The sequence below is a fragment of the Aulostomus chinensis genome, chromosome 22, assembly GCF_037954235.1.
Source record: "Aulostomus chinensis isolate RoL2024-O1b breed Wild chromosome 22, RoL_Achi_v1.0, whole genome shotgun sequence".
NCBI classification, from domain to species: Eukaryota; Metazoa; Chordata; class Actinopteri; order Syngnathiformes; family Aulostomidae; genus Aulostomus; species Aulostomus chinensis.
In genome coordinates, this window is record NC_141341.1 from 14,748,532 (window position 1) to 14,892,710 (window position 144,179).

The 144,179-nt window shown below is 42.3% G+C and overlaps 6 protein-coding genes and 1 long non-coding RNA gene across 9 annotated transcripts; 6 read left to right on the top strand and 1 right to left on the bottom strand.

Annotated features, from left to right (window-relative positions):
* Positions 1-2,627: 2,627 nt before the first annotated feature.
* Positions 2,628-21,733, top strand: LOC147240958 (oxysterol-binding protein-related protein 3-like). Its single transcript, XM_086193267.1, has 22 exons — positions 2,628-2,764; positions 10,407-10,589; positions 11,493-11,609; positions 12,279-12,332; positions 12,417-12,530; positions 12,642-12,794; positions 12,887-12,977; positions 13,130-13,233; positions 13,320-13,409; positions 13,501-13,660; positions 13,769-13,893; positions 13,975-14,106; positions 14,393-14,486; positions 15,892-16,127; positions 16,238-16,375; positions 16,950-17,013; positions 17,554-17,632; positions 17,818-17,962; positions 18,518-18,662; positions 18,766-18,892; positions 20,241-20,363; positions 20,719-21,733. The coding sequence occupies exons 2-22, from the start codon at positions 10,527-10,529 to the stop codon at positions 20,813-20,815; spliced, it is 2,451 nt and encodes an 816-aa protein (XP_086049393.1). The 5' UTR covers positions 2,628-2,764; positions 10,407-10,526; the 3' UTR covers positions 20,816-21,733.
* Positions 21,734-24,132: 2,399 nt separating this feature from the next.
* LOC147240959 (gasdermin-E-like) lies at positions 24,133-32,347 on the top strand. The gene is made up of 10 exons (XM_086192812.1): positions 24,133-24,289; positions 25,777-26,002; positions 26,088-26,280; positions 27,307-27,484; positions 27,665-27,785; positions 28,096-28,230; positions 28,877-28,998; positions 29,839-30,022; positions 30,107-30,177; positions 30,825-32,347. Exons 2-10 carry the CDS (start codon positions 25,792-25,794, stop codon positions 31,050-31,052), a joined length of 1,443 nt encoding a protein of 480 aa, XP_086048938.1. The 5' UTR covers positions 24,133-24,289; positions 25,777-25,791; the 3' UTR covers positions 31,053-32,347.
* An 889-nt stretch (positions 32,348-33,236) lies between these two features.
* nup42 (nucleoporin 42) lies at positions 33,237-38,226 on the top strand. Its single transcript, XM_086193005.1, has 7 exons — positions 33,237-33,476; positions 34,732-35,047; positions 35,124-35,212; positions 35,297-35,373; positions 36,144-36,230; positions 36,338-36,440; positions 36,770-38,226. The coding sequence occupies exons 1-7, from the start codon at positions 33,323-33,325 to the stop codon at positions 37,303-37,305; spliced, it is 1,362 nt and encodes a 453-aa protein (XP_086049131.1). The 5' UTR covers positions 33,237-33,322; the 3' UTR covers positions 37,306-38,226.
* Positions 38,227-40,739: 2,513 nt separating this feature from the next.
* Positions 40,740-77,326, top strand: rims3 (regulating synaptic membrane exocytosis 3). Of its 2 annotated transcripts, none has more exons than XM_086193772.1 (7): positions 40,740-40,914; positions 52,402-52,721; positions 69,026-69,167; positions 69,238-69,350; positions 69,924-70,025; positions 70,205-70,344; positions 70,935-77,326. In XM_086193772.1, exons 2-7 carry the CDS (start codon positions 52,457-52,459, stop codon positions 71,145-71,147), a joined length of 975 nt encoding a protein of 324 aa, XP_086049898.1. In that variant the 5' UTR covers positions 40,740-40,914; positions 52,402-52,456; the 3' UTR covers positions 71,148-77,326. The 2 variants fall into 2 exon arrangements, with proteins under 2 accessions (XP_086049898.1, XP_086049899.1); XM_086193773.1 differs by having other exon boundaries at positions 40,740-40,907.
* A 1,299-nt stretch (positions 77,327-78,625) lies between these two features.
* On the bottom strand, positions 78,626-98,711 carry smap2 (small ArfGAP2). 2 transcript variants are annotated; one of them, XM_086192838.1, is made up of 9 exons: positions 97,908-98,711; positions 84,750-84,883; positions 84,307-84,471; positions 84,152-84,211; positions 83,800-83,857; positions 83,405-83,550; positions 83,124-83,304; positions 82,090-82,586; positions 78,626-82,018 (listed from the first exon to the last, which is right to left on the bottom strand). In XM_086192838.1, exons 1-9 carry the CDS (start codon positions 98,011-98,013, stop codon positions 81,893-81,895), a joined length of 1,473 nt encoding a protein of 490 aa, XP_086048964.1. In that variant the 5' UTR covers positions 98,014-98,711; the 3' UTR covers positions 78,626-81,892. The 2 variants fall into 2 exon arrangements, with proteins under 2 accessions (XP_086048964.1, XP_086048965.1); XM_086192839.1 differs by lacking the exon at positions 97,908-98,711 and adding an exon at positions 92,937-93,095.
* LOC147240963 (uncharacterized) lies at positions 90,250-96,012 on the top strand. Its single transcript, XR_015111151.1, has 3 exons — positions 90,250-90,314; positions 94,733-94,774; positions 95,971-96,012. It is a non-coding gene; the product is annotated as an uncharacterized LOC147240963 (long non-coding RNA).
* A 175-nt stretch (positions 98,712-98,886) lies between the features above and the next one.
* trappc3 (trafficking protein particle complex subunit 3) lies at positions 98,887-104,914 on the top strand. The gene is made up of 5 exons (XM_086192840.1): positions 98,887-99,061; positions 99,754-99,851; positions 101,784-101,883; positions 102,924-103,106; positions 104,129-104,914. Exons 1-5 carry the CDS (start codon positions 99,020-99,022, stop codon positions 104,246-104,248), a joined length of 543 nt encoding a protein of 180 aa, XP_086048966.1. The 5' UTR covers positions 98,887-99,019; the 3' UTR covers positions 104,249-104,914.
* Positions 104,915-144,179: the final 39,265 nt, after the last annotated feature.

A 144,179-nucleotide genomic window follows, 5' to 3' on the forward strand; every position in this document is an offset into this window, starting at 1 on the left:
TGTAAAACAGCATTCAGCCCCACCCCTCTTTTTACCTTCCTGCTAAAAAAATCATAAAGCAATATCGTCAGAATCAGCTGGTTTATGAGTCCGCAGCACATCTAGTTGGCATTTCCTCATTTGATACTAGCTGCCAGAAGCACGCCTACCACTGTCGGGCTCAGGTTTTGTGTGTGTGTGTCTGCTTGTGTGTGTGCATGTGTGTGTGACAGAAAGATGATAGGGGATATAAATGTCCATACTTGCATCATCTTTCATTACCTTAATTTTGTATTTATGACTCACTGTCAGGCTCCTCCTCTTTCAAATTATGTTTGTGCAAGTTCAAATGTTGGAGAATTTAGGTTTGATGCTATTGGGGCTTGTTGCTATTGTGTGTGTGTATGTGTGTGTGTGTGTGTGTGTGTGTGTGTGTGTATGTGTGTGTGTGTGTGTGTCCTTGTACTTGCTAATGAGGAACAGAATATTTATTTAACCAACACAGTGGGGACATTTTTGGAGAGTCAGTCAGTCCTCACATCTTCAAAGGGCTGCTTGAAGGTCAAGACTTGGTTTTAGGGTTGGAGAAGGACTACAGTTAGGTGTTGCTGTCAGGATTAGGGTGCGTTTCCACAGGCTCACTTCGGCTTGGGTCAGGTGGAGTCAGGTTGATACGGCTCGGTACAGGTGTGTTTCCAGTAGCACTGGGTACCACGTCGGTGTGGATGGACTCACAGGCTGAGAGTTCCCCGGCGTAATTTGTGTGTGACACAACAACAACAATGGATGACATGGAGGCAGCGTGATGCTTGTTGCTCAGTCAGTGGTTTTTGTTTAAACTAAAAGTGAGGGACTACAGACAGGCAAGGCTTCAATCAGCGAAACAGAACACCCAAGAAAAGAATAAAAGACTTAACCATCGATCGACCAGAATTCCGCTGAGGCCAAGACGATACGAGGTAGACGACACATGCGATGTGATGGTTGAGGTTAGCATAAGGGTCTAAGGAGCATGTCAGTGAAGGTCCTCACAAAGATATAAGCACAAGGATGTACGTGTTTGTGTATGTGTGACATAAGGTGTGGTTGAGAGTCTACGCTGCAGGTATGCCGAGGTGTGTTCACTTGACTCTGACCATGAAATGACGTTGATTAATCATAATCTCCTCTCCTCAGCATGTAGTATGTTTACATTCCTCTAAATTCCAACAACCATTCTGTCAAAGAGCTCCTGAACACACCCTCTTACACCACCACCACCGTCCACCCCCCCTCCCCCCTTTTTATGTTTTTCCTTCCCACTGTTGCCATAGAAATAAGCCCAGGCAGGAAGTGACAGCTTCATGCCCATGCAAAGAAGGAAATTTGTTTTGTTGGACAAACAAATCCCAGTAGTGAAGGTGGTACAAAGAAAATAGAGGTGGAGCAGGTGGGCAGAGCAGAAAGATAGAAGAGCAGAAGTGTAACAGAGAAAGATGGACATGAAGCAAAAACACATGCTCGCGCCTTCACCCACTCGCTCGTTTCTGGGCTTTGCAGACACAAAACTTGTCTCACTTACTCATCGTTTCTGTAGACAGTCAGCATTGGTGGGTAAAGCCATCTTTTCCAAGCAGAATGCAAAAAGATTATGACCAAACCATCTGTCATGTAATGAAGCAGTGGAACCAGACAGTTTCTACATTTCCACTCAACTGAACTGCAGATATGAAAAAACTCTCGAATCCGAAACTGGTTAAGAAACGTGTCATTGAGTTTGTCACCTGTTTATGTCATCATGAGAGCAGAAACTCCAAACATTCCCATGTCTGAATTTCAAAATTGCAGGAAAGTTTTATTTTTCTGTGTGTATAATTTTGATAAACTCAAAATGTTAAGGTTCGGGATTATTGGTGAGACCAAGTAATGACATTCTCTGCTATTTTTAACATACATCTGACATTTAATGGAAACAGTGAAGCCATTAATGTACCTTCAGTGCACCTTCATAGACTTAGCTAGGGTGAACATTTCCCATCATTAGCATGTTTGTCCCAAATCTCCCATAGACGTTCAAGTGTGTTGACACAGGGTGCGATTTTTTTCCTCCCCTCAAGTTGTGTCTTTCATGTGAACTAAACTTTGCTCAAAGTCACAGGAGCCCTCGGAGGGCCAAAACTAAAACTAAAATGGTGGGCGGTGGGCCAAAAGCAAACACATTGTGTTTTAATGCCTTTTGTCTTTGTGCCATTGTCTCTTTTTTTTTTTTCTTATTTTACTTGAGGCCAAACTAACATCCTGTGCAAGGTGTCGCTCTGCTGCCGGATCAACTTAAAAATAATGAATATTAACAGACTCCATATATATTTTGAAAAGTTTTCCTTCACAAAAAAGTAACTGTAAATACAATTCTTTAGTGTTTCATTGTAAGTAGAGTTATTTATGTCCACATCTGACAGGCCAAATTGAGCTTTGTGCAGCTAATCTATATTCCGTGCCTTTAAAAACTGGAGCTCACCGCGATTGTTTGACGCCAAACTCTCACCTTGATGTTTATTCTGTCTGTGGCATGTCTGTCCACGTCACCCAATCGTCCGTTAAAAACGTGCCCGCCCAACCCTTTTTGCCCGCCCTTTTCTCTAACCTTCACTTGTGATTGGCTGATATGAGCGTCACTCACTCCTGCCCACCAGACAAACCCCTCCCTGTCGACAAGAGCTCCGCGACTGAAGCGAGGAGCAAGACCCCGCGGGCAGGTACCGTACACCGCCAAAAGGATACGATGCCGTGTCCTCTACACGGAACCGTAAGTATTTCATTTCTCTAATTCCGGTAATTTCCCGGTTGTTGTATGGGCGATACGGCCGTTAATGCTGGTTCAGCCTCGGTTTGAATTGAGCGGCAGAGTTGACAGCGCTCGTGTCGTGTCTCTGACCGGTTCTATGGCTCTCGATAGAATTATTCATGGACTTCCTCGGTGCTGAAACCCTCCTGGATCCGGTCCATGTGGAACACGGGGTGCATCGAGACTACGGAGACGAGCACATGCGATATTGTGGATGCTCTCTCCGGTTTAATTAGCTGTGTTAGCGGCAGGCACCGGGAAGGGGGGGGGGGGGGACCGGGGCTGGTAATGTCAGCGGGACACCTGTGGTTTCACCCCGAGGAGTTTGTCACCATTACCGGCTCTTTAAGTTGGCCAGTCCTCAATGGCGGCTGTGAGGATGACGATGATGATGATGATGATGACGACGATGATGATGATAATGAAGCTATCGGCCCCCAACACTATCACTATCAAGGTCGGTGATGAGATTACGGAGTTCATGTAGTCGTGGCATGTGTGTGTAGGTGACGGATGAACACACATCCATCCAGAAGTTTCAGCGGAAGTGTTTGACGCTTGTTCTCTGCGGACTTCTAGTCAGTAACTGAAACGCGTCATTGTTGGAGGCACTCGTTTAGTAAAATAGCCTTCAATGAGCGTTCACTGCTGCTTGAGTAGTGCTCGATGATATCACGGGGACGTCTTCAGTGGAGCCCGACCGACATCTTGTAGGTTAATACTTTGGGAATAATTAAAAAAAACACTATTTATTACAATCTATATATTTTTAATCAGACTGCAGCAAAACTTTTTTATGCTTTTTTTTTTAAACAAAATGCCTTGTAATGTCAGCCAATACAAAAACCTGTGATATACTTACATATTTGATGCTGTAGAACTAAAGAACAATATGGATACAGCAGAATATCGCAGTAGATTGTGGTGAACTCTCAACACCTTTGTTATGACGTGTGTTATTAAGTGGGTACAACGGTGTAACTCATTCTGAAATGAGTTGGAAATGGAAATGTAGAGGAACATATCATGATAGAATCACGCAGATACTCAGCCCTCTGTGTGCCAGTATTTATCGCCTTATTTCACACATCTAATAACAACAAAAAAAACAAGCATGAACAGCGAGAGGAGGGAACCTCACGTTCAGTGACGCTAATGTATTTTTCCAGGTTTTAGGACTAATTCCTTCACCACTCTTGTATTCACTGTGTATATTAAGAACTCACGGAACGTGGAAAAATGGAGAATGTAAGGATGTATTTGTCATTTATATGTGTTAGATCTGGAAAAAAATATCCATCGCAATATATTTGATATCTGCAGATGTAGATGTGTTCTTTGCACATGGTTTCATCTCATTTATCAAGTTCTTGACACCTCAGTGACATGAGGGGAAAGCCAATTCTTGCTTTTCTCTTTTTGGGCTATTTTATCTCCTTGAGTTACACAGATATTGCGATGTTTTAATATATTCACAATTGCATAACCTCTGATACTGCTGTCACTGCTGTTATCATGTGCCAGGTATGGTGATGACATCATACGGTGCTGTCTTTCACCTCTGATATTTATGACTTGATGACTTCCAAGCGGCATTTTAGAGGAGAGCAAATTTCAACACATGATAATGTTGAATGCTCTTATCGATCTACTCATTTAGCTAACAAACTGATCAGGTATTTTAATTGGAATAGGGTTTTTTTGACCGTTCTCTTGTTCAAATGATGCGTTATTTAGACTGTGATATGAACACGTCACTTTAAACCAGCGTTTGATATCTGTATCGCTCTTTTCTGACATTTTAAAACCAAATTAAAACAGATACAAATGAGCGTTTTCATTACATAGTAGAGAAAGTTCAGGTCTGCTAATGAGTGAAACAATCACAAACCCTTTGCCTTTTCTCTTCAGGTTTTTTTGGTGCTCGGTTGACTTTCAAAGCTTGTTGATAGCTGCTCCAGACAGTCCAGACAGGCTAGTATTCTGCATGAATGGTGATGATGGCATCGCAGCCATTCTGCCATTCACGCGCGTAGCCTGCAGGCACACAGGGCCCATCCAGCACTGTCCCTAGTGTAAACAAGATGGAAGCCCTCACGTTTTTGTTTGTTTTAAACACATCTAAATAGAGGGTGAGACTGGATTCATGAAAACCGTCGCTTTCTGTTCTGAAAACTCTGTAATCTGGTAGACAGTCTTTTGTTCGACTGAAAGTTGGATTAGAGCTTGAAATATTTTTTTTTTAAGCGAAAATACCAAAAACCAAACAAACACAAAAATTGGTCTACTTGTAGACCAACAAAAATATAATGGGGGCAATTTAATTGAATTTGTAAGAGTAGTAATGTAAAATTCAAAACAATCTCTCGTTTAAGCTTCTCAAAAGTAAGAAGTGGACCGTTCTGTGTTAGCGCATCATCCATCATGCAAATTGCGTGTTTTTAACTGCTTTGATCATTGATTAAAATCTTTAAATGGTTTTCCAGGCAGAAAAGTCAAACCCATGCTGGTTCCAAACCCTTAAATGAGGGATGCACTGATCCACAGCTGATTTGGCTGATAGATGATGTTTATGAATGGTGATATCATCCATTCAGAAAAAAAAACTAGTGCCTATCTTACTCACATTTTACACATTCTGAAAAACACGTGAACACTGTGAATTCGTGAAAAAGTAAACCCTCTTTTTTTCTTTCCCAAAACAGTTGGACAAGTCTTTATTTTCAGACTGCACTGTTTCCTCTTTGTTGTTTAACAAACTGGACGTATGCTGACAAATTAGATTGATCGCAGTGTATGAATGAAAAAACCAGAGTGGCCGTCTAGAAACTGAAGGGTTGCTGGTTCGATCCTCAATTCCCCCGGTGACCATGTCCAAGTGTCCTTGAACAAGATACTGAGCCCCTAATTGCTCCCGATGGCCATGTGACGGATAGCGACCTGTCCAGGGTGAACCCCGCCTTTTGCCCAGTGTCAGCTGGGATAGGCTCCAGCCCCCCGTGATCCCTAAAGGATAAGCGGCATAGAGAGAGGATGGATGGATCCCTATTGATAGTTTTGCTGACATTTTTGATAATATATCTGTGTAGTTGTAATGCCCTTGTGTAAGACTCTCTGCCAGCTCCAGGGGGCGCCGTTCAGGGATTGTGACCCTGCACTGGCATCCTCCCCAGCCAAGAGAAGACCTTACCAAAGGAAATCAATGTAATCTCTCAAACCGCTTATCGCAGTGGAGGCAAATGTTTATTCCACATAACATTTATAGCCGTAAACATCCAGCGTAGCTGACGTGACTCACTGAGTTATCTCTGTCACTCTCTCTTTTACACAACACCCACTTAAAAGCTGGTAAATACAGAGCACTCCGCCTCGACGAATACACCAAGGGACCACTCTGACAGTGCTGTGATCTTGGTTTTATAAGGTTACGGGATAGCGTGGCCTATTTCCTGCCAAGCTGACTGGTCGGAAGTGAGACTTGTGTGAGAGCATGAGAGCGTGTTTCAGATGGTAATGCACACATTCTATAAATAGCCTCATTTTTATGTGCTCTCAGATTTTCCATAAATTAAGTTTTTCTTGCCTTTGGATTGTGTGTGTGTGTGTGTGTGTGTGTGTGTGTGTGTGTGTGTGTGTGTCCATAGCAACGTGTCATTGAGCAGAAATACAAAGTGCCACTTGTCTCAACAGGAACTGAGACAGAAAGACATCTTTTATGATGCGACTTTTCTAAACTACAGCAGTCAAGAAAGAGTGTGTTGGCTCTCAAGCTTGTTCTTTGTCTCTCTGAGGGAACAGAACGGATGTTGAATTACATATTTGGTTCCACCTCTGATGAGCACTCACTGAATCACATCAGTTTGTCTGCGTGCCCAGAAAAACATGCACACTGTGTTACCTGACAGTAGCTAAGTGCAACTACCACCAAACAGCCTAAGACCATATGTTTCCACTCATCAGTTGCTATAGTTTGTGCTAAAATTTGCTTGAAAATGTTGTCGGATGTGAGTCTATTTAAAGCAGCTTAGGCCTCCTCCCAGGCTGATAATCAGAGGATCATACCAAGGTTTACCCGGATGATTCTGCAAAGAAGCTTTACTAGAAGATTCTGGAGATTTATTGGAGGTAAAGTCACAGATGGGCCATCTGTGAGGACCTTTTTTGCAGTCCGAGGAAAATACAACTATGTGGACTCTTGGACTGATGGTAGTCATGCTGTTGTAAGAATGCACACACGCAGAAAGCTTTTGGATTGGGTATAAAGTCATCAACGTCTGTGTGTTTTTCATGCCAAGACTGGAAACTCCAGACTGACGATTCCTCAGGCTTCAGCCTCATTGTCACAAGATCCCATCATGGAAACTGGTGATCAACACGTGAGGCATTACGGTAAATACACAGTGTTGCCTGGAACCGTTCCAACTTAAAAGAGAGTTTAAGTTGATTTAATTGTTTGAGTTTTTGTTGAATTCCTGAACACTTGAAAGTTCACATGCACAGCTGGTGTTCAAGGGAAGGCTTTAATCTAACGCAGCGCCTTGTTGAGACTGGGAATGCGGTGAGCGGAAGAAGAGGGCTGTGTGCAGCTGTGCAGATCTTTGAACTGCAAGTTTAGTTAAAATTTTAGAGGGAATACCTGTTTTTATGTGGTCCTGCTAACAGACGACAGACACAGGTGAAAGTATATGATTCGTATAGAGTACGTGAGATACGATGCAGCAAAATGTCAACAAACTAGAAAACACATACCACGCAAAAAAATTGTGTGCGAATACAGAATACGAATATCATCTCATCCTAATCCATTCATAAATTTACTTCCCAAATAACCATAAATAGCTCTGAAGTATGTGTCGCTAAGGATTTTCTGTCAGATGACAGTCACCTCTTGTAATATTGCAATCTCGTCACCAAATTTCGTCAAAATCCGTCTATTAGTTTTTGAGAGATCCTGCTAAAAATAATGGAAGTCATAAAAATTTGTGAAGGATGGATTGCCAGAAAAGTTAGACTTCATGCTTTTAAATGTAGATTTGTGAGTAGTGTCAAATTCAGTTGAAATAAAATCATTCAGGAAAAGTGCGACCGGGAATTATTGTCATATTCAGTAATCCCAAAAATAATACATTTCCAAATGTAATATAACCTCAAGGAACATATGATATGCTCCACCAAAATAAGACATCATGCAGAGATCGCTGCCCAGTCACCATTCTCACACTCTCATACACACACACACACACACACACACACACACATAGTAGTGACTTTTCCATCACCTTTAAACCCTTTATCCCCTCATTTGGACCGTGTAACTTTGTAACAGCAGCTCTTGCTACTAAAATGACCCCTTTCCATCCTAACAGATCATTTACAAGTCGTTGTTTCATTAATGATTGACAGGCCTTATGTAAGACTGAAGGTGAAATCCAGCACTTAGCAGTACAGTGAGTGCAGAAGCCTCCCTCCCTCAGTGGTACACAACACTACAGTAATCATTCAGCTGAGGTAAGTAGGGCACTGGCTGGGATGTTTGGGGACCCACACCTCCCATCGTAGCTGTAACAGATAGTCCTGAGCAGCTGTTGTGCTGATGCACAACTTCAGTACAGGCTTTTGAGGAAATGTAACCATCGAGTGACAAACAAAGGTAGTTTTTGAGGTTGTGCTCTAAGGAAGTGTTTTCTTGCAAACTTTGCTGCTGACTCATGCAAAAGAGGGAGGGAAAGAACAAGGAAAGAAAGACAGGGTGGAGTGTGTTGTATAAACCGCTGCTAGGTGCTGCTGACCACTGACTGACTGTGTGTGCGTGTGTGTGTACATATAACAATTCTGTTCAAGCTAGAAATTTACCATTTAGGCTAAGACCACATGTTCTAGAACTGGATGCAGCAATGTTGTGTAGCCTATGCTGTACACAGATGAAAATACACAACTGTATCCATGTAGGAATGGTGACTTCATAAGTGCAGCCTTGACTTACATCCAGTAAGCCTGTAATGGAGCTGCAGACGGCAGGCATGCCATAGCCTGACAAGAGTGAACACAACAGCTTGATGAGCTAGTTTCAGCGCCCCCAAGTTTATCATGTGAAGCCTACTCTTAATATGTTATCTGCCCTTTCAGTGTGTGCTAAAGTAAGTGGGCCGCCCTGTGTGCTCCAGCCTGCTTTTAGACCAGTGTTGACGGTAGCTAGCTGTGTGTTATGGTGTGTCGGGGGTACCGAGGCACGGAGCACATTCTTTCCTGTTGATGACTCATGTCCTGGGTATGCTTCTGACTTTGAGAGAGGCTTTCGGGAACTACACAATACACTCATACACACTTTCCTTTGAATCATCGGAGCATTTGTAGAAAATCCAATTAGCAAGCACAGATAACGTTCACACGCTTTGCATTGTTTTGCAAGTGTGCAAAATGGCCAGCAGACATGGATGCGGCCAGCCCACATGGACGGGGAACATCCTGATTGAAACACCCAGGTTTAGCTCACATTTCACACACTCTGTCTCTGTCAAACAGAATCGGACACACAAAGGGAGTGGTTACAAGACACTCAGGGAGGTGCAACTAAACCTGCACCAGGTCGGGGCATGAGCAGCAAGGTGAGGAATGTAGGTTACATCACAGTGAGACAGGGCTGTTCTCTCCTCATTTCAAACAACCATACAACGTGTCAAGCAAAACAAGGTAATTCACTTTTTTGCTTTGAATTGCCTATTCATCAATGATTAATACAGCGGGTTTAAAAAAAAAAAAGCTGTAACAACAGTAATTAATAGAGTCAGTAAATCTTTGCTGTATTCAGAAGCTCACGTTGATGTTTTACTCATGATATTAATAATACACACATTGTGTATCCTGGTACACACTATTCACGTTTGAAATCTGCCGTTGCTAAAAGCTTTGGTTTTTCTTCATGACTTTAAAAAAAGTGTTGAAGTGGAAGCACAGCAAGAGAAGAAATATATTGACAGATGCATTTCTGTCAAAGGAGGGGAAAAAAATGAGTAACTGCTGCACCTAGGTCACAGTTGTTAAAGTTACAATTGTAAGTATGAGAGGGGACAGCTAACGGGGTCCCCATGTCTTCTTGTAATGCCTCGGGATTCCATTAATGGCCGACTGTGGTCGTTTAGCCTCATCTACAGGAAGCACACAGAAACAAGGTTAGCCTCTTTCGTCACAGCATTCCCCATGAAATAAGTCACTGTTCATATTGTAGTGGTCACATGATGGTTTACAAGTTGGACCTGCTGTAACATTGCAGTCATGGTCATGAACACCGACTAATCAAAGGTGTAATTTATCTGCAGTGTTCCCAGCGCAGACACCTGAACTCACACAGCTGAACTGTGTGTGCGTGAGAGTTCCTGATAAAGGCTCTTGTGTTGTGTTTTGGGAATTCATGTCCAGCTTCCTTAAAACAAAAGCACTTTGGTCTCTGGGGGATTTCATATCCTAGATAAGGTTGTTCAGACACACCATGAGTAATTGACTCAGCTCTGTTTTTATCTTTTGTCCCGTGTACTGATGCTGTTTTTAAAACCAGTGCAACCTTTGCGCAGCTCTGATATCAGTTTCTCTCAACCTTTCTCTGCAGTGTTGACTGTTGTGGCGTGGCCTTCAAAGGTCAGAGTGATGCTCGTAGCGGCTCCTCTGTGATCTCTGTCGCTACAGAAACGGGACGACGGCGGGTAGACGGCAGTCAAGGTGCACAAAGATGACATCACCATCACCTACTCACAGCGACAGCAGCAGCTCCTCAAAGCACGACAGTAACCAGGTGTGTGTTTGTGTGTGTGTGTAGGCCTTAGGCCTTTTTTGTCTCTGAGTTTATGTGTAGTGAACAAAAAGTGCTTGAAGCTACTGTTAGCATTTCAGTCGTGGTCCTTCTCTGGCACTACCTGCTCGGGATGTTCTCATAACTGATATTTAATCAATGGCCTGCTGCCATTACCAAATCCTAGGAAGGAGCAATATTTGTGAAAGGCTCATTATCTGTCAAAGTAGCGTTTTAAATTATATGTTGCTGCAGAGATGTCCTGCTTACATGCTCTACAGGCGTAAGACAACATGGATGTTTAACACACCACCCCCACAAAAATCACAGCAATTTGATGGATGGACAGTGACATTCAGACTAATATTGCAAATCATATCACAGTTTTTTCTTCACATGAACGTCACATTTGAATTAAGGTGGAATAATTTATGTCGTGTAATGCAACCACAAGTGATGCCATGGTCAACATATTGTAGCTGACCAAATATAGAACTCCTTTCTGAGAGGAAGCATTTTCAAGTTGGCTTGTCGTCACAAAGCTTTGCACAACCTGGCATCCTGACATGGTGATTTTGATCCACTGATTCTAAGTAAATTGCTTCAAAATTAGAGTTGGAAGCTGTAGTCTTCTTTCAGATGGAGGTCTGGAAGACAACTGTGAAACTCACCTGTGAACAGCCAATCACTTTCCACATCAACTTCATCATTCTGATTGCCTCCAGATAATGTGACACGCCGGTGTCTAGTTTTCCACTGGCAAAAGGCACCGACATTTGTTCATAGATGATGGTAGATAGTCAGAAAATCAGTTTATTTCTTAGGCGCGTTCGACCCGCCACTGCCAGTGTGATCTCAAAAAAATTATTTTAGCTCAACTAGCATTGTTCTTGTGTCTCCTTCCAGGACAGCTGGGAGATTGTGGAGGGGCTCAGGGGGGTTCCTGCCAGCATGCAGGAGCCTGAGAGGCAGGAGGGTTTCATGCTTAAGAGGAGGAAGTGGCCCATGAAGGGATGGCATAAGGTGAGAACCTCACCAGACAGGACCGCCATCATAACTTCTTCCTATTATAGAACACTGCTGCTGCCATCCATTCAACCATAAACCTACTTTACTGCTTGGCTCTTGATATAAGGGATGTCATACAGGAGTTTGCTAATGAAACAGACGGCTCTGCGTCTAGCAAAGCTTTTTTTTTTATGTATAAATTCTGAGCTGTACTGCTTTATATAAAAAAAAAAAAAGTATTTGCAAGCATCAGCCTTTTATATATATGATTTATACTGTGCTGCATTAATAAATAAGATTACATGGTATCTCGAAAAGTGCATAATCAGAGTTATCGTTTGGATTGTTAAGTGCCGAAGAAGAGTTTGTAAGCTGTGGTTAAGATAAGATAAACCTTTATTCGTCCCTCAGTGGGGAAATTGGCAATGCAGTTCTGTGTTTACATGGTCGTTATATATACCGTAACCACATTTCACTGCTGCTGTTGCTAAATTTTACTGTGTTTTCAAGGTGAAGTGATTTTTATTGCTGCAGAATGGAACAATGTCAGCAAACTGTGTTCATCGGTGTCATGAACTATTTGTGTAACTTGAGTGCAGTAAACTCATGATTTAAGGAAACACGCGCACATTCCATTTCCTGTGAATGAATGTTGATCCAGCTTGTTTTTTTTTTCTCACTTAGAGATACTTTGTGTTAGAGAAAGGCATCCTGAAGTATGCAAAGCGTGGACCAGATGTATGTATCACACCCCCCCCCCCCCCCCCCAGTACTTTTTAATGTTGCATACTGACATGCAGGCTAACAGTTTTTCCCTGACAGCTGAAGAAGGGGAAGGTTCACGGCTGCATTGATGTTGGCCTATCTGTCATGTCAATCAAGAAGAAAGCCATGTGCATCGACCTGGACACCGAGGACAACATCTATCACCTCAAGGTAAACATCGACAGTTGTGACATTTGTCTCCTCCTTGACATTTCTGTTTAAGAAAATCACAGCATCTTTTCTCCTGAATTACTGTACTTAACTTGGGCTTATGGCCCCCAGGTGAAGTCGCCAGAGCTGTATGAGGAGTGGGTGTCGAAGCTGCGTCATCACCGTGTGTTTCGGCAGAATGAGATCGCCACATATCCCCACGAGAGGCACCTCTTCCACCCTCACGTCTCGTCCTCCCCGACCCTTAATGACTCTCTCAGAAAAGTAAGTGTCTCAGGTGCTTTCACTTTGAAAGGTCCTGTAAAAGTAGTTCAGTACGGCTGAGGTTGTGTGACTCTCGCCTGTGTCTCGAGCAGAGGGCTACCCTTACCAAACAGGCGTCAGTCCATCAGGCGAAGGTCAGCTCCTGGCTCCACGCCTCAGAGGACATGGACAAGTGCTGCAAAGGTTAGTTTCCCTCCCAATTATTTCTGTATCTGCTTCCTCTCCTCACTAATCACCTCCTCCTGTCCTCTGCTTCAGATTATATCACACATTCTGTCTTCTATCACTGCGCTTTCCAGCTCTTCATCTGATAATATTCTCCCTCTTTCCCTCAGATTTGGAGGAATGTGAATCATACCTGCTGGAACTCAACCTGCTGCTGAAGAGTATGGAGGTCCTGCATCGCACGTATTCAGCCCCGGCCATCAGTGCACTTCAGGTGAGCTCATGCACTTTATTTTGGTGTGGAGGTTAATACTTTGGTTTTCTGCTCCCTAAATATACCTGCTCCCTGTGGTTCCACAGGCATCTACTTCTGAAATCCCCAAGAAAGAGAAGAGACCAAGGAGATGGCGATCCAAAAACAATGGCAAAGAAACCAAAGCTACGCTACAGGTACTGCTGCTGACCATTACAAGGGAATTCACTCATAGCACACTAGTTTTCATCCTCACCTTCCTCCACTTTCTATCTTTTTCTCCTCAAGGTCCCAAGCTGTATCTCTTCTAACACCCCTCGCCTCCATGCCTCCAACCCTAATCTCTCCACTACTGAGGCCAACACCCAGGAGGTGTGTCCTGAATCTCCGGACTCTCCTACAGACGCGTCTCGTCTTCAGGAGGACTTCTACAGGCTGGCCAGCAACAGTGAGTGTGCTGCCGTTTGATGCTTTGTTTTCAGGCTTCTATATAGTTTTATTGTTTCTATGACAACTACATAACTGTTCTCTGTCTCTGCTGATTGCTTCTATGCAGTCCACACCACGCTGAGATCAGCCTTCAGTTCTCTGTTAACAGAGAGAGAAAGACTGAGGCACACCATCGACATGCAGGCCCCCCAGGCAGCGCAGGTCATGGGTTTGAAGACCACCTTTGTCTCAGTGAGTGAAATGCATGATTGCACCTTAAAACCATCACCACATGTCTAATTTCTCTCAACTGATTTCCTATCATCCAATCAGGACTGTCCAAGCGGCTCCCACGCTTTGGTCCACCAGGCGTCGAATGAGAGCAAAGCATCAATCCCAGAGTCCATGTCCGAGTTCTTTGACGCTCAGGAATATCTCCTCTCCTCTTCGTCCTCCGAGAATGAGGTCTACTTGATCATCCTTTTTCCTCTTCTTATATTTGAAACCGAATGAATTGTTAAATTACCCAATCAATCAACTCATCACGTTGTCACTAAAATGAGGTTCGCTATCCCTATACTATAAAACAGTGTCCCTTCAATAAAATGGTACATTATGGAGGAAAGTCATCTTTGGGTCTATAATCAACAGCACTTGTAACAGAACCAGTATCTGCTGCTTGTCCTGTCCTGATTGTGTCTCTGCAATCTGGTCACTCGCCGACCTTTCACCATCGATTGTTTGTCTCCAGGTGTCCGACGATGACTCGTACATCAGTGATGTCAGCGACAGCGTCTCCATGGATACCTGCAGCAATGAGGGAGGCAGTGAGAGACACAACTCGGGTACATGACACACTTAACAAGCTGTGCGTCTTTGTGTTTGTGTGTATGACAGAGATGGTACAAGTATATCGTGATGGTGCGTGCGCGCGCGCGTGCGTGTGTGTGTGTCAGATCAAATAAACGATGATATATCCTATCAGAGACATTACTCGCTCGCTCGGAGTACAACATGACTGATGGCAATTTCTAGAGGTGTTTATAAATGCAGTTAATGTTTCATCAAACAGCATCTGCCAGCAGGCTGTGGTGATTCAAGGCTACAGATGGTGTGTGTCTTTAAGTTACTACCACAGACATACTGTATGTCAAGTGGAGGAGTGGAAAAACAAAGATTTTACAGATGATATAGATTCCAGTCCTTCCAGAAAAATGAGTTTTTTTTGTGATCGTTGCGGGTAAAAATCCATGATTATGCAGCACGTATTCTTCAAAAATGTGATGGACTACGCAGGATGTTTATGCATTTTCACGCGATGAAATTGCGGGAATTTACATAAATATTGGGAACGTGCAAAAACTGTGATTTGATGAATAAGAAAGAAAAAGATATTCCCCAAACACTCTGTTCTCACGAGGCTGCTACCTTAATGTGAAGGGTCATGTCTAATGACTTCCTATTATAAGCGAGCGTACTACAGCACAGGAAGAGCTGGGGATAATTAAGTTCTCATCTCGTTTTATTTCAGCCCTAAATGAACACATGGCACAAACTTCGAAAACAATAAAAACAGTTAAAATGATGAAAGTGATGTGACAAGAGATTTACTGCAAGCAGCAACACTTGAGACACACAGAAACTGTACCTTAAGTAACTCTGCTGTGAACTTTCTCTCTTCAATGGAGAAAATTAGTTAGAAGCTTTTTAAATTCTTGTTTTCTGAACAGTTTTGATTTGAGTGGCACGGTGGTGCAGTGGTCAGCACTGTCGCCTCATAGCAAGAGGGTTCAGGGTTCGAACCCTGGCTCGGGAACGTGATCTTTCTGTGTGAGTCTCCATGTTCTCCCTGTTCCTATGTGGGTTCTCTCTGGTACTCCAGCTTCCTCCCACAGTCCAAAGACATCAAGAGAGGACGAGGCTGATTGATACTCTAAATTGACCGTAGGTGTGAGTGTGAATGGTTGTCTGTCTCTATGTGTTGGCCCTGCAATGGACTGGCGACCTGTCCAGGGTGAACCCCGCCTCTCACCCGTAGCCGCTGGGATAGGCTCCAGGCCCCGTCACCCTTAACAGGAATAAGCGAAAGAAAATGGATGGATAGATGGAGTTTTGATTTGATGAGCTGCAGAAAGTTTTGACAAAAATAAGTTTTTCTTGTGTCGAGTAGATCTAATCGAGTGGAACAAGTTTTATTTGAAGCAACTATGTTCTCCTGTTCTAACTACTTGCTACATTTCTCCCCTGCAGTTAGCAGCATGCTGCCACTGGTGCGTCGACGCTCCACACTGCCCTCTCCTAGTCCTACCAGCAGTGTGAGTTTATGGAACATCCTGAGGAACAACATCGGTAAGGACCTGTCCAAGGTGGCCATGCCGGTGCAGCTGAACGAGCCCCTCAACACCCTGCAGAGACTGTGTGAGGAGCTGGAGTACAGCGAGTTACTTGACGCTGCCAATCAGACGCCTGACCCCTACCAGCGCATGGTGAGAGCACACATGAGCGCCATATATGATGGTCGTAGTTTGCATGTAATATATAAGTATCACACCTGCTGTTTGTATTCACTCATCCTCTCTGCTTATCAACTCAACAGGTGTACGTTGCTGCGTTTGCAGTCACTGCATATACATCCACCTACTACCGAGCTGGGAGCAAACCCTTCAACCCAGTATTGGGAGAGACGTACGAGTGTGACAGACCTGACAAGGGCTTCAGGTTTATTGCTGAGCAGGTAAAGGACACAGTTTTCTACACACCTGAGATTCATCAAGTGTATTGATGGTCATTCAGTCATTTCACTTTAAGCCCCTGCTCTGATTACTGAATGTAGTTTCTAAAATAATTGAAATGATAAGTCAGACAGAATCCATCCATTTTCTACCGCTTATCCTGTTAAGGGTCACGGGGGGGTGGATCCTATCCCAGCAGCCTTCAGGCAAGAGGTGGGGTTCACCCTGGACAGGTCACCAGTCCATCGCAGGGCCAACACATAGAGACAGACAACCATTCACACTACCTATGGTCAATTTAGAGTATCAGACAGAATCTTTGTAATGAAATTAACACAGCGGCAAAGGTGCTACATTAGTTAGTTGGTTTTTTTTTTTAAACAAATTGTTAAATGAATTGTGCCACCTCACGTCAGAGGTATTGTGTACAGCATAAATGCACCTCACAGGTTGCAAAATTTGTATATTTACCATCGTTTTTATTTTGGTTGATTGATAATGGCTCCATCTGGGCAACAACATCTAGTGTGGCAACACTTGTACGACTTTATTTTATCTTGAATCTGTATTTCTCAGGTCAGTCATCACCCACCCGTGTCTGCATGTCACGCTGATTCAAGGAACTTCAGTTTTTGGCAAGGTGAGCAGAATCAACATGCCAGGTCCTGTCTGCATGTCTGGGTTGTGTTGTACCTCAGCAGCCACACCTTTTCCCTTTTCCAATACTTAAAGTGAAAATGTGTGTTATGTGCAGCATTCTATAGCGTGACAATTCAGTAGATATGTCCATGCATTAACTTACTACTGTGTTGATTCCACGAATGTGACAGCATTTGCTAAACATGACACAAGATAAGATAAGATAAGATCAACCTTTAATCGTCCCACAGTGGGGAAATTGACATTGTTACAGCAGCAAGAACAAGGAGAATTTACCATAAATAGTATGTGAAGATAAATATGAGGTATGTGCAAATGTACAAAAATAAGTAATATATAAACAACAGGATACAAACGAACAGCCGTTAGCAAAAGACGCTGCAGTTTTATTGTCTACGTTTCTGTATGTGCTCAAGAATAAAACGTGTTCTAGAAAAACTCAGGGAGAAGAACTTTGAACGTCCAAATGAGCAGCGTTCATGGCCTCAACCGCATTTTTTTGTCATCTGCTCTCTTTTAGATGTTCGGTGGAAAAATAAATTCTGGGGCAAATCTATGGAAATCGTTCCCATGGGAACCACCCATGTCACACTACCTGCGTAGGTTCTTTGCTCTGGCTTTTTTTGTGTGTTGGTTTCAATTTGCCCATGCTTTTTTTTTCTACATCCACACTGCTATTTCTAACATCTATCATCATGCTCCCGAGAGGCTAACAAGTACAGTTGTCAAACCTTAGTGCATGTTTAACATGGAGTGTGTATGCATGTGTGTGTGTGTGTGCCAGGTTTGGGGACCACTACGAATGGAACAAAGTGACATCCTGCATCCATAACATCCTTAGTGGTCAGCGCTGGATCGAACACTACGGAGAGATGGCCATCAAGAATATCAGCGATGACTCTTGCCAGTGTAAAGTCACATTTGTTAAGGTAGGAAACACAACTATTGTCGTATCTTTAGAACGAATGTCTGTGAATGAGCAGATTTCTCTCCTGCACTTGATTTTGAGAGACGGAAAAAACCCAACATTGTTCCCGGAGGGAGATGATTCCTGTGGTTTCTATTGTTGTGTTGCTGAGGGAACAAGTTGTAGTGAACTGTAGTTGGTGTGTGCTCATTGCTTGCATTTATTCATATGAGCCTGTCGGCATCTTGGTGTCGTTGCAACTGTACTGGGTTTGTCATCTGTTAAGCAGACCTTTGAATTGTTCGCTCCTCTTCAGTCAGACATCTGTCTGTCTCTGTCTCTGTCTCTGTCTCTCTCTCTCTCTCTCTCTCTCTCTCTCTCTACCTTGGCACACAGCAGCATCTGCTGGACAAAAGGGGAACGTAGCAAAAATTGAAAACAAAGAACAGCGAAGCATGAATCAAATTCTTTCTAACTCGTTGAACTACTTGTATGGTATTCCTACACGGCTGGGTTAAGAATAACGTTATGATGACTAATACTGTGTTGTGTTCTTGATTGGTCTCTTCCTGTTCAGGCTAAATCATGGAGCTCTACAGTGAACGAGATAGAAGGCGTGGTCACAGATTCCAATGGGAAAGTTGTACACACCATTTTTGGAAAATGGCACGAGTCAATTTTTCAAGGAGCCCCACCGTCTGCCACGTGCATCTGGAGAGCAAGTGAGTGACTGGTCTCTCAATGTTTGCAAAAAAAAAAGTACAGAACTGAGCCTGACGTGACGTGTGTGTGTGTGTGTGTGTGTTTGTGTGTGTGTGTGTGTAGACGCCATGCCAGTGGACCAAGAGCAGTACTACGGTTTCACCCAGTTTGCAGTGGAGTTAAATGAGCTGGATTCTGCTTTAAGACCTCTGCTGCCCCCTACAGACACACGCTTCAGGCCGGACCAGAGGTAACCATGTTTCTGTCCTTACCAGTGTTACTTGTCATATATTCTGGCCCTATAGACTGCATGGAATACACAAAAATGAGGTGGAGAATGACTAGCGGTTCTGCCTGCCAGAAATAAATAAGGGAAAACACCTTTTCCAGTGAGGCACTGGCTTCCAGACAGACATGGAAAAAACAAACTGCAAACTCAACTCACGTGCATTACTTAAATTAAAAAAAGAAGCAGATCAACATCCTCAGCTTTTACAAGTCTGATCAAACACACATGGAGTGAAAAGTTCGGGATCGTGAGTGTAACAACGGCTGTAGCCTCGGGAAGGTCGAAACCATCGGAAGTTCCAAGGATATCAGTGGCCATGTGTTTGGGTGGCTGTTTCCAAACACTGTAGAGCGTCTGTCTCCTTGTCAGTGTGTTTGTGAGAGCACCACAGAAACAAGAAAGAAGGAAAAAATAGAATCAATAAGAAAGTGGTTGAGATGATTTTGTTTTTAAATGTTATTGGTAAGCCCAAGGATCGAACCTGAGTAATGTGGCATTTTCCCCTTTCTCTGAATGTGCAAATAAACCATAGAATTCATTTTCATTCATTTTTACATTTGTGATGGATTTCAGAGGGCTTGTATACAGTGTGCTAGCAAAAGCTAACAGGCTACAATGCATTACTGGTTCCATTTCAGTCTCTGTGCTGCTCCATGTGCATATTCCAGGCAGCTGGATGGCAAGACACTCAAAATGAGCCTCCCATCCATGGCTAATCACAGGCCACTCTGGTTTCCATTCATCTGCATGGAAATGCAGTTCCTTGCACAAACAGCAGGGGGCATTAGCCATCTGTTAAATGAGACATTATGGTACTGATGGGGGGGGGGGGGATATAACCTCGTCAACATTCCCTCCAGTCTTTACCCTTTCATGATAATAAGACAACAAGTGATATGGTATTGCTGTAGACTGATAGTTCTGGCTGAGCGTCTGTCCAGATTTTTTTCAGCACTAATCAATCTGAGAGCAATCACTGATCCCACTGGTGAACATAATCTGTGTCGAGTTGGATGTCTGCTTAGCAATATGTCCAAAAACCACCCTGGCAAATTAGCTGTTAATTGAATGAAAACGTCAAACATGCCCCCCCCCCCCCCCCCCCCCCAAAAAAAAAAGCTGGCCATGGTCAACTATCAGTAACTGTTACGTGTCCAGGAGCCTCATCACTGTCCCACTGCTGCGATCAGCCAACGGGGAAGCAGTCTCTCTTTGTTGGAGAAGGTGCGATGGATGCTGGTGGCGCTCTGTCAAGAGCCAGAATCCCCGCCCCCCCCTCAAACAACCTGTCTGTGGTGTTTTCGTGCAGGCTGCTGGAGGAGGGGAACACAGACGGAGCTGAGGAGCAGAAACAGAGGATAGAACAGCTCCAGAGGGAGAGGAGGAGAGTGCTGGAGGACAACAACATGACACACCAGCCACGCTTTTTCAAGTAAGCAGCTCATGTTTGTGTCTTTGTCTACAATCAGACGCATTGTTTGCATGTGTTCCATCAAATAATCATGAGATCTTCAGTAATGTGAAGGTCTGTGGAGCCGCTGCAGCCTTGTGATGAGCCGATCTCTGGCCCTTCATGACAAACAAGCCACTGTTAACGTTTTCTCTGTCTGGAAATATTAACTATTTTTACGCCTCTGAAAAACAGAAAAAAGATTGCATGAACCAGACCATTTTATTGAATAAAACCAAAACAAGAAACAAACATTATATCATAAATAGGTCAAGAAACTTTTATTGTTGACAGTACCATGACAATGACCCTAAAACTTGTCCCTTTGTTCTATCAGGAAGTCCAAGGATGACACTTGGGTGAGCAGCAACGTGTACTGGGAGCAGCGGAGAGACCCTGGCTTCGCTAAAGTCGACTTGCCTGTATTGTGGTGAAGCCTGAATGGGACTGAAACGCCTCTCTATGACCTGTTGAGGAGAGGGAAGTAGAAACTGATCTTAGACCAGTCATGGTGACCCAAGCCTGATATGACCTTCCCCATTTATGACGGGACTTCTGCTGGAATAGATTTTTGTTGTTAATCCTTTGGGGTACTCCTTTTTTTTTTTTTTTTTTGTCTTGTCATTGACAGTGTGAGTGTAAATGATGATGTTAATGTTGCGTCTCAGCATTTACCAAAGTGCCTTTCATTGCCGTGCTGCACCCAACTGCTGTAGCAGTTATGCAAAAACTCTTCAAAAAAAAAGAAGCCTCTTTGTTGGGAAAATGCGTGCGCGATGTGCGCACGTGGAAAGAAAAGGATCTACTTGCACATGTGTGTGTGTGTGTGTGTGTGTGTGTGTGTGTGTCCATCTAGTCAACATGATGACTCCTCCAGGATTGTTAAACCCGAGGGTGATCAGAAGCTCAGTGACATCGGCCTTTTAGTACGCTCGCTGCCTTGTTTTAGTCTGTCATAGGACTCACCTCATCATCGAGGTAAACAGCAATAATACTTCATGTTCAAAAAAAGATAATAAACTGTTAACTGAATGTACAGACACAGTGTATGGCTGTTTGTGTTTGTGAGGGATAAACCAGTCTGAGCACGCCTCTCCTGGTCGCGTGTGTTGTATGTTTGAATACCAGTCAAACGAAGACACTTGCTTTTCCAAAAATACTCTTACTGTCGTCCCGCATGTGAATTTGTTGCTAGTTAGCGCAGCACAATGAATGGTAGTGGATGGGAAGTGTTAGCATAGCTCCATCTGGCTCACTCAGCTTCCAGAACCTGTTGCTCTTCCTCTGTGTATTCTGGCTCAGGAAGACTGAGTTCAGCATCTTGGTTGGACCAGCCGTAGTTTTGTCTGTTATTTACAAATGTGGATACATTTTTAAAATTGCTGAGTCCCTCTCTACTTTTAAGAGACAATTGAAGACTCAATTGTTCAGAGAGCACCGAGGCACTGAACCTGACTCTTCTCCTCTTTGGGGTAGAATAAGTCAGAGGGTCCAAGACACAGCACTTAGTGATTATGCAGCACTAACTGTGTTGTGTGATGTTGTATGTCTGTTATATAAAAATTTAAAAAAAAAAAAAAAAAAGGTGGGGGGGCAACACTTTTTCTGCCACTAGATGGCAGTACCTGTGACCAAATCACAACTGAAGCACTTTTGCGCTTCCTATGGACTTCTCCTTAATTAAGTCTAAATTCTTGCTTGTGCTGTACGTCGCTTTGGACAAAAGCGTCTGCTAAATGAAACTGTAGAATTGTAGAAAATTATGCATCAGTGAATGCATTTATGAATGATTTTGGATTACTTGAGTGGGCCTTTTCCTATTTTTTTACTCTACACTTAACAAAAATTCAGCAACTACATTTATATATAATATAATATATGCAGTTAAATATCTCATACAAACATACATACATGCATCATACATCAGCGATATAATCCCATCTATAAGAAGGGACCTTGTTCTTGAAATTGAGTATTGCTACTTTTACTTAGTATACATATATACACCGAATACAGTGGCCAGAAAGCTCTCAGGGGCCTACATGGGTGGGGGGCATCAGGGTCCCTCTACACCTCAGGGAAACAGAGGACCATTATCTCTCTGTCTGAGTAATCACTCCCTGACAGCCTTTACAAAAATACTACAAACTACTTATCACCTCTGGCAAGCATGACACGAACTACAACACCCTCGCTCTCTCGCCCGTGTCATCCAGTCGTAACAAAAATATACCATAAATCTGAATTATCTCTGGACACCAGTACGAGACTGCAGTTTCCTGACACTCTTTGGTGGGTTGTGTGTGTGTGTGTGTGTGTGTGTGTGTGTGTGTGGTTTTTTTAAAGAATTTCCCTGCAAGGTCAATACTTGAAAACCCTGAGCCCCGTATTAAAAGGATAGTTGAGTAAAAAATGAAAATTAGGTCATCATCTACTCACCCTCATCCTGATGGAGGGTAGGGGAGGCATTTTTAGGCTACGAAGCTCTCTCTCTCTCTCTCTCTCTCTCTCTCTCTCTCTAATGGAAGCCACAAGGTGGAAGCAAAGCAAGGAAGTCATCCATCCGTCTGTCCATCCATTTTCTATACCGCTTATCCGTTACAGTTCGGGGGGGGGGGGGGCTGGGGCCTGTCCCAGCTGACGTTGGGTGAGAGGTGGGTTCACCCTGGACGGGCCACCAGTCCATTGCAGGGCCATCAGGAGCAACTCGTGGTTCAGTATCTTTCTCAAGGATACTTGGACATGCAGGAAGTGAGGATGGAACCAGCGATGTTCAACCGCCAGATTTAGGAAGTGTCTGATGTCAAGAAGACCTACCGATGGCTGGAACATGCTGGACTGAAGACAGCACAGAGGCACTCATCATGGCAGCACAAGCGCCATAGAGGCCAAGGTCGACCACACCAGATCAGACCCAAGGTGAAGGCTGTGTAAGGATGCTCCTGAGACAACCCAACACATAGTAGCGGGGGATAAGATGCTAGCCACAAAAGTGTACATGGAGAGGCACAGCCGAGTGGCGGGGATGGTGTACAGAAACATCTGTACCCAGTATGGACTAGAAGAGCCCAACTCCTAATGGGACATCCCACCAAAAGTGGTCGAGAACAACAGGGCTGAGGTGCTGGGGGACTTCAGCTACCCCCGAGCTAGAGGATGACACAGAACCACCCTACAAGGGGGAGAGGGAGATTTATTGTATGTTTTTGTTGTATGTGTGTGTGTGTGTGTGTGTGTGTGTGTGTCTGTGTGTGTGGAGGCTTCAGGGTTACTTCTGGAGAACATCATGGAGGTATTATTGACTAATTTTGTCATTTGAAAATAACAAAATTATGTATAATAAAATCATTAATACCTCCATAATCTGTATCTATTCAGTTGGCTTTTTTGGGAGATTACTGCAAAAAGCTTTCCTGTGGCAGCAGTGTGGCAGCAGTGTGGCAGCAGTGTTTCACGAACTAAATTTCTCCTTCCTTCCATCATCATGAGGCTGAGCAGACGATGAGTGAACTTTCATTTTTGGCTGAACTGTCCCTTTACTACCATGGCGCTTCACTGAGCATCTTTCTTAAACCACTGATGAGGCACATTGTGGCATGGCTTTAATTTATTTCTAAAAAAACAAAAAACAAAACAAAGAGGCAAGTCTGCTCATGTCCTGTAACGCGCACACGCGTAGAGAAACGCCGGAGTTCATATGATGAGAATTAAGTTTCCAGTGGGAGTGGGAGGAGGCAGCTCCCCGCCTCTGAGTCCTCGCAGCTCCGACTGAGGCAACAGTCCTGCAACGACCCAGCGAGAGGACGAGTTCCTCTGCGTTCACGCATGGTGACACTGCAGGAGTTGGACGGACCCGAGCTCCAAAGGGACGACGCGACACCCTGAAGTCCTCTTGACGCTAATTTGAGGTAAAACGGTGACTTCATTGATACTTAATCATCGGATTGTGTTTTTTTGTTTGTTTTTTTTGGTCGATTAAAAAAAACAACAACTTTTTCCTCTTTAAACAACAACAACAACAAAAAACCAGCATCGATTTGTACTTGTGTTTATGTAACGGCTCATCCATCATCCAAGTCATGCTGTTCCTGAGGACTCGTGAGCACCGAATTCCATTCTATCAGCCCGCGTGTCTTCTGGCAGAGATGCAGTTTACTGTACACGAGGTTGCCGGGAAATATGCGCGTGTGTGGTTCGTGTGTGTGTGTGTGTGTGTGTGTGTGAGAGAGAGAGAGAGAGAGGGAGAGAGAGAGGGAGAGAGAGAGAGAGTAAATGTAATTGCAATGTCGAGGTATTCGACATTGTATTTTTACATTTCGAAGTATTTTTTGGGACTGTATTACCTTTATTCTGAATTAGCCACTTAAACACGACAAACCTACTTTTGCTATTATTTTATGCAGATTATGTAGCTTTATAGAGTATTTCTCCTTTTTTACATCAGGAACGATGTAATTTTGCCTTCACCTTTTCTGTCATGATGATTTGCTGTTCAAATGTAATATTTTGAGTTTTCAAAATGAGAACTACTGAGAGGAATTTGATAGGAACCAAAAATGAGTCAATCTGGAAGTAATAAATCATCCTTCAGGTTTCATCCTATTACACTTGTCACTCCGTGTACTTAAAGATTAACAAGCCATGCTTGTAAATCCTGTGTAACACGTTAATTAAACAAAACTGTACATGTGAAGTACTTGCTCTCATCATCATGTGATTTGGAGTTTGCTGGTCGACTTACCAAAGAACCATAAAACATTTACAAACAGCATATACGAGCTGTTAGAACGGGTAGATTAAGGTCCCCGTCGGAGGAACGCCAACTATTAAATAATTCATGCTGAGTGACTCAACACACTGAAAGGATGTCAAGAGAAGTTGTGGTCTGTGGGGGAACTGGTTCTGGATTGTGAGCCCTCCTGTTTTCTGCCTTCTTTATTTTCTCCAAGTGGCTTCTCTTCTGTCCTCATGCCAGCTTTTGCTCTTGGTGAACATTCTACAAATCAAAATGGATACTGCTCTCAAACCTTCTTCATTCATTCCCTTGACAGCATGGATTATGCCTGATTACCTTAAATAGTGTGTGTGTGTGTGTGTGTGTGTGTGTGTGTGTGTGTGTGTGTGTGTGTGTGGTCACCTGGTCACCTTATGCTAACCAGGAGAACTTCCTTTTTGGTTTGTGAGTCACCGCTTACTGTCGATTTGAAGTGTTAGGTTACAAGTTCTGCTTTGGGGAAATGGGGGGGGGGGGGGTTGCTGACACTCTCAACAGGCAATCACCTTTAGAGGTTCATGAGGTTCCTTGACCTCGTGTGTATTGACTTTTCTCTCAAAGCCTTCCAGAGGACCGCATATAATCACATTAAAGATCTCTGTCTCTTCCAACTCTCTGCAGTTCTAGGCTGCTGCCATGTTTTCCAAAGCGACTGCCAACTTCGTCCGCCAGATTGACCCTGAGGGAAGCCTCATCCATGTGTCCCGAATCAATGACTCACACAAACTAATTCCCATGGCTCTGGTGGTAAAACGAAACCGAATCTGGTTCTGGCAGAGGCCCAAATACCAACCAACAGATTTCACTCTCAGTGACTTGTTGCTGGGCGACCAGGTCCTCAGTGGTGGTATGTAGCCACACACGTGCAGATTGTTTATAACCAGCCTGAGTGTGTACGTGTGTGTGTATGCTAAGGCCTCATGTGTTGGCAGGAGTGTGTGAGACTGAGTTCCTGAGCTACAAGGGGACATTTGGAGATAATCTCTCCGGGAAGCTGAACACTGACGCTGGCTCTGTTGGTGTCACGCTGGAGGGGCGGGGCTCCTCCAAGCTCCAGTCAAGTTTTGGGAAGCTGAGGAAAGAGGAACTGGATGTGAAGAAGCTGTTAACAGACTCCAGTAACAGGTGATGAGCTGTTCCTGAAAGAAGTCGAATTAGAGAAACAAGCAGCTGAGTTATAGATCACACAGTAGAGGACATCCTTGAAAACACCTGAATTTTCCTGTGAGATTTTTTTTATTTGATTTCTCGGGAAAACCTTGAAGGAATTGCTTTGAATTTAGGTCAAATATCCGCTCGGACTGAGGAATGAATGAGCTGATGAGTTTTTCATAAGCAAGGGCCTCACATGCGTGTGGTATCTGTCCCAGTTGTTTTATTGCGGTATCTCTGGAACTCCTTTGGGGAATATTTCTACATGTTTGCCGGAAATATTCACTGGGACTCAATGGAGGGTCAAAGGTCACTGTCATTTCATGAACACGGTATCTCAGGAGAGATTTGGGGACATTTCTTCAAATATTGTACAAACTTTCACATCAAATTCATGAAGAAAAAAAAATTGGATGGCCAAAGGTCAGGAATCACTAGTTAATTTCTAGTTAAACTTAGTTGTGGTTCACTTTTAACCCCTTTTGTCTATTTTAGTCAGATATTTCGAGGGAGACGGCAGGTCAACAGTATCAACCGCTCATCTGAAAGCTGTGATTGAACCTGAAGACTGAGTTAAGATCCGGCTCAGCTCTGTGCACCAAGTTTGTCTGGTCGTGAATCTGTGATAAACGTCGTGTTTTGGTTTGGCGTTCATAAGCGTAACATGATGGAAGTATACAGTATGATAGCATTTCCCATGTCTGATAAGTTGAGTTTTGGGTGTCATTGGTTACGCAAGATTCGGTGAAAAATGTCATGATTTTTGACCGCTCAACCACACCAAAAATGGTCAACATCCCTTAAGTACCACGTAAAGGCACCAAGACTTTAGGGAGCACCACAGACTAATCTTTGGTCGTTGGGAGATTTTTAAAATCGGCCCCTACAGCTATAATGTGCTGGAAAAGCTTTAAAATATGGCTTGAAAATTATTAAAATTAAGTATAATTTTAGAAGAGGTGCTTGTGACTTGTGTTTTGTTTTTTGTTTTTGTGGCAGGCTGGTGGACATGCAGCATGTGCTGGTGCAGCAGCTGGAGAAGCGGGCTGAGGTGCTGGGGGTGGTGAAGGAGAGGATCCTCACCACGAGCTCCTGCTCCGTCACACAAATGAAGAAGGAGCAGTGCTCCTGCCAGGGGATTCTGGGGCTGGTGGGCATGCTGGGGGGCTCAGTTAAGGTGAGACATATTAGTTTGATACGTTTAGTTTGACTGACTTGCGACTACGTGGATTTAATCGAACATTAAATCCGGATTCAGTGATGTTTTTCAAGGTGAAGCATAAAATTCGTCTGTTAATTTATTATTGTTTACCCCCCCCCCCCCCCGATCTTAAATCAATCACAAACAAACTCCCAGGTTTGTGTCAAGGACAGCAATATCATCGAGGCTGATAGTGATGTTTCCTTGGAGATCCCTGCAGCTACAGTCATCGCTTACAGCGTCCTGGAACTAGACATTAAAAAAGATGGACATTACGGTGAGTGCGTGTGTGTTTACAGTTAATGAGGTAAACACCAGAAAGTGTGACGAGGATAAACCACAAGCGAACTCGGAATTATGATATAACTTTGCTTTAAAATGCGGACATACGAGATTGTAACAAGCCCAAAATACACATGAAATAGGGAAGTGGAGCAGATGGTCAGGCAGATATCCTCGCTCAAACAACTGTCACTTTTGACCTTCCACAGCAAGTTTTTGCCTCTTTTTTTTGCCAATATGCAGTTTATCTGTGTCTTCTGAATGTTAAGCAATTACTTTGACTGTTTTTTTTGTTTTTTTTTTAGAAATATGCCTTCAACCTGGCAAAATTGGAGGTTTCGAGGCCGATATGATAAATCGCTGGTCCTCCCATGATTCCTTGCATGTGGTGGATGGAAAGTGCAACGGCGGACAAGCACCTTTGAGTGCACTGCAACATGGTTTGTGTCCATTCCCTCCTTTGGTTGGCTAGTTATTCATAAATGAGCAGAAACCTAAGATTCCTTCCTGATTGTACTCACTCACTCACTCACTCACTCACTCACTCACTCACTCACAAGTTTTCCTGGGGAGTGAAGTAAAAGTTAATTGGAAGTGATGTTAGTTCCCTTTTCTTCAAGTAAACTAGGGTTCCATTAAATTCAAAAGGGAAGCACTCTGCTTGACCTCCAACATATTTTCTTATGGAAGTGATTCATCACATGGTGCGACAGCAGTTGTATGGACGTCCCAAGGCGGCACGTTTCACTCTGAAGCGGATTTGATCCTGGCGAATACTTAGATGCACAAAGTTGTGTGAAATGGAATATAAAAGATACAGTGTATCACACTGATCTTACTGTGGAGGGAGGGTTCCATTCCTGGATTCTTAAGACAGCACAGCACTGTCGAACTCACTCTTCAGTTCCGTACTCAAACAAAATAGGTCAACATTGTTGCTGAAATAAAAAAAAACCCCAAACTATTAACCTTTGATTTCTTAAAGCACATTTAGAAAAGAGGAAATAAAGGATCATATGATTGAAGTCACCGGATGACGCTGACAAGCCAGGATGACAAACGTAGCCATCTTGACGTTTCTGACAGGATCTGAGGAGGAAGACCTTTATCGCCTGGCTGAGCTTCCCTCGTCGACTCGCCGTATCTTGTTCCAGAAACTCCAAGAGACTCTGAGGGACAGGGTGGTGCTGTCCTGTCTGCAGTGTGTGGTGAGTGAATAGAAGGGGTCACCACAGGGTTGGTGCTTTTAAGACTGCAAATGCTGAAGTGTAAGTCTCCACTGAGGATGTTTTTCTAGAAACAGGAAGAAAAATGGATCCAGTTCCTTGTGGATCTATCGATTTTAGCTGCTGACACATAACGTTGGCTGCTTAGGCTTACTGACCATTTCGGTGTTGTCAGGTTCATGAAGACATTTAAAATGAAAAACTGAATTCTTTTCCTGTTGTAATGGAAAATTAATGAAGAAATAAACCACAAAACTAAAATCTGCAGTCGTGCAGAAGTCAGGACATATCGGAAATACTGCAATCATCATTCCCCCCGATGCAAAAACCCGTGACCCTCAAAAGCTTTGAGCAGAAAAGAAACAGCTCTCAAATATTTTGATCACTTTTGACTTTTCAGATTTTATTTGTTCCGTCCTACATTTAACTGAAAAGTGGGCAAATAAAAAAAAAACAAAAAACTGGACAGCACGAGAGACTTGACATCCCTCCCTCAAGTTCTTTGAAATTTCATTTCAAATCTCTCTTCATTTTTTTCGAGTTATTCTGCTCACAGGCTAACGAACCAACTCTGGTGGTCACGTGACCTCCTTGATGAAGTTCAGTATGGAGCTAGTAAATTGAAGCTTTGCTCCAATATCCTCCGTAATAATAATAATAATAATAATAGTATTATTATTATTTATCTTTTGTCCTTCAATTTAATGGAAGACAACAGAAGAGGAGATGCTTAGGTAACTGGCCTATTTTAAGACCGCTGACAAACACGAGATGCTTGTTTGTCGTTTTTCTTACCTTCTCATCTCATCTCCTCTCTGTCAGCTGGAGGAGTTGAGTTGTGGTGACACACTCAGTCTGGAGCACCACGAGGAGCTGTCAGAGGCTCAAAGAACATTGTTGTCAGCCGTACTGGAGCAGATAGACGGAGCCGGTCCCACTGAGATCAGCCAGTGTGGCCTCGCTGCTCCCCTGAGCGCAGCTCTTCTGTTGGTCAGTGCCATGGAAGGTGAGGGGGAACTCCAGCTCGACCCACATTTCCCTCCCAGTGATTTTCCGCAATGTTGAGAGCAGACTTGTGTTGTTTTCGCAGAGTTGCCTGATGAAGCTCTGAGCCTCATGAGCGAGAGGCCCCCTGATTTCCTGCAGGCGTTGGACACACTGGTTTGTTAATTTGCTTCACCTATTGTGCATCGTTGAGCTGATGACTGTCTAGATTGTGCTTTATTTATTTCTAACCTCCTAATTTGAGTTCACAGCAGCCAGATGTTCCTTTCCAGTTGTTGAAATAACAAAATTTGATGGCACGGACTTGATTTAACCAGCATGCTCACTGTGACTGAAAGGAAATAACACTCCGTACCAGTCCGTAAACTCAACCAGTTGTTGCGCCACTCTCTTGGTTTCGTAATATAAAACTTCCTCTAGTTAAACCTATCTGTGACTAAAATAAAGAGTCTGGGATTGTCACAAATAATTAGATGAGCAGAAGCCGAGAATATTTTGTGTCTTATGGCCTCAGCTGACGATCCAACTAACTCACAATCAGAGACGGACTGAAAGCTGCAGACTCATGTTTGCATCTTCTTGTAAATAAGTCATCTTCCTCCTCTGAGATTTTCTCATTGTATTCCTTCTCACCCTGGGAATTCCCACCTCCTCTTGGAATGCAGTTATTTTCTTGTAAGCCCATTAGCTCAGATAACTCTGATTATGCACTCCCTTTGAGAAGTGGACTGACCTTGAAGAAAACCTGTGTTCCAAATGTCTCTCCTGTATCTGTCCATTCCTTCCTCCCTCCCACTCACCAGATGTGCAGGTTAAAGCAGAGCAGCCAGCCTCTCTCCATCCAGGCTCTGCCAGTCCTGCTGCGTGAAAACCCGTCCTTCCAGCTGGCGGTGCAGCTGTTCGCCTCCACCGAGTTGAAGCTGAGCAGGGACACCCGCCAGCTGTGGGTGGAGACAGGAAATAAACCTGGAGCGCTCCCATTGATCCTCTACCTGAGCATTCGAGGATTGTCTTTGTTGTGCAGCGAGTAAAGTTAAGGTTCTTTCTCAAGCCGCCCCACTTCCTGTCCGCCATATTAAGTGCCTTCCCAAAAATGATTGGCTGGGAGAGGAAGTGGCCGGGAGGTCGCTACGTATTGCCCTCGAGACATTATGATATATAAAAGTAATTTAAGCGTGACAATGAATCATAAATATCATATATATAAAATTATGTAGGGGCCGGTATCTAGCAACGAATGGTCGCTGGTTTGATCCTCACTTCCCCTGGTGACCATGTTGAAGTGTCCTTGAGCAAGATACTGAGCCCCTAATTGCTCCTGATGGCCCTGCGACGGACTGGCGACCCGTCCAGGGTGAACCCCGCGCCTCTCGCCCAATGTCAGCTGGGATAGGCCCCACCCCCTGACCCTTACTGGATAAGCTGTATAAAAAAATGGATGGATGGATGAAAAGATAAAATTATGTTAACGTGACATTTATTATAGACATTTAATGATGGCATTAAAGCTAAAGGTTACATTTTTTTAGGACACATTTTATCTTTTTTCATACACTCTTCCTGATTGATTGATGCTTCATCCATCTGTGAGTGTGACTACAAACTGAATGGAGGGGGTCCACAGAGGCCCAAAAGTCTGCATGTGCCCTCACTATGTCTGATTCTTCCTTTATTGTAAAGTGAACTTCTTCTCTATAGTTTATTTTTTATCATTATATTTTTATATTTGACTGTGATTATAATTAGATGATATATCATTGTTTCTCTCTCTCTCACACACACACACACACACACACACACATTAAAATACTTTATTTAAAATTCACTATATTTTTGTAAAAAAAAAAAGAGAAACCATGAAGGAGTCAGCGCTTGATTGTTTGATAAAACTGTTTAATTTTTTTTTCATTCAATAATCTCAAAATTCCAATGGATACTGGTTGAGCTAAAAAAAAAAAAAAAGATAGGAGAAGAAATGTTTACATGTAATTCATGTTTTTTCCAATTATTTCATGCATGCCAATGGTATATAACAACATTGAAGTGACAGTAAACTGCCATAATGGGGTTTACTTTAATAGAGCTGCATTTTGTTAAACATATTTTCTATTAAAGATATTTATGATAATATAATATAATACCTATCCAAAAGAGTTGTAAGTGTAGTATTGTTGTTTTATCTGTGTTTGCACATGAACTTTCATGTTTTATGAAGCTGCTTTTGCCACGGCCTCAATGTCACTGTTTTGTTTGACGTATTCTTGTTTGCTCTTCTTTGTATGTCTGTTTCATTTTGTCCCTCAGTAGCAAATAAAGCTCTTCATATTCCTGGACCAGCGTCTCTTCAATTTTGAAAAATCATGAGTACTTTTTAGGTATTTGTGTGTAACCATCAGGTACTGTGATAGTGTGTGTGTGATGAGTTGTGAACTTGCTGATTAAATGTTTGTGAGAGGTGTATTGAGAATATATTCATACCAGACTATTTTAAGCACCCATGTGTAAAGGGGTGTGTATTTTATCTGCTCATGCAAATCTCTGTGTATGAAACATATACATTAATTGCATATTTTAAAGCTTCTCAAGAGTTATGTATGCTTTATAGTTCCCAAAATGATCTCTCCTTGAATGGGACGTTATTCGGGAATATCTTATTTTTTTTTAAAAACAGGGAGAAGAAATTTTCTTTTTGCTTTGTATGTTAAGAATTAAGTAGAAATGTGCGTATCAGTACATTATTGTTGGATTCAAATAGTCACAGCATCCAAGTTCAGGGGCCATTGAATTGAGTCAGTGACTGACCAAGATGAGGAGTGGATGGCCTGAGATGTGCTAAATATGGAAAACAAACAAACATGCAGTCTCTACTTGTGCTTAAAGAACTGAAAATGACTCCTAGCACCTGTAAAATTAAATACACTTAAAAAAAAGTTAGCCTTTTCAGCCATTTGTTAAAAGTTTCATTTTATATAATTTAATTAATCTTTCTTAGTCAGTGTCACTTAAATGTTGAGAGGTGTTATTTCAATATTTACGAATTTATTTCTGCCTTCATATTTTGTAATTGATTCATTTTCAATTCAAATCGTACGCAACGTTCTTTTCAAAATGGCGGCAACGCTACTATACTGCCATCTTGTGGCAGTTATTAACAACGCACCAGAGCGTTTCCTTGTATTTGTCACGTGGTACGACGTATTAATAGTGCGACCGACGTTGGTTGCGGGTGTCGAAGGAAAACATTGGCGGTGGAATATGTGAAACTCCCCAGAGGAGGAACACTGCTTTTGAAATCGTAAACATGCCGGTGTGTAACTTCTTTCTTCAGGGTCGTTGTCGTTACGGTGATAAATGCTGGAACGAGCACCCGAGAGGAGGCGGAGGAGGAGGAGGAGGAGGAGGATACAACAGCTACAACCGCTCCTCCGCGCCGCAACAATCCAGAGGAGGTGGAGGTAACGTTGACAATGTGCATGGTCGTTGCCAGGGAGTGTGTGTGTATATATATACACCGGATATATATATATATATATATATATATATATATATATATATATATATATATATTTACCGGTGTATATATATATATACACACACACACACACACACACACACACACACACACACACACATCGTATGGACAGCGTGGAGGCAAAATATCTACACGCTGACGTGTTAATGGTGAATTAACCTCGTTTACCTACGTAGGCTCGTAACTTCAGCTTCAGTAGCCATTTTGTCCTCGAGATAAACCTTAAAGAGTAAAAGTGGACTGTTGGAAAGCCTCTTCATTGTAAGTCTACTTTCAACAACACAACACACCAGCTTCCGAAATTTAATGACAAAAAAAGATGAATAAATCGAGGGGAAATTAATGTTGAATTTGGTGAGAAGCCCTATTTGCCCTGTTGTGCATAGGGGCTGCACAATTAGTCGAAATTTAATCGAAAATTGCAGTGTAGCTATTTTACAGCTGAGCAGATAATTGCATATTCATGCAATTTACAGAGATTCTTGTAATCCAGTTAGGGCTGAACAATCAATGTGACTGCACACTGTATGGAATACTGTGAATCGTGTCACAGTTGTATTATCAGTCAAAATAATCACACTTCAAGATGTTTGAATTCAAAATTATGCTTTTTATCAACTAGGGCTGGACATTAATTGGAAAATTAATCAAAACCTGACATTTAGAACATTTCAGTGACTTGTTCATTAGAGTGAAAGTGGTTAAATACTTCCACTTATTAATTCAGCTTATTTACAGTACACAGCTTGTCAGAAAACATGTAGGACAGTGTAGAAAAAAAACATTTACCCCATACTTGGGCTTAAATTTGGAAGTAATCCTGATATTTATTGGCATTTACATGGCCGAGCCTCAGGGCCCACAGCAGTTATCAGTTTGTAGGAAGGTGCAATATTTATATAACGTGTTATGTCAAAATACCACATTCTACCATGGTGCTGCTTAGATGTTCTTTCCATGGGTCACATTTGTGCAGTACTATTTAATTATTGCATTCTTTATTCATTTCTGTGGTGTTGTTTATCATCGCGCTGGCTGATGCTGGGATTGTGATTCCATGAATTGGGCAGCACCTGCTCAAATCACCTGTTTTTACCAGCAATCTTGCCCAGTATTCATTTGACACACTGCTGCTTTTGAGTGTAACAACATTATTATGACTGATATTTTGGTTTCAGGGTATGGAAACAGAGTTTGGGTGAATCCCTCTCAGCAGAAAGGAGGCTACATCCAGCCATCGTCCTTCTCCTCCCAAGAAAGTGATGACTGGGGTCGAGGAGGAGGAGGAGGAGGAGGAGGAGGAGGAGGGAGTGGCTGGGGCCGGGGGGGTGGAGGAGGAGGGAGACGAGATGACGTGAAGAGTTCCGACTTCAGCTTCTCCGCTTCAAACAGATTTTCAGCGCTCGATAACACCAGCACCTTTGCCAGAGGAGGAGGAGGAGGAGGAGGAGGTGGGAGAGGAACAGCCGGTGATGAAGATGATGACAAGAAACTGTGAGCACGCTTTCTGGGAAGTTGGATTAAAACCCGTTGTTTTTCTTGGTCTGATGTCTTTGTCGCTGTCATGCAGGGAGATGATTCAGATGGACATGGATGCTTGGGAGAGCTCACGACAGTGGAACCTCTCGTGTTATTTTAACTTCAAGACAGCGATATCTGGTCGGCGTCACACGTGTGCATTTACTAGCATGATTACTCTTGTCCCGTTTGGACTGTGGACCTGAACGATGCTCTTCTCTGTAGGTTTCACTGATCTCTCTCCAGAAGAGCTCAGGCTGGAATACTACACCGCAAGAGCATCAGGAGACCTGCAGAGCTACGTAAGTGTGTTTAGCTCGTTAGCGGCGTGTCTGTTGGACCACCGGGGGATGGTACTACGAAGCAAATACATGGATCTTCACATTTCCTGGGTTGACAAACATCAACAGCATTTCCACACCAACTGGCAAAATGTAGACGTGCACATTTCACACAAGAGGAACAAGCTATAATCCTTCACAAATACGAGGAACATAAACGCATAATCCAGGTTAAAGTGCTACAGCCACTGCAACAAATAGCCGACTGTATGAATGGGTCCTGAGAATCAGGAGAACCTCCCACAATCCTCCTCTAGAGATGGGGATTACATCAGTCCTCATTCATGAAACATGCTTCCACACTGCCCTCGGTTTAGTCTTGCAGACATAAAGTAAATCCTGATGTCTGTTAGTGCTCCTGACATCTGTTCTGTAGCTCTCGTCAATCACCCAGGCTTACAGAAAGAGGAGCAGAGAGGAAGTCTTACGGCGTGAGAGCACATGGGTGCCTTGTAAAACGATGAGATGTGATTGGTCGTGGGCGGGGCTTGTATATGTATTGCTCTTAATTCTCATCCTGCTCCGGAGCAGTTTAGTCCTGCAGTGTAAGACATCACCGTGACGTACACCGCTTCCAGTTTACTTTTGGATTACCAAAAACTCTTTGTGGACCCTGAAGTTACTGTACCTCTGATCCTCTAATCCTGCTTCGTAGTACTCTGACTCCTTAACCTGTCTCCTGCAGGAGAAACGTTGACTGAACCTATGACCCTCCATGTTCCTGTCACCAGGTGAACGGTGTCAATCAGTTGTTCAGTCAGTGGAGAAACAGAGTCCAAGAGCTGAAGAAAATGAATTTAGCCACACGTGCAGCTTTGGTAAGGCGCGCGCACACACACACACACACACACACACACTCTCTTTATCTATAGTTTTAGACAAGCAACAGCACAATGAGACTGATGCTCACTGTTTTTCTTCACAGCTGGCAGAGTTAAACAATCCAGCTCCTCAGGCATCCTCCAGCAGTTTTGGTTCAACGACAGCAAGCGGATTTGGTTCTTCTGCCTCTAGTTTTGGAAGCAAAGGTGAGGGCACTGAGGGCTTTTCTTACTAATTAAATACTTCAAATTCAATACTTCAGGCTGGAGCTGTATCAGTTTGACCGCTCTACTTGTTGCAAAACACTGCAAAAGTCTGTCAGGGCTTAACATTGCCATCAGTTTGTATGTATGTCTAAAACCCACTTGACACTCCTGACCATGACCTTATTCAGGTTAAGGTCATGGTCAGGAGTGTCAAGTGTGTTGCATGTATCATCCTTGTTAGGTTCAAAGAGTGAACAGCTGTTGCCCAGATTTTGATTGTCTTGTTTAAAACTGTTGTGTTACTTTTGTGTCTTTTCTTGGCCTTGTAGGGTTTGGGGCACCGACCCAGGCCAGTAGTTTCAGTTTTTCTGCTCCAGCTGGTGGATTCGGTTCTTCGGCGGCGCCGCCAGCCTCCTCCGCAGGTTTTGGCGGCACCATCTCGGCTCCTATGCAACCTCCGTCAGGATTTGGTTCCTCCACTGCCACCTCCGCTGCCCCGTCAGCTTCATCTTTCTCCTTCGCTTGCCCAACCACCAACAAACCTGCAGCCTCATCTTTAGGGTTCGGGTCTGCCTCGGGCTTCAGCTTCTCGCCAGCAACAAACACTAAAAGCATGTTCGGGAGTGGTTTTGGGACTGAAGCGCCAGCTGCTGCCAGCAGTAGTATATTTGGACAGACAAGCGGAGGGTTTGGGTCAAGTGCTGCCCCTCCAGCAGGAACCAGCTCTGCTGGGGTGACGTCGGATGGCCTGTTTACCCCCCAGAGCCAACTGAGCTCAGAGGAACTGAATCAGTTCAAAGCAAAGAGGTTCACTCTGGGGCAGATTCCTCTGAAGCCCCCCCCAGCTGACATGCTGGTGGTGTGACGCTGCAGGAAGACGTCATAAAACAACTTTTGGAATGGAGAGACAATTTATACCATATAAGATTTTATTGGCATTTATTAAAGGCAAATTCATACATTTCTCAATTTTAAAAGCTCGTGATGTCTGGTGGTGGAAACGCAGCCTTGAACCCCTCGCTGCTCCTGGAGGCCTCCTGGGTATGAGCTTAGGTTGAAGAGTCGTTTCCCAATTAGCATTTACCTGCATGTGATTTTGTATTTATGCGCAAATTAAGTATCATGAACACCAATTACACATATTTGTAAACCGAAGAAAATGAAAATGACAAGATGGTCAAAAATGTGCCCTGGGTTTGTCAGGATCTTTCCGCTCCGTCAAAGCTCGCCCTCTTCTCAGTCCTCCTCAGACAAACTGGAGAGCAGCAGCTGTCGGTGGAGGATCAAGACAGGAGCTTTGAGCTGCTGGAGGCTTTTGTATTGATTCAACAGCTCGTGAGAGAGTTTCAGGGAACACAGAAATTTCTCAGGCTTAAGGTTTTGAATAAAGCAGAAATGGATACAATTGTAAATGTTACTCCTTCTGTCAGTCAGGAGAATGTACCACTACGACTGTACCTCTATAAATGTAACCAGGTGGAGTAACTCAGTGGTGACCCCTGTGTATTCCTGAGGTACTGAACACCTGGTGGGACCACGAGACGACGAGTAATAAATCTTTTTATTCTGCTGCTGCAGGAGCTGCTGACCGCTGCATATTTTCAGCCTATGGAGAGATTATGATGCGAAGAAGAGGTGAAAGTGAGCTGGAGCTGCCTCCTGGAGAGAGCACGTGTGCGTCAATAACTCACGGCTCTTCAGAGGTGTTAACTGCCCCATGAAACCGATCCTGTGGAAAAAGTCACCCTTGATCACCTGCTGAGTCTCTCAACTCCTAACCATCCCCTGGTAGTAGATAATCAAATCAACTGATTGATAAATGGTTGAAAAAGTGTATCCTTGCATAATCAATTAATTGAAATAGGCTTGAACATGTAAATGGGGGGGGGGGGGCGCATTTGTGCAACCTGTGACCTTCAGCAGAGAAAAAACACGCAGTAGCTTGAATTTATTTAATATATGCATGAGATGCACAGTGTGGATCAGAGCAGCACATGCACACACACGCACACACACGTTTGATCGGGAACATTTAATCACTCCTGAGTGCCTTGAACAGGTATTCAATTACGTCCTGTTAAATACACGATTAGATCTCACTTCCAAAAGTGCAGAACATCGGCTATGAATGGGATTTTCCCTGGGTGTGCCTTGGTATTCCTGAAAGGGAACCTACTTTCCGTCCTGCGAGGGGTTATTTATGTTGTTTGATGTATGGACACGCCCCATACGCCCTAGAATTCCTACATTTCTTCGCCCTCCTGTGAGATCACATGTCCAGGCCACTGTAATTCAATTGTTTGCAACCTGACTCCTGCAACACGGACTGGATGTCATAATGTATAATATATTTTCCATCGGTGTGTGTGTGTGTGTGGATACGCGTGTTGAATTCCCTGTTCAGATCTACTTTGCCTTGAATGGATATCTGAGCTCTGACTGGATCAATCCATTGAATTATGAGTCCTACTTCTCCTCGCCCCTCGCTAGCGTCCCGCCTGATCACCATTTTTATGGCATAAAGTAGCCAAATACACATTGTGGTCATTTCTGTTACACAGCTGTTGTGGTTACTACATCAGCTGATGGCAGCAACCGATGCTCCACACGCTACTTGAATCCACTTTTTCTCCAGAATGCCAATGTGCTAATTCGGATTCAGTGCTGGTATCCATGTTTGATGGGGGTTGATCCAAGCCTCCGCGCTGCTGCAGCAGAGAACACGGCTTAGTAATTGGAGCAATGAATCCCTTGGTGGAATTGATTGTGTTTTGCCACCGTGGTTCTTCTATGGGAAATAGGACATTGATCCAAGGCTCCTGATTTATGTGTATTTCAGTGACTCGCTGCTTACCGAGTGACGTGCTGTATATCAGCTGCACCGGTCCGACCGCGGTTCACGGGTTCACATCAGGACCGGGGTCACACAGGACCGTTGTGATAGACTCAACCAGAAGAAGGCGCTTCAAGAGACTGCACAGGAAGTGATTTTTCCCTGGAGTTGATTCTTATCTGTGTATCCAGATGCACGCTACTTGGCATCCTTGCTAATCATAAAATTGAACCTTAAAAACACTTTCAACTGCTCAATAGCAAGTAAGACCAATAAAACATTCAGTTTTTTGGTCTAATATGCTGCTTCTACTGACATCACTACAAAACATGCATTGAATAGGGGCCCTCTGAGGTCCCTGGGGGTCCTGGTGGTGGTCATCCTCATTGCAGAGAAGCTTCTATGTTACGCTCACACAGGAGATGCTCTAAAGGTGTACAATCCTCTGTTCTTCAGCTCACATCCAGATGTGCCTGCAGCCGTGGCTCCTGTAGAATATCAAGTATCTGATGAATATTATTATTGAAAAAATGACGTGGAAATGTACGACATTCCTCTGTTTTGATGCATTTATACCGCCCTCTATGTTTTATATGACATTTACATGAAATTTCTTACTCCTAAACTTAATTCATAGAAAAAAAATGTTTTTTTTTCAAAACCTTCCCTGTCATGTGACCCAGGGACTCCAAGTCAGGAAGGCACACTACTTTTTTATAGAAATTCACCGACTCTTATAATATGTGAATATTTTTTCGGCTCTGATTTAAGGAAAACATGCCAGGCTGGACTTCTGGAAAATTGTGGAGTCGCTATGAGCACATCCAAGCGTATTATAACGAATCGTGTGGAGATTGAAGAGAACCGACCCGCATTCTGGATTACAGTTCCCGGTAGTGACAGAACGGTGTCACTGGGATGCAAAACATTCAGAAAACATGCATAACACACCTGCTCTGGTTAAAAAAGAAAAATTTGGGCATTTTAATTCATTCAAATCAAAGTGCCCCCAACCCTAGTCTTGCACACCCATCCCAGCATCTCATCCAGGACAAGAAACAGAAATAAAGTAAAATAAAAATGATTTAAAAAGTACATGGTTAATATAGATATTAGCATGTGATCCTAGCATTTCCTTTTCAACAAGTTTACTTCAGGTGGGATTTTTTTTCCTTTTTGTGTCTTTTTGTGTTTTTCTTCCTGTCATATTCACAGTCTCGTGGGCTGTTAACAGACACGGATGCAGTGTTCAGGTTTCACATTCTGACAAGCTTTTACACACAAACCCGTGAAAATCAAGGACCCACTCCACACTGGGCGGCTTGGTCTAGCTGCAGTTACACCAACCGGCCACAGGTCGTCGCTGTTTCACCAGGCTACCAGTAGAGCCGCTGGTAATCGCATCACTTCTCCGTCCTCCCCTCCTCTGCTCTCCTCTCCTCTCCTCTCCTCTCCACAACGGCGCGTCTTGGATGCAGTGAGAGCAGCAGCAGTAGCAGCAACAGCAGCAGCAGCGAGCCTCCGTCCTCTCAGCAGCACCGCACAAACCAAACGATGACATTCTTACAGATACGACAGAAGCAAACCCTTATTTGACAACTTCCGACCCACACCTTGCCTGCGCGCTCCTCGCTGTAAGTGGTAAGTGATCTTTTGTTCTGCAAATAAATGCACTGATGGTAATGCAGCTAATGGCGAGAAGCGTGGTCGGGAATTTACCCTCATTATAACAATCTACAGGCCTATTTAGGAAGGAATGCTCGGATTCAGCTGAATATTTTTCTCACCTTTACAGCGTTTATAAAACTTGGGTTCATGTCTGCTCCATGTCCTAATGGTTATTTTCTCACTTTATTTTGGGGATTTTTAACGATGTTGTTCTACAAATAGGAAACTAATTGTCTGTATTGATTTATTTGGGAGAAAGTTCAGCCATGTCAGAGGTTAAAGGTGCCTCAGGATGTCGGCTGCACTGCTAGTTTGGTTTCTTCATGGCGCTTGTGTGTATAATGAATATGTGCAGCGTGTGTGTGTGTGTGTGTGTGCAGTAAGAATAAGCATATTTTCACATATCCATGGCCAGCACTCAGGACATGCTGAGGTGTTAGATTAGATCAGATGGCCGGGCGTTAAAACCACACACAGAAATGTCCTGCGCTCAGCTCAAACTGTGCACCCCACTTGTGGAGGATGCAAAATAATGCACCCACGCACGTGACAAGGCTCCAAAGCTTCCTGTGACTTTTTTTGGGGGGGGGGGGGCATTTTTGACATTTTAAGCTCGCAGAGGGTCTTCATATAAAAGAGGAACAGGCCCTCTTTGGCTCGTTTTAAGGGAGAACAAGAATAATTATCCATGTGCTTAACTCTTGAAATCCTCGCCCGGCTCGCACTTGATCCTCCAAATAATCCACTGAGACAGCAATGAGACAGTAAAAGCTGGAAAAAGACTCAACCTTGCACTGTGGTGAGCCATATTCCTATATCTCAATTAACATATAAGCCATTTTCCAGACACGCTGCATTCCACATATGGAAATATTATCCTTCAGAAAAATATGAACCCTTTTTAAACTCACCAACAGCTCACAAGACTGAATATTTATGTATTTCATATTGGTGGAGGGATACGGTAGAATCAGATGAGCTGAAGGCTAAACTGACCGTTATGAACTGTGTCAGCTTCACACGCACGCGCACACACGCACACGCACACAGACTGTATTGGTTTTTGTGCACTTGGACACAACCAACTTTAAGGCACGACTCACTGGTCAGCAGGTGTGTATCATGAAAACAGGTGGATTGGTTGACAGTGGATTGTTATTGCGTCTCTTGAGTTGCAAAATGTATTTTAACGTATTTTCTTTTGAAGCTCCTGATATGGTGTTAGTTTTATTCGTTTATTTATTTTTTGCCAGGACTTTGCAGCAACCTTCTAGAAAATCAATTCCTCTCAACACCTGATATGCTCTGGAGGCTGCAGGCAACACAAACATGACCTCCATCGTATGCATGTGGGTTACTGGCTCGCTCACTTCTCTGGCAAATAAAAGTCTGGCATGCCACCAACATTGTTGTCTGACCGAATTTATTTTTAGGGAATGACATTTGTAAGCTTCTGACTGAATAGCAGAACAAGCACGAGATGGATTGTCATGAACCGGGTATGGTGCAACACAACTGCTCTTTTTATTATATGATTTAGCTCATGTTCTTTTACAGTTCATTTTCACAATTTTTAAAAATCAGAAATACAGCTTAGCAGTTGTGTGACTTTACTTTTCTAATGTTGATGTTGATGGCTTCGACCAGCTTGTTGTGAAGGGGCAGCGAAGGCTGAGTGTTCCCGGTAATACGCAGTGAAGCAAGGCTGAAAACTTGGTGCTCCCCGGCCGTTCTGCGGCGCCTCGGCCAGCCTGCTAGCCTGCCAGCCGTCAGCAGGTTTTACATTGAACAAGGCTGGAAAAACAGTGGAGAACCTGAACTTCTGCCTCGCGTGTGGTTTAGAGTCGACTGTCCGCTCGGAAACAAGCAAGATTAGCTTGGTTTACTGATAGGTCAAAGGTTGCACGATGGGTCAAGTTGATTGAAGCTTTTAGAGCGCCCTCCACTGGATGGCAAGGGAACTACTTAAATATACTGCGTGTGTATGTAAATATTTTATATATAACTATATTTATTTATGTATGTGTATATATGTATATATTTATATATACATATATGTGTATATTATGTGTGTGTGTGTGTGTGTGTGTGTGTGAAGACTAAGAAATGTTGCCCAGCTCATACGCTGTAACTGTCAAACAAATGCCTTTAAATCGCAGACACGAACGCGACCCTGAAAACAAGGTCACACGGAGAGAAATGGTTTGAAAGCATATGATCTTAAAAATACAAGCGTGGAAGGGGATAAGTATATAGCTCTTATCTTCTTGTCCCGTGGGGTCTGACCACCTTTCAGTGCACACTTTTACTTCCAGAGTTCCAGCAGTAAATAAGATAGAGAGGCAGGCTTTGTTTGACCCCACATCTCCCTCTCCCTCCCTATCCTCGGCAGCCCAGGTTGTTTAAGCTTGGACCAGGTGATCTGCATGGTAAGTGGGGTGAGATCCGGTGTGCCACTCTGCCCCAGGCTGGCTCCCAGCATCCCAGGTGGGATGGAGAGACTCATACATTAGTCACCAGAGAGAGCAGTGCCGTGAGTCAGGAAAGCTCCCAGTCTCATCCATCACGCCCCTCTTAACCCACTTTCTATCCAGCCCAGCCACTCTGGCCTTTTATTTTTGTATTCTCTATTAGCTCGCTCTCCACCGACCGCAACCTGCTGCTGCTGACCGGGGAACTTTCATCCTTCTTTTGATGGAGATGAAAAGAAGAACAAGGAGATGGGTCAGACCTGGACAGAGAGCAGGTTGTGGGGAGTGAAGACAGATTTATTGTCAGTAAAAAAAGAAAAGTAAATGTTGGGAAATGGACTTCATTCGCCCTCAAAATTGTAGAAAATTAACACAAGCAAAAAAAAGGGTTTGTTTGGTCTGTGCTCTGACGGGAGATGTAACGAATGTCACTTCACTCTCCCCATGGAGTCGGAGTGTACAGAGAACCCTGCCAGCTGATAAGTGATGATATGAGGGGGGTCTTACATCTCCAAAAAAGCTGCTGGCTGAAATCCCGGACACGTTATTGATTCACTGCCGAGACGAAAAACATTGTATTGCTAACTCAGCTGTGCAGGGATTAACGTGTAAAATGGGGGAAGCTGGGGATGAGTGAATGAGCGTTTAAAACGATACTCTCCAGAGAGGGGATTTGATGATAGTTATCAAGGAGGCTTAATCCAAGCATTTCATGATGAAAGTCTTTTTTAAAAAAAAAAGTAATTTCTCAATTTATTTTGCAACAGAAAGGTTAACCGCATTATAATTTTTTGTTGTTGTTTTTTTTGTTGTTGTTGTGACGATTCATGTCAGGATCAGAGATATCAGCGATCAGATGCTCCAGGTAGCCTAATAATGTCCCGCTTCGATATTTTTTGCCACAAAATGTGCACAATTTTAAACTCTTAAAACTGCAACTGCATCCGACTGTAGCGGGAACCACAACAGGGGCCTTTTTGGGTCCTGCGTCAGGTGAATTTTGTCCCTGCAGAAGCATCACGTGAGTTTGATTGCTGTCAGGAAAGGTGTTGAGATCCTGAGGAAAAGCTGCGTTAGAATTTGGGTGCAAGCAAGGGTTTTGAAGGAAGGTGGGGGGAAACATTTGGTGCCTCCTCCCTCATGCACCTATGGCAGGTCTTTAATGGGAGAAGTGATTTTGAGCACAGATTATGGCAGATTATTTGTTCTATACTCACTACAGTAAATGTTTGACCTATTTTTCACATATCCACGGTGCTAAAACTGCATTTTTCAAACAAATGGAAATTACTGACTTTGCTAAAGACCCGTCTGTCTCATATCCGCATGCTGGTGAAATAATCTTGAGAGTAATCTTGCTAATTTTCAGTAGCCCATTTATAGTGTGGCACATTCTGTTTCGTAAAACTCTGGCAGGGGTTAGCATGGTGGAACATTGTATCGAGATACCTGGCTAACGTTGGTATTCTGGCACAGTTTTATTCATTTTTTTAAAAAAAGCTTCACACAAGAGCATCAGGAACAGAACTAGTGTGCTAAAAACATGAGCACTGTTTTCACGCTGTTTCCTGGACCCTAAAAACAGAACGCTTACACACAGCTTTTTCAACTTTAACGAAGTATATTCACTCTAATGGTCCTTAAAACAAACAAAAAATACCTCATTTATTTATGAAAAGTATATTTTCCCGTCTGTTTTTGCATTAAAACAATATCTTCAGTTTATTTGCAGATGTCACAGATGCCTGATGCGTATTTTCAGTCCCATAAATAATTTGCAACAGCCCCCGACAGGGTCATTTGACCTGCTAATTGTTGCTCTGATGGAAGAATGTAAACATTTGTGCTTCTGTCACGCCTGATTCAACATGATTCAGACAATTTGAGAGGAAACACAGTGTGACGGATCGAATTTGTGTCTGCTGTCAAAAGGTGATGTAGAGGGAGTGACTCAAAGTCTCACGTTATTAAAGATGTGATTGGATCAAAATTTGATTGGGCAAAATGGAGAGGCAAAGTCAAAGCTCCATGTGAACCCCTTTTTCCTGTTCATTTCACGGCTGTTAACATTTGATTCAGCTTCGTGTGTGTGCCTGTGCGTGCACGCGGGCGTGTGTGTGTGTGCATGTGCGCGCACGCGGGCGTGTGTGTGTGTGTGTGTGTGTGTGAGCAATAGGCATAATATTGCTCTGCAAAGTGTGAAATAGGAAATTTGTGAATATTTAATGCAGCCGTAATGCAGCTGGATCAGGCCAGTTTTTTTCTCCTCCCAGTGACACTCTAACAGTGTGTTACTGAAGAAATGAAACGAGTGTCAGAGCAGAGGGTTTTACTCTGGATCTGGATGTTGTTTCAGGTCCATCAGCCAAGACGTCGGCGTTGACGGCACCCTGTGTTATTCAATATTTTGTCTTTTTCTTCTGCTACAATCTGGCACCTTCGTTCTGTACAGCGTGTGTGTGTGTGTGTGTGTGTGTTTGCACTACTGTGGGTTTCTCTGTGTGTGATTTGTGTGTGATCCATTTGGCTCTCAGTTTTCCCACAGCCTGGCATTCCTGCATGTGTGTGTGTGTGTGTGTGTATGTGTGTATACTGTAGCTGCAAAACCAGTCTTCTGTTCTCTTGCCTTAAGAGAACCCTCATGATCAGAGAGATACAGCAGACACACACACACACACACACACACACACACACACACACACACACACACACACACTCCTAACACTGGGCCAAGCACAGTAACAGTCAGCACCGGGTCTGGAGACACTACTGTAACCTGAGATGCTTCCATGGTACCCAGTACAGGAAATACATTACAGCTTCTGCTTGCCCTTGTGCACTGCCGGTAAGATTGGTCCAAACGAGTTCCGTTCCTTCTCTTTTTAATGGCAATTATAAAAACTAAATATAAAACTAGAACAAATTCCCTGAAAATCCTTTTTACCTATTTAATCCCAAGCCCTGGTGTTGCTACCTTTGCTGGATCTTGTCTGCATGTCTGAGACCTAAATCTAACCTATCTACCGTTTGTAAATGATCAGTTAATTAACTGTCCGGCAGTGACGGGGCGGCCTGCTTGCTGCCACTTTAAAGAGATCATTAATGGCTGCTCAGCTATATCTAATTACAAGACTGCGGCGTTTCTGTTTATGCAAGAGAGTCCAAGCAGATGGAATATATTACTGTAGCTGACTTGCATGCATTTTTCATTCATGGTTAATACGTAAATGAAAATTTGCGAAGAATTCTGAGAGAATGTCAATTTCACAATGGGTGGGAGTTCCTGAATGATTTGGTACGGAGGAAAATTCAAGAACTTACAAGTTCACCAAAATAATGATTACATTTCTTACTCCTGTCAGTATAAAAACAGGTATAAAAATAACTCAAGCATAACAAAAGTAGCAAGGCCAAAGTCGCAGCTTGCAAAACGCTTGAATCAAGTGCATGAATGGAAATAAAGATCATGAGGCAATGCATGTAGTTATAACCAGGGTGAGGGGCAGCCATGTCGCTGTGGTGTTGGGGGAGGTGGGGGGTTTGGAGGACTGGTTCAGAGCAGTCATTGCTCTGGGGAGGAAATTGTTCCTCAGCCTGCAGGAGAAGAGGCCTTACATCATGGTACATCAGGGGAGAAGCTCAAACATGACGTGGATGTTAGGAGTCCTTACTGATGTTCGCAGCTTATAAACATTTGTCTCATAAAATGTGCTTGTATTTAATTTATTTACGGTCGCTGGCGTTAGCATGCTAACATTTTTCCAATTAAAAATTGTCAATTTCTTTCCGGGATTCAATTCTTGGGTATTCAATAACTAAGTTTCTTTGTAAGCAAATCAGTTGGTGCCATATACCTAAATATGAAGCTAATTAGCATAATTTAGGCCAGCTAGCCAGGCTGGCATTTTAACCTGGCACAGAGGTGAGCGAGCTGTTCAACCCTCTGTCCTGCAGTGTCTTGCACGTTCAGACATGGGAGCATTATCATCTCATCTAACTCTCGGCAAGACATGTCATATTTTCCATTGTTCCACTGTTCCTGTAATCAGTTTACCACAATAATCTCTACAACCATAGTCTGATTAGGTTGTTCCAGTTCAATTGCTTTGGACATTTGTGTGTAAGCGCCTGCGTGCGTGCGTGTACGTGTGTGTCCTTCTTTGCACACTCTTGAATAATAATATGGAGCCAAAACCTTGATCTGACTCCCGGGAACGCAAATGAAGAGGGCAGATTGTAGAAGGAGAGGTCAGATCGTGGAAGAAGGGGAGGCTTGGTAGAGGAAGAGGTGGAGGTGCGGCAGAGGAAGAGGAGGAGGAGTGAGTTTGCTGATGGGAGGAGAAATAAATGAGCTCTGAGATGAGATGTGAGAGAGCACAGAGACATATGGCAGGGGAGCTGTCTGCTCTGGGATGAAGATAGATGAGCTCCAGGTCTACCTTGAGGTCCAGTGAAACACGGTGTGGGTACATGGGGGCATCGGTGACACTGCATTTATTGGAAATTGAAAGGCTCCAAGAGCATTCAGGTAGATTTGTATGATAAAAATATAGCTTTTATTTACACCCCGACATACATTCAAAGGTAGCCTGGAGTGGAGTTGGTCAGTGTCTTCAGAAGGGCCGAGATAATCCACGAGTGCATGTGCGCATATGCAACATTCAAAACAAACTGCCTCAGTTTGGCAAAATAAAAATCCCAACAAATTCCACCGTTTTTGTAGTTTTTACCTTTTTTTTTGGAATAAAAAGATTAAATAATGAAAATGGGATAAGGAAATCCAAATAATTATATTTATCCAAATATAATTCTCCCACTGCCAGCGGGTCCAACATTCCCAACTGAAAGTCATTCCTCAAGACTCCATTTTCTGATATGACCTCTTCTCCTTCTGCTCTGGTAAAGCCATGTGTAATGTTGCCTTTACTGACATCCTCAGAGGAAAATAAAAACAGGGTTAAATTTATTCCCTTCAAATCATTTGAAGGAAACACACTTGATGTGCTTTTTCCTTTTGTTTGCAACATTTCCAAAGTCTGCATTCAATTTGCTTGATAAATGAATTGATTTTCCTGGTTTGGAAGGCCTCCCAGTAAAGCAAAAATCATTTCCTAAAATTACAGATCGTTATCGCTGTTCTAATATTTGCCTGTATCCACTTTGCACACATTCTCATTACTGACTAATATTTTGTAAAAGCACCATTAGTCATCCATGCAACATTGTCATCATATTGATGGTGAAGTGAAAAATGTTGTGATATTTGATTTTGTAGTAGTTTTTTTCATAGTGTTTTCTATCTTTGCTAAGCTAAAACTAAGTGCTATTACTAAATGCTAAGCTAAGCTAAAAGTGTAGTATTTGTCTTCTCATTTTAGGTCATTCCCATTTCCGAGTGTGATGAATGGATCTCAAACACACGCTGCTGTAATGAAAGCTGATTTAGTGTCATCTGATAGAGGATGTTACGCAATACACTTGGGTCCCTGTTGCACTTTGCAGCATATCCTTAAACACAAACACATACACACACACACACACACACACTCATCCTTGTACTTATATCTTTGTGAGGACTTTCATTGACATCATACATTCCCTAGCCCCTCACCTTAACCCTAACCATCTCAACTGACTGCCTGACCCTAACCTTGACCCTAACCTTGACCCTAAGCCTAACCTGAACCTCATTCTAACCTCGACCCTAAAACCAAGTCTTGACCCTCAAACGGCCCTTTGATGAAGTGAGGCCTGTCTAAAATGTCCTCACTTTCCAAAAATGTCCTCACTGTGTTGGTTAAATACGTATTCTAGTCCTCAATATGTAGCAAGTACAAGAACACACACACACACACACACACACACACACACGCACACAGGCATGCATAAATATATCAGTGTCATATTCCCGTCCCTCTCCTTCTCTTGCTTGCACCCTATTATTCTACGCAGATGATGCTCTGGCTTCCAGCAGCGTTCCTCTGGCTCTTTATTCATTATGAAGCATCCTCTCCTCCCACAGTTCTCTCTCAGGCTCCTTCCTCTCAGTCCTCGTGCTTCTCTTAGAGCACGAATCCTCTTTATCTCCCTTTTCTATCCTCATTTTCACTTGTGTTACTCTGTGTGTGTTCACTGTAGAGCCCCCCGAGAGAGAGAGAGAAAGAGAGAGAGAGCGTGTGTGTGTGTGTGTGTGTATGTGTGTGTGTGTGCGCATGGGCTGGAATAGAAAAAAGGGAGGAGCAAGAGGAAAGGGGGGTGAAAGATAAAGACCTATATACCCCAGTCTTTATCTGCATGGAGTCTAGTACAAGTCTTAAATTCAATGTTAAAGATATAAGGCTTTATAATTACTAGTAGATTGTCTTAAATGTGAATGTGAAATGTTTTATCTGTTACACACTTTTGCTCTAAATTCATTGATCCTGTTGGCTAACTGTAGCTGAATCTAACTACCAGCCATGTGGCTTCATAAAACCACACATAGCACTTAACTTTATGCTTAACTATAATGCTTAAATCCTTAAATTATCTTGAAAAGAACCCAATAGTCAATAAATTTGAATGGCTGATCACGCACACCCTAATCTGACTTGTCATATCTGCTGCAGACGCTCTCTAATCGTCCTCTACTATTAGTTACATCACAAAATTCGATAATGTTTCCTTTGCGTCTTCCATCAGTCCTCCCTAAAAAAAAAAAAAGAAAAAAGAAGTAATCTCTTTGGTTATTGCTGTCATTCCAAATGTAACCCTTCAATAAGTGCCTAGCGGCCAACTTTGGTGGTCAGTCAGGATTAGAGTTGTGTGACAATAAGGAGCAATGACAAGGATTTTGCCGAGGCATCAGAAGCACGCGGCATTTATATCCGAGTCTTCAATTCAAAAGACGTATTAAGGGCAAATTCACTCCCCAGTTTATATATTATTTATGATTTCCAGCTGCAGGAATGAGGTTCTATAATAGAATGTGTTCACGATTCCGTGCATGTGAAAATGTTTTCATGACGTGCAGAAACATGTTCTGCTGTACGTGAACCATGAGAGACCAAAGAAAATTCTTTCCATTTTAATTCAGATTCATAGCCACAATGTTCCACACTCAACAATATATATCACATCATATATTTGCTGCTTTTCCCAATGCCTCGGAAAAATTTCACATAAAATTGAGTGTAAGAGCATCAGTGTCACTGAATAAACTCCACATTTTTGGTGATTTTCATCCCTTGCATCTATCTATCTATCCAGATTAGAAATATAGTGGGAAAAGTGAACATGGAAGATGGTTTCAATTATTGGCTGCAACTTCATTTCCTACTGTGTCTCCACGGTTGACGGAAACTTGCTGAAACTGCGGAGCTGTTTGTTCAGGTACTGTGAGCTACTGGAGCAGAGCGACAACAGGCGTGCTTGACTTTCTCACCACAGCCACAGAGCAAAACTCAGACAAAGTTAATGAGAATTTACTAGAGTTCTCACTGAACTGTAACATGGTTTTGGGCATGTTATTTCCCAATTTTCTATCTAGTTTTATTTGGAAATACGTTACCACCAGTTAGAATCAGCTAAATTTCAAATTTATACAATACTGTGCTTTACAGAGCTAGCTTTAAATTTTAGCAGTGGTAGCCTAGCTGCCAGTGAGGCTAGCGCCCTCCGTGGTCGTATAAGGCTTACACAGCATGAGGAGTTGATAGAGTTTGAGAATGGCTGCTCTTGGGTGGCTTGCTGCTGGAAGGAGACTGCACATTCTCCATGCTAGCCAGCTACTTCCTGTTAGCTCTCTGCTAACGTGAATGTGGACGAATCATTGAAACGTCGACTCTTCTTGACCTTCAAATGTTGTTGGACCAAATGAGTTAAGCTGCAACTTTGACACAGTTCTTTTTGCACCAGATGTGTCACTTTCAGTGCAATTTATCTATCGTTTAACAGCGACAAATTTCTACAATTCTACAGTTTCATTTAGTAGACGCTTATGTCCAACGTGACTTCAACACAAGCAAGATTTTAGACTGGAGGGAAAGCCTTAGTACGTACGGCAAAGTGCTGAAAGAATAACAATGGAGGAGTTTACGACAGAGGCTATGCTGGAAGCACCTATTGACAGTTAAAGCCAGCAGCTATAGTTTTAACTAAGCTCTGACAGAATTAATTAAAAGATTGCACTTCTTTTGCAGCAAAAAGAAATTTACAGTGGACTTGCGATGATGAAGCGAGACAGCAGGTGCAGAGAGGAGAAAGAGAAATATTAAAGAGGAGTGGTGGAGGCGTGATGTTGTCCACAGAGCATGTGCATATTTAATGTGACCCTGGGCTGTCGCTCTCGCCTTGCTATAATCACTCTGATGTTAGGAGAGAGCCAACAAAAGGCGACAAGGAAAGGATAAAAGGAGAGGAGTTATGGTGTGACGATGAGGACATTCTGATGTGTGAAAGGAACAATAAAAATGAATGTTTGAATTCCAATTGGTGGCTTTAGTATAGTTTCAGGGTTCTACTCTGTCACACTGATGTGACATACTGGGAAACAGTTTGACTTTTAGGACAAAAATAAAACTGGAAATATGTGCCCGTCATTTAGATGTGGAAGCTTGTCGAATCCAGTCGCGTGCACTGTCGTCTGAGCGGTGATGACTTGAGCTGTGGAGTTGATCATCTGTCACTGTTTAAGGTCATAAGAAGGTAGAGAAACACAGACAAATACCAGCTGACAGGGTCACAGGGACAGGAGGCTGGCCCTGACATTTGTGTGTGTTACTGGAGACTCACTAGAACAGTCTGCTGCCATCTGCACTGTCCTCGCCTGCTGACCTTTGGGTTCTTTGTTTTACCCAAAACTACTGGAGATCAAAAAGAGCTTTTCTCGTATGTACGGTAGGAGGTCGTCTCTGCAGTAAGTGGGGGATCATATTAAAAACTTCAATTCAGCCCCTTCTACTTTTAACGTCTCCTGTCTTCTCCTCCACTTGTCGTCATCTTTCTTCAGCCCCACTACAACTTTCCCGCCCTCCAGCCCATCGGCCCTTCAGCCCAGCAGGACCATGATGCTCAGCAGCTCTGTGGAGGTGCCCAGCCCCGGCGGGTTGAGCGGCCTTAGCGGGCTGAGTGCGGTGGCCCGGAATGTTGTGCGCTCCTCCAGTATCTCGGGGGCCATGTACAACTTGGAGAAGAGTCCTGGCAGTGGGGGTCCGGACACTGCATCGCTGGCTGGCAACAAGAAGCGGCGTTCCAGTCTGGGTGCTAAAATGGTGGCTATTGTGGGGTTGTCACAGTGGAGCAAGAGCACACAGCAGCTCAACCAGCATGGTCAGTTTACACTTTTATCTTAATGTGGTGTTGGTAAATGGTTCTTTTTTCCACGGCCTCACTTTTCTCATTTTTACTGTTCACCATCTAAGTCAAGGTTACTCCTTCTTTCTGACCTGATTTTTTTATTTGCAGCTTTCGGTCTTCATCGTTCTTATTTTTCCACTTTGCTTCCCTTTGCTTTAAACTCGTCACCTCAGTTTCTATTAGCTGGTAAAGTAAAAATATCTATTGTCTTTTCATATTCAGTTCTGATTACAAGTTGTTTATCATATTCATTTCCAAATGAAGACTGAATTGTTAAATGGCATGACATGAAATCATTTTTACTCTCCTGGACTGAGTTTCTGTACTGCACATGCAGAGTATTCCACACGCCTTTTATTATCAGTAAATCCTGCTCAAGCGATATTGGGAATGCTCATTTAGCTTAGAAGCACCTGCGGCTGAACCATTGGCGCTGTCCAGGAAGTGGGTGTCCTTACTGTTCTGAAACAGGTGGCCAGAAGCTTGTTTTGTGTGTTCGGTCTTGCAAACCGTTGTAAATTTTCTTTAAAATATGAAAAGTGGCGGACTAAAGTAGCCCGCCGTACAGCTCTGCAAATACTTCCCAAGTGACATCATCATTTATATAGAGGACACAAACAGTGACTGTGCTTGGGAACAAATGTTTGGAACGCTGTATGTATTCTCCATTAGTTCGATTCTGATTGCTTCTCATCTGTGCTCATTACCTTTTTTTCTGACGCTCTCACCACCTGAGATGCCCCACCAGCAGCCACGCTGCTGCTCACGCGTACAAAAACCATGGCGTTTCCTGCTCGCTTAAAGGCTCTCGCTGCTCATGGTCAGACTACTCAGTGATAGACCTGTGATTGTTTCAGTAATTGCACAATAGCATTAACATAATCCACTCCAAAGGGTATTTAGTAGTGCGCTGCCTCAATTATTATACCAAGTATATCTTACACAACAAGCTCTCAGTGGCTTTACCTTTTGTGGTATTATCATTGTAATGAGTCCTTTTAAAAGGCTTCAACATTACTGTGAGCATCATCGTGTGTTGCAGCAGTAGCAGCTAATATGACTGCATGGAAACGATAGCGGCGCTGTGTTCTAATATGTATCCTGTGGGGTATAATTACAGATACCGTGCAGCTGCAACAAAAGAGTTTGTCACTTTGCGCCTGAGCGGCGAACACAAACCCACTCGCTCCTGGTGGGAAATGGGAAAATATGTCCCTCACTGAGACTTGGTAAATGCTGAGAGGCAGGAGTGACGGGGGATGCAGAGCAGATAAATGATTTTCTAATACTTCTGTCTGTTGATAACAAACATGTTCTTCATCTCCTCACATCCTCTTGAACATTCTGTTTCCCCTTCCACTACAATGAACTGCAACCTTTTTTGGAACAGTGTGTCCTAGTCTGCAAGTTTCTTTATGCTTGCCTGCTCGCGATGTGGCTGTAGTGTATGTGTGTCTAATTCTGTTCAACCGTAGAACTACAACTCAGGGATGTTGCTTTGTAGTTTGTACAGCAGGTGGTGCAGGACATTTTTCTATTTCAGTTCCATTAGGAATACGATGCCTGATTTAAAAAAAAAAACAACAACAAAAAAAACAGTTTCATTTGAGTTTATTTATCACGTGTTATAGCAACCAGAAAATTGGGGTTTTTGGACAAGATCCATAAATAGGCTGTATTTGGCATTAAAGACACACAACAACTTTTTGGGGGGAATGTGTTCGCTTGCCATCCTCCACAGAGACCAGCTGACCCCAAGTTAGCTCAGCGCAATAATTGAGTTTGGGTGAGCAGTGTTTGCGCACCTCTAACACACAGTCTTTGCCGGCATTTGGACAACCATTGTTGTGTATAACAGGAGGAGTACAACAATCACAATGAAATAGCAATTTTAAGTTTGGAGACATTGTTATTTCAGAATGAATACTAAGCCGGAACTACTTTCTTGACTGGGCGCAGTAATATGCACTGAATTCTGGCCAACAAAAGGAAACATTTATTGACGGCTTGAAGAGCAACTTTGTAAGGGAGGAAAAGGGTGACTACGTCTGGAAAAATCAAGATCTTAGACCTAATATATTCGATGATTTACAACGGAGGTATGCTAACAGTTCCCATCCGCTGACATTCATTGTGCTAAGCTAACTAGTATCCAGCCAGTCTCTTTGGGTCTTGGCTCCCAAATGCAGCACAGATGAGAGAAGTAGATAAAAAATTCCTTCTTTACTGGGTGATAGTTTATTTAAAAGACTTCAAGGGTGAAAAAAGCCAATCCTGACTTTGTCCTGATCCCGCTAACCTTCGGGGAATCCATACCACTTTCCACCCCTTTTTATCACAAAGGACAGCAAAGGAATGTAGATGCGAGGAAAAAAAAGAGGTGATACTTCACATGTTGTCATGCCAGCTCTGACATAGTCACCATATGGCTCACAGGGGAGTGTATACAGGAGCACACACACACACACACACACACACACACACACACACACACACACACACACACACACACACACACACACAATCATTCGCACACATTCAACCCTCAATCACTACCTGTCTGTGGTGCTCATCCATTTGACACGGGTGATGATCTACTCTTTGCACAAACACACACACACACACAAACACACACGCACACACACACACACGAGCACAAAGCTGAGCTCAGACACAGCTGACACTTGTCTGACACAGGGAGAGCTGTCGATATTTTCACCACGGGGGCTTTCATGTCTCTGTGTTCGTGTTGATGAGCAGCGCACAATGGGGGATGAGGAAGAAGGAGGGGCAGAGAACCTAGAGTAGAAGAAGGGGAGTCGAGGGGTGTGTCTAAATTTAGATGTTCTCAGCTGCCAGAGGAACACATCGCACCCAGAATAAAATCACACGGCTCCCACATCTATATTGCATCACCGAGCGTTGTGGCTTCATCTGAGAGATCAAGAGAATCAATGACAATAATGAGCTTCAACAGCAATCAGTGTTTGCATTCATGTGAAACACCTTTACTTGGATTAACCAGGTTAGCTATATTTTCTCTTTAAAAATAAAAACTCCAATTAAAAAGTAATCCATGATTAATGATTTACCTTCACTTGGCACAGTGGGACAACGTACATGTCAATATAGAGATGTTACAATCTGTGAATATGACAACCAAAACCACAAAGACTGTGTCTGTGCTTCTATGAGGGGATTCTTCACTCAAAAGTGTATTTTTTTTCATTCAAGTACTCAGAAATGGTTCGGTTCAGCTCACAATGAGCTTTTTGTCACCACTTATGAGTTCAGAATGCAGAAAGAGACAGCCGCGTATGTCTGGCTTGAAGCTCGTCATGGCTCCAACTACAAATACCAGTACAACTGTCTAAAAACATCCTTTGACAAACTTGATTAAAAAAAAAAAAAGAAGTAAATTTTGCTGTATAAATGCGCATCTTCTTTATCCGTCTGTGCTCAGTAATACAGAGACACCTAATTCATCTCAGCTAAAAATGAACCAGAATGATTACCTCTAACTGTGTGAATGAACTGGTCGTGTAGTAGTTACTTTGTAGTTTGTATACAAATGTTGCTGGACAGTTTTGCTGTTGTTTGTAGTTGCTGACTGTGGGGACGCCGTTAGCTTTAAGCTAAATACACATTGCTGGCTCTTTCTGCATTCTGGAGTCATAAAGAAAGGAAGCGGTGGGGGAAAAAAATCATCCTTGCGTGCTCAGTACACCTATTTGTAAGTACTTGAAAGGCAAAATACACTAAATAAAATTAAATGAGACCATACTGCATGAATACACAAGTGATATATTATGGATAACTACATAGCTACTGCTTTTTTCCCCCTCACTGTGTTATTCAAGAGGGTTACTTTGACAACCAAAGCCTAGAATGTTTCCAGTATCCCACGAATGCAGTTTTCATTTTCTACCGTGCACTTGAGTCGTTTAACCAGTAAATGTACCCGTTCGCCTCTCTGTGCGCCCGTGAGTGTGGTCAGGTGACTTGTTGGTGCATTCTTATCTTTAGGTAAGCACAAATCATTTGTGCCATTGACCAACAAAAAACAGATCTAAAGTCTACAGTGCAGTATTTGATTCAATGTTCAGAGAGAAATCTGTGAATGAACGCCACCAAGCGCCACCCAGCGCCCTTCCAGATCTGCCGCGCTGTGAGCCTCTCATTTGATGACTGAAACAACAAATCGCCCTGTTACGTGACAGATTGCTACTCATCACTACACATGTAGGCTCCATACAGCATCTGAGCATCATAAAACAAGTTGTTTTTTTTTCCATTTGGTGCTTTGCCTTGATTGTTTAAGTGCCTTCACCCAAACAGGTGACGTCACTGCGCTGTCCGTTTTCAGGGAAACATTTTTTGTTCATGGCTGTTTAACCAGGGTCTTTACTCCCTTTTCCCCCAAATTCACACCAGCTAGAAGCCATAAAGGGGGTGGATGTAATGAGACAGGGACCCTCACAGACAGACAAAGTGACAGATGAACAACATCCTTCCCTGCTTGGCCAATTTTCAATGGGGTTCTTTACTGGTGGTCATTAGCAGCCCAATCTGCTCTGGTGTCTGCGCGTGGTGTTCCCAGTGACACATGCATTGATTGGCTGATGGGACAGGTCGGCCCCTGTGTTGGCCCCTCGCTCCACACGGTTGGCCAGCTCATACTGCACATGCTGGGATTGGTCCCCTGGGCCCAGCGAGGGGGAGTAAACTGTGAATTTGGACTCAGAAATGGGAAAAAGGAACTGTGTGAATTCTGCAAAACAAAGCGATCTTTGTCTTGCACCTGCTGATCGATGATAACTGAATTACTTGTTGTTGTATGTTGTGGTGGTTGCTAAGTTGAGATTAAGAGGGAAAAGAAACTGAAAGCTTCCTCGATCATTACTGTAAATTTATGCACCCTTGTGTTTTATGATCAGATAGTAATCAGCCCTCTATTTAATAGCTGAACCTCTTAAATAAGATTTATAGGGGAGGAGGGGAATGGAGAAAGTGACTGAACACAGATGTCAAGACAAAGTGAGCAAAAACGTTCAGGCGATACGTTAACGTCTGACCATTAAAGCGCTATTAGGAGCTGATGTAGTTACGGTGTGGTTACTGCATTTCTGCAGGCTATGTTCTTGCCATGCTGCGTTTTGTGAATCACGTCCAGTCAGTGTACAGCTATCAGCCCAATCTGTCTGGGCGAGCTCCTCGGCGCGCGAGGAGGCAGGAATGTATCGCGTGCTCTTTTTAAAAAAAAAAAAAGAACAGCATTTCCGTACAGTATAGGCTTTTTAGGCTTGTTTTTTTCCTGAATGGGTCTCAGGAAAGCTTATTTGAGAGCTTAAAATTTTGGCAACTGCAGTGGTAAACAACACTGGGTTTAGATTTTAGCAGAGGAGGCAAGAGGACTCACATTTCCAGTAGAAGTACATATCGTAAAGAGAAAAAAGAAGTAGTGATTCAACCTATTTACTCCCTTAAGAGAAAAGAGGGCTCTTAGATGTGCTCAGAAGTAGAAATTGAGTCTTTTTCTTGTAAGCGTCAAGTTTTCTCAGTGTCTGGCAGAAGTCTTCTTCTTCTGTTACACATTTTGTGTGGCTACCAGCTTTTACTAGCACTTTATCTGCCACCTTACAAAAACTTTCATCTGTTTCTCTTATTAAGTCTCATACGTTGTTTTTGTTTGTCATGCGTCAAAATTAAGGTCAGCGTTTAACATGCGAGGAGTTGAAGGTACAGATTTCTGGGATGAAAAGTTGTGTAAAGAGCCGATCCCTAGAAAATGAACTTAAGAAATTGTGCTTTGGAGCGCCGTTGGATTTTTGTGCTCCTGATGAGCCGAATGAGCGTCTGAATGTGAGTCTCCACACATCTGTAAAGAAAACATGATCACTCGGAGTCATTTTACGTTTTCAAAGTAGGTCAAGGTCATTTTTTTTGAAACAGCTGTTAACGTGACATTGTTTCCCGGCAGCAGCTGAGATCTTTTGACAAAGGCAGGAGAGCTGATAAGATCAATAAATATCGAGCCGGCAAAGATTACTGAGAGTAAATCCATGGAAAGACAAAAGGGGTGTTAATACCTAGTTGTTTTGTTGTTGTTGTTTTTGTAATTTTAGGTCGGCACAAGTTATGTTAATATTTCACAATACATCTCAGTTTTCCTCATGTTTTTCCATCTGAAGCCTCATTATTCTTGGTTTTGTAACTGGCGAGTGTTGGGGATGGCATTTTGGTTCTGTCTGTGTTCTATTTATTACCTGCTATTATTAGAAACGGTGAGGAGAATACGCACAAGCACACACACACACACACGCACGCACGCATGCACGCACGCACGCACACAAAGCCTTTCTATAGGTTTCATGGGTGAGTCACTCCTCCGCTGAGCACAGTCTTATCTCCTGAGCAGGTTTATCCATGAATGTGAAAACAGAGCCAGCAGAGCGGCTCCCAGGATGCTGTCAAGTCTGCTCGCAGGGACGCGACTCGCAGGGGAAACAAGCACTGCTGATGAGATTCAGTGCACCAGAAGAGTTAGATTAAAGGAAACCAGGCATGGATGCGTGTGTGTGTGTGTGTGTGTGTGTGTGTGTGTATTTTTGGTGAGCGTCCCAGTGAAAGGCATCAACCCAACTATCTTCTTTTATATATGTGTCGTGTTTATGTGGTGTAAATTCACACTCAATCAATTCTTTTCTGCTCCATTTAGCTCTTTCAACCCACTCAGCACCCATCCTCCTCTTCTCCAAACCTCCCTTTTGAATTCCTTTAAATGCTCTTTCTTTTTCTTTCTCTCTCTGTCTTCCTTTGGATTGTTTATTTCTAAGGAGCCGTAGATAGATAATGCTGGAAGTACACCAGAGACAGAGAAGAAACAGACACACACACACACACACACACACACACACACACACACACACAGAATATGAATAAGGAGAATACTTGTTGGTTTGCTTATTAAACTGATGCCAACTCGGGTATGAGACCAGGGTGTGCAACTGTCAGACAAGCTCTGTTGGCTGTGCTTGGTTGTTCCAGCGAATAAGAGGGAGGTGAAACCTGATAATATTTGGATTTTGCATGACGGAGCAGACTAATGTGCTCTGGGGAGAAATATCACTTCCTGTGTCAGCTAGGTTGCTCTACAGAACACACACTTGTTGCTTCTGCACATCATGTGAATCACAGTGAAATTTTGTCGTCAGTCAAATGATGTTTATTACTTCCTGTAACCACCAGGCGCCTTAAATTCAACTTGTAGATTTCTTCAGGTCAGAACTCTTATCAAACATGAAGTATGAAAAAGATCACGTTCCTGTTCTATGGCAAAATATCAAAATTGGACACCTCACCATGGCAACGCTGTGTAACACAAACTCTTCACAGCGACCCATCACTGGGTCCTTAAGGTGTTTCTGACCCATTATGAAATGAATCTGGTTGACCCGCTAGGAGAAGTACATCAAAGTGTACATCATTTCCTGTTGCCACCAGGTGGCACCTTCTTTTGCCTGTGCTGCACCCGTCCCACATGTGCGGTGCGGAGCCCAGCTAACTTTGGCCCCCAGTCATCTGGTCTCAGGCAGCAACACGTCGTCTTCAAAGTGGCTGAAAATGTCTCCTCATCGCGCACCATCTAAAACCTCCCGGTGATCCAGAAACTGGACACGTGGATTCTCTTCTTCCTGACATTTCTGCATGAGTCGATACACCATGTCTCTCAGATCAATAGAGACTCAATTCTATTGCAACGGGACGGAGAATCCCACCCACACATGCATGTCTGATATCCACCTTTACTCTTATTCATACATGTTGGACAAACTTTTATTTTGAAATTCTAACAGTAAAATATTCCAAAACTTAAAAAAAAATCACTTTAAGAGTAGTCGATGGTTTTATTTCCGAGAAAAAAATCAATTGTACCACAAAAACATTGCCCTGTTACAACTGCGTAGTCGCTGCGATTGAACGCTCAGCTTTTATTTGCCTGAACGGTGGTGAGCGTAAAAGAAGTAGTTGTGACGTGATGCGCGAAGGAAGACAGCAAAAATAGGAGTTTGCTGAAAAAAGAAGATAAATCCAACAATAACAGGACAGAGGGTCCGACTGTACTGTAAACCCAGCGGAGCCTCTGGATATCTGCTAGCTAGGGAGGACCTGGTATTACAGTACTCTGGGTGTTTTCAGAGTGACTCACTCATGCCCTACTTCTAGCTCTGTTTCTGAGTCAGATAGGAAACAACCTTAAAGAATTTTGGCAGCAACATTTTGGAAAGCTCATATGTGATCAGATCCTTCGAGGGAAAATTTGCCCCCTCAAAAAGAATATTCCACGTGTTCAGTTCGGCTTGCGAATGAACTGAGCACCACTGAAAAAAAAACAACCACAAAAAATGCTTTAAGTACAAGTTAACTTCTGCATCTTTGTCCCACAATGAGGTGAAAGCTTTTTTTGGTTGTTGTTGTTTTTAAAGTCCTCCTCATGCGCTGCTGTTTCAGGTCAGCTCGCTGCTCTGTTGCGTCTTTACTCACTCACATCTTAACCTGCACCACCTTATTTCTTTTTTGAAGACTATAGAGTCACCAGCTCCCTTGACAACTGCAAACTGAAACCTTTCTCTGAAAGCTTTCGGCTCCCCTCCGGCGCTTTTAGAGGTGACGAAACACCATCTAAACTGACCAGCCATCACGTTTCTCATTTCATCTCTCTCTTCCTGCGGCTCACTGAAATCTTAATTTTCCCTCCTTTATCTCGTCTCCCTTCATCTGCATCTCTTTTGTTCTCATTTTCACTGCGATCATGTTTCCTCAATCTCGCTCGCTCGTGTCCCTGCGCTCCATTTTTATGTCCGGATAGATCAGTGAACCATTTATCAATGGATCTGTCTTTTCCTGCACTTCCAGCTCCGAGTGTTTGTGTGGTACGTTAACAAAGCTTGTGTGTTAGGCGCTAAGGGGCAGATCTTTTTAAAGGTACAATTACATTGCGGCGTGTACCTACAAGCATTTATTTGTACAAAACAAACCATATGTGAAAAAAATGCATTCTGCCTGCTGCAGGAACAGAGAGAGAGGGGAAACTGCACTTTTCTTCCGTGTGCATTCATGCGAGGGTGGAGGGGACAGGGTGCAGAGGGAGAGATGGATCATGTATTCTGACAAACATATAAAAACTGCGCTGTTGTCTCAGCAAAATTAGCAGCAGTATTGCGAGCACCACTTTTGCTTATTTTTAACTTTGCAAATTGCAACCTTTACTTTTTTAAGTCTCTTTTTCCCTTCATCCCCATAAAGTGTTGCAGGGGTGATATGTTTTTATTATTAGCGACTCCATGCATTCACTCGCCAATAGGATTTATACACTGGATTTTGAATTTTTCCTGAAGAAAAGTTAGTAAGCCTGTGGTGAACAAAAGTTTTTGAGACTTAGATGCTTTGTTCACTGCGATAATCTTCATAAATGAACATCGCTTTTATCATTTTGGAAGCAAAAATGCTGACAACGGAAGTACAAAACAAACATTACGCCATGAACAAACTACAGAGAGGATGCATGACACCAGTGACACCACAGCTACCACACGTTTTATTTCTGTGAGAACCTCTGTAGTGTACTGATCTATAATCTGCAATAGAGGAAAGAGTTTAAATACCTCAAACTACTGTTTAACCACAGAAAGGAAACACATTCAAAAATAGGCGGGTGGACTTCAGTTGAGAGAACCAGGCAATCAACAATGCAAACTATGCTAATTACCTAGCATTAGGGCTCGTTCCTGCACCACTCTATTGAACATAGATCCTATCATGGTCTGGACCCACAATTAATAATTTGGATAGTTCTGATTCAAGCTTCGTTTCACTGTGAATTTATGTTGTGGTTGAATTGGTGGGAGAATTATTACATCATGGTCAGGATGAAGTATTCACTCAAGTGCTTACCCCGTAAAAGGTAATATCCCCTAATAATGGCCCTAAAAAGTGGTCCTACAGGGGCAGTTCCTGCTGTGGAAAACCGCCTCAAGAACCGCAACAGTCTTCTGGTTTCTAATGGAAAGAGCGGTGTTCCTCAGGTGGCAGATATTGATAACGGTAATGATTTTCAGATTTCTGTGCCACTTTTAATTTTCTCTCCATAATAAAGTCCTGCACTCGGGCCATGCAACAGTACAGGATTTTATTTTTAGTCTTTGATTGTTGCACTGAAGAAACAAGCTGGTGACGATCGTGCTGCCTCCAGGCTTGATTTCTGCTCCTGCCTCCAAGAGGGAGGGGTCGGGTGCTTTTAGTTGATCTAGCAGTGACAGACCTCTCAGATTTAGCGACGCAGGAGCACTTAATCGCACCCCATCAAGGCTCTAACGTCCACAAAGTTGTGATGTTTATCACCGATCTACAAAGTGTTTGAGGGGAGTCACTGTATGTGTGTGTGTGTACGTGTATGTACATGCCTGTTTGTACAAGACCTATAATCAGGATATCATTACCTCTCTTCTCTCAGAGTGCTGTAAACACACACAAGGAAGCTGCCGCTGCCATGGATGAAGGACAAACACACACATGCAGTCGCGTCTCAGCCACCGTACATGCAGGCTGATTTCTACAGATGTGATAATCATTTACTCTCTGGTTTCTTTGATATTCTATTAATGCACTATTTTCCTTGTTAAATATGAAACTGAATACACCCGATGAAGCATTTCAATCAATCCGATCCCAGATTTTTAATTTTACCGCGACAAAGCCGTTAAGCAAAGTATTTTCCCAGCAGTCTGATCTCATCTGCTCTTCCCTCCTGCTCCTAAATCACTTGACCATCTTGCACCGTTTGCCCATCAGCACTGTTTGCTCATCAGCAGCAGAGTTGAGCATTCAAGAGGAAATTAGATATGAATTAGATTACTTTTTTCCTCATTGTAATGAATTGGCATTAGACAGGAGCCCGTGTGGCATATTAACTCACTGACAGACATCCTGCCATACGTGAAGGTTTTAGATTTCAAGAAATCATTTCCGATGCAGCATGGTGCCTAATTGCTTCTTATTGACCACTCCTTCTTGCCCCTTCCTGAGCCGTTAATGTGATTCATGCTCACGTTGACTGTACACACAAAGACAACACAGGAGGTTTGTTTTAACTCTTCCAGCGTGATTATTGTACAGGCAGCCATTGGAGTCTACAGGTGAAGAAAAGTAGTGCATTCATAATCCATTTAAAGCGATACATCAAAATTTATCATGTCTTTCAAGTGGTTACAAATAGGCGTCTCGGGCTCACAAAATGTTTTTCCATCGCTGTGTCACTTCATTGTGAGAACGCAGAAAGAACCAGTCACGTATAGGATTGAAGTCCTTTTTTTTTTTTTTTTAGCTCCAATCAAAGTGCGAGGGGATTATTGAGCATACAGGTGGATTAAGTGGATTAAAAAAAGATGTGGATGATACCGGATGATGCGCTTGAGTGTTTTTTAAGGGATGTTTTTGAGAGTTTTTCGGTAGTTTGTTGTTGGTGGCCATTGGTCACCATTAGCGTCAAGCTAACTGTACATGACTGGCTCTTACTGCAACTTGGTGGCAAAATACACTTTTTCGGTGAAGGGTGAATTCAGCGAGCAAATTATAACCTAAGTAGTGAGCCTTCTGTGTTGGTGTAAAGATTTTGTTTAAGAGAGCGACGGAGCTAGGCTAGCTGTGTCCACACTTTATGCTAAGCCAAGCTAACAAGGTGTTTGTTCCGGAAAGATGTTTCATAATGATTTGTTAACTACATTGCGAACTATCAAATGAGATCAAGTTGATGGAAACGGCAAAACTGAGAAAGTGTAATTGAGATTGCGGTTGTAGGTGCAATAAACGTTACATGAATCAAACCACTGATGTTTCTGCAGCTGTGATCAAGTATTTTTGATGAATTCTGTAACATTTGTAAGAGAGAAAGAAAAGAAAGTAAATAAAGTAACAAAAATGAATAAATTAACTATAAAGCAACCTTAACCTCCACCCAGAGCGTCAGGCTGGTGAACTTTTGTCACCACTGCATCATAAGGCAGTGTTAAGAGGTTGGTGGTCATTTTTGGTATTTTTGTGTTATCAGAGTGTTCAAGTGTCTCTCTGTGAGTGAAACTATCCTTATCAATAAAAATATGACATATTTCCATCTGTCTTTATGATGTTTTGGAGGATAAAACATGTTGGACATGCCGAGCAGTCGTTTCTAATATCTTGACATCCTGTCTAGAGTTGCACGCTTTCATTTCTTATGTAACTGTATGACACATGAAAAAAAGAAATCTGAATCACAGTTTAGTTTATATATAATCTCCTCTTTTACTCAACCTTGAATCTTCTCTTTTTTTAACAAAAATCCAAATTTAGCAGGGGTCCTGCAGTGAAGATACCACAACAGATCTTTCATCTCCAACACCCATGCTTGGTTACTGTTGCTATGCATGGTGGATCGTTTGCCGTCACCGGTGCATCCAATAGGCATGTCGGTGCAGCCAGGGAGTCTAAAAACAGCATTCTATATAACAGCATGTAATGAGAAAGGCTTCATCAGTGTCCTCTCCAAATGTCAGAACGGCTTTAATGAGCCGATGAGCGCGCAGCTCACACTCACAGGCTATACATCACATGTGCATGGAGTGTGTGGCTCCTTTCTGCATTGTTGGCGTTTTTAGTAATCCCACCTTTCTTTATTGGCCTTCCTGCCACTAATTCTCTCCATTGAATCACTGATATCCTCCCGCCTTCATCTGCTTCTTTATTATCATTATTGCGCAGGTGGCATCATGGTCTTTACTCGCATAAATAAAAGTTTTGCCGCTCATGCTGCACATTCCCGGGATTCACTGCTGTGTCCCCATGGATGAGGTATTACTCATCATAGTGATGCCAGCAGGAGACACTTTAACAGCCCTGTAACACACAAAGCCCAACAAAGCATCTACCCTTGCACAAAAAAGCTCCTCCTCTTATGTAATGTTGTTATTGTAACTGCTGAGCACCATTCAGATGTATGTCAGACTACCTGTTATGACTTCCTCCAGGATGTGTGTTTGATATCGACTCACAGTAACAAAGTTAGTTCACTAGAGGGAGAAAGAAAACATGCTAATTTATTCAGAATCGGATGGAGCCGGAGAAGACATGAGGCCTCAGCACGCCAGTGAGAAGAAGGGAGCAAGGAGAAGAAAAATTATAGCTGCAGGTAAAGAGTGTCGAAAGAAAAGAAGAGAGAGGAGAAGGAAGCTGATGCTGATGAAGGAGTGAGGAGGACAATGTGAGCGCAGAAAGACACCAAGGGGGGATGGTGGTGGTGGTGGTGGTGGTGGGGGGGGGGGGGGGGGGGCATAGGAGCGAACATGCCGGCCGGGGCTCTTGGTGCAATGCAGACGGCATTGCCATGGAAACGAAAACGGGAAAAGCGCAGACGAGGAGGAGGAGGGGATTAAATAGGAAGGAAGAGATCACTGCTTCTCACCATGGGGGGGGGGGGGGGGGTCGTATGAGAGGGGAGGGGTCGGCTGACAAATGAGTAACAAGTGTGGATGTGAGGTGTAATGACTAGCAACTTGACAGATGTTGGCTACTACTATTTTTATATACAAACGCACACCATCATATTGACTGTCATGAGCTTATACTATCTACACACACACACACACACACACACACACACACACCTGTAGCCTCAATAAACTTTTAATTTGAATGCATCAGGCCTGTTCAGTTCTATTCTGAGTTTTAGTGAAATGTTGCCATGACAAATTCATTCATCAAAAATAATGGGGGATGAGCCTGTCGCCATGGCGCCAGTTGTCTCAGGTGGCATTGTCTGGGTCCAGATCCGAGGGCGAGGGTTGCCATAGCAGCAGGAAGTTTGTCTAGGTATGATGCTGCAAATACAAATGCATCTCTCTCTCTCTCTCTCTCTCTCTCTCTCTCTCTCTCTCTCTCTCTCTCTTTCTTCAACAGACACACACTCACACAGTCTACTGGAAATATTCTTGAGTGCAGGATTATAAATAGACAGCACCAGAGGGCAACACCCCTCTTCTCATCTCCCACACCCATGACACCTCCTCATCTTCAGCTTCTTCTTGATCCATCTCACTTCCTCTCAGCCTCATTTTCCTTGGTTGAAGCTTCCGTTTGCTTTGTTTGCTTATCTCCATAGCAACGGGGGGGGGGGGGGTGATGTGGGGTGTCCTGCGGTTGTCATGGTGATGAGATGTGCATGCTGAGGATGCTTAATGAGCTCAGAGATGCTGAGGCTAATGGAGTGGGACGGCTGTACCTGTGTGTCTGTGTGTCTGCGTGCGTGTGCGTGCGTGTGCGTACATGTTTAACTGGCAACAATGAGCAACCACTAGTTAAGGTCTCCTCTGGTGACTCTGCTGCACCAGTCAGCTGTCTGGGTTCCTATAGAGTGGACCGTTTCTACTGTAACCACAGCTGCAGGCATAGCGAGCTGCATGGATGCTGAACACAGAAGGGTTTGTTTCAGAACTAACAAGTTCTCTGAAGGGAAAACTTATAGATTTCTGTGAAAAGACATTTTCAAGAATCTCAACTGCTGGATTTAAAAAAAGGAAAGAAAAGCCGACCCAGAAATCCCCTCATCAAAGGAAAGTCCAAGAAATGAGTCTGAGCCTTGTAAAGGCTAAAGTCTCTACAAAGCGAGCTTTGCTGACGCGACTCCTCAACAGCAGCTTTCTCATCCTCCTGTCGGACTAAACTGTCACCCTGTAGCCTGGAATGCTTGCGTGCAGACAGTTTGAGTGTGTGTGTGTGTGTGTGTGTGTGTGTGTGTGTGTGTGTGTGTGTCTGTCTGTGTGTGTCTGTATGTGACTAAGTGTTGCATGGAGGTGTGAGTGCACAGACACAAGTGCTGTCTACTGTCAGCATGACAGTTGTGCGTGAATACTTGTGCGTGCCTGTGTGTGTGTCAAGATCATTGTGTTAAATAGCCCCTGCTTTTTTTTAATATATAATTTTATTGTGTTTATAGAGTTTTGGACTTCAGGGAAAACTAAAGTGTCTATGAATGTACCTGCGATGTGTGTTATATATAGTTTATCAGTGTGGAGTACAATAGTGGCATGACTCATCCAGAAACTCACAACACAATAATAGCATGATACTTTGCACAGCTATTATGCAACAAACAATTTATTAAAAGACAATCAGTCCATGACATAGCCCGGTAGTTGTGTACCAGAGGAAGAGTGAAACAGAAGAATAACCCTAAAAAAGCATGAATTTTATTTTCACACACTGCATTGTGGGGTTTCTTAAGCAAATTGAGAGGAAAGCAAATGTGCAAAAGAGCAGTCTTCAACACTGACACACACATGTACTATAAACAACTTGTCACATTGGCACTGTCAGTTTATAACACCAGTGGCTGTAATAAAAATAGTGATATTTGCTGCAAATGTATTGGAAGAGGGAAAGTTGTAGTGTGTTTTAGTAGCCATATTTTGTCCCAGCCCAAGTGCCTGAGATGCAAGTTTTGACTCTTAGAACTCTAGGAAAGTTTGCAGGAAAGATAGAGAGACACAGATCAGGGGGTTAGAAAGGGAGGAGTGCATGAGTGCACAATGTTACATGTCCTATCCTGAACCCAAATCACTTGGACTGAACTTGGCATGTCGAGTCAGACAGAGATACAGTGTGTCATTACAGAGGATGATGCCCTGGAAGCTTCTTCGGGGGTTAGCTTTCCAGCTCGCACTCGTTCTACTGGCGTCAGCAGAGCTGTTAAGCCTAAATACCTCTCCCATCCCACCCTCCCTTTCTCCCACTCAGCCTTTCTTTTCTACCCTGCCACCACTTTGTGTGTACCTACACCTCATACGAAAGTGATCCTGCAGGCGCGGTCTTGAAAGTGAACCCAAGTCTCAGCAGCTTTTATAAAATTAGTGTAAAATGGATATTAAGTGAGATTGCCTACTTGGCTGAGTAAACCTGCTTCAAAATAAACACCAGCTCAAGAGAGTTGTTCTGAAAATACAGACACTCAACACTTATCGCATCTGACTGACAAGAAACCCTTAGATACAAAATCGAAATTGGACCCTGAATTAAACGTGACTGAGGAATCATCTACTATTATCACAGATTAATAACGTGTACAGGCAGTAGAGCGGTGTGTGAAGCTCTCTACACCACCTGAGTTCTTTATCAGTGTGATTATTAGGCTCGTGGATCCTGCTTGTGAAAGAAGGGCAAGAAATAGCTGTGACCTCTGTGTTTTTTAGATGGCGGAACAAAGAAGCTTCGCAGCACCATCCGACGGAGCACAGAGACTGGCATTGCTGTGGAGATGAGGAACCGGGTGACACGACAGGGTAGCAAAGATTCCACCGATGGCAGCACTAACTCAAACAGCTCTGATGGAACGTGAGTACCAATCCATCCATCCATCCATCCATCCATCCGTCTATCATTAATCACATCCCTGTCCTTCCAGGTTTGTCTTCCCTACTACGCGTCTCGGGCCTGAGAGCCAGTTCAGTGACTTCCTGGATGGACTAGGACCAGCTCAGATCGTGGGCCGACAAACATTAGCTACACCCCCCATGGGTAAGCAGCAAGTGATGCAGGCCAAGAAAGCCAGGCTTTCCTCACCCGTCCGTTTTATTCTGCTCTACTAGTTTTTACAAGTCATTTGTGCAGTTACGTGCTAGTTGTGTTTGCCAGTTTACTCCTGCACTTGAAGGCCTACAGGAACAAGATTTCAGAGTGAATTGACAAAATACTTCAAATAAAAGGTGTCACACTATTATATTAATATATTTTAGATGGGAGGATTCAATATTCAGTGAATGCAAACATTCCCAGCGTCCAAACTCTCATATATGCTGCACATGTTTAAAAATGAAATGCAATACTAGTTCACTCAGCATGGATTATGTTATTCTTCCACAACATATAAATCTTTCACGCAAAAGGTCATTGCTGGTGGAAAACAACTCGTCTTGCTCCTCAGTGCGTTCAAGGTTGGACTTCCACTTCTTTGTCTCCCTCTGCTGGTAGATATAAGCAACTGCAATACGAGTGGCCCCGGATTAGTGGGTGAAACAGACCACAGAACTGTGAATAAGCCCTTCTGTTGGCATTATAGATGATTAAAGGATTGTTCCAACGTGTCTACAGGGGATGTCCATGTCGGCATGGTCGACAGAGGAGGGCAGCTGGAGGTGGAGGTCAACCAGGCCAGAGGGCTTACCCCTAAACCCGGCTCTAAGAACATACCAGGTACTTTGAACTGACTTCACATATGTCACTGACTTGAATGTAGGTATTTCACTGTAATTTTCTTTTTTATTTTGCGTCTGTTATTTTTATTCTGTGTGTGTGCGTGTGTGTGTGTGTGTGTGTGTGTGTGTGTGTGTGTGTGTGTGTGTGTGTGTGTGTGTGTGTGTGTGTGTGTGTAGCGACCTATGTGAAGGTGTACCTCCTGGAGAATGGAGTTTGCTTGGCCAAGAAGAAAACCAAAGTAGTGAAGAAGACTCTGGACCCCACCTACCAGCAGGCTCTGTTGTTTGATGAGAGTCCTCAGGGCAAAGTCCTCCAAGTACGAAATCTCTTCCTCCTCTGTTCTTTTTGACGATTATTTCCACACCCAGTTGTACACCCAAACAGGGAGTGACTCGGTGTCAGAATCTTCTTAACATCTTCTAAGATACATTGATGAGTGTTTTCCAACTTTCTGACCTTATTTCTATCTTCAAAGTTCAAATAATTTGCCAATGCAGGTAGCAAAATTAAACATAAGCCCATTTATCTTACTCAGTTGTAGTGAGAATTTTTTCAAAATCAGAAATTAAATAAATACACTTTTTTAAGCATAAGTATAAATCGCCTTAGGCATCTGTCAAATACGATACGAGGGCAGGTCATTATGCGTTACCATAAAATGTGGAGACTTGGAGAATCAGGCAGCCTGGCCCTGTCCAAAGGTAGCAGCTTGCATCTTTAAAACTCACCCATTAGCACCTTATGCTGTATCTCATGTGTTTCGGCTGGGAGCTGTTTGCAGGCTCAGTGACGTCTATACTCCTAAAATCTTCATAAAATTGAAAACTGTCCTCTTGCACTCTCTATTTGACTATAATAATTTATATTTACGAGATCATTTCTTATTTTTTCTTCCCTCCTCTGCAGGTAATAGTGTGGGGGGATTATGGGCGTATGGACCACAAGTGCTTCATGGGAATGGCCCAGATCCTGCTGGAGGACTTGGACCTGTCTGCCACGGTCAGTGGCTGGTACAAGTTGTTCCCTACCTCCTCTCTGGCAGATCCCAGCATCGGACCCCTCACCAGACGTCTCTCCCAGTCCTCCCTGGAGAGTGCCACCAGCCCCTCGTGCACCTAAACACCCACTAGACACCCACATGCTTGGGCACAGGCAGAGTCATGCAGACACGGACACACGTACTGTATATACACAAGGACTGTATTTGAGGTTTAAGACAGGTAGACATACACACAACCATGCGCATCCGTGCAGGAAGACGCACTCTAAATAAAACACCTGATCTCATTCACAGCGGTACACACACACGCTCACACATGCTGCCATGAACTTCTCCATGTTCTCACTTACTGATTTTTTTGTTGAGAAATGGTTTGCAAATTAAACATGTTTCACCCTCCCATTTCAACATTTGCTACCATGACATCACTGGGTGCCAAAATCTGCATTCCAAGGTACACAATATCATCCCAGGGCCATCCTGATGCCAGTTTCTAAACTCTCTATGCCAAACTAAGAAGAAAAACTTTATTTTTTAAAAACCAAAGCAATTGTTATTGTTCTTATTAAGTAGTAGGTGAACTAGTATACAATATAAAGTATGGATATGTAGCAGAGTCAATGACTTAGATGTAATGCAAAAAAATAATTCTACATACATGAGCTGAGAGCGGTAGACAAAACACTCAAACATACCTGGGCAACAGGCTTGGATGTTCACATAATGGCTGTTATGTGAGGTAGCAACACTGCTATTCTTATCATTTTCACAGGGCAGAGTTTATATATTAATATACATATATAGATATATATATAGATAGATAGGTAGTGAAACACTTTGTGTTTATGTATGTATCGGCTGCATTCTGCATGTTTGCTTGCAACCTTTGTAGAGACATTTTAAAGTGCTTCAATCTTTTAATTTAGCTTGCCTTGACCAATGTTACAGGAGTATAGTGCCATTTTAAGTTGCGGAGAGAAGAGCTTGGTCTGTGGCAACGGGGAAAGCGCTTTCGTTGCCATCTGCAGAAGAGAAGAAGCAGTTAGCCGACGTGCGGCGTTGGCTTCATCTTTAGAGTACTACCCTGCATTCCATTGCAAGTATGCGGTTGATAATTCTGACTTCGTATTTCTGATCAAAAATGTATTCTAGCGCAAACTAGAAAGCGCCTACAGCAACCTGATGTTAGTCTTGTGGTGGGGGCAGCTGGTTAGCACACGCTTAAAAGAGACGGTAGGAGCTCGCAAAGGGGTATTTGATCAAGAAATGGTGATTATAAAGTTGTTACAGCATGTCCACATTCTTGAAAAGCTAACTCTGCCACCTTATATTTGTTCTGATGCAAAGTAACTTGGCTTTAGATTTCCAAGTTTGACCTGAATGACTGTTAAAGGCCACCCCCCCCCCCCCCCCCCCAATTTCAAGTACAATCGAATGCAGGGTTAGACCAACAGGCGCTCAGCACAAAAGCAGTCTAGGAAAGGTGTTCTAGCTTCTAGTGTTCTTGTGTTTCCCATGCAGGAAGTATCTACAGTCTCTCAGTTTAGCAGCACTTTCATTTTCTTTTTAATTAAATGAGGAAGCAGGAAGGTGGCGGATCTGCCTCAGTCTCTCTCCGTGTCAAGAAGTATATTTATGTTAAAGATGGCACTTTATTGTAAAAGATTTTTGAATTATTGCAGTGGTGGATCACATGTCTTATTGTATTTGGTCTCACTGGTTTGGGCACATTTGAATCATTAAATTAAATGCCAGCATTCGAATTTACATTGTATATATTTGGATTTTATTTAAAGGAGCAACGGTAACATTTTTGGGAAATACGCTTATTGTCCATCCACCCAGGGAGCTGAGACCCACAGAGACCAGTTGATTGCTAGTTAGCTTAGCGTAATGACTGGTAGCCGTTGGGCTGTGTAGCTTAGCTCCTCTAAAAGTCATCACACACACACTGTATCTTTAAAACAGTATTTTCTTGTTTTAATGGAACTTGGGCTATGTACAGCATTTGCTATGAAATGACAAATAAAAGTCCCTGCGAAGGACTGACGACCCGTCCAGGGTGAACCCCGCCTCTCGCTCAATGTCAGCTGGGATAGGCTCCAAGCCCCCCCCCCCCCCGCCACCCTTCACTAATAAGCGGTATAGAAAATGGATAGATGGATGAATTAAAAAAAAAGTGGCTAGATATTGTAATGATTGAATCAGACATATAGCTGGAACTGCTTTCCTGATTAGGTGCAGTAGACGAGCAACTGCTGCAACTAATCATGGCCGACTTTGTAAGAGAGGATGAGGAAGATTACATGTGGACAAACCAACACCCTGACAGATCTCTCTGAACCAAGAATACAGAGAAAAACCCAAATTTTGGAGGCTGACCAGATGGAAGAATGCTAATCTGCCCATTCACTATCCTTCATTGTGCTAAGCGAGCTAGCAGCTAGCTGGGCTGAGCTCCTTAATGAACACAGAAAGGAGAGAAGGGTATTTATCTTCTTGTCTGGCTGTTGGGAGGTGGACAAATAAACATATTTTCACAAAAAGTTGGCGTGTTCCTCTAAAAACCACAAGAACAACTGAAACAATTCCACTTGTAGCACTTTCTGTCATTAATTTAACGCTTGCATCACTTACTAAAATGCTAAGAAAAACAAATAAACTTGTCGTGTAGGACAGGCGTATCGATTAAGTAGCAGAAAGTTAGACTATAACTCAGTTAGCCTCTCAAACATGTAAGAGTGACTCGTCGTCTGTTGAGTCTTCCTCGGCAGTAGCAGGACAAACTGAGCGGCTGGTGTTGACTGTTTAAGATGAAGCTTTTAATATACTGGAGTATTGTGAATGCGTTCGCAGTGAGACCAACACTAAACCTCGTCTATGGTTGAAGACTTGGATTCTAGTCGTAAGAAGAGGAGTTGACAGTCTTCAGCTGTTAAAAGCGTATTTTTAGAGTCTCGCATTGTTTTATCACCACTTAGCGTTTCTATTGATTGTTAACTATCCTCTCCTCACGTTTCTTTAAGAGAGAACGTATGAGGCATTTTATCTTCAACAAGATCACATTTCTTTCAACTTGGCATAAAGGGATCTCTGACAATCTTGAATTTTTGTTGGAGGAGAAAGACGGTCACTTTGACCCTCTAACCCTGTGTATAAATCTTTCAGTGGAACCATCGAGGTTCCGGTTTTTCTTTCGGTTTTGAAGCAGATGTACTTGTATGGTCATGTACAGTATTTGAAATAATTTTATGTATCCTATTCATTTGTATCTTATCTATTTTTGTGGACAGCTGGCAGCTGGCATGATGTAAAATATGGACTTCATACTCCTGCACACATCCTCCTCTTCAGTGTGCACCTTTTGTGATTCTCATTGATGACAGAAAAAAAAAAAGTCTCGGTTGATTAGAGAGAATTAAGTGAAAATAAGATAAGAAACCTAAAAGAACATTGTATCACACATTCACTGCTGAATGTTCAGTCCTTGGTAAACTTTATAAACTACTGTTGATATTTTCCATGTGATTGACAACGTTTTGGAGCTTGTATGAGATTGTGTGTTTCCCTTTTGCTGTGTATTGATGATTCCAATACATGAACTGTTCTGATGATGGAAAGTGCAGAAAGAGACGATGCAAAGAGATGCGTGATTAGAAGAAGAGGTTTTTGTTTTTTGTTTTTTTTTAATTGAAGGCAGAGAACATTTGCCAAATTGTTTTTGACTCCCGCAACCAAAAGTAACATTGAAATATTGCCTTTTGTCAATGTGTAATACCTGTGTGTGCGTATGTGCGCGTGTGTGCGTGTGTCTTTTAATGAAGTGCATTTATTGCACTGCGTGATAACGTGTGTGCAGTGTGAGGCAGGACGATCGGATGGCGTGTGACATTTCGATGTGTCGATATTTATCAAAAAGCCACTCAAGTTGTGGACTACAGCGAAGGATCAGGGTTTTAAGAAATGGAAACTTTTATCTCTTTTCATAATATTCAGCACAGATTTAGAAGAAAAGTATCACAAAATGGTCACGCGTTGTCTCGCCACACAGTCCTTGTGAGCCCGCCTATGGAGATGAGTCGAGCACAAACTTAAAAAAAAAAAAAAAAAAGAAGAAAGAAATTATCATAAAACTGAAGAGGGGGTTAATACGGAGCCCTGGAGCGTTTAGTGGCGTGCGTGACCACGAGATGTAACTTATTCCCACGCTTTTATTAATGGCGGCATGACTTGTCTTCACAGTTTGATTTGTTGATGGCCATGATATGCAAATTCTCCCTGTGCTTCAGTTTGTGACTGCAATACATGACATGTTCGCACAATTGGATGAATTGGCCACAGGATAAAAAAGAAACTTAATCAGGCGATTTGATTAATAAATGTCCACGTGATGTAAATTTGATGAATCTGTGGGAACAAGTTATATTGTGTGGCATCAATACACACACACACACACACGCACACACACACACACACACACACACACACACACACACACACACACACATATTTTTTCCCTCACTTTTTGGCCTCACAGGGGCTCCGTATAAGCAGCAGACGTAAATGTGGCTGAGTTACATCAGGTTGTCAGTGCGTTTCCTCGGTAAATATGAGCTGGCGCAGCTGAACGATGATTAGGTTTTCTTGAATGTGAAGGTATTAAAGCGGGTTTCATCCAAGTATCGATTCTAGACATTTGGACGTCTAGCGTAGCGTACTGGAGCAGCACGTATTGTTTCAGAGAGGGGCGTATTGTTAGAAGTTGAGCGTAGTTCAGCTGAGGTTTGAATGTAAAGACTGTTCACTTGCTTACAAAATACACTTTGAGAGTTCTCTAACCCAAGTTTAATGTGCGCAAAAAATATTTGATGTATTTTTAATCAACCTGGATTGTCTCTTCAGTGTTAAAAATGCATTTTATTTTTGTAAAGAGGGAAGAATTCATCGGAGAGAGAGGAGCAGGTTGGAGTGGCGGCGCGTGGATGAACCTGCCTAATGATTTTTTTTTTTTCTGCGAAAACGAGGGCTTGTTAAGTTTACAATGGCCTTATTATTGCATTGTGTCGGAGACATCGCTTCACTATTGTAGCACACCACTGAAGGTTTTGACAAATGTATTTTGCTTGAACTATTGTACTGAAGACATATATGTGTATATGTATAGTTTTCTGAATGTATTTCTTAACCCTTACACCTGAATAGAGTGTAACTTTTTTGTCATCTTGTTTGCTATACTGTCTCTTTGAAGACTTTCCAGGGACTTTGCCTGCATTGGCTCAGGTAGCCCCTCCTTTTACTGTACTGTATCCTGTATGTCTTATTCTTTGTGTACTCGTTTAAAAGAACAGCTCTGTGGTTGAAAAAAGCATGAGTTCTGTCTGGCGAAATGCATTTTAATTATTTCAATCGCCATGACGGGTTTTGGGAAAGGATTGCCCCCCCCCCCCCCCCCCCCACCTGCACCAATGACCAATTTATCAACTAAGCTGATCGGATTGTTCTGACTTTTGTACTAGAAAAAAATGTTTGCCGCATGGTTACTCTGATAATTTTTGTGTATTTAATCTCTGATGGTAGGAAGATGACGTCATCAATTAACATCGCTACAATGGGAATTTAACAAGATGCAAAAGAATGACTGTATCTTAAAGTAGCATGGGCTTTGCCTTCCATTTTCAAATCTTCTGGCAATAACCAATGGCTGTAACCTTGTACTGTTGCTGAGGCTCGCGGCCTCATCCGCACTGTTGAGAGTTGCTGGCAACCTCAGGCTGCATCATGATATCAAACAAGACGCGACGTCAAATCCTATTTACGAGCAGTTCAACTCGACAGAGCATGCAATGCATTGTGCGTTACTGCTATTCTATGACAGCCCCCATGATCAACATATTTTTTTATTACTTTCATCTTCTAAAGAAGCATGCTTTCTTTCTAAAGGTCTGTTTGCAAATGTAGCAGCCGTCACCTACGACACCACAGACACCATCCTGTAGAGTTTTAACTGCTGAGCTGAAGGGCAAATTGAAGTTTCTGCTGCTAAATTTGTCCCTCATCCACGTCCGTAAATGTCGCTAAACACAGCACAAGTTTCCAGAGTAGCCATCCTGTCCTTGTAGCTGTCTGTCAGAGTATATTAAGGCCACTGTAGCTCCCCTCCCCACTGTCAAGACAACCATCATCTGATCAAGCTCAGCAAAGCAAAAACACCCTGAATACAAGCTGACTAACTCACGCACGCACGCACACACACACACACACACACACACACACACACACACACACACACACAAACTCAAAATAATAATAATTGATGTGATCATATGTAATGTGTTTCCCAAGAACACAAATAGATAGATGAAGAAACAAACCCAGTCTGATTGCTGGTGTTGGTAGATGAGAGGTTGTCTTTTCCAACTGGCCTTAACCTTTCCACTGACGTGTGTTCACGTTTTAAAGGGCAAAGTATCGCAGATGGTCTGATGAAACGACGTGCTTTATGGCGAAGAAGAAAAAGGGGAGCTGTAATTTTATACCTGTGCTTTGTAAATGTTTTCTATGTGCAGTATTTGATAATGTAAAACTGGTATTTTTGTGGTTTGTACGCTGCAAAATTGATTACTTAAGGTGCACGTAGTTTTTTAAGAAAATGGAACCAAACTGAGGAAAAAAAAAAAATCTATATTTCAGATTCAGAAGCCTGTATTTGCATGCCCTTTGACATCTGGACGCAAAGTCAATAAAGTTTATTTGAATCACAAATCTGTTTGCGTGTAGCTTCTATTGATTTGCTGCTCTAACATGCAACTATTGATTTTGGAACAAGTTGTAAACACACACATCAGCCTATAAAATGTTAAGGCAAACCTAATTACACTTAACATGAGGAGCCACATTAGCATTTAGGTGGATTGTTGTTCTTGCTTCCAGACGAAAAAAAATCTAGAGAAAGAATGGGTGACAGTTAATCTAAAAGTAAAGTTGTGGGCACTGGAGGATGTTAAACTCGGGTCATTATCCTCTCTATCGCTACAAAAGATTGCAAAAATATAGATTGTAGCATGTTTAAAGATGTCCTTTACAAATGTATCCATGTCTTCTCTGGTTCAAAGCAGGCCTACGGACATATTTTGGTTGGCTAACCAGGAAGTTAGCTTCACCATGGGTCTCCTCAACAAAACAACCTGAGCCATAGAGAGAGATAAAACTAGTGGGATTTTTTTTTTTTTTTTTACCTTGGATCTTAGATTATTTCTTAAATTATTGTTTTATTATGTTCTACATATGTTTTTTTATTAATTGCAAGAAGAACAAAGCTTATTTACGCTAGCAAACAATGCTGCGGAACTAGCTTGTGCGTCTTTGATTTTCGAATGGTGCCGTTAGGGTTTGCTTTGACCTCAGCCTCTTGTTAGCAGCCATCATCATTAGGACATAAGTGCTTTAAAAATGAGTACAGTATGTTCAAAACTAAATTATCCTATAAAATAAATGGTTAACGTATCTTGAGCTAGTGTTAGCCAAAGACCTCATCCCAAGCATTTGACCAAAACCCAGTGAAAAAACTCATGGACTTTGAATTTAATTAAAACGATGTTTATTTTGTATATTTTCAGAGATGGTATACAGGTAATTCTCAGATTTCATAAACTAACGTGTATACATGAAATCAAAGCATAGGAAGAGCAGAACTAACATTGTTTAAGAAACATAATTTACAGTAATATTCTGATAAAGAATAAAGTACACAATGTCTTGATTGACAAGTACATAAAATGATACATTCCTTTATTTGCTTTTATTTCACAGAAAATATACCAGACAAAAAAGGAACTGATAACAAACAACACAAAGTTAATCATAAAAGAAAACTGGAGAAGCTTTACAACCTGCGAAGATGGATTTATAGCGACAGATTTTGAGTACAGGATGAGCGAAGGCTGTGCCGCATTCAGAAACCCTCCCTCATCATACCAGTGTGTCTTCATTGGTTCCTTCTGCTGCTTACATTTGTACCCAACTACATCCAAAATGGCAACTTTACACTACTGCTTCTTCCAAAAAGGAAAAAAAAAACAACAACAAACAAGAACGAAAAAGGGAAAAACAAAAGAGATTATTTACACTAATGGCTTCATGCATTTGTAAGAATGAACATATTTAAATAAAGAGAACTCAAGACAGAGACATGGCTCGGCAGGGCTTAGGGTTCATTTCAAAGCTAGACGTACAATCACTTTTTCCAGTCACACAACCACAACGTCCCAAAAATGTGTGGTTCCGGTCACTGTTTGTTCCTAAGATGACAGTTTAACTGCGGAAAAAAAAACAAAAAAACAAAAAAAACTGTTGACTTTCAAAAACACAACCTGACAGAGTAAAGATATCAAAAACAAGCGAGTGTGTATATTCCAAAAACATGTCTGGTACAATCATGAACACATTCAGTACATTCACTTTTTTTTCCTTTTTTCCTTTAGTGGACGTGTAGAGCGAGAACTTCTGAGATAGACATTCAGATATCATAACAAAAAGAACACAGAATCCGAGCGGATTAACATTCTCATCATGCAGCTGAGTGGAAGCATCGGACTTATCGGTGTGTGTTACAGCCTCGATTTACTCTTATTTACAGACATTCAACATGATTTGAGGCCTCTGATGTCCAAGGTAGATTTTTAGCTTGAGGTGTGTCAACATTACATGATGACGTTGCATGCAAGTGATTTTTTTTGTTGTTGTTTAAAGAGTCCCACCCTTGTTAATGAAACAGCACAGTGAATCGATATGTCCCAATATTCGTCCAAACACCTGATCACTAGTTCAGTGGTTACACAGATATAACAAAAATACTGTACAACCCTAATAAAGCTAGTGTTGATCTTTGGTCTCCCAAAATCCACTTTAAGACTCTTGTCTTGATTAGATACTGATTCTCAAAGAAGCCCTGTGTAAAATGAGTAAAGACATCATAATCAAGGCTCTTTTTTTTATATATATATTTTTTTTAGGTTGGTTTCTGAAGCTGTTTGAACTTGAATGACAGTGTAGAGACTTGAATTTATTAACAAAATAAAGGGACTTTTCAATTTAAAACATGTTGGATGGGTAAGAATAATTAAGTTCATGCAGGTTGAGGGTGAAAGCCTCAGAGAAGCAACTGAGAGAGAAATATATATGTTAAAGTTAAAAAAATGTGTTATTCCCACATTGTGATTTGGTGGCCATGAAATAAAACTTGTTACCTTAGCTGGCACTAATTAATCAAAGTGTGGGACATGTAAGTACAGTCCATTCCAAATTAATCAAAGAGTGGGAACAAAATATTTTCTCTCCTCTATTTTGGCCACTCTGGTGCTCCGTAGAAAAGAGTAGGAGTCTTGATTCCTGGATGTTAGGTGAAAAGCAGCAGCTCACCTGATAAATTAAAACTACATCATTGTTCCACCTTAAACCTGGTTTATCTCTTAGGCACCTCAGTGTGTGGTGAAATCCAACAGAAAAAGTCTCTGTTTGCTCTTTTACAAACAGATTTGTACCTCACCCCATTAATTTAGTCACATAGCGTTTGCTATGGAGCGATTCCAAGCAAACTGATTTACCGGCTGAGGTTTGTATGTTCAAAAGATCCATCCGTGATCCCACAAACGTCTGCCCGTGAGAGATGGAATATTTACGAAGCTAACGTTTTACCCAAATATTTCTACAGACTGTGTGAACCGGCGCATCGTGGAGGGTACAATCCAACGCAGAGGGAAAGTAATGAGGAGTGAAAATAGACCCTTTCCACAGCAGACATTTTGACTTCACTGCAAAAAAAGACACATTTTTTCAGGTATAATTGTCTCATGAATAGTCAGATTATATCACTATCGCTTAACAACTACAGCAGCATCTTGGTAAGATGAATCTCATTTAAGAGCAAGAGTAACGTATACTTTCCATTGACATATTACCTGTCATAAAAGCATAAAACAAACAAAAACGAAATTCCAACGAAAAGTTTTGTTGAAATTTTTTGTTTGTAAAAAGTAAAGTTTACCTGATCATTTCTTTTAAAAAAGATCTTAATGGTACACGTTGTTTTAAGCGAATCCGTCTGTTATTAAGTGGTAACTTGACAAAAATTTCAACGAATATACTTTACATTAGATTGAATTTTTTTTTTTTTTGCAGTGAAAGCAGGAAAACCACATCTGTAAATAAAAACACTAACAAAAGCTAAAGGAATGTCCCAGTGCGCGAAGTGAGTGTATATGATATAACCACCATGAATGATTTTCATTCCACGTTTGATTTTCCTGCTTCGTCAAGTTGTGTCTGCTTATGAAGTTCTGATGTCACACAAAGGGCTAGCTTGCAGCTAACTGTTAGGGAGAAGATATGTTCTGTGGTTCTATCAACCGCTGGAGCTAAGCTAAGCTAACCTAAATACTTTTCAAATGAAACAGAGAGACAGAAAGTACATCCATTTCTTACTCTTACTTTGATCAGCAGGTACAAAAATTCTTCAGAAACAAAAGGAGTTGGTGAACACCCACATAGAGCAGCTGTGTGTGTGCACACACTCAAATCGAGGCGAGATATGTGTCATCCTAACTGGTGGCCCCTGAACCCTGTTGTCTACATTGTCATACAAAAATGTTCTGAAGGCAAGTATGGAAATCTGCGAAACATGGCCACATATGAGGTCAGAAGAGGACGCAGGGACAAGGACAGAGAAAGAGAGGAAGTCGCGGTGCCCTCCTCCTTCTCCTCCTCTTCCTCCCTTGCAGTAGAAAGCATCATATGCAGACTCTAGTCCACAGATTCCTACAGTTTGCCCTCTTAGTTGTGGGTGATTGGTATCACTTCCAGGATGGGATCATTTCCAGATGTGTGCTGTCATGTGGGCGGAGCTCGGAGATGCTGACCCTCCCATGTGTTGACTGCTGTAGGCCATCATGCCGTTGGTGTTGAAAAGATTCATGCCAGCCATATGTTGAGTCATCTGAAGGGCAGAAAACACACATTACCAACAGCTCTTTAACCATTTTTATAAAACGTGGACTGCATACACACCTGTGCGATGTTCCACTGGAGCTGCTGGGCGTGATGCGCTCCATACACCTGCTGCTGAGGCAGTGAGGCTAGACCTCCCACCTGCTGCTGCATCATCACTCCACCCTGCTGCTGTCCCATCATGCCGTTCTGCTGCTGCCCCATTATGCTGCCCTGCTGCTGTCCCAATATGCTGCCCTGCTGCTGTCCCATTATGCTGCCCTGCTGCTGTCCCATCATGCCGTTCTGCTGTGGCACCATCATTCCACTCTGCTGCTGTCCCATCATGCCTTGGCCTCCCCCCGTCACATAAGGGGATGCCACAATGGAACTAGGCTGAGCCATAACACCCTGGGCACCCATTAGGCCATTTTGCTGCCCCATTATGCCACTCTGTTGCTGTCCCATCATGGGAATCTGAGATGTCATCATGGTACCACCTATTCCACCTGCCTGGGCCAAAGAATGGTATGAACCATATGGGTGCGTTGGGTATCCTATCTGGTTCATGTATAAGCCTGCAGACACAACAAGGACAGACAATAGTGCTCATTCTCAACTTGATAGCTACAGGCTCCAGTGTAGGAAAGTCCCTTGATAATATTTTGGCTGTTAAAAGATTGGAGGGACTGTACTGAATATCGAGCTGCCTCTGTGAAATGATGAATGACTGGCAAAATGAATTCCATTTGGTGGATGATGGAATTGTTCATCCCGGGGGGCTAACCAGCCATGGACTGATTTACTCTTGCTGTTTAGTCTTTAAAATAGTGGGTAAATTGTTCTTAACTTCACACAATGCCTGTAAAATTACCAGTTTTACAATCAATTCAATCTATTTAGTGTAAGAACATATTGAAAGTCTATCAACGCCACTCGACGACTTCATCCACTTTCGAGCTAGCAGAAGGCTAACCAGAAGGAGCTAGCTGTACTGGAAGCATAGGATAGCATAACCCCACATATGCTATTGCCATCTGCTGGTGATGAGCTTCATGACATTGGCGAGGGCTTGAATGTAAGAGGGACATTTATTTATATGAAAAAAATCTCACCATGAGTAGCCATACTGCTAGCATGCACCGAGGGGGTGGAGGCATACAGGGAGAGAATAGAGTCCTTGGACAGTTTCTTGACTGCACCATTCTCTGTTTTGGGTGCTGGATCCAGGAACAGACTGAGATTTTCAGGCACGGAGGCGGTGACTCTGCTCTGAGGCAGGGAGCTGGAAATAGGCTGGGGAGGTAACGCACAGAAAAGAGGATGCAAGGTTGATTTTTTTTCTAAACGGCAAATTAGATGACTTCATAAAAAAAAAGAAATAGAGAGCTCATACTGTGTTTTTTGTAGAGGAAGCAGAGGAGGGAGCAGGCAGAGAACTGAAGAGATCCAGGGCAGAGTGTGCCAGAGGTGGATTAGACACTGCTGGTCTCTCATTACTGTCTGGAGCACATCCTCCACCATTAGACACCGCAGGGCCATCTAACACAGGGAAGCACAGTTGCGACTCATCCATTTCTTGACTCATTTCTTCAAGATTGTGTCTGGTTTGCCTGATTATTTAAATGAATAACAAAACATCCTGGCTGAAAGCTTTCTGATATATGTGATATTTGGGATGAACAGCATTTCTTTTCCCGACAGTGTAAAATAAATGGTTTTATACTCTGCAGTGGTAACAATCCATCACTGCACAGCACAGCTGGGGTGTGTGTATGTACAGTAGAATACCTAATCCAAGCAGGTCTGTAACAGAATGACAACCAGTCTTCGGGCTGATGTCTTTTTTCTGTTGAAACAAACGCACACAAAAATGATTCTACGAATGCAACAAGTTTGCACTGATAAATGACATCTAGGGTGAAATGACCTTCCTGTCCTCGAGGAAAGGAAAAATTCCTCCTTTTTTCCTCTCTTGGCAAGAAGCTAATCTTATTAAGAGGTGCCTCATGACTAAGATCCCTTCCCCTCCTCTCATCTTAACACCGCACTGGAGCTTGGTGAAAGTAGATTTAAGAGGCAGGATTAGGTGATTCAGTCTTTGAAACAAGCAAAGGAACTTGCCACCGGCTGATCTACTTACCAGTTTCATTTTCTCAAACACAACTGGCTCCTTGGGAATGTTGTCACAGCTCTTTTCTTTCTACACAGAGAAAAACAAAAAACACTTACTTTGATTCACAAGTCCTAATCTTTTTTTTCTTTTTTCTTTTCGGTCATGAGACTATGCAGACTCACTCTGAGCATCTGGATGTCGATGACTTTGTCCATGTACTTCTTCTTCTCATACTTGTCCCTGATTAAGATCTCTGCTGATTGGTCCGTCTCAGGTCGCTGGAAGCATTCGGGTAGGAATGCCTCATACAGACGTTTGGCCTTGGCGTTTCCCATTTCCTGAACACACTGGGGACACAAAAGGCAACAGACAGTTTTGTTTTTAAATAAAACTATGGGAATTCCTATTGTAGTTATGCAGAAAAGAGAACAGAAAGATGCTGACTACAGAATGACATTCAGACAGGACAATATTTGCCATCCTCCCCTTAGCCAGACAAGTGGATAGATAGCCTTCTCTCTGCTGTAAAGAGCTGAGACCCACAGAGACTGACAGTTCAGGGATACTGCAAATAAATGTTCAAACATCTTACATTATAATCAGAATATATCACATAGCATCTGACCTGGACCTGCTCCTGTGTCCACTGGTCGAGGTTGACAGACTTCACTTTTGAAATGTGGACCCCAAGGTTTCGATGAATACCGGCACATCTTATACAGATAAAGATGCCCAGATTCCAGGACGCCCATCTGGGACCTAGCAGAGTGAAAACAGAGGGTGTAAAGCTGGAGTTTTCAATAAAATAAAAGGCCAAAAGAGCAAATCTAGAGGAGTAACAGCGCAGTAGTGAGAGGAGATTGTTTGAGGACTGATGGAAAAAGTCTGATTAATTTTAATCCAATTATAGAGAGACAAGCCTGAGACCTCAATTATGAATCTGAATTCAACAGGGAACACATGTAACCTCGTGTAAATCATGTGAAGTCCTGACACACGAAGAGCTAACCTACTTAATCAAGAATGAGAGAAGAGAAAGGAACACTGCACAAATATACGCTCAAGTTTTCTTGACCTGTAGGTATAATTGGTCATGAGTCTACTTGAGTGCATGCGTGGCTCATTTATCTTGTATGCCCGTTATTTAACCGTCCTCCATACTGTCTAGGTTTTTAAGCGTGATATGGTACATATGCAGCCGTGTGTCTCCCTTCAGTCTGCAGAGCTGACAAGGTCCTTGTCTAACAGGCAACTCTGGGAGGCCAAAATAAAAACATGACTGTCAGGATATTTTCTCTTCTTAAATTATGCAACCGTCCTCTTCAGAGAATACAGTCAGCTTCAAAGAGAATACTGGTGCTGTGCGCTGCACTCTCCCCATCTCTCCCTATCTCCCTCCTCTCTTCCCTCCATCTCCTACACCTCCTCCCTTTCCTGTCTCCACCTTTCCACTCATCTCAAGTCCTGGTTTGCAACGTTGCGAGACATTGTTGCACTGTGGTCTTTACACCACTAGATGGAAGAAAAGATTCTAACATGAGTTGAAGCCTCACTGTGGCTCTTAAGAAAGGCCATTCTATGCAAATGAAAGAGGAGGTTGAGTTTCAGTGAAGAAAACATGCAAAAGCTTCCTCTTCCCCCTGCGGAAACTGTGTCTGGGTACAGAGTTGAATAATAGACCCCTGTCTTGGTTACTTCCTGAGTTATGAATGCTAAAAGAAACAGTTTCTTCATTAGGAAACAGGCACAAGACTGATGCTGCATGCAGGGTCCTGCACAAAGGGGCAATGCAACAATAGAAAACATCAACATAGTGTCATCACACACACACACACACACACACACACACACACACACACACACACACACACACACACACACACACACACACACAAGTTGTCCATCATCCTGACCGTCTGGCTGAAGTATTAGCTGTCACGCCAGCTAATAATAGTAGAATTACTCTGCAAAGCCTGATAAGCCGCTGTAAACACTGGCACTGACAGAGAAAGATTGTCAAATGTGTAGAAACCCCTGAACACTGGAATTAGTTTGTCCTCCTCATCCTTTAATGCCCGCTCTGTGATTCTGGAGGCTATTTTTCATGCACCCTCCCCCTTTGCCAACCCATCCACATCTCTTTCTAACATGTCCAGTTCTCTCTTTCATTGCCTTCTCCAGCCTTACATCCTGGGAGTTCGCCAAGCTGCGGCCACGATTGCATGCTTCATTCTGCTCTCTTTTCAGTCATGCTGGCGATTGAAATGTGCACACCTGCATTACTTTGTTCTGCACTGAAATAAAATCTATACAACACGTACCTCTGACAGCGATAGTTCAACTCAAGTTTTAGAATGTCAGCACATTAGCACAACTTGCCAAGGTCAAATTAAAATAGCCTCATCACTACCTCTCATGATTGAATTGTTTCCATTGTGTTTGTGTTGATTCGCAAGGACATTTCTTTCTTCCTTTCTTTTTGAGGTGATCATACTTTATGAAACTGGTCTGAATTAAACAGAATCACCATGAAGTACAGTTGGGAATTTTGTCACACTCCAAAAAAACCTTAACCCTTCTATATTGTATAGTTACCCCCCCCCCCCAACTATCCAACGAGATTTTACCATTTTCTCTTTGAGTGTTGGTACTCTTAAAATAAATTGTATGCAGGTAACAATGCTGCTGACACAGACTCAGTGCTATGAGCTTAGAAATGCAATTTAAGAATGACCAGCTAAATATGGTGAGGGAAATTTTTTTTTTTTATCATTCCTGTTTTTCAAATATCTTAACTAAATGTTATTGAGCTCACAAAGCAGTTTTAGGTGTGGTGTTTGTTCAGTTTGGGAAATGCCACAATGCAATCTCTTGAAATATTAGCACGAGCTAGCTGGCTGACTCAACAGGAACATGAGTTGTTTCTGAGGGTTGACCAATTTGGAGGAGTAAATTATTTTGATGTGTCTGATAATTTTCCAGGATTGGTATTCAAGGGTGGCACAGTGGTGCAGTGGTCAGCACTGTCGCATCACAGCAAGAAGGTTCCAGGTTCGAGCCCTGGCTCCAGCACGGGATCTTTCTGTGTGAGTCTGCATGTTCTCCCTGTTCCTGTGTGGGTTCTCTCTGGTACTCCAGCTTCCTCCACAGTCCAAAGACATCAAGAGAGGACGAGGCTGATTGATACTCTAAATTGACTGTAGGTGTGACTGTGAGTGTGAATGGTTGTCTGTCGCTATGTGTTGGTCCTGTGATGGACTGGAGACCTGTCCAGGGTGAACCCCACCTCTCGCCCGACAACTGCTGGGATAGGCTCCAGCCCCCCCCCCCCCCCCCCCACGACCCTTAACAGGATAAGCAGAATAAAATAGATGGATGGATGGTGTTCGAGGTTATACCACTTGTATGTCTGACAAAACAGAGAAAGTACTTGCAAAAAATAAGTGTGTAGGTCGCTGCTAGCTTGCTTGCTCAAGGTTTGTTGTTGTCTCATGCAGTGCTGGGGACTTTGAATGAGCAAAAAGTTGAGGGAAAGAAATGCTGACAGCTCCCACCTGCAAAATTCTGTAGGTCAGGTACATTGCCATCAAATGTTTGACAAGGTTTGACATGGACTGATTGATGGACATTTGACATACATGCTACCCCTCAGGAATAATCTTACATATTCCTCACACAGCATGATTTTCTAATTATTTACTTTGTGAACATGCTGCATGATGAAAACTAAACTAAGGTGGTCAAAATCTGCTCCAAAAATATAATCCTGTTAGCATGCTAGCATTAGCATTTTACAGAGCCGTTAATGAGACTGCAGACTCTTATCTTTCTGCCCTCAAACAGGGAGTGTCCCTGTGTATTCCCCCAGTATTGACCATCTTATCTGCATGTAGCAGGGTATTGCGTTATCTGCAGCCTTGATGTTTGTAAAGCAATGGTGCTGTCTGAGAAGAGGAAGGTTAAGAGAAGGGGAAGTAGGGCTTGCATCTGATGACTTCCCATGTAAGTACAGAGTGAATCACACCTGCACACTGCACCACAGCAGCCTCTTTAGTGCCAATCGATGCAGAGTTGTTTACCGTATGTTTGTTCAGAAACAATGCACACCTCCAGTTACTTTGGACAGATACAGTAGGAAGAGAGTAGGAGGCACGCATGTCCAAAAAAAGGAGTGTTATATTCAATAGTCTTCACAAATCAGATTCTCTGCATTACAAGGTTTGCATTGCAGGGTACATTGTTGAGTAAGAGCAGTGAGTAAGCTTCCTCTTTTCATTTTGTTATCAAAGAACAAGACCTTTTTTCAGGTATAATTTAATCTGCCCTCAGTTTTTACAGGGCCAAAGCAGAGGGTTTGCATAGGCGATTGATGAATCATCCTGGCAAAAGAAGGCAATGCTGGGGTGAGAGCCAAAAACAGAGACAAACAAGAGGGGATTTTACAGTCATCAAATGGTAGACTTTGGTGGTTTGATGACCTGCTGGGAGGTACAGGGGGGGTATGATGAGCAGTGAGCGCAAACAAAGATGGATAATGAACCTCGCTGTCAGTCATCCATACACACATATATATTCATTGGAGCACACACAATCTTTTTTTTACAAGCTTAACCTCCACACGTCCATCGTTATGTCGAAGGACCAGACCAATTGAATCCATTTCAGCAATCCACTCAACAGTGATGGATACTTTATATGTTTACTGACCGTTACAGAATAAATGCTACTCATATAATATATAAAATACATCTACCATAAACCTGTCATTTACTTGTATACATGAAAATCAAGCAGAACTGGTTCTGTGATGCCAGCTGTTGGAATTATTCACTTTTGGAAATCTAAGGTCAAGTAGGGCTCATTATTATTTATATGCGTTTAGAATTTGACCGGATTTATAGTGACCGCATTGATAAGAAAGGTTGTTTGAAATTATGATTACCTTTGTCAGCTGAATCTTTGCTCTACTAAGCCTACTTTTTGGGAAATGCCATTATTTACGCTTCTCCATAGATCCAGACAAGAGGATGGATACTCTTCTCCCCTCTGTGGGTGGATTAGGGAACTGAGACCTGCTGAGATTGGATGAAAACTAATTAGCTTAGCACAATAAACAGTAGTGGATGGGCTAGCGAGCATCTGTTAGCCTCTGTCAAAAGTCATCAAATAGATACAGTTCCAATAAGAAGTCATGATCCTCATCCTCGGTAGCAAAGTAGGTCATGATTAGTAGTTGCACAGTGTTTTCTTTCTTTGTCCAAAGTCACAATCTTGCCTTCTGAGGAAGTTTTGTCTATGTGTCTGGTTCTAAAATTGCAATAATATATGCTCTCATATTTTAAATGCTTGAAATTAAATCATATGTAAAACTCTACTTATATTAATGCAAGAAAAAGGCCATTTTTTCCCCCCAAAATGGCCATCTTTTATGATGGTTTAAAAAAAACATGATATGATGGCATGCAAACACTTTCCATCCACTACCACTCAATGTGCTAAGCTAACTAGCTTTTAGCCAGTCTCTGTGGGCCTCAGTTCTTTAAAGCACACACAGAGGAGAGGAGGGTATCCTTGGTTGGAGGGGATAGACAGTAAGTGTATTTCCCCAAGATGAAGTGTTCCTTTAACATCAGAAGTTCAAATCCTGGACAATAATGCACTGAATGGCATTTTTGTAGTTCTATGTTACTCAATGCCTTGTGAATATGTAAACACATTAGTGCACATACAAATACCACGTTTAGAACCACAGAGTTACACACGTGTGAGAAGGCACGTGCATATGGATAATTAGCCTACATCCCACAAGGATAAACACTGCTTTCTACAAGCACCCATTTAATCCCACAGAGTCATCACTGGATCCCATGCCCTCCTACACTAAAACGTCACCATACCAACACACACACACACACACACACACACACACACACACACACACACACACACACACACACACACACACACACACACACACTGCGCTTTCATTGCTCGGTACCTAAACCCATCCAGACACCCCGGAGCCACCTTCTGACCCAGTCCAAGTCTACGCTAAACAGATGGACCCCCATGGATAATTTACTAATACACTCCCACCATCTGTGTTGCAATGGTAGGAGCCTGAATGTGAACCTGCAGTTTGAGTGATTTATGCAGCAGATAATGAAGGTACTCACAAGCACAGTCAGAGGTAAGTATTTGTCACGACTATGCTGTTAGAGCACTTTGTCAACTTTAAAACAGAGAAGATTTTATTTTGAATTTCATTAACTTCAATGCATAAACTGGGGAAATAAATCCATTTCATCCCTGCTTACAATAAAAACTACGGTCTTTTATGTTAATGCCAGCTATTTTTCATATATTCGTACATTTTGAAAGCTTCAGCTGGTAACACCAGAAGGCATGGACAACACAACAGAAACAATACACCAGAACTGAAATCACTGCCACCTTTCTGAAAGTGAGTTGTGGTCATTTTGGAGTACAGCTCGGTAACAATTCTATGACGCTTGATTACCAACCCAAGAGCGCATCTTCCTTCTGGCCCAGACTGTTGTGGTCCTTCAAAGTTCGAGTGGTATTTCATCTAATTGTATTTGTGTATATTCTCAGTCATCCAGGTCATCGTAATTCTCAGGAATAAATTGATTAATCTTGAGAATTTCATTGAATTATAAATAGTTGTTCTAATACCAAAGAAGGAAATGCCTCTTATGGGTCAATGCAGGGTCAGTATCAGAGAGGATAAAGATCTATGACTCTAAAATGGTGGCCTGCATGGGAAGTTGAAGTGTGAGTTCCTCCATTACCTGAGCCAGGTCATAAAATAACAACATCATAACACAACGATATAATGTTAGTAGAACATATGCATTGGTGTCTTATGGTATCAACCAATACCTGAATTCAGAAGTGGCATTTATAAAGGAAACAATGCAATTAGTACATCTTGTGTGGTACACTCAGGAAATAAAGTACATCTTTGTACCAATAGGGGTGCAATGGCTTGTTGCTGGGGCAGTACGCTCAAAAGTACAGCTTTTGTATCCTTGAAAAAAGAAAAAATTCCATCCACCCATCCATCTTCAACTGCTTATCTGAAATTGACAAGCAACTCCTGCAAGGAACCCCAAATTTCCCTTTCCCTGGCCACAGAGACCAGTGCTAACTTGAAGATCCTGAGGCATCCCCAGGCCAGGGTGTAAGCCCTAACCCTAATCTGTGTGGATGCAGTCCTTACACATATGGTAGGGACTTCAGTCAGCGACCTCCAACCAGCTGGAAATGCCTGGAACACCTTCCACCTAGGGAGGCATCCAGGTGGCACCCTGACCAGATGCCTGAACCAACTTAATTGGCTCCGTTTGATGCAAAGGAACAGCAACTCTAGTCTGAGTCCCTCATGACCCTCTCACCTAATCCCTAAGGGAGGCATCAGCCACCCTTCTGAGGAAAGCTATTTCTGCAGCTTGTATTTGCAATATTCTTCTTTCAGTCATGACCCATATTTCATTTCCATGCATGAGAGCAGGAACATAGACGGATGGATAGATCCAGAGCTTTGCCTTTTGGCTCAGCTCTCTTTTTGAAGCAGTAATGCAATACGCTGCCAGATAAAGGAAGTGACTGATATCAAGAAATCCTACCAGTGGCTGGAGACGGCTGGACTGAAAGACAGCACAGAAGCACAACTCATGGTTGCACAAAGAACAGGCACAAGATTGACAGCTTGGTTCTACCACATCAGACAGGACCCCAGGTGCAGACCGTGCAAAGAGTTCAGCTCATAGTAACGAAGTGTGAGATGCAGGCAGGAAGAGCTGTGTGAACGCTATGATCAAGTGGCCGGTGTAGCTTACGGGAACATCTGCACAGAGTATGGGTTAGAAGTCCAAGGGTCTGAGTGGTAGAACTCAGTGATGGGAATGACTAAGCCAAGATCCTGTGGGACTTCCAGATCCAGACTGACAAACTGATAATGGTGACCTAACTGGGCATTGTGTTAATGAACAAACAACAGAAGGCAGAATGTGTTTGTGATAGATGTAGCGATCCTAAGCAGCAGCAACATTAAGAAAACGCAAGGCAAGAAGTTTGAGAAAAACCATGGACTGAAAGAGGAGCTAGAAAAGATGTAGAGAGTAAAGGCAACAGTGGCGCCAGAAGTTACTGGAGCACTGGGGAATGTGACCCCCAAACTGGGAGAGTAGCTCCAGCAGATCAGGTACAACATCTGAGGTCTCTGTCCAGAAAAGCACAAACCCAGGATCAGCTAAGATACTGTGCAGAACCCTCAAAGTGGTAGAGGACCAGAGCTTGAGGTACACACACACACACACACACACACACACACACACACACACACACACACACACACACACACACACACACACACACACACACACACACACACACCACAACCTCCTGAAAGGAAGGGGGCAAGAGGTGGATTTTTTTTTTAATGGCATTCAGAAAGATACCTTAAGGTCCGATTATTAGTCCTTGGGAATACATTAGTATAGATTGTACCTTAGGTTACAAAAATGGAGTCTTGCTGGACCACTATTTCTCAGTAGGTACTATGGGAATATGCGCCTGTAAACATCAAATGACACAATAGAGAAGGTCCGATTCATTCTTGTGTCAAAATCTAGTTTTCTAACATCAGTAGTTCAGCTGGTTGCTGATTGAAACTGTAAATTACAGTTACTGTTAACATTGCACAGAGAGCTTTTGGTTGGAGCCCTGACACCCATGGGATTAATACAGTCATGGCAGTGTATTAAAGAAGTGTAAACACTGTGCCAACCTCTCCTTGGACCCATGTGACTCAGGACTCTGTTGCCATCCAGGGGACATAAACAGCCAATCACCATCTCCTCTCAATGAAAATCCCTGCTGGCTTCTGATTGGATAAGATATCCTGATGGGGGCAGGGTGGTGATGGTGGTTGAGGCATGGCATCACCAGGTGACATCTCCGCGGCAACTGAGGCTTGGTGTGGACATAAACACGAGTACAATAGAGACAATAAGGGGGAATGCCTTTTATGTGAGAGCGCGCACACACACACACACACACACACACACACACAAAACCATGTTTCCTTCCAGATTCATGTCCTCACAACAGGAGAAACCCGAGTATGAAAACACTCAGACACCCACATCCTCTGAGACTGAAACCGAAGGTGGAAGTGTGGACATTATTCACCTGTTTCACCCTCTCAGCTGTGTCTTCATTACTTCCTTGCAGCACTGAGGATTTTAAAACCCTCTATTACAGTCTGTCATGTGATATACAGAGACAGACAGGAAATTCAGCCCAAGCAGGACCAAATATAGTTACATTGTGTGTATCACTGTCTGCACAGCAATGGAAAATGCCTCATGACTCTGTTAATATCTTTTTGTGTGTTTTCATGTGCTGGTGTAAGCACCCTTTGGGCGTTAAGTCACTTCCTCCCAGATCATCCATAGGGAGGCAGGTGATAAATGCACAGTAATCTATGTCAATGCAAACAAGATTAGATGAAACCTCATCACAAGCCATATGGCCAGAAGCCTGACAGGACAAGCAGAAAGGACAAATGCTTTTAAGGCCTGCATGTGTGTGTGTGTGTGTGAGTGTGTGTGTGTGTGTGTGTGTGTGTGTGAGTGTGTGTTTGTAGCAGAGAAGAGTTACACTTCCAAGCATTAATTGAGACTAATGGCAGCCTAATCATTAGCACATGAAAAATAAAAAGGATGCGTCATGTCTCCATGACTATGGTGGCACATCATAACATTGACATGCTTAAATATTAATGCGGAACATCCTTTTTCACAAAATAGACAGAAAACACTTGAGATTGAGCGAATAAAGCAAATATTGTATATCACTTCTTAGTTTCAGAGCTGATTCAATGTCCTTGCTGCATGTGCGGTTGCTATTTATTCCCCAAACCCCTAATCTCATCTGTAGTCTACAGAAGAACACGAATTCATGTGAATCCAAAAGGCAATGCAAAGAAATGTAACCCTGCCTCTCGCCTGAAGGCTGCTGGGATAGGCTCCACCCCCGTGACCCTTAACAGGATAAGCGGTAGAAAAATGGATGGATGGAATTCAATAAGGTTTCCCACAGCACAGATAAATGTTATTCTGATAAAGTTCTCTCAAAACTAATACAGTGCCACAGGGTTCCATTCTAGGACCACTTTTATTCTGTTTTATTGCCTACCTCTTAGCCACATCATATTTAGGGCCTGAGCCAGAAGGCTACTTCAGGCGAAGACCCTATTATTTTTTCTCTGCTCTTTGCTCTTTATCTCAGCGCATGGTACCAAATGTTTGGAATCTTGCAGTGAACTTTAGATCAGAACCTCACTCTTGAGTCCCATTTTTAAAGGCAATCGAGTCATATTTTCGCCACTTGAGAAATATTTCCAGATTTACATTTTTACTTATTATGAATACGGTATTGATTGACATTTTATGCCATGGAGCAAAACTTGAAACTACATTAGATTATGTCAATGGCAGACCTTATTTCATGTATTTAACAAAAAAAAAACAAACTATTGACTTTTGGACAAGGGAGCTTGACGTTCAAAACTTTTTTCAGGCATGAAGACTCATTCCGGCACCGTTCTACAGTTTACCTGAGGTAATTAGATGAAAATTATAAATCCCCCTTCATTTTAACTGTCTTCCAAAACTAAATTTGATGGCACTTTGTTTTGCTTATGTTTCCTTTTTGTAGTCTTACTTTACTTTCTTTTGTGACTTTTCTGTCTTATTTTATTGGAATATTCATCTTTTATTTTGCAGATGGTGATTTGTGTTTGGTAGTTTTCCAGTTACAGTTCGTATCAGCATGTTTTGTTTTGAGAAGTGCAATATAATAGTCGTAATATAAACTCATTCTTAATTTAAGCTGTCAATCTTTCACTGCCCTTTCTCTGCACCAGCTTGAACTAGAAATATCTGATGCAAAAAAAAACCCAAAAACAAAATCACGTTTATTACTTTATTACTTTCCCTGTGTCTGTTGATAATAAGACAGTCCCCAGACAGCTGTAGATCACACAGCTCCTCTGTCACAAGGGTGTTTGCCTGAAGACTACGGTTCGGTTAATGTCTTATTAAAAGACCACCCAAAAGCCATATGCAGCGGACAAAATGTTGTATTGTCAAAGAACACAATCAGGGTGTTTTTCTCCTGTTTAAATCTGTGCCATTTCCTCTCCCTTGATCTTTCCTCTTATCTGCAAACCGCCAAATGAAGGCCAAAATGCTGCAAATAATATTTATATCTTAATCATTTATGAAAAGATATCAGGCTTGAATACACACCTTTGATCGTGTTGAAATTATATCTTGTCTTTGAATTCATATCACTTCCTACCCAAAATCCAAGCAACACAAACAAGGTATTAAGGCACCAAAGAGAGCCATAGATGATGTACACTGGATTTACTTGCCACGCGGCCTGCTCGCTGTTTCTTATTAAATATTTGTGAGGCCAGCATCAGCAACTCTGGTTATTCTTGTCTTGAAAGAGACACACAGATGCAGCTCCGCTATTATAAAAAAAACAGGGAGAGCGAGCGAGAGAGAGAGAGAGAGAGAGGCAGCGAGAGAGAGATGACGGCGGAAATATAATGTGAAATGAGGAGAAGACCTCATTGTGATGCCGCGGTGAGACGAAGGTCAGCTCACTTAGGAGAAAAACCCTGTCGTCTATACCTTTCTGAGTGCATCCGTACCAGCAAACACAAAATATTGATTTCAACTCTTTGGTCATGAAGCAGAAATGTTCTATTAAACATGGAGAGCTGCTTTCTCATACCGTTGCTGCAGATTTTCACCAGGGGCCCTGCGGATGTCCCCTACATGACAGCCTGCGGTGATGTGCACTTGAGGATTTATGAGCGAGGTGGGAGCAGTGCCACTCGTGAGGAAATGGAAACTGAGTGACACACAGCTGCCCTGTTGAATCATGTCTCGGACAAGGTAACGCGTCACAAACCCAATCTCATCAATCTCAGCAAATACAACGCCAGTTAGCCAATAAATCAAACAAAACATGCAGGAAATCAAAGAGAGCCGCATTAGTTGAGTTGTTTACTGAATCCTTATTTTTCCACATGATTTGTGTACCATAAGGGTAGCAAACCTTTTCCAGTTTTTACACACGTTAGAACAACCACCCGTTTGTTTGTCCTGATCTAAAATGTTCGAATTACAGCCATCTCATCTTTTTATCTGTTAGTTTGTTGAAGAATTCTTCTTTTCTGTATTGGTGACTAAAACAAGAGTGGTAACCCACAGGTACGACAAAACAGGTTTGGCAAATAGCTGACGTTACAGGTCAAGGTCTCTCAGCAAGGCCTCAGACAGACTGAAGGGTTGGTTCATGTGGACACACGTGATACACTGTTTGGCCATCAGGGTTTAACAACAACTCGTGAGCATTTGGAGCGTAAATACCTCCGCTAAGGAAATTTTAACCAAAATAAATGTTCTAAAAAAGGGGCCATTTTGTCACTAAGTTGAAGAAATCTGCTCCTAAATTTAACGGATTCTTTAATGGAAGAAAATATTTGCGTAACTCTGCTCGGAGACAAAGAAAATCAACTGATAACAGGACTTCATTTCAGTGTCTTTTAAGCCCACACGTGAAGCAACATAATAAGCAATCAATCAACCTCCTTGGTGGTGATCACCTTTGTCAGAGGTAATTAAACCTCCAGCACTATAAACAGCACAGTTAAAAGATCACAACTTAATCGGTAACACTTGAGCACTTTCCCAAAGACGCAAGAGGGAAGGCAGTTCTCGAAAGACGTGATCCTGTGTCCATCAGCCTGCAAAACAAGGTGGCTCAAGGGTGTGTGATACCCCTGCGGGTTCCAAACCGGGGCTCAAAGGTCATGCAAGTGTCCTCTGAGTTGTGTCATTTGTCTCCCCAGAGTGACCGCGGAGAAAGAAACAACAAGATAGAGAACAGAACTGAACACTGCTAGAGTGTTCCTACACTTTGAATATTAGTGACCAAAACGTAGAACCCGTTCCGTCAATTTGAGTAATAGTGGTCACGAGATCAAACTTGTTCCCACGCTTCGATTAACTTGTGGGAAAAGTTATTTCTCCTGTAACTAATTATTCATAGTATAAGGACAAGTTACTGATTATGGCCTCAAAGCAATCAAATAATGGGAATAAGTTGTATCCAATGACTGCATGTCGCTCAGTGTGGGAACAAGACGCACCTTATTGCCATAAATTAATAAAAGTGTGGGAATAAATTTGATTTTGTGGCTATAAATTACCAATAGCCTGGAAGCACGGTACATATCATAGCCACAATTACGTTTGTGGGAACAAGTTGTCTCATGACCACAAATTCCCTACAGAGTCAGAACAAGTTACATCTTGTGGTCACTACACACACACACACACACACACACACACACACACACACACACACATTATGTATATATATATATATATATATATATATATATATATATATATATATGTATATATCCCGAATGACTTGGTTTAACTTGGGGTTGAAGCTGAATGCGCTTTCATCCTTATGAGGATGTATCTTTACATCCTAGTACAACGTAATTGGTGGAGGGCTGATGAATGCAGCGCTGCATTTTCTAGCGTAGTAAATGAGAGAGAGAGAGAGAGAGAGAGAGAGAGAGAGAGAGAGAGGCTAAATACATGCGCTGAACATTGGCAGGATATAACCATGAAACAGACACTGACACAGGACATTCACCCACCTTTAGATTCGCAGTCAGCGCAGAATTTATTCTCCTCCAGCGCCAATAAAGAGTTGAGGACAGCCTGGTATCTGTCAATGTCTTTCACAGATTTGCCCGTCATCATTGCACTAGTTCGCCTCCTCCACAGCCGCTACAGTCCTTGTCAGCTGCTGTCAAATAGCTTCTTTAAAGACAAAAATGAAGCCAATGTGTGCAGAGACGGTCCTCTTCCTCTTCTTGTAAAGCGATCCGAGTTTGTTCCGCGATGGGATGATCAGAGAATCAGCATGGACGCTAATGGAGGTGAAAATAATCTAATCCTGATGAATCGTGTAGGAAAACACCGCGTAATTCAAGGGTTGAATGTGGAACGATAGATCGACTTTAAACGCATCTGTAACCCATCACTGAGTCCTCCCCGGCTCTCAGACACCCTCTTGCTCGCTCTCTCTTTTCGATCTCTCTCTCTCTCTCTCTCGCTCTCTCTCTCTCTCTCTCTCACACACACACACACACACACACACACACGGTGGATGTCAATGAATTATAAGTGTAAAAACCTCTCCGTGACGAACATTTAAACTGTATTTTTCAAGCTTATAAAGACATGTAAACCTAGTGTATGTCAAATATACTGCCATCTTGTGGTCGGTTGAATGAAGAACTTCGGAATGTACGGACCACGGGTTTTCTGTCTCTACCCCTCCAAGACGCAAGAGGGCGGTATGAAGAGGAAACAGTCACGGTCAAATGAGGTGTTGAAGTTTGCTTCAAGTTGTGAAGATTCACTATAGCAGTACCGGAAATCAACTCCAATTATTTGCGTAATTTTTGCGTTTCTCCTGATGAAAATTACATTCATTGTAACACTTTCAATTAATTGCGCTTCCTTTTCAATTGAATTGTTTTCCTCAGTCATTATGAATCACATTGTTTTTTTTAAATGTTCATCAATGAATGTTTTATTTTGAAGTTAACCAGGAAGTACACTTTCTGTTTACAAGCTAACTTGAAGTCAGTGGAATTGAACACTACGCTACTCGATACGGAAGTAGCTGTCCAGCAAGAATCAAATAAATAAAGGATTAATATTGAGTCACCACCTGTGTTATCCCGTATCACTATCCACAATGTCCAGGCAATCCAACCGCACAACAGACAGCAAGAAGATGGTAGGCGACGCTCGCAGGGTGAACAAAACAAACATAGCTAGGCTAGCTCGCAGTATGCTAATCGTAACCTCCGAGCTAGATAATCGCTAACATTAGCCAGAACAGTTCTGCTAGGGTCATATTTGTCCCGACGGGCTCGTAACATGATAAGGACAGGTTGAAACGTCTGATTAACAGTTCAGCATCATTCAAGTCGCTCTGACAGGAGGTAACTGTGTTTAGCACTCAAACAGTGTAGCTTGCCAAGCAGCTAGCCTCGCTGTCCGTGTACTCCCATTCAAAATTTTAACTATCAAAATGTATTTCTACCTGGATAAATACGAATGAAACGTCTCTCCGCGCTACATCTGGTTGGACTTGGTCCAGCAGCATTCGTCTTTTAAAACCATTATTAGTGAAAACATGGCTATTGTTACTGTTTTTGTTTTTTGTTTTTTTTATAACCAAGAGTCTGAACAGTACCAAGAGTTGTCTGCAGCGTGATGTATGAAACACCCTGGTATAGAATTGACTCACTATCCCTGTCATCAGCGTTGTTCATTGCAATGTGACCCGGTTATATTGACTTAGCTGTAGCTTTATACTCAGATAAATAAATAGATGTTTACCAGCCTGTTCTAATTTGTCATAATTGCAGTTCCAATTTTTCCAGCTTCATGCATTTGAAAATTCTCTTCATTTTTCTCACGTAGAACTCTGAGCTGTTCACGCTGACCTATGGCGCCCTGGTCACTCAGCTATGCAAAGACTACGAGAACGATGAGGAAGTCAATAAACAGCTGGACAAAATGTGAGCGACCCCATCAACATTCCAGAGTCATTGTCATGGTTCACAGATGACATGTTTTTGTAGGCTAACCCGGAAATTAGCATCCCCATGTGTTCTCTCTTCCCATTGGTTCCCTTTACCAACAGCCAGTGGGATTATTTTAAAAAACAATTCCGTGCCAAACAAAAGTTTATGAGATTTAAATGCTTTTGCTCAGCTAGATAATCTTCACAAATGAACTGCGCTTTTATGATTTGTGCAATGCAAAGTTTAGCAATACAATGTTACCACGACTAGCTTTGTGCTCCTCCCTCTGTTTGCCTCAGTGACTTTTAATCTTAATGTTATAAGACGGATTCGAAGCTGAGTCATTCATGTGTTTGGGATTTACCATGTAGTTTATGCTGTAAAACAAACTTCAAAGGAGAAATTCAACTGGTAAAAAACAGTCATGGAATTTCCTTGATGAAAATACCATCACAAAATGTGAATGTTTAATACCACATGTAAAAAAATGAAACAAAAAAAGTTCATTTTCTCAAAGCTACAATTTAGTTGATACATTACAAAATTGTAATTGAGTTGTTTTTTTCCAGTCCATTCATTGTCATGTCATCAAATATAATGGCTTCTTTACATGTGACACACAGTTTTGTGTCATACATAATAGTATTTTTGTCCCAAGGTAGTACAGCTGAAGCCTCACCATGTAATATGCAGCAGATGGACTTCATAATCTGTACATTCGCACACATTTTTTTTGTCTTTTCGTAATAATATCACATCCTCACACAATGAAGTTCATCTTCTGTGTGTTTCAGGAGGAAATACCAGTACTGTTTTTAGCCTGTTGGAGTTCTCACTTCAACATCCTCCCACTACACCGGTGCCTCTCAAAGTTTTAAATTGCAGGTTCCCGAAAGTTTTATCAAATATTAGCAATTATAGAGGAAGCAACGTCTAAAAAGGATAAGGTCTTTGTTTATGGAGATCAGCAGTTTGTGGTTCTTCCATCTACCTCCGCAGAAGAAAACAGTGCAGAAATTATCAAAAGAGCGTCAGTCAAAGCTCAAGCAACTACAGACATAAATAATGTCAAACAAAACAACGGGAGAGACGTAAAACCTGCTGACAGACGCAGGGCGTGGGGAGTTTGATTGACCAATGTCAAGCTGTGTGTTCTTGAAAGCAACAGCTCTGATTGAAGTATATCATCATGTATTCGCTAAATCTGTTGCCATTGCATTTTTTTTTACATTTTTTTTTTTTGCAATACATCAACTTTTCCACCTCATCCAGATGTCAAAACTTGATATTTAGAGCTTTGTTCAGATTTTCAGTGTTTCCAGAAAGAGTTACATTGTTCTTCCCTGCTAGAGACAAACTGCTGGTGAGAGGTGATGTCATCACCTTTCTTTTCTCACACTTGTGCATCCCCTCTGGTCTCGAAATGTCCTCTAAATTGTTCCAAAGAAGCCAGTGCTGATGTGACTTTTACATGAGAGAAAAATCAAAGCCAGATCAGATAACGGTAGTCCAAATATGGATGAAGACAAAAGAGATTGGTTGATATCTCAAATATTCAAAATATCCAGACATGCTGACAGCGCCTTGGACTTGTTGTCTGGTTGTGAGGCACCCAAAGGTCTCCGTTAGCTACGTCATGCTGTCAGAGGATGTTTCTCTCCTGGCCTTGGAAGGCCGCCAGTCTGTGTTGCCCATCAGCCAAATGGTCAGAGAAGAATCCTGTTAGGGTCGGCATGCATCTGTTAGCTTTAGACTAGTCAGAATTAATTATAGGGACCTCTTAATCTAAATCAAAGGCATAAGCCAAGCCAATTTCTTCTAATTCTTTCCGTAGTATTGTAGCTAACTACCTCTTTGAATTGTTCTCCTCTCTCTCTCTCTCTCTCTCTCTCTCTCTCTCTCTCTCTCTCTCTTTCCTTTTCCTAGGGGTTACAACATTGGAGTACGTCTGATCGAGGACTTCCTGGCACGCTCCAGCATCGGCAGGTGTCAGGATTTCCGAGAAACAGCCGATGTCATTGCTAAGGTAATTAGGGAGGGCTCCAGGCCAATCAGAGCGTGACTGCTGACTTCTCCCAAAATGGACGCTAGAGAGAGGACAGACAAGACAGATTAGAGAGTAATCTTGATGACCCCCCCCCCACACACACACACACAATTATAAAAGAAAGAGGGAAACAGTGAACTAGATTAAAGTTCCCAGAAAGCTTTGCTATCAAAGTAAACTTAACTGCCACGTTCACCTCAGTTCGCTGTAATACTCCAAAAGTTGAGATTCACGAAGATGTAATCCGAACCCTGAGAGAGACGACCCAAAGGCCACGATGGTCTTTTTTTCCTTCCCCCCAGCCTGCATCCTCTTCTTCACGCTCTGAAACAACCATAAAGAATGAATTTTGCTGCTCATATTTAAGCCAAAATGTCTGCGTGTCTTTTCTTCTGTCTTCTTTTGCAAAAGGCAATTTTCCCTCATGACTCAAAAAAAAACCCCAAAAAAACAGGCGGACAATGAAAGCTTCCTTCAGATTGTGTGTTCAACCCTGCAGCTGTTTACAATGTGTTGCTGCTGCTGGGGGAGTCAGTCCACACACGCAGAACAATGTCGTAGAAGTGCAGTGGTCAAAAAGGAGGGGCAGAGTTCGTCTGGCCACAGGATCTCATGCAAGCAAATATTCGACAAAGAGGAAGGCTGAACAGATGCATTTAAATTGCGTGCAAGAGAGCAAACGTGCTATCCTCGCGCACCACTACAATAGAAACGAAGCCACCAGTAGATAACAGGTGCGTGCAGATATTTACAACAGGAAGTGCTTAGTGGACATCAGCAGGTTGGTTGGTGGATCATTATCACATACTGACTTGGGCTCAACGGTGGTTACACCAAATACATGAAAATAGTCCGTCTTGAGCCAGTTTTTCATTTCTGAATCTTTAAAGGTTGGAAAATTGTCAAGTTCTCCCCAGACTAATGTATCTGTTAACCAAAATCCCACCAATTTAGGGTCTCTGGATTAAATCCTGCTCGTGTGTCTCCCCTATCCTCCCCTCCCCGTTGTGTCGCGGCAGGTTGCTTTTAAGATGTACCTGGGAATCACTCCCAGTGTGACCAACTGGAGTCCAGCAGGAGACGAGTTCTCCCTCATCCTAGAGAACAACCCACTGGTTGACTTTGTGGAGCTCCCCGATAACCACAGCACGCTTGTCTACTCCAACCTGCTGTGTGGTGTCCTCAGAGGAGCGCTGGAGATGGTAAAGTTGAATATTTACAGTTCGATAGGAGATTTGTACATTTTCAAGGATTTTGCGTCATTGTCACTGTTTAATGTCTTGATTGATGAAGTTTTCACCTGCACGACTTTGGTGAGTTTGTATTGTAATGTAATGCTTTATTTTTCTCTTTTTCCCCATTTCTCTTTATTGCATCGGCCATGAACAAACGTTAACGGTCCTGGGGTGTTTTTTTGTTTTCATCTGAAAAGTTAAATCACAAAACAATACAAAGCATCCATTCATTCATTGTGAAGCGTCATCTTAATCCAGTTGTATGCTCCGTACTCTACAGTTATGTCGATTTGTGCTTCTTGACTTCATGTGTTCAAGGCATTTAATGGCAAGTACTTGATAAACAATTGTTTTTTTTTGTCTGAAATATCACTCTGAGGCCAAAAATGAAAAAAAAAAAAAAAAGACTATGCGTATGGTTCAAGATTTTTCTGTCTCCGGGGACACGCAAGAGGAAACAGATTAGATAAGAATATAAAAATGTATGTTTTAAAAGTTTTAAAATCCTTTTAAGTGCGGCCTATACCATTTAACAGAAATGGACAGAGCCTCCGGATCAATGTGTTGTGCCCAGAACATGCATTCTTTCAACTAGCCAGCAGGGGGTGATGTCACTGGTTTATCAAAGATCTGATTGGATAGCCGTCAGCCTGTTTATCATTTGATTTATGACCTAGTTAGTTAGTTTTTCTTACTGAATCTCAATTACTAGTTTCAAATCTTTGGTCGAGGGTGATGAGAAATTTGTAAGCACAGTCCAACGTAGAGTTAAATAGACGACCACAATGGGTTGTATGTTTCCCAGTCAGGTCCACTCCTCGCTCCGCTGTCGCATCCAAATGCGATCACCTCTAGCTGCAAAAAGCCAAACTCGTTGGAGTCTACAAAGTAAATGACCTCCATCCATTTCATTTATATGTTTTGATGTAAGTGCTCAACAATTTTCAGCAAAATGCACTAAAAAGTGACCGATTATGAACTTGTTTCAGGTCCAGATGGCTGTGGATGTGAGATTCGTGCAGGACACTCTGAGAGGGGACAACGTGACAGAAATCCGTATGAAGTTCATCAAGAGGATTGAAGAGAACCTCCCAGCTGGAGATGAGTGACAGCAACGAGATGACACTTTTGTTTTCATCTCATCCTCGACGGAATAAGTTATGTAAGGACACACACACAGACTGAAAGGTCCTCAACGCCAAACATCAAGCTGAGCGATACATGGAACCTTCTCCAAGTATTTTTCCCTTCCTCGCAACCTTGAATGTTGTCGTAACAATGGAATATTGGATATTAATAACAGAATTTTTGATCTCTCACTCCATAGTCATGGCTGGAATTGCAAAACCACAATTCCAAGTTTATTCTTTTTCTCTTTGCTATTTTTTATTTTTTTTTTTTTGGATTGTGAGGACGCCAGGAATTAAAGACCATAGAGGTTCATCCAAGAGAAAAGCAACACTGTACACTATGGAAACGCCACACAATAACATGGCTCTGATACCTTGAATACGTTAACATGCATGATGGCGTCCAGTCTGTGCTGGATTGACACGTGGGAAGTCACTCTTACTCAGTTAAAAGTTGAATTATGAACTATCAAAGTATCTGAGGAAGAAATGATGTGTTACATTTTCATGTTGTGCAAGGTTGGAAAGCCTCAAATCCAAATGGTTTTTGTTTGTTTTAATGTTACAATGTTCCTTTTGTAAATGAAATTTCTACATCGCTGCCAGTTGTCTGGCATGTTAAATTAATATAGATGTCAATAAAATATTTGATTTGACAGCTTTCTTGTGTGTTTGTTTTCAGATTAAAGGTTTTGTTTGACACGTACAGACACACTAGTAATTCTATCTTTGCCAGGACCTTCACTGACATAATGCATGCCCTTGCCTCTTACCTTAACCAGCACATCTAAATGATTAACCCTGACACTGAATCTAAACTAATTCTGACCCCGACCCTAAAACCGAATTTTGACTTTAATTTTGTCGGGACCAGCAAAATATTCACATAAGTCAAATGTCCTTGCAGTGTAGGGGATTTGTCAAGTGTTGGTTCCTACAGGGCAGAGGAACATGTGCACTGTGTCCCATCTACCACCTCAGTTCCGCTTCAGTGTGCCGTTAGTGTGAGCTCTGCATGGGCAATCAATAACAGACCTAATTCCTGTTGTGTGTTTGTTCAGGGTACATGGGATTAGTGTGTGTGTGTGTGTGTGTGTGTGTGTGTGTGTGTGTAGGGAAGTCTCAGTAGTGCATGGTACTGGTCGTCACACCTGTGAATGGCTTTACGTGAACAGAACATCTCATTTAGACCAACTGCACACCTCGTTAATAACTGAAAACAGGTGGTCATTCATAGAAAAATCATCCCTGCTCTCACTGTCAAGGCAAAATCTGCTCTGGATACTACAAGAATATTAACCATGTTTTTCTTATCCTGAGCCTTGCTCTTTTGATTTTATTGTGTAGCAGAACAATCACGTATACACCAGCCTTGTGAGTGAGCTATGAACACTTAAGAATGAGAGTAACTGTCAGATAGAGATAGCCTTTCACTGAAATCTGTTGATTATTTGATGCTGGAAACCCTCAGTCTCTCCATATCCTTTTTTTAAAAATAGCTGCTATTATAAGAACCCACTTCCGGTTTTAAAGTAGAAGTACTCAGACGTGCAGTGAGTATACAGTTCTCAGAGTGTCCACCAGAGGACGCTGTGCACATGACATTACAGAATTGGAAGTTGTATTGCTCTGCAGTATGAGGCAGAAATGATGTACATTGCGCTTTTTTGGCCCCAGATGGACACTGTGGGAACAATACATTCCATTATTTGTAGGAGTGCCGGCTAGAACTGCCAAAATACATAAATTAAACGTACATTTTTAGAATCCGAATATGGAAATACCAGATAATCCATAGCAAGTGACTGATGCCAATATGTGCATTTTAGCTTTGATTTGACTGAAGAAAAACGTTGTATGTTATAATCCCATGCAGGGAAGATGCATTAGGATGGCATTTCTTGGTATTATTTACTGCCTCAAGCCCCCTCCTGCCTGGGCTAGTGCTCATTTAAAAGGATAAAGAGTGGAAAGTGGAAGCAGCATGAGCACGTAATAAACCCTGAGGGCCATTAGGTGAACTCTCAACACATCATATGCGCATATGAGCACCCCGTAGGCCTGCGATGTGGATGTTGGAGGGAAAGCAGGCAGGAAATATTTTTCAGGAAGAAGCTCAATGTAAATGACTTGGCGGAATTAGAGCCGTGTACCTGGGGGATGGACAGCTGCGTTTGTGTATCACTCTGCCATATGCTCGCAGGAATTTAACTTAACAAACACACACATTTACGGGGCACATAGAGGTCAAAGTGAGGATGAATTTATTAGCAACACTGTTCTCACAAATGAGTGTTAACACACACTTGAAGGGTTCCTCGTTGATTGTTCCTACAGTCTTACTTCTTAAACTGGAGAAAACCAAGGCTACAAAAATGCTGTTATGACTTCTCGTAACCAGTACAGCTGTGATCTCTATTCCCTTTGTAAGACTGCAGATGTTGATGCAGAATGAGCAAAAAAAAAAAAAAAAAACTAGACTTGTTGTTGAGGTGCTTATGACTCTCCTGGAGCCAACCGCTTCTAAGATGCTATTTTTATGTCCCTACGCCGGCCACAGCCAAGGGCTAGAGGCATTATGTTGTCAGGTTGTCCATCCGTCCATCTGTCCGTTCCATTCATGTTAATGCAAAATCTCAAGAAAGCACTCAGGCAATTTCATAATACAGAAGGAAAAAAAACATCCACTGGGACACAAGGAAGTGAGAATGAGAGGATTTTAGTGGGCAAAGGTCAAGGTCACCTCAGATGTGTTCAATATCTCCTCTGTTCTTTTTAACGTGATATCTCAGGAGCACTTTGAGGAAATGTCTTCAGATTTTGTAGAAAGGTCCTCTGGGAAGTGAGGACAAATTGAAAAAAGCCTTCAGGCGAGAGGCAGGGTTCACCCTGGACAGGTCACCAGTCCATCACAGTGCCAACACATAGAGACAGACAACCATTCACACTCACAGCCACACCTACGGTCAATTTAGAGTATCAATCAGCCTCGTCCCCTCTTGATGTCTTTGGACTGTGGGAGGAAGCTGGAGTACCAGAGAGAACCCACGTAGGAACAGGGAGAACATGGAGACTCACACAGAAAGATCCTGTGATGGAGCCGGGACTGGAACCTGGAACCTTCTTGCTGTGAGGCCACAGTGCTGACAACTGCACCACCGTGTCACCCACTGTAGGAATTTCTTTAAATATAATAATAATAACAATACATTTGAGTTATTGAGAACTTTTCTTGGCACTCAGTGACAATTTATATGATTTGAAACACTTAAAATATGTACTAAAACACATCACGTTAATCACACACTGAAGGCAGTTCTGGGTATGGATTATAGACCTGAACACATACGGGTCAGTGCTGTCACGGATGGGGCGAGAGTTCTAGAGGGAGGGGGGCAGCTATGGAAAAAGGGCCCAGTTCTTGGTCCTGTGTGGCATCAATGGTTGGTAAATCAAATACAATATCATAATCCACCGAGACTCAAGGGTGGTCAGAGGTCAGGCTCAAATGGTGGAGGCGTATTGTTTTGGTCCCTCTCATCTCTCATAACCACAATCACTTCTATTGCAGACCACCTTTACAGTTGTTTCACTTCAGTTTGTACTATTATTTACTGCAGCTTCAATTTTTTTTTCAGGGAATACTATTAGCTCTGACCTAGAATACAAGTAGCAAATACTATGAGATGTATTGTAACGATGGCATTTAAACCAGATTAATACTTCCAAATGCTCCTTATGAGAAACACATGGTGAGAAGTACGGTATGACACTAGAACCCAATGGACGAACGCTGCATCCTTTCAGTCTACCACTACAGTCCGTCAGTTGTTTACATAGTTTTAATATCTTTCCTTGTGTTTTCTAAAAGAAGAACCTCTGGATCACATTTATGGGAACGTAGTGATGAGCTGTCTCTCAGGTGAGGTAAGAGCTAAATCCAGGAATTCAGGAGGGAAACGAAAGGTGGATTTAAAGAGGACAAAGCGATGAGTCAGCAAACAGTCAGGCGGTAGGTAGAGGTGACTGATTTAATGTCGCTGCTGCTGCTGCTGCTGCTGCTGCTGCTGCAGCACCTGAATCGATGCTCTCATCGACGGTTGTTACATAACTCACAGGTTCTACACTTGTCTGTTAAATTTAACCCTGTTGTTCGAGGTGAATGTGTGATTTTAATGGTTTGAGGGGATGCTTTTTTGGGATTTCTATGTGTAAACACTCCAATAAATAATAGTGGATGTGGTTTTGAGTGGTAATTACAACTTGATTTGCTATTTAGTCACAGCACGTACCCACTGAAAATCTGCTACAGCATCTGCAAACCATTTGGATTATGAATCATCAGCAACTTCCAGACAAACTGTTCAGCACTTCCTATAAGTCTAATAACTCATGCTTTGCTCAACCGTTTAGCATGTACTCTACATCCAATAGAGTGAGAAGTGTTTAGGCCTCCCAAAGTTATGTTTGGGTCATTGCGACTGTTGGCAGGAAACGTGAAATCAAACACAAACCTAATGAAATGAACCCCTCCGAGCTACAAAATAAAAGCACATATCAGATCCAGCACATCTGTAAAATTCATGTTAACAAAGAAAACATCTTCTCAGTAGGAAGACATGTCAGATTAAAATCAGTCCAAAACGGAGCCTTGTTTCCTCTATCAGCAGTGGCCTGGCTAGTCCCATGAGGCTCTCTGCCTGGATGCCGTCGAGCCATTTAATGCCTTGTTTTTCGTTTTTACCCCTTCCCTTTCTTCCAAGCTTTTTGGATGGCCGTTGCTAAGCTGCCTTTACCCTGTTTCCAATTTCCTCCTGCTCTTTTGTTCATCTTCTTTCTCTCCGGGATGTGATGAAGAGGAGTCTCCGAGATGTTCCTGATGATACAGGTTTCCAGATCCTCTTTGTCTTTGTGCCTCATTTTCTCACAATACTCTTCAACGTTTGTCTTGTTTTTCCCCTTCTCTTCTTCTTCTTCTTCTTCTTCTTCGTCCCTTTTTCCTGACCCCGCAGCCGCTCAAGCTGGAGTTTATGTAACAGCAGCAGTACTTTCCAGCTTGGAACGGCCTCACTTAAAGACGGAGCAAGTAGAATGAGTGGGAGAGAAAGAAAAAAAAAGTGTCGTGTAAGTTTATACCAGCTAGCCTTGAGGGCATGCGGCACCTGACTTTCAGACTTCATTACTGCGGGGCTTGTTCCTCCACATGCACAGATGTAAGCATATATTTATATCAGTCTCCCAGGCAGTAACAAATACGTTAATTCCGATTGAAAAGCAGGAATGTGAAAGTCCTGGTTTGCTCTGGACTGAAATCAAACCAGGCTTCCCTCCCACAGCACAGGGCTGCCGAGAGCACCAGCTGCACTGGACGGGATATCACCGTTCATCACTGCCAAGCTTGAACTGACCGTGTGTGTGTGTGTGTGTGTGTGTGTGTGTGTGTGAGTGTGTGTGTGTGTGACATTAAATTCCTCGAGTGACAAAACACACACACCATACATTGATTAGGACAAAGTGCTTGTGCTGATGCATCAATCACAAGCAGCTACTTTTTCTTACGGCACGATATCCAGGCTGATATCACGCCCGTCTCGTGGCTTTACGTCCTCAGCGAGTCTTTTATTATCTGCCCACTTCAAGCTCCTGTCCCACCAGCCAGTGAAATTGGAAGGAGTATGGATGTCCTATTATGCAGCCTAGACATTTCAGGTCTGTGAGTATAAGTTTCCATATAAAACACCTCAAGCTCTCAAACTGGAAAATAAGACTTGACTGCAATCTGAAGGGTGAACTGGGATTTATGGCAAATGCAAAATTTAGGAGACGTGTGGTCTCCCCCATTCGCTATGTTTCCACCAAACTGATGAATATTTTTTTTACGCAGGCTTTAAATTCAAGTTCATTAGGAATGTATGCACTACCTGGCTGAGGAATATGAAATAAATTTGATCAAGATTAATTGAAAATGTGACAAACTTTAAGAATTCAATGCTGTCAAGCAAATAATTGTTGGTCATTACTGCAAATGTAGGTCATGAACGTTTTTCCTTAAAGATTTTTCAAAAAAGTCAAGATGGGGCATCAGAGAACATTTTTATTAACTTGAAAATAATCTTTCAAGTATAATTATAAAGTACGCTGTCAACTGTTCACATATAATTTCATTGATTCATTGTGCAAGATAAGATGCATGATAAGCTGAAAGCTAATTTGTTGTGGGTCACTTACTTAGAAGCAGTTGCGTTTTTACAAAAGGTGGTTACATAATCGTAATCCATGATTTTTCCATCTGTTGTGTAAAATCCAACATTATTTAATCCTTTTCTTTAGTTGGAGTCATCTGTGTTGTCAACACAGCTAGCTAGTTTTAGCTCTTTTGTGTTAGATCAGTTAAGACCCATCCCCCACATGCATTTTGTATTCCAATATTAATATGCAAAAATGTACTCAAAATCCAGTTACCATGTGCACAATTTTACCGTTTTCTCGTATACGTTTATATATTTTCCATTGTTTTCATCAGGTGTAGTGTTTCTCGATTATATTGAGCGACAGAGTGCAATTAAATCTAGCTGAATGGGAAAAACTAATTGCTCTCCACTGACTTGTAACGTGTGGAGGCCTCTCAATGTCAATCCCATCTGCTTGCAAACTTTAAAATGCTTAAAACCTGCTGGGATGCACCACCAACAGGGTAAATAATCCAGAACCAAGTTTTTATAAGCTCCTGAACAAAAAACAACAACCCCAAAACAAAACAAACAACTACTCATCCCCCGGGCTTTTAAGGAGAGAAAAGTAGTGGGAAAAGGCATCAATAAGAAGCAGAGTGAATGGGAAATTCTGAGGGACTTGTGCAGTAGCATTTGTTGCTAATGCTAAATGTCAGTTTTAGATGACTATATTTCTGTAAGATTTAAGCATGTTGACAGGATATTAAAGACTTTATGTGGATGTGTTGTAACAGTTGCATGTTTTTAAGTGCCTTAGCTAACTACCTTATCGTGCCAACAAATAGCAAAGACTAACTGAACCCTGATTTTCTCCCTAAAGGCAAGTCAGCATCTTCTATGGTATTTTCATGGCATAGGTGTGTGAATGAGAGACAGTGGACAACATTGTGAAGCACTCTGAGTCCAGCTGAAATAACATTCTGAGTGTTTAACTGCTGTATCCTTATGCAATCCCAAGACTGGATAGAAAAGTGGTAAATAACATCGGCAGAAATGTCTGGAAAGTGGGAATGTCCAGAATGTCCTACCATAATGCTTTTCATGGCCACGGCGACTGTATACACTGACAGGATAGCAGTACGGCGGTAAAGAACACACCAACTTTTGGTGTGATATGTTGAGCTGGACAATAAGACCCCCCCTCTCCCTGTATGCAGAGAGCTGAAACCCCACTAATCACTAGTTAGCTTAACACAATGAATGGTAGTGGATGTGTGGATTAGCATAATACACTTGGCTGAAATTGTCTTTTCTCTTATATATATATATATATATATATATATATATATATATATATATATATATATATATATATGTATAAACCTATCTACTTGAATCAGAGTAGGAATTTGGTGACATAAAGATATGCTGACCTGCCCATTCACTACTATTCACTACAGTCTGCAGGCCTCAGCATCCTGGTGTACGCACAGAGGAGAGAAAGGCGTCTGTCTTCTTGTGTGGTTATGGAGAGGATAGTAGGTAGTTAACCCTAACCCTCCTGAAAGTTTTTGCGTTTCTTCAAATAGATGAATAACTTGACCAACGACCTAAACTTATCATTTCAGCTCAGCATTAAGTTAGCAAAGTGGTATATGAACGCAGCTTTCTGGCAATGACTAATGATACAAAATGTGTTTTTGTAGTGAAAACTGTTTTTGACTGGCATTTTCAGCTCCCAGCCTTTAGCTTTCCAGCCCTTACTTGCATGTTGTTATGTTACGCTGATTGTTTTCTCCCTCCAGTGGGTGCATAATGCATTTTGCTCTGTCTCTATTACTACCACTACCCCGTAGCTTGTGTGTGTGTGTGTGTGTGTGTGTGTGTGTGTGTAATTGACAGAGTCTGTCAATTGTTGCCAAGTTCGAGGAGTCTTGTTCTCTACCATTTTGGTGTCTGTCGTGCAAGTCCTGTACTTCCAGCTGTGTGACATGACAGATAGTGTAGTCTTAGGCAACATACTGCAGTAACAAGCATTATGATTTATGCTAATGGCACATTATGATTTATTCTATCAACACAATGGATTTAGTAGACACTTCCAGTACAGCAGGAGTGATTTTCTCTGCTGTTTTGGCGCCTGTCATGCAAGTCCTCTGCTTCCATGTGAATGACGTTACATATTGTATAGTCTTGGGCTACGTACTGCTATAACAAGCATTATGATTTATGCTAACAACATGGGTTGTGAGTAGTGCGAGAGGTTATGTTTTCATTAGAGGAGAGGACCTCTCTTACTCTGTATGTGGTTGAGAGAGAGAAGGAGAGCTTATATACCTACATCATTGTATTGTCCTTCAAACACCACAAAAGCATACATATATTTGGGATGCATAATGTAAGTGTATTCTCAAATGGCAATGTGCGTGCCAAACATGTGTAGTTAAACTTTTCCCCTTCCCATTTCCTTGCTCATGTCATTCAGTAATGTGAGCTCTGCGCCAAAAGGTCTTTTTAATTTGTATGGCCTTAAAAACCTTGTGTCCGTTTGCGTAGAGGGTTTATCGTCACACACGTGTACACACATGCATCTGCTTCACCTGTGTGCCTCCCTGTGTGATTTTGCTGCTCATTCAGTGCAGAGGTGCTGAAAGTGCTCTCGGCGGGCCTCATAACGCACAAACCTTTTTCCAATTAGTTGGCCAGGTTGGGCTCAGTGGTGCTTACATCTACTGTAAATCTGACCCAGACAAAACACCCACTGGGTCTAGCGCCAAAAGGAAAAGATAGAGAGGGGAAGAGGGAGGAACCTGTCTAAAGCTGTGTAGCGTTTCTGTCGAATGGTTTCCGGGCCTCTCGTACTCCAGGTCAGTGTCGGGCCCTTCGACTGTCAGCATCCGCATCAGTCGGCCAGTTTAAGGACAATCATATGATTCCTGTAAGGATTAAAAAGCCAGACGGATTCTCGTCTCTGTGGCTATGTTTCAACCACACACATGCACACACACGTCCATAAACAGCCCCACATGCAAATATGAAATCTGTTCTCTCTGGACTTGATGGACCAGAGGCATACCTCGTGTCAGCACAAGGGTCTCAGCGAATAGCCGATTGTCACCAAGGGACATTCCCTTTTTTTTTTCTTAGTCATTCCATCCACCATCAATGTGTGCAATGCGGTTTATTTTTCACAATAACCAGGAACCTATTTTGTTGTTACTATGTTGCAAGACCATGTAATTATTTCCTCTTTCCGGTCCTTTTATTCGCTTCAGATATTTGACCATAATTATTTACACCATAATTGTATTCCCAAAACACAAAGCAAAGTGAAACAGAAAACAATCTGTTTTCATAATATCACATTTGGTTTTATTTGTTCTCGGTATGCTGCGCGCACCATGGAGACATTTCCAGTGGACATAAAAGCCAGTGGAGCTGAATGAAAGAGATCCTGGTTGTCCTTTGAGATGTAATTTGGAAGTCAAAAGAATGATTTGAAAGGAGCATCCAACATTCACATCGTTATTCTTCATCTTTATCTTTCCTTCATCCTCTCCTGTATCTACTTCCTAGCACGTGTGAGAGGTTGAGTGATGACAGCTTCTTTTAAGCACCATGTTTGTCTGTCTTTAATAACCAGATCGTGACTTCATGCGCATGACAGATTCCAAAATGTTTGCTCAACACCAAATATTTCAACAAAAACAGAGCATCAAACACCAGATTAGCCTTTTTAGATGTTTATAATGGCTTATCACGCAGATAATAAAGTATCATGAAACACTATTTATGGGAAGGATCCTATATTTAATAGGCTGAACAAAAAAATGCTTCAGGAATGGCAATGTCTGTCTGCTCAAAAGTCCACGACTTTGAAATATCTCAACAAGTATTCAATGGATTGCCATAAAATTTTGGATGGACATTTATAGTCCCCACAGGATGATTCCTACGGACTTGCGTGATCCCCTGACTTTACTGGTGCAGAGTGAAATATCTCAACAAACATTGGAAGGCCATAAAACTTGCGATTGAGGACACCCAGAAGATATGTCACTCTAATGACCTTGATGTGGTTTAACTTTTCATCTGGCAACCTCAGGTGGTCAGCATTCCTGTTTCCTGGCAATTTTTTTTCCCATCCATAACTGCAAAACAAATTACTTTACCATCAGCCTTAGCTGCGCATTTTACTGAATGTTAATTGCTAGAACGTGATTATATCCACTGGCAGATTTTGTCAGTTGATATTAACCTTTTGTAGATTGACTATATGTCAAAAGTAGGACACCTTTTCAGATCAATATTGTACATTCAAAATTGTTGTATTCATTCTTAAACGTAAATGAGACTATTTGGTAGAATTGTGTCAAAATAAGCTCTATGCCAAAGATTTAATGAAGTATTTGGAATTTGCAGACTTGTGCAATTGTTGCACTGTTGCACAAATAGCACATCATGTTTCCACTAGGTGGTGCTAAAGTCCACACTGTCACTACGTACTATCTTGCTGTACATCACGTTGAGACAACACCATGTGATTATGATGTAAACGCTGTAACCACTTGGTGATTATGACTTAAATTCAGCTTGTCAGTGTTGGCTTTAAAAATAGGACCTCTGTGGCAGACGTGAGGAACACATCGGTTTATTTTTTGTGCATTTCATATACCAATACTACTTTTTGACCCCCCAAAATAATTTTGAATTAGCACATCATGCTGAAAATATGCAAAACTTGACAGACATAAATTATACCTGCTGATCATCCACATTTGACTATTATGGGTTTAATGAAAAATATTACTGGTAGTACTAAACCCTATCTTTTACAGCACAGTTTTCATCACCAACATTTGATTGCAATGGATGCTTCAATACATAATGTCTCTTTTACTACAAAGCTGACAAATTTTCAGAGTTGCAAAAATTGTAGTAGATGAGGAATAGCCAGACTAGTGATCTTGTCATTGCTGTCGTGATGAAGTGAAAGAAGAGAATCTGTTTCAATGAGTAAATCTGCCCCTGGGGCCAGAGGCAACAACCATCCTGATGGCGACACCTCTGCCAGGAGTGCACGATCCACCAGGGTGGACCTGCTAATGGAAGCTCAAAGAGTGGACTGTTCAGAGACACAACTACCCATTCACAACCACCTCCGGTGCTGCATGGTCTGGTTCAACTTTACAACATGAAGGGAGTGGGTGGGGGGTGTCTTTAAAACATGCCCTGTCACTACTCAACCTCCGAAAAATGTCACTGATTTCTACATACACATGCACACACACCTGCTCAAGGCTCACCGATCTTCAACATGTGTGGGGAGGAAGGTGGGGCCACAGTGTTAGCAGTAGTATTTATGGTCATGACATCATCAAGCCAGGTGATGGAGTGCTGTGTCATGCTTTGTTTGGTTTTCCAACCCTAACCGCATTAGCAATAACACTAGATCTGGGAAAACATGTCAGTGGAGTCTAACAGAGGGTGGCGCACAACGTTGAAGAGAGGGGGAAAAAAAACGACGTAATAACCCAAGAGGTGAGTGTGTTCAGAGGAAATATGAGGTTTAAAATAAGGACGTAATTAGAACAAGCTGCCGTCAATCATGGCTTCGTCAAGCCTTCACTTACACCTCCCTGATCCCTGACCCCTGGACTCCCCGCAGCTCTAACACTGTGCCCCTTGTGCCACACGAGGCTCCTTCAGAACCATGAGGCACCTCCCGACACCTTCACAGTCAACATACTGTACCATGGTCACATGCACGCTGGAGAGTCACACCTTAATGTACATCAGCTTTAAAGAAGCATGACAGGGCTCAGGGGAATTTGTGCACAGTGATGTTAATTTAACACAAAGACCACATTCTATGATTTAGACAAAAGCCTCCTAACATGTTTAAATTGGTCACCTCTGCCAAAGAGGAGGGCTAACATCATGACTGGTTTGTCCGTCGGGGGGATTCTGATGACATTTGGCGGGATGGTCAGATCTGATGACCTTATATCGGAGGTGCGTCCTCCAGTTTTGTTTTATAATTCAGTTTCACTTCAGTATGGGAGCTTTTGCACAGTTTTGTCACATTGACATTGTAGCATAGCTGCAAGAACATATAGGTGGTTGAGGCAAGTCAATAGGTTTGAAAGTCCATTTTTTGCATCTAGAAACCTCTGAGATCTCTAATGAGTTTGCGAAGCTCCTTCTTCTGCTCACTTTCATGTCTTTATTTGTCTTGAATATGTAGAAAAATTTAATTTTTGCAGCAGATTCGGGATGAGAATCTGAGATGGCAAAAACAAGCTAACGGGCTACAATGGATGCTCTTCTTTCTCTGCAGCTATCTTTTCAAATGATTCATGTGGCTATTCTACACATGTAGGTGTCACAAAAGAGACAAAATTAGCTTCTCATCACGGGTTCTTCAACAGACTTTTCTATTGCACTCTGGGGGCACAGACACCAGACATCTGGATGTGGAAACAAGGCATCATCACAACATTGTAATGCAAAAACAGAAAAAATAATAGCTAATGCTTTTTACAATATCCATGTTTGCTTATTGCTTGACTTCTGGATTTGATTTTATGACAGCTCATCTTATGATTCTTGTTGGCATATAAATCTTAATTCCTGGACAAAGCTTCCACAAGCTCGCAACCATGGAAATATTTTTATATAGTCCCTGAAAGGAACCCAACTGCATCAGCTTGTGGCAATAACGTGTCTCCATGAGTGTGATTGATTATATTATGAAAGTTTTGTACAAGCAAGACTTTTTTGGAAGCTAAAACATTCAAAAACTCCAGTATTGTCCTTGAATTCCATGAACAGGATTCGAACAGAACAGGATACAGAGAAAAGCTTTTCGAGGGATCGATGTATAAATGATGGATGAATCGCAAGAAGTCCCAAAAGTGTAGAAATAGACAGAGTGAGCGTGACCACTAGTATTTATAGCTACTGTGAAAGTAAAACAACCAAATGACTGAAGTCAGTGGTGAGAGTTGTGGATGCTTGAATCAGAGAGGAAAGAATGACAGGCACCTTAGCTTGGATGGTGCTGGAAGACTGACTCGCTCATTAACACCTATTTATAAAGTTTTATACCTTTTTTTAAAAAAAAATGGTACTCTCTCCTAAAAATAGAAGTGAGTTTGGAAAAATAACATCTGACATTTCCATTTTCAAACAATTGGGACTTGTGTAAACTACACATTGTGGTTGACACCCAAATTATTCATGCTGCTCAAACACACATCACACCATCTTTTGGCCCGCCCCTTGCGGCTCCTTCTCAGGAGCCCAGTCCCAAACCGGCCCCGATCCCCTCGTCATATCCACTCCCTCTTTGTCTGTGTGTTGATGCGAAGGATTCACCACATTCAGGGTTATCCCACACCAAGTGGGGGGTGTGTGTGAAGGATAAACCCCTTCCTAAACAAGTTTGTGTCAAAGCCAACTCTATCAGCAGTAAATTGACAACAGAAGAAACATCATAAAGTTGAAGTCCCTGCTTGCTGCTTTGTCATGCACATGAACACATTGCCTTCATCTCTTCCTTATTCGGGTGTGATTGTGGTAGAACTTAAGAAGTAGCACTTTGTTCCCACATGCAGATGACTTCGAACAATTGTAGTCTGATCAAACATCCTGCCCCTCCTTGCTCAGTCTGCTTTTGGCTTATACACGTGTGATTAGTCTAGTCTAATGCTAACTAGCAGTAGCTAGCCCCTGTCATTAACTTTTCTGGCTGACTGAGCGCGTTGAATTGGGGGTGGAGGCTGTTGGTGAGAGAAGTCACACTGATGGCTGGTCAGCAGGTGATGCATAGGTTTCCCTTCATTGGCATTAATCCTGTAATGTTGGTGTGGTGTGTTGGGAAACATGCAGGACAACACTAGAGCAGGTTTTTACACAGTCCACCTGCAATACCTGCAGCTGTGTGATGGCAATCAGGGAAAACATCGGCTAAATCTGACTAAGCCTGTGGGAACATGGGCCAGTATTTTTGGGTTTCCAGCGTAGCCAGCGGACATCTTGTCCAAGACTTCCTTGTTCCGTCTTCTCTTCATTGTTAACAGCCCGTATAGTAATTTAAGACGTTTTCATGGAGTTGAGAGATGATGAATATGAGCAGATTGTGTCAAAAGTAGCGAGTTTACGCTCCGTTAACCATTCAAAACCACAAAAACAGCTTTGTTAAATCGTCAAATGACAGCTATTTTACCAACCTTGCATTTTAGCAAATGTGGTGTGCTTCTTTCACACTACACACAGGCTGTTTACATGGACTTAACCGAGGCCAGGTCAGTCACTGATGGTCAATGCCACTTCAAAGGAAAATAGAGAGCAGAAGCTTCCTTGTACCCAAAATTTCACCCTTGGCCACAGAGCTGTATTTATATACAGAAACTGTTAATAGAGATTAGTGTGATGTTCATAGAGGCGCAGGTGTCTAATCATAGCTTTTCCCCATTCTCCTCTGCAGCTTTAACACAGCAACTCTACATGAAATACCAAAACAACAAATCTATAAAACTATTTTAATAGAAAAAATTTAAACCATGCATGAATCAATAAAACCAACTATAAATACTGATGAAACCAGAAAATATTTAGCCTTGCTCAAGGATCAAGCGAATAAAAGCTTAAAATACTGTCCAACTCCGACACGTGCGTGTGTTCAGCATGTGTCAGTTCAATCATTTTTAAGTATATGGAATCATTCAAGATCAAATATATTATAACTGCATTCTGTAACCCGACACAGATGTCCAGATCATAAAATGACAGGAGGATGACAGTATTTTCCGTCTGATGTTTCCTTTTTACAGCATCCAGAGAGAGGGGTGGGAGGATTATTCATTCCTGTCACAGTTGACAGATGAGTTCACTGGAGGAAACGGACAAGGGACGCACTTGTTTGACCTGTCAACTGGGCGTAGGAAATGTGAATCGTCATTTAGGGCCAGGCCTGGGTAGATAAACCTTTCTCTGTCTTTTACATGCTTACAGTAGCTTCTGATCATTGGCACATTGACAAAATGTTATATTCAATATTCTGATATTAACCCGATTAAGAAAATCCTTACCCAGACTGTGGCCACAGTGAACAATAATTGGGTAGGGAATGTGGAGTATACCAGAGACGCCTGAATTGAACTATGAAGTCATGTTGGAGTCTTCGCAGCATTTTTATGATGTATTCAGCAGTCGACCTGCTTTACGATGCACGGTGCAGCTTCCAGCCTGTGTTACAAACTCAGCAGGACAGTTTTCTGCATTATTAATAAGAAAATACCCAAACTCTACTGAAATTTTTTTATCTGAGACCGAAATCTGGAAGGACACAATGTGTGCAACGTAACAATGTACGTGCGCAGACGTCTTCATTAAATGCAGTCTTCGATGAAAGCAAACTTAAAAATATTTTCTTATTTGGCATGATATTGTAATTTTGTCCTCCATGTGCCTGTAGCCGCTGTAACTGGATAAATGTCGCAGCAGGATCGATTGGTTGAAAGATTTAAAACAATGTAATCAAACCCAGGCAGTTCGTTGCAGGGAGAGAACGTTCCATCTGTTGTTCAACTGACCAAGAAATCTGTAACGGAGGATCCCAAATGATTATACTCATAATGAACCGCAGAGGTGAAGTTACCAGCTTTATCAATCTAGTCGAATTTCAAGTCCTTCTCTTGACAACCTTTGGTGGGAGCATATCTGTCAAACAGACCACCCAAAGTAATGATGAAGTCAATGGCGCTCAGTAATTGGCCTCTATTATCCTTGTCTGGATGAGTGAGGGCAAACAAAGCTGTCCTGCAGAAGAACGTTCGCTCATCACCCTACCCGCATAACCCAAACCAGGTGAAACCGGAGAGGCATCTTTGGATAGCTTGGCATTATAAGAGACATCCCTTTGGCACAGGAGAGGTGATTCTTTATATTTAGAAGGGAAACCGTAGCATCCTATAGTCATTTCAGAACAGTTTTTGGATTATTTCTCCTCTTTTGAATATGCTTTTTCTAGTATTCGTTTTCAGTTTCTCTCTCTGTTCCTGTGGTTTTGCAGTGATATTTCCAATTTACCTTCAAGCTGTTGATGCACAGTGTAAATCCTTTTCCCTGCTACCACCACATAGGAGGCTCGGCCCAAAATCCCTTTCCTTCATAAACCTCTCGATCCTATTTCCCAGACTATTATGCTTGCATATTTCAATCGGCATGGAGCACAAGTGAGAGAAGGAGGAAGGAGTGAGGGGGGGGGGGTGAGGAATGAAAAACACAAGGTCAGCGAGCAAGACGTTTCTTTCTTTCACACCATGTGTTACTGTAAGATATTCATTTCCTCTTCGATTCCTCTCCCTCCCTCCAGCTCTTTGTTTTTCTTCTCCATCACTGTCAGTGTGCACTGGCGGAGGTAGTCCAGGTCGCATCAAGTCCATTGGATCCCCTTTCTATCTTGGATCCATTCTTCTAAATCGGTTTCCCAAATTGTGAACCGTGCAGAGTGCAGCTGTGGTAACCTGAGAGCGTTCTGTTGTAGGTCTCAGCTGCCAAAGCCCATTAAAAATGAGCATGTTTGAGTTCTCAGCCTGCTTGTGTGATTGAACTGAAGGGACAATCATATTTACCGAATCAAATCTCAACAAAGGTCTATTGATTCTGATCTGTGGAAGAGTGAATTGACAGCAAGGTAACACAGATTTGCCAACAGAGCTTTGATTTGCAGGCCAGCGACATGTTCATTTATTCCATATTAATAGATTTTATTTTTTTAACAAGCAAAGGTAAAAGGGATTTCTCTCTCATTCTTCTTTTTTTAGTGTCTAACCATGCATATGCTGCCACTCCAGTCAGCCTGAAATGATCATTTCGGACGGTCTCGTCATAAAATCTAAAAAACAAAACAAAAATCTTGTACTTATACTTGAAAAAATTCAAAGTACACTGCAATGATCCATTAAATAGCCTTTATTTAAGTTAGTTTTTCAGTTTTTGATTCGTTAAAACATCATTATGACCCATCAGAGCAGCATGTTTTTGACATCCATTTGAATGCAAACAAAACCGGATAAAACTTGATAATCAGATTCCACACCAATCACAGGTTCGACAGAAACAGTATCAACAGTTTTTCACTTAAAAATGCACACGTTTATTGCTAGTAAATTAAGAATGAAAACTCCGAACAGTGCGACTTACACACAGAGGCTACGAGCTAATACAGATGTAAAACCATCAGCAAAACTCTAGCAAAGCCAAAATGAATCATCAGGTATACTCCAAGTCTTCTTTAGCCAGATGTATGTTCACTACTATGGCGTGTTTCCAGTGGAGGTCAGTGTCCATCAGATCAGGAAGTGGTTGAATCTAATCAGGACGTTTCTGCCTCATACTACCCTCTCTCAGGGAACCATCCCTGAATAGAATGACCAAAGGTTAAAATAAATGGTGCAAACATTAGCATTACTGTGCTAGCTATGGCTGGTGAAAGTCCTGTCAAACCAGTAAGTGAAGTCCATCGCGACCAGAGGGAATCCTGCTTTTGTCCACATCTGTGTGAAATCAGTGACTGGTGTTTTAAGAATTTGGAGTGGTAAATCTGTCACTGTTATCATGTAAACTGCATATTTGTGGTGTGAAGAAGCACAGTGAGCAGCACGCCGTTCCTCAGACACAGCACTGGTGTTTGCTAAGGACGTCACCAGAGTATTGCTGGGATAATATTTAGCCAGGTGCTAAATGTGGACTTGGAGACGTTTATAGTGCTGAGTACTTTATGGAATCCAAATCCTAAAGTGGACTCTCTTTGGTATCAGATCAGTAACACAGAGGCTGTCTGCACAGTGTCCCAGAGAGAAAGACAGGGAGTTAAAATAGAGTGGAGAGGAAAGAACAGTCCACACCAATTGAGCGTGCAAAGACCGTAAATACCAGATATACAGTAGACAAAAGACAAATATCTGTGCTTTGAGAGGTAAATTCAAAACCTAGCAGTACTGCAAGTTACGATCACTCTTGCTGCTTTCAAACAATTCATGTGGGAGATGATCGCATTTTGAATTGAAAGAGCTCTTCATTGCAGAGTGATGCTAAATTCCTGCATTGGAGTTTGGATTTCTGTATTTGTAGACGTGTGCTTGATATGCGAGTCTGAACAGGGCCCACGCACTGCTTTATTTTCATAACCAGACACCAACTGGCATGTAACGTAACTGTGTAAAGCAGGGAGGGGGGTGTCCACATCACACCCCACCCACCTTCGTCCATGCATGGCAATTTTCCCCGCATGTTGCGGGAGCTTGTATATGAAAGAAAGAGAGGCTCTTAAATTCAGGAAGGCCCTAGCAAGATTTGGGCCCTATAGGGCCACCTTGGCGGCTTGGGTTACCTCTCGGCTCATTCTTCCCTCCCCTGATCCCTCCTTTTTTTCCACATGAACAGGAAAACCCTGGCCCTGCCTCCCCCTGAGTACTGGTGTGTAACTGTGTCTATGAAAGAGAGAGGTGGGCCACGCTGGATCAACTTGGCCTTGGAAAAACCACATACAAGAGCGCACCCAGCCTCCAACATGCTTCCCGCTGAGAGCTGCTCATCTTGTCCTCGGCCCCTTCAGAAAATCTGAACACTACTTTCATCTCCTTCTTTGTTTCCCTTTTCCCATTCATTCTTTCTTGTTTTCTTAGGTTTCACCAAGCCTTCTTTCGTTACTTCCTTCTTTTTCAAACGTACAAACATGTCAGGGGTAATTCATGTTGATAGCAGCCTTTTGTCCAAATATTTCCACTGTAACTTTAACCAGGAAATCAATGGTAAATCCTTTTAATCGAGCTGTTTGCTGAGGCAGCAACAAAGTCCTGTTTTCCTTGGCTTGTTGGAAACGACCTGTTTAAATATACACCTGTTCCTCTGTTTGGAGTGGAATTTGGGATTTAACCCCTCAGCCTACCAGTCATCACACCTGATGGGAACAGATGGACCAATTCTGCTTAAGCTGTCAGTCAGAGTTGTAGGAGCAGCATATATATATATATATATATATATATATATATATATATATATATATATATATATATATATATATATATGTGTGTATATATGTATATATATATATATATGTGTGTATATATGTATATATATATATATATATATATATATATATATATATATATATACACACACACACACACACACACACACTCATATATGTGTGTGTGTGTGTGTATTTTTTATTTTTGTGTGCATTAGCTCTATGGTATGTCAGTGTTTATATAGTGCAGATGGATATGTGAGGTCATCGGAATGTACACAGTCTGTGCTTTAATTGTGTTTAATGTGTTGTCTGTGAATGCTATGCTACAGCAGTTTTGTTAAGAGCATTATTTTGATTTAACGCCTGCCCACGCATTAGGATATACTCCTGCAGCCATGCAGGCTGACCATCAGTGTGTGGTCACACCTCACCAAATAAAGTGTTGTTGCTGCAGTTGAGGTCAGTGGGACTCATTCATAAAATGTTGTTCCACATAAATTTGTTCTGTAAGACTGGACAGACTGTGTGCTGTGGTGTCAGCATTAGCTCACTGGTTACTCATGTACGTTAGCGTTAGCTTGCCAGTTACTCACGTCATTGTGGCTGTAGTATTAGCATTAGCTCACTGCCTACTCCCATCTGCATGCTGGAGTGTTAGCATTAGCTCAATGACTATTCATGTGTGTGTGTTGCAGTGTGAGTATTCGCTAACTGGCCATTCACCTCTGTGTGCTGCAGTGTTAGCATTAGCACACTGGTTACTCTTGTATGTTAGCATTAGCTTGCTAGTTACTCACATCATTGTGTCTATGGTATTAGTATAAGCTAATTGCCTACTCACATCTGTATGCTGCAGTGTTAGTATAGGCTCAAAGACAATTCATGTCTGGGTGTTGCAGTGTTAGTATTGTCTAACTGGCCACTAACCTCTGTGTGCTGCAGTGTTAGCATTAGTTTGCCTTTCACTCTCCTCTGTGTGGCTATAGCGTTAGCATTAGCTTGCCATGTACTCGCATCATGGCTGCTCTAGTGTTAGAATTAGCTCACTTACTATTCATGTTTGTAAGTGTACGCATTATCTAACTGGATACTCACATGCGTGGGCTGCAGCGAAGCATGAGAACACTGGCTACTCATGTATGTGTGGCTGTAGTGTTAGCATGAGTTCGCCTTTCACTCTCCTCTGTATGGCTGCAGTGTTAGCTTTTTATTGTTGTGCCATTATAGCCATGGTCGTGCCACTAACAGACAGCGGTTATGCAGTGATTTTCTCGACTATACAATGAAGTACTCAATGAGGTGGTGCAGGTACCCAACACACAATTAATGAGAGACAACTGACCGGCATCAGTGAATGCCATCTATTTACCAATAGGCTGATGCCAGTCAACCACAGCTTATCATGCAATGTTGGTGTGGGCTGCTTCATTCTAATGTCTATTAAGTACAGTAGAACATTAAGGCAAATCAAATCTGTGTTGCATGGATGCAGTTTAAAAATATTTGTATCTTACTCTTATTTGGAATTATAAGCAGGATGTTGTTAAACAAAACAAAACTGTCATCTATATCCTGTGTCAGTACAGATGATACGGCCAGTGTAGTGAAACTCCTCTTGCTCACTTCACACATATGATCGTAATTACAGAATTATACATGCTGCAAACTTTCCTCAGTGACTGATGACTGGGATTTTAGCGAGTCAAAACCACTTGCTGACCCACACCAGCCCCCCCCCCCCCCCACACACACACACACACACAGAGCGGAAACCTGAATACAGTAATACCAGTCATTTCCACAGAAGTACTCTACATATTACACATACATGGACTTAAACGCTGTTTGACATGAAACATAAACTACCCACCTACTCATTCAACCACACACAACTAGAGCCTCTCTGTCTCTCACTTTCTCTCTTACACACACCCACACACACACACACACACACACACACACACACACAGACACACACACACACACACACACACACACACACACACACACACACACACACACACACACACACACAGCCTTTTCTCATCTACCGGCCATCCCAGCCCACAGATGTTCCATCTCAGGGGGATATCCAGGATTTTGGGAGTGTTTTGAAGCGTCGGGCCAATGACGCGCTCCAAAGCCCTGGAGATTTTAGTGGCGGGTCTATAAAAGTATTTGCCCTGCTTGCTGAACTCCACAGAGATGCTGAGCTGGTGCTGACCATGGTGTCTAGGGAGTGATTGAGAAAGCATATACGTTTTCAACAAAAATGTAATAAAAGATAATTAAATAACAGATTCCTACGCACCCTTTCCTGGATATTTCTCAGATTTGTGTAAAAACAGGCCTTTAACATTTTATGCACTTATTAGATTTTTGCCATCTGCCACCATTACATGTTTTTTTATTCCCAAACTGGATAGAGACCTTTCACTGACCCCGTCCTTCCTCCAATTGATATATTTTGTACATTCTGCCTCTCAAATGGGCCAACGGGGGAATGTTCCCAATAAAAACCAAAAAACCATTTGTATACAAATCTGTACCTCCAATGTTTGTTTTGGTCTGCTTTATACTTTGAAGTTTTTCTCTTATTCAGATGTATTTCGGTCAGATTCCTTCGCAGTGAGCATCACAATGGTGTGGGCTTGTCCTCTATTACCTCCGTGAAGGAGGTTATGTTTATACTTTGGAATCGTAACAGTGAATTCAGTGTTATTTGCCATGCTTGGCCTGAGGGGATAGTGAATGAAAACATGTAACCATGCAAAATGTGCACCATATTGCCATGTTTTTGTTTGACGTCATGTCTACACATAACAAATTGTTTTTGCTTTGATAGAGAGCACATATTTGAGGAGTGTAAAGAATTTCAAAATTAGTTCAGACAACACATGATGATAAACATGTCAATTAGGTTCTGAATGAAAATTTGGATGATTCCTTGTAAACATTATGAGTTTATGTTCACCATAAAGCATTCGTGCAACAGGCAGTATGTCACAATCAGACCTAGTCTAATATTCTTTTCCTCTGTCAAAAGTAAGGGGTTCCAAAAGGGTTCTCCTTAAAAGCCTGAGGTTCTAACCAGAACCATTTTTCTCTGGAAAAACATTTTCTTGAAGGAAGAGATAGTTCTTTCTAAGACCAAGGGTTCCACGAAGAAACCTTTGCATCCAAAGGACCTCTCATAGAAGGAAGAGTTCTTGTTTGAACTCCTGAGGTGGGCTTGGATTTAACCCCTGAAATATAAAAGGATTCTTTATGGAACTCTTTGTGTGGGTTCTGGTTGAAACCCTTGAAATATAAAGGAGTTTTTGGTAGAACCCTTGAGGTGGGTTCAACCCTTCGACTGTGATGAAGTTCTGGATAGAACCCATAATAGCGTTCTGGGTGAAACCATGACGATTCAGGGTACAACCAGGTACCACTACTGTCCTTCTACATCTACTCAGTGGAACTGGCTTTCATTCATTCAAATGCTGCTGTTGCTTCTCACTATTAGCGGATCCTCTGCAGCCATCGCTCCATTGATACACCTGGACAACACAGTGAATTATAGGCCTCCTGCGTAATTAGATACAAATTTGGATCCCCTTCCCCTCAAAAATGTGTTGGATGTTTGAGCTTCCCTGTGCAGCTGTTCCTGATGTTTCTCTGTGATCAACTCAAATCTGAGTTGAATACCTATGACCCCCTTACATCTGGCCTTCAAATGCATTTTTTTTTTGCGTTCAGATTGCAATTGGATAGCACTTGATCCCATCAAAGTGCAGGTGTAAATGCACTGGAGAATTACTGAGGACGGATTGTGATGAGATCTACTCAACCACCTCTGGAGGTGGTCAGGGACGCATTCTAACCTCACAGAAAAATGCGTCTCCAGTCCACATACAACAACACCGTGGGTTGAAATACGTCATTGCGGTGGCAACAGGGGGGATCATACTTACCAGGAGCAATGCTCAACAACATGTTGCAGTATGACAGAATGTGCTCCTTTCCGGTTTTAATAGCTTTTTTGCATTCTCAGAGGGGGCATTGTGGGAACCCCCACATTTCTTCAACTCTCTCCACAACTTCCTGGAGTCTGTTTCATTTTGGAAAACTAATGGAGTGGCTTAAAACATGACAAACCTCCCAAACGCAGTTAGAGAAGTCTGTCTAGTTGCAGCTTAAAACAGCAAAAATACAAGCAGCGTTACACCGCGTTCTCTGCTGTCGTCGGTGTTCCAGCTACCCTACTTCAAAAATCAAGCATGTGCATACAACAGTGCAACTTCATGCACGGTTAACATCTGTTTCTTTTCGTGTTTGAGTTTTCCCTGGTACACGAGGGAGGTGATGGTATGATCTGCCACTTGAGACAGTTCTGTTGTCAATCATCAGATGAAGAAGACAAAGAGGATGTGATGTTGAGCGAGAGAAAGCATGACCACATCGCAAATGGATCGCGATCAGATCTCAGTGGGGATACTCAAGATGTACATGAACAGCAGGTGTAAATGCATGGTGGAGGAGTAACACCTGATCGCAATGCAATGATAATAATGAGAAAAACACATTTTAATGCCAGGCGTAAAGGAGGCCTCTGAACCTGATGTGTGGTACCACGATCAAGAACATACTCACTCTCAACAGACATTTTACTGAAAAAGCTGCTGCAGTTAAATGAGAACATTTTAATTTTCACAGTCTTCAAGTTGAATGTCATGCTTGTAAAGGCAATGTTGTCATCCGTCATGCCCCCCGTGTTATTAGTAATGTTTTGATAATTTTATTTTTTGGCTGTTAGCATGCTAACATGCCAACATTTACAAATTATCACCAAAATGCAATTCAAGACAAATTTCTAGTTATCATCTCAAACTTTTGGCAAACACCCAACTGCTTCTCCTGTTGCCACATGACAAATAAAACCCTTTTTTTTGGTCTTGCACAAGTAACGTGTATGGTCACATTGATCAAAGGCATTTTGGGGTTTTCAGACTTGTTCGGTTGTGTTTCTACACAAGCTTATGGTAAAATCTGCTGTTCCTGCATATTCCGATTTTAATCAGGGGGCGAGCAGAATAAACTTGCATGTCGTTTCATTTTGAGGTTGCATGGTTTGCAGTGAATTGAAGACATTAATGGTTTTATTATTCCCACCATTTACATGAGAAGGCAAAAAGATTTGGCTGTGGGTCCGCTGAGCCAAACTGGCTGCGCTGGTCTATTCCAGACCTCGATTATATTCTACGAGCACCCCAAGAGGAGAAAACGCATATAATATGTTTTTATGAAATGGAGAATGACAGAAATATGAAAAAAAAAAAAAAACGTTCTCACAAGTGAGGGGGTAGAGTGTTTTTATTTGGTGTAGGGGGACAGCTCTCACACAACTGCAATGACCAGGGGCATTTGTTGCCCTTCGCCTTGAGGATTTCGCAACGTTGTTATGTAACTCTTTCTGATTCAGCAGTGCTTGCTGATGATGAAGAATGTACACAACTAAAAGAGAGCTGGATCAGTACCTAAGTTTCAATATGTTTCCATTTTGATCCCCAGAACCCACACTGGAAACACAAGGCTCTGGCCAAGACCATTTTTTGAAACAAGCGCACATGAGTGAATGTTACAACTTACAGACACGTTTTCCTTTTTCTAACATACAGAATGGAAAAGGAAAGAGCAGAGCACTTTAGGACTCACTGCTAATTACTGTCTTTCAGATTAAGGCTTTGCTGTCATAACAACAACAACACTAGCAACGGTCAAGCCTACTGTACTATTGTCTTGAGGTTTTTTGGGGGGTTCTTTCTCCTCTTATGTGTAAGAAAATCACTTTTGGGGTCCGTCAATATAAACTCAAATCATGAACAAGAAAATGTTTTGGGGATGAATTTCGTGGCAGACTATTTACAAAAACTTTCATAGAAACTGAAAAAATATTGAGTTGTTGTGGAGATAGTCAGTTTTTCAAGTTCCACATAAAAGACATGACACAAAATCCAAAAAGTACTATAAAACACAATGCTTTTTGAAAAGAAGACATAAATGTTAATGTCCAACAAAGACACAACTGTACCAGTGCCTCCACAGCTGGGTTTGGTAGCGTGTAGTAAACCTTATGTTTGATAGAACCAAGATGATTTCCTTTGTTTCTGTGGTTCTGAAATTTTCCACTGAGTCAACATGGAGTGTAACCACCTCTCCAGGCCATGGTGCGTGCGCGCCTGTGCGCTTTTAAGGGATGAGGATGGGATTCACTGAGGTTTGAAATGGGAAACAGACTAGCAAAGACTCTTCCAGGGGTGATTATATCTGTGGGATATTGGGGTCCATCCAAATGTGTGAGGCGTCTTTGTCTCTGCCTTGCTCCTTACTGCCCCTCAGGGAGTGGCTTCAGGACATAAGGTCTTCACTTTTTACCTGTGTCTCTTAAAAATCAGTCATTGTTGTCCTCCTTGAGAGTGAAAGGAGTTGTTGCTCTGGTATTTCCATCGTAATTTTCAAGAAGTGATTTTTTTTTTTTTTGCATTTCACTATGCCAAGGCAAACAGGCAAAATACCAAAACCCACTCCAACAGAAATCCTGAAATCATTACTTGAGGTTATCTTTACAAAATATGAGAATACTGGGAATATGATACAACATATTGTGTGTGCCTTTTCATAATTGTGTTACATAGGGTGAGGGTTTGTGGGACACACGAGCAATAATTTCCTGTCTGTTTGTCCACAAAATGCTGGTGGTCCTTTACTGCACGCTGGTGCCGCCTTTCGCTTGGAGTTTGTCTGGAATTTTTTGTTTTGTTTCCTTGTAGATCAGAAACAGGCCCGTAATAGTCTGCATACATCTCAGTCCCTTATTCCTATTAGAAACTAATTCAGACTCTACTTCCCGTTGATTGTTTCAAGATGAGAATTTGTGCCTAATCTCTGTTACCTGTTTATCACCGCAGAAACAAAAACACAGATTTCAGGAAGAGCTTTGCCTTTATTCTTTCTTTCTTTCTTTTTTTCAAAAAACACAAGAGTAACTTTTGCATTGACATGAGTTGATTACACATGATTAGAAGATGAAACAATGAATAATTTCACCTTATTTGGTGCGCTGTTTGCAATTGACAGCTGGCTTTTCCAAACAGTTTATTTCAAAATTGATGACCTTGTACGAAAGGAGGCCAAGGAATGACCAACGGAGGAATAGACAAGATTTGCTTGAGCATGTAAATGTTAGTTCCCCACAAATGTCCCCTCTAATGTGAGTGCGAGATGTTGTGTTTGATAAATGAACCCTTGCGTATTTGCTCACTGTTGTGCCGCTATGCCGGTGTAGCAGAACACGTATGCCCCCTTCAATACCTCCAGCGAATCATAGCCAGTTTTCTGAAATAAACACACAACTTCTCCTTTTAGGATGTTCATGCATCGAGTCATAATCTGAACCGCATGTCAGGGTCTTGGTTCCATTTGCTACCATCCACATTCCTTTTTTCTTTCATTGCAACTTCCACTCACTTTCTCTTCCTGACCCTGCAGCTGTTTTTAGGGAATATTTCCTTTGTTTCCATCATCCTTTATTTGATCAGAGTGCCTTAATATATTACCTGGTTGAAGAGTGTATGGGATTCTTACTTCTCACCTTTTGACCCTTTACCTTGTCTAAACAGCGCCAATCCCCCCTCCCCCTAAACACGCACATTCACACACACACACACACACACAACACACACACACTCGCGCACACAAACACAGTGGCAAGCAAAGGTGTGTGTGAGTATGTGCACGTATGTATGTTGTGTACTCCGTTCATACACTCGATGCACCACATCTGCGCCACAGCTGAACGCGCCTTCAGGCAACGTCTGCACTGTTTGGTTTTCAACATCTCATATGTGTGTGTGTACGTGTGTGTGTGTGTGTGTGTGTGTGTGTGTGTGGAGGGATGTGTGTGTGTGTGTGTGTGTGTGTGGAGGGATGTGTGTGTGTGTGTGTGTGTGTTTATTTATGCTTTAAGATAAGGCAACCCTGAACAGGGTAAATGGTTAAGAAAAGAAAAAGGGATGAATGGACGTCTTTTATGTGTGCACGTGTACTTCTTACTGTGTCAACTTCACACAATCACGATTAGCCTCTTGCATGTAGCGCGCGGTCTGGAGACTACAGGTGGATGTCACTCCTCGGTGAACTCCGTCACCCCTGCTGCTTCTATACAGCTTCCATACGCCTCCTGGACTCCGCGAAGCTAATATTTTATTCTGTAACCAAACACAGGCAATATGGGAGAACTGTACATTGCAATCTCTTTTATTTTTAGCTCCCGGATCAGACTCAGGTCTGCAGACAGCGGTGATGGCTTTTGGAGAATGACTCATGCAGCAGCTTTAAGACTCTCATGCAAGCTTCGATTCTTTGGCAGACATCAAGGCTTTTGTGTGCCGAGCCAGGTGATTGTGTGTGTGTGTGTTTTTTGCCAGTGTATTTTCTCCATATTCAGGTATAAATATTTATTAGATGGAGAAACAAAAGCAAATAAGCTGTTTGTTTTTACTACCTCAGCACCCAGATGATTTTCTTCATTCATGTGTGCTGGATATTTTTTCTAGATAATTACGATTTCTAAATATATCTTTGAGCTTTTTTTTGGTCTTTGTTTGCTCCACGATAGATTCTGAATATACGTGATTCAATGTAATTGGGCGACTCATGTTTGCAGAGGAAACAAGTGTTCTTTTTGTCATTTTTTTTATTGTGAGATGTACAAACTTGCTGGCTGAACCGATGAATCGCTTCCCACCAACAATGTGTGATTAATTGTCGCGATCTTCTGTTTCCCTGTGAACAAACATCTCCGTGTCCTGGCCTCATCTCTCAACTTACACTGGGGATACATTTATACGCTGCAGTGTTTCCCACGCGCCCTTTTGACCAGAGTATTCTGACACAATATCATCACATATGGTGAACTGGCCTGATTGTTTTCGTGTTCGCCAACATTAAAGATGAACTCAGATGAAGACGTAAGTTCTTTGTTCACTTTGATCAAAGTTGCCTTTGCAAAAAAACACCTGTTGCTACGTGTTCCATTTGCTGGGAGACACAAGAGTAATGCTGTTACAGTAATAGTACTTTTAGCTGTAACATAGTGATATAATACATTGCTAATAAGATTTCAGTCACGATTTTAAATTTATTGTGTAAGTAACGTAAATAACACAACCTTTTTTTAAAAGTTACAAAACTTTTGGAAAAGCCCCAAGAAGTCACATATTTATTGAGCGTGATAACGAGCAAAATGGAGGAAGAGACTTTAGCAAATTTGTGCCAATATTGAAACATCAAAACAAACAACATCTGTTGATCCTGATGACAAGTGCTCTCTGGAGCGCCGCCGGTGGTTCGCGGAGTCCAACTTTCCATTCGCAAATAAAAGCGGCAGGTGAACAGCGTTTTGTTCCCTGCCGCTAACCCTCAGCATTTGTCTCTGCAATGACAAAAAAAAAAAAAAAAAAAATAGTGAGGAAAGCGACAAGAGTAAAATGTGAATAAACAAGAGACAGAACTAACTGGGCAAAAACAACACTGCATTTCCCTGAAATGAGTTCCCAAGATTGTGTGTTAATGTGAATTTCTGTGAACGCTTTAATTCACGATATTGTCAGCGGGAGCAGTTCTGTCAACAGCCTAACAAGCAGACCAAATTGATTGTTGAAACGTCTAAATAACGAAACAGTAAATAAATGTCATGAAAGTCCCCAAATAATGAATCCTAATGACGTTTGTGATCCCCTGACATTTCCTCGAGCACCAACAGCTGGTTAAAGTTTGGACTTTTCAATTGAAATATCTTGACACCGAACAGATGGTTTGGCATCATGGCAGGGCAATATGGTCAAAAGAATAACATCTCCACTTTTTCAAGCATAGGGAGGATTCATATTTTAAATCATGTGTTTTGTTGCATAAAAATCAGAAAAACAAAATATGATTTAAATATAATCAGCAAGACCGAACAATTATGTTCTAAATTAGCATTCAGCTCTGCTCAGGGATTCATCCTGGCAGAATTTGGATGATATGTACCACCTCCTGAAGCTGAACATGAGTGATCACGCAAACATATTTTTAAAATTTTGATGGATTTCAAAGTAAACGACAAGGCATCACAGAATAGCAGAATTATTACACAAAGCATAGCTAGAACAAAACACTGAACTGGTGTACATTGACATTTTGCCAACCCTGAGATTTAATTCTGTTTATTTACTGCTTTAGGATAAATGATTGTTTGCGGTCCTTAGTGTAGTTGTGGAAGAGGCCATTTATTTTCTATGGCCATAAAGTTGCTCCAGACATTGATGACTGATGTAAAATTAGGGGTGTGCTTGCGGGGACAAAATTTTAACTCCATATAATTTGCTTAGGCTTAAAGCCGTCCTACCACGGTGAGTGAATTTTGGATTTCAAACCAGAGATAGAAGAGCTGAGCTCCCATTGACATTGTTCCCTTCCTGTAGTGCTTTTTTGAGAATGCAGAATGCAGAAAGAGCAGGCTACGTATATAAAGCTTGACGCTAATGGCTACTGACTGCTAACAACAGCAAACCTGCTCAAAAATACCCATTTAAAAACTCTAAATTTCAGTATCACAGACAGTTGCATCATTTAGTGTAATCCAGCTCTATGATCAGCAATCCACAAACACTTTTAGTAAAAACAAACAAACAAACAACAAAAACAAAAAAACAAACAACAAAAACAAAAAAACAAACAGAAAATATCAGTGACAGTTTTTGTTCACGGCGTGGTAGCACCAAGCCGAAAGGGTTGAAGTTTTTGATTTATCTTTAATTCCAAATATACCAAATGTCCATTCATTCGTTCATTCATTTCCTCTAAAAGTCACCACAACTTTTTTTCCACCGGCACGCTGAAAAAACTGACTTTTAACCTGAGGGAAGTGTGCTGGTAAAGACAAGCTAACAGGCTGCGAGTGCACCAAATGGCTTTTGCTCTCTCTGCAATGTTCCACACAAACACATCTAAGTAAAAAAAAAAAGACAAACTTAGCAACGGGCAGCTGGCATATCTTCATTTTGCACGACTGCAGTCTGTAAATTATACAAAAGTGCAGACACTACAAATCCAGTCTCTATGTAGACACGAGATGTTAAAGGTCATGAGCTGCAATTGTGTGCGTAGGTTCCCTCTCGTGGTGAACTTTATGGAATCCTTCTTGCCTGCTTTCACATTTACTGTACCTGAATAATTTGAATTTTCCCTTCTAATATGTGTTCACAGCTCTAAACTAAAGATGACAATATTTGTATATGGTCCATTAAACAGATGGATTTTTTTCCTTGTTAAATCTTTTAGAAATTGGAGGAAGCTAAAGATGGATGAAGTAAACTGTTGACCTCTGACCACAAGGGAAACTGCTGTGTGAGGGAGGGAGGGAGGCATTTGAAATCGTTTGTTTCTGTCAAATATTCAAACATACACACGCATACATTACACACAGATGTACTTCCTTATCTCTGTTCACATGCTCTGTCAATACCCGGCATCTTGCTGGGGTCATGCAATACATCACTAAATCACACCAAAATTTAGAACACACCGGGTTTACTTTGTCTTATCAGTCTGTCCCAGGTGTCAGACATTCATCACAATAAATGTCATATATCACCTTCACACACAAAACTCTCAACGCATCAAGTGGTCATGACACAGGAATGCAGAACCAAAGGAAAAGGAGGAATTCTGGGAACAAAAGGGAAAACAAGCCAACAAAGCCATAAACTGTAAATCAAGAGTGTGTTCTGACCTCTGGATGATGGATGCTTGCAGCAGTGTTTGTGTTTACTGGGGGATCGATTGCCGTTCAGGAGCGAGATGAGATCAGAGCAGGAAGGTTACCATGGGAGCAGACAGACCATCCAGGGGTCATGTGACAGAAGGCCAGAGTGCTCTGTCAGCACTAAGTGGAGCTCTCTGCTTTGATTTCTTTTATTAGCACCCTCAAGTTTGCCTCTGTTTGCTTATCTTTGTGTGTGTGTGTGCGTGTGTGTTCTTGTACTTGCTACATATTGAGAACTAGGATATGTATTTCACCAACACAGTGAGGACATTTTTGGAAAGTTAGGACAATTTAACCGGTCCTCACTTCTTCAAAGAGCCGTTTGAGGGTCAAGACTTGGTTTTAGGGTCGAGGTTAGAATCAGGTTCTGGTTAGGTTTAGGGTCAAGGTTAGGGTCAGGCAGTCAGTTGAGATGGTTAGGGTTAGGGTGAGGGGCTAGGGAATGTATGATGTCAATGACAGTCCTCACAAAGATATAAGTACAAGGATGTGTGTGTGTGTGTGTGTGTGTGTGTTCACTTCCCAGGGGCTTGTGTCCTTGACAATAAATTTAATGGTGGAATGTTATCCTTAAAGGCTGAGTGACACGTTAAAGCACTGTTTTAAGTCCCAGTCTCTTGTAAAGTCTTTAATCACACACCAGTGGGTAAAGCATGATGAAACAGAGGAGAGCAGGTCGCTCCTTCAACACACTGCACAAACACACGCAGTACTACGTATGCCGCGGTTAGTACATCAGTCAGACGGTGTTAATTAAAGCTGTTTTGTTAGATATCAGGACTTTTTTTTTGTCGTTGTTCCTCATTTATTAATTTATATTTTAGTCCAAACTTTAGGGATTCCCTATCAGATTTGAAAACTTTATTCTCTTAGGTTTTTTCCCCCCCAAATAGTGACAAATACTATCTGCGTTTTACACAGTTTCTTCAGTGCATTAATTTTTCTGACTAGGCCAGAAATGACCTGAATGCACCATAGACACACAGCCCTGTACTATATGTTAGCATGCAGTGTACTGAAGTAAAGTTAGCGTGTGCTTTATCTTAATTTCCTTGTTCACCATCTGAACAGTCAACGTCTAACGTCTGCACCAAAAAGATTGTGTAAAAAATGACATCAGGAAACCTTTAAGCAGCAGTTGAAATCAGTTATTAAATCACGAGCAACGAGACGGTCCGTTTTGAAAGCAAACATTTATGTTCTTTACCGTGAAGTACATCTTTACAGTACATCTACTTCTGAGTTAGGCTCACAGGTCTAATAAAGCCGCACTCAGAGTTTAACAACAAACTCAGATTTTCTTGCTTGGGTTGAAATAATCTTAGAGAACCCATCCAAAGTTTATAGGGCGGCCTTTCAAGTTGGGGTGGTGACATGCAGAAGTTCTGTACTTGTGGCTCTACCTGGCGTCCAGAAATCCAGAGCAGTAGGCAGAAATTTCCCACGTCCGGCATAGGGAGACTCATAAGTGCACAGTTTCCTCACAAGTTGGGCTCAACTTGCCGGACAAAACAACTGAGAGATCTCATCAGACTGTCCTTCCGCCAAACCCCCCCCCCCCCCCCTAAAAAAAACACAGATATTTCTTTTTACTGCAGACTATTTTATTCTGTATAAAGTTTCATCTACAATGTATTTTTCCTTCATAAATGTTTACAAGGCAGCAGCAGCACGGTGCACATCAGTGCGATGTGCGATGGCTCCACCCACTGAGAGCGCCGTTGCCTGAGATGTTTGTATAAGTACATGTGCAACCTGCTATTTGCGCCTGAGTGCAGACAGGATATTATGATAGGCATGCTTTCACAAACAGGAAGCATTTTAACCCAAGCAACACTGACGTTTATTTTGATTACAATTTGTTTAGACCTCAGCAACATTTCCTCCAACAGTATTGTATGCAAATGTGTGATTTATTTTGAAACGCTTGCCTGCGATGAAACACTGATGCTGGAGCCAACATTAACATGATGAACTTTGTTTTCTTAGCGCTGTCTTTATCGGACCACTTTGGGGTTTTTTTTCTAATTGACCGTGACCATGGAAAAGTTCTTCGTTTTGATGTGTCAATCAAGCCAACCCAGACTACATCTCATTACACGGTGAGAGCAGGAAGCAGGAAGTGCTTGTTGCCATGGCGCAGTGTGAATGTTATGCTCTGACAAACACTGCCCATTGACACTTGGCAAGGAGCGTTGTTACTGTCTGCATAGTTAGCCGTGCGAATATGCAGACGCTTGTGCGTGAGTCCGTGTCTGTGGGAGTTTTCCTGCTTTCTTAATGTGTTGCTTCCTCCCTCTATTTGTCTTCTCATAAATGGGAGGCTGATGTTGCAGAAGGGGCTCATGGGAGTTAAGCTTTTAGAGGTAGTGTTGCACTCACAAAGTACTCTCCATGTTGGCTTGTACTAAACCTCTCTAAACCTTGACATCAAGAGAAAAAAAATCAATAAAGGACAAAAGGTTTTATTCTATTTAACACTGTCTTGGAAAACCATTGTAAAGGATTCAGTTTAATTGAGAAGAGCTCAGAAGAACACAGGCATCTGGAGCTGGGGTGACAAGGCACTTGCTGAGAGGGGTTAAGATGGATGAAGTCTGGGCCCCAACCTCTACCGTCCTCCTTCCCTGGATCCTTCTCCTCCTTATCCCTGGAAGTCAACCCTGACAGGGTCTGTATTTGTCTCCAGCTCACATTTGTCAAACAGGATGAAGGACAGGACAGGGGGGTTTGTATTATATAACAATCCATGCATACGGCACAAAGTGGAAGGCATGCTCAAGACTGTCAAATAGTAGGTTTGATTGCAGTAAGGCTGGCTTGTGTCAGGTACCCGGCACTGGCTATATGTGCGGTCGACATTTTAACTACCCTCCAGGGGGAAGGGGCTTTATAAGCAACCTGTAATCGCCTGTCACCCCACAATCCACTAACTACCTCTGAGGTCACGCCAGCATGTGTGTGGTTCTGCATCTGAGGAAAGAAGCAGACAGACACGGAGAGGAAGACATACTCATTTATCATCTCAGTCGTGAGGCAAATGTACACACAGACTTGGTATTCACGAAGAATTTCTCGCTGTCTCGAGTCTCTGAAAGCGTTTGAATGTATAACAAATGTTTTAGGTGCCGTTTTTCAGTGTTTTTACGTTCCAGACATACAGTGATGAGGGTCATTTGTCTTATGTGCTCATTTGTGTGTGAATGGTAAAGCATATTGGATGGGAAACAAATGCCATTCCGGTCTGGGGGGGATTAAGAAGAAACGGGTGCAACAAAAAAAAATACAAGGGAAAAGAGAGTGAGGATAGATAAAGTGAGAGGGTGGAGTGAGGTGGAGAAAATTAAAGGAAAATAAATGGGAGAGGCAAGGAGAAGTCGAGGAGCAGAATACGGTGGAAAATAGTGGGGGGAAAAAATAAAGAGGGAGGGGTGAGGCCTGAGGGAGTGGCAGCGAGGGTCGTTTGAGTTGGAGCGGGAGGAGAAGGGGCTTTGGGAAGGGAGGAGAGAGAGGGACACTGTGAAATGTTGAAAAACCTCACAATTGATGGTGTTTGATTTCCACAGTAATTACCATTCCTCTGGCTCTTTGCATTCCCAATCTGGGCCTATCTTATATCCACGCCACATTCCGTAAATGATTAGCTGGCCTACTGCTGCCCACGGAAGGAGTCTGGGAGAAAGACATGTTTTGATGTTCTTCTTTGAAATAAAAATACAAACAGAAAGAAAGCCCTTAAAGAAGGACCTACAGTATATTGAAGCTCACAGTGTCGCCACACATGGGAAGGCTGCGTTTGTGTTGAGAGAAACAAACAACGGGGGGCAGGAAAAGGAAGAGAGAGAACACTGGAGAGAGAGAGAACATTGTTGCGCCAATATTTTTCACACACTACTAAACAAACAGTGTGCAAAGAACTGGCTGCAGTCATTTAGGAAATGCACATTTTTCTTCTCCTCCCACAAGTTGAGGAATACTTCGCAGACATCAGAATGACGTTGGTCTGTGCGAGTGTTGCACCGCAGTGGAGCTCGGTGTGTGTTTGTTTATACAAACCCTGACAGCATATATCTACATGTGTCTGTTGGTCGTGGATGTGCGTTTTTACGGTTGTGTGTCTTCTCTTCCAGATATAAAGTTGATGTTTGAGAGATCATGCAAAGGAGCAGACTGTGGACCAACAGGCCTTTAGACTCCGCAGCACCCCGAGGGCTTGGGTCCAGTCGCTTTCCCATCAACTCATTCATCAATCACTGTCCAGTTAGACGGTGGGAGGCTTCACTGTGTGTCCACGAAGCCTGCAGAGCGGTAAAGTCATAGTTTCCAATATTTCACCGGGTAGCCAGCGTGTGAACGGGCCCATTCTCTGAGTATTAAAACTGTGACACGCACACACAGACGTGTGCATGGATACAGTATATCACATAGGCACGCATTCATGGCAACCGTCCACACCCATGGGTGAGTTGGCATCACTGCAGACCCAAGCACCCCCATTCTTTCTCTCCTCCAAAAACCTGCACCTGGCAAAGCACTTAGGCAAAACATGCTGGCGCTGTGAAAATATGACTAAAGATCTGTGGCTGAGGTGAACCAGTCCCAAGTTTCATGAAAGACGAGGGTGTAGGATCCAGTAACATCTAACCCTTAGGAGAACCTACCTCAACCTCAGCGTCTTGTCAAAGCCTAGAAGACCCGCAGCTACACTAGATCTGATGTTCGCAAACTTTTTTAAACAGATAATTCAAACGAAAATGTAAATTCAGTCGTTATCGTCCAACTTTCATGCTGATTGAAAGTCAGGTGAAGTTTTACATTCCATGAAACACAGGTGTTGCAGTACTATCCCCAAACAACTGAAGGGAACAGAGATCAATTTGAAAAGACAGCAAGAAAATACACAATAAAACCATCAAATGCTTCCATACTGCTTGTACAACATAACCCAAGTGTCCTGAAGCCTCAACATGCTAAGCTGTTTTGAAAAAGTCAATGGTGCCCTGTTTTTAGCCTCACTGTCCACTGTAGCCTGTAGCTCCAGGCCAAGATGCCACATTTTTAGCCTCACTCCTTGTTTACATTTGAATTGGGTCACCATTCACTACAATTCTTTGGGAGGTTGCTACAATACCTTAACCACTTTTGAAAACTCCATAGTTAAATAAATTCAAGTTGTGTAAACAGTTTGTATTAGCTATCTTGTTTGTGTGGCGCTGCGAAACCTCTTCTTGCAAGTTAATTTGTGTACTGGTGTGTGGTTTGCTATGACTGCGTGCAGCGTGTCACTCACCGGCTTAGTCGAGAAAAGTGGCATGTGAAAACCGAACATGGCAGAAGGAACTGAAATTCCAGACGTATATCCACCAAGGAAGCGCCTTGAGTCGGCAGTGTGGGAACATTTTGGATATCTAAAAAATGATCAGGCGGTTGTGGTAGAAGTTGGATATCCCATCTGCAAAGCGTGCCATCGAAACGTTTCTGCCAAAGGCTCTAACAGCAAGTTCATCAGAAGTTCAGACACGAAGAAATAGGATAGCCTTCACTTTTGAGACAGGAGAGGGAGGCTCTCTCCCTTGACAAATGTAGCTGAAAACAAAAGAAAAATACAGGAAAACATTCTTTATTGACCTGGTAAAATAGCTTGAATAATCCACTTGTAGTTAAAACTGAAAAAGTAAGACAAAAGAAAAATAAAACTAGCCACTTCAAACTGTTAAACTGGTAAAAACATGAAGGTATTTGTCCATTCTGGGTTACTGCAGATGCAACATGGTGGCTCCATGAAAGAAGACCTGACAGTTATGAGTTCAGGTGATTATCAGGCGAGGCCATGTTATGAAAATTAGCTTCCATTTCTGCTCATGCAGTACACCAGGCTTGCAAGCATGGTTTTAGCATGCAACATGCTAAGACATACTGACATACACTCCTCCTTTTCTGGAGGCGTAACCTTCGATAGCTAACATGCTAAATGGGCACAGAGCTGAAGAGGTGTCATGGCTGTGTTCATTAGCAGGGCGAAACAAATATTTGATAGTTAGCTGGCTGGTTAGCGAGCTAAGCAGGCACAGAGGTTCTGCAGTGTTCAGGTTAAGTGAGGTGATGTCCAAATCGATTGAGGAAATGAAAAAAATGTGTGTGTGTGTGTGCGCGCGTGTGTGTGTGAGTGTGAGTGTGTCTCATTGGCAGGTGTTCATGGGTAGGTTGAAACTGTTTCTCTAGGCCTTGCAAGGACGCAATCTACCACACTGGTGTGTCGTACCAAGTGTACTTACTGAATGGGAATTTTGAGGTTTTTGTATGTACTGGCAGGAATACAGCCATACCAGCTGGAACCGGTGGTCTCTTCATTGTAATGAAAACATTTGCAGATCCTCATCAGGGTTTATGACAATATTATTTCTCATAAATCGTGCATTTGTAGGTGGTTTTACTAACTCTGTCTATGGCGTACAGTCTCGAACAATTCCACACCATTATTCAGAATTTCCCTTTATTGCAACTAAAGCAAACAGTCTGGTTATTCTTTGCAAGAAAATCCTTGTGAATATCGACATTAAAATAACAGTGGAGACACATTCATCGACTCAGGGTGCACCCCATTTATAGCAAAGAATAGTATTTTCTGATGGTGATAAATAAAAAAAAAATCATTATTTCAGTGCAATTCAAAGTACAGGTAACTGGAATGCATGTACGAATTGACTCAATCCAGACCATAAACATTTCTACAAGTGCATTTGTGTTGTTGATGATTTCTTAATGAAAATAAGGACCATATATTAATTTTACTTTACCAAATTGTGCAGCGTAATGTAGATTTAAATGTTTAAAAGGCTCCCTTAAATTCATAGCCGTGGATTCCTGTCTAAATGGGAAATGACGGATAAAAGCGATGGGGTTGCTGCTGTTGGAGACCTCTCGGGCAGATTATCAACATTTTTTCTCTCTGAGACATTGAATATTTGGAGAAGTGACAGTTGTGTATTTGGGTAAGGATGAGAGAGTTCGTTTAAGCCAAAATAGAGGAGGGAAAGTGAAAGTGTGAAAACAAACTTCAGTTGTGCAATGATTGCAAATATGTTTTCTCTCTCTCTCTGTGTCCTTCAAGGTTAAGCTGGAGTTTTCCCCCTGTATGCGTTTGTCTTTCTTTTAATATCTCCGCTTCAACCCCTTCAAATCTTTTCCAAATATTTAGTATCTCTCTCTTCCAAGCTGGTGCCCCAAAATGCTACCCCCCGCCCCCCGTAAGTGGTGTGTGGCAGTGCTCAGAGCTTTTCTTTTCTTCCAGAATGTTTGATGGATATATCCAGAAGAAGCTTGGAATGATGCCACCGTCGGAGATTGCGCAGGATTTGGGAATTATCCGATGATGGGTCTGGTGAAATTCTCCTCAGCTGCAGGCTTTGATCAGGCATGCTGGGAGTGGACAGCAGCAACACTGACGGTGTGTGTTTTGACTGTCCCAAGTGAAAAAGGGTGTGTGTGTGTGTGTGTGTGTGTGTGTGCATGTGGAGTGTTGAAACTGGCTCAAGCGAGGAGAACGTATCTGAGAAAGGTGTGACTGCCTTCAGGGGAGATCTTGGGTTTTTACAGTCTGGGTCTAATTTTCATAGTTTTGGTCATCATTTCTGTCCACATGAATATCATCATGCTCACCTGTTTTATTTCTATCATCTCAAGGTGTTTTGGTTATTATTCACAGCAAAATGGTGCTTTGTAAACATCCATCACAGCCCGCAAAGTAATTTTTGGGTGAAACCTGCCGTGCCCCACTAGACGTTAGTGGTTTCAGTAATGTTGCCAAGCTATCCAATTGTTTTTCTTCCTCCGTCAGACTTCATTGAGGTGATGCTGCCATGTTCCTTTATCAGTCAGTGCATTAGGCAGTACTGCATTATGATGTTAGTAAGTGCATAGTTGACTGCTTATAAATGCATAATAAAGGTTTAAAAGCTCATAACGTTTTATATGTCATAACCTAACGATAAATGTGTGTATGATTATATTATTAACACTTTCATAGTTTCACTTGTACTTAATAAGCAACTAGTCAGGGCTCATAAAGGCCTTATTACCTATTAATTACTGCTTATTACAAACACCTTTTATTGCAGGGGCAGGGGAAAAAGTCAGGAAATAAGCCCTGGAGTTGTACTTGACTAGATGAAATAATTTCACCATAGCAGACAACACAGATGAAATAACTTTGGTCAGAGCCCAACCCATCAGGGTTTACCGAAACCCAGCAGAGCAGAGGTGGACATCAGGACATTTCTATGAAAAAGAGAAACATCTTGAGAGTTTAAAACTCCAAACACCTTTTAAGGAAACTAACACATGTGACTTCACCAGAGACCTCCGGTGGGTCATTGTGAAATGCAGTTTAGAGACATTAATTTCTCTAAATTCTGATTATAAAGGTGTTGCTCACTTGGCTTCACATGTCCAAACATGGAAACTCAAAGTCAGTTCCACCAACGCTACAGTCCTCCATCTCCCTCTCTCCCTCTCGTGCTCTTTAGTCTCATCTTGTTTTAACACGCCTTTGCGCATTCATCTCCTTCTCTTTTACAAAAAAAAAACTATCCGTCATTCTCTTTCAGGTTTCTTTTCTCCATTCTGAACCATGACAAATATGTATTCCCTTTTAAGGAATACAAAGGAACGCTCCCAACACCCCACCAATTTTCATTTACAGAAAGAATAAGCAGTGACGCGCTGCATGTCTAGACTGCCTCGCAGAAATAGAAATCAAAATAAATTAGGAGGAAGATGATCTGGGCTAGACATGGAAAGGTACGCGACTGACTGAATTGCTCTGTTGTGAGAGGAGCAGGCAGT

Coding starts and splice junctions, on each gene's coding strand:
- smap2 (XM_086192838.1), bottom strand. CDS start 98,013: ATGATGACGGGCAAATCTGTGAAAGACATTGACAGATACCAGGCTGTC. Junction 83,551..83,799: donor TACAGACCTGCTTGGATTAG/GTATTCTACTGT, acceptor TCCCTGTGTTAG/ATGGCCCTGCGGTGTCTAAT. Junction 82,587..83,123: donor TAGCAGTATGGCTACTCATG/GTGAGATTTTTT, acceptor TTGTGTCTGCAG/GCTTATACATGAACCAGATA.
- nup42 (XM_086193005.1), top strand. CDS start 33,323: ATGCCGGTGTGTAACTTCTTTCTTCAGGGTCGTTGTCGTTACGGTGAT. Junction 35,213..35,296: donor CTTCAAGACAGCGATATCTG/GTCGGCGTCACA, acceptor TCTTCTCTGTAG/GTTTCACTGATCTCTCTCCA. Junction 36,231..36,337: donor TAGCCACACGTGCAGCTTTG/GTAAGGCGCGCG, acceptor TTTTCTTCACAG/CTGGCAGAGTTAAACAATCC.
- rims3 (XM_086193772.1), top strand. CDS start 52,457: ATGATGCTCAGCAGCTCTGTGGAGGTGCCCAGCCCCGGCGGGTTGAGC. Junction 69,168..69,237: donor TCAAACAGCTCTGATGGAAC/GTGAGTACCAAT, acceptor CTGTCCTTCCAG/GTTTGTCTTCCCTACTACGC. Junction 70,026..70,204: donor CGGCTCTAAGAACATACCAG/GTACTTTGAACT, acceptor GTGTGTGTGTAG/CGACCTATGTGAAGGTGTAC.
- LOC147240958 (XM_086193267.1), top strand. CDS start 10,527: ATGACATCACCATCACCTACTCACAGCGACAGCAGCAGCTCCTCAAAG. Junction 11,610..12,278: donor CCATGAAGGGATGGCATAAG/GTGAGAACCTCA, acceptor TTTCTCACTTAG/AGATACTTTGTGTTAGAGAA. Junction 13,234..13,319: donor CGGCCATCAGTGCACTTCAG/GTGAGCTCATGC, acceptor GTGGTTCCACAG/GCATCTACTTCTGAAATCCC.
- trappc3 (XM_086192840.1), top strand. CDS start 99,020: ATGTCCAGGCAATCCAACCGCACAACAGACAGCAAGAAGATG. Junction 99,062..99,753: donor CAACAGACAGCAAGAAGATG/GTAGGCGACGCT, acceptor TTTCTCACGTAG/AACTCTGAGCTGTTCACGCT. Junction 101,884..102,923: donor CAGCCGATGTCATTGCTAAG/GTAATTAGGGAG, acceptor GTGTCGCGGCAG/GTTGCTTTTAAGATGTACCT.
- LOC147240959 (XM_086192812.1), top strand. CDS start 25,792: ATGTTTTCCAAAGCGACTGCCAACTTCGTCCGCCAGATTGACCCTGAG. Junction 27,786..28,095: donor TAAAAAAGATGGACATTACG/GTGAGTGCGTGT, acceptor TTTTTTTTTTAG/AAATATGCCTTCAACCTGGC. Junction 28,999..29,838: donor TGTCCTGTCTGCAGTGTGTG/GTGAGTGAATAG, acceptor CCTCTCTGTCAG/CTGGAGGAGTTGAGTTGTGG.